The 144,179-nt window shown below is 44.3% G+C and overlaps 3 protein-coding genes and 1 long non-coding RNA gene across 4 annotated transcripts in view; all 4 read left to right on the forward strand.

Annotated features, from left to right (window-relative positions):
- The first annotated feature begins 3,687 nt into the window (after positions 1-3,687).
- Positions 3,688-20,883, forward strand: LOC144601761 (hyaluronidase-1-like). The gene is given in 5 exon segments (XM_078414145.1): positions 3,688-3,724; positions 3,727-4,676; positions 12,205-12,294; positions 14,679-15,010; positions 20,606-20,883. Coding segments are annotated over 4 exon segments (1,401 nt in total). The 3' UTR covers positions 15,003-15,010; positions 20,606-20,883.
- Positions 20,884-21,876: 993 nt separating this feature from the next.
- ifrd2 (interferon-related developmental regulator 2) lies at positions 21,877-64,101 on the forward strand. Its single transcript, XM_078414151.1, has 12 exons — positions 21,877-22,114; positions 34,989-35,099; positions 37,175-37,259; positions 37,366-37,490; positions 38,167-38,324; positions 39,989-40,039; positions 47,989-48,167; positions 49,040-49,148; positions 53,409-53,543; positions 58,799-58,927; positions 59,620-59,715; positions 61,895-64,101. Exons 1-12 carry the CDS (start codon positions 22,078-22,080, stop codon positions 61,973-61,975), a joined length of 1,296 nt encoding a protein of 431 aa, XP_078270277.1. The 5' UTR covers positions 21,877-22,077; the 3' UTR covers positions 61,976-64,101.
- Positions 64,102-68,756: 4,655 nt separating this feature from the next.
- On the forward strand, positions 68,757-76,115 carry LOC144601677 (uncharacterized). The gene is made up of 3 exons (XR_013548341.1): positions 68,757-68,816; positions 73,941-74,085; positions 76,081-76,115. It is a non-coding gene; the product is annotated as an uncharacterized LOC144601677 (long non-coding RNA).
- Positions 76,116-94,787: 18,672 nt separating this feature from the next.
- Positions 94,788-144,179, forward strand: part of LOC144601767 (monocarboxylate transporter 5-like) — a 54,995-nt gene continuing 5,603 nt past the window's right edge. Inside the window, exons 1-6 of the mRNA XM_078414157.1 lie at positions 94,788-94,883; positions 130,753-130,885; positions 133,867-134,010; positions 135,562-135,723; positions 136,854-137,537; positions 142,957-143,168. Of these exons, the coding sequence (XP_078270283.1) occupies positions 94,794-94,883; positions 130,753-130,885; positions 133,867-134,010; positions 135,562-135,723; positions 136,854-137,537; positions 142,957-143,168 (1,425 nt within the window). The 5' untranslated portion in view covers positions 94,788-94,793. The remainder of the gene's footprint in view (positions 94,884-130,752; positions 130,886-133,866; positions 134,011-135,561; positions 135,724-136,853; positions 137,538-142,956; positions 143,169-144,179) is intronic.

Genomic DNA, 144,179 nt, shown 5'->3' on the forward strand with positions numbered 1-144,179 from the left:
GTCCATGCCGACCATCAATCAGCCGTTCACACTAGTGATCCCACTTTTGCATCCAACATACTTGGGGCAATTTACAGAGGTCAATTAACCTATAAACCCGCGGGTCTTTGTGATGTGGGAGGAAACTGGAGCACCTGGAGAAACCCCACATGGTCACAGGGAGAGCGTGCAAACTGCACACAGGCAGCACCCCAGGTCAGAATCGAAACCGGGTCTCTGGCGCTATAAGGCAGCAATTCTACCTCTGCGCCACTGTGCCGCCCTGAATGTGAAATGTGTCACCTTCATCAAGTTGTCCAAAGACCTTATACTCCATTCACTACACATCACCGATTCCCCACCCCATCAAACAAAAATACATATGCCTTTTATTCAGTACCCAGCAGTAATTTCCCTGCCTTGCTATTTTGTGGATTTCATCACCAACATTTTGTTTGCAGTTGTTATTATCTTTGCACAACGGTACACCACCTTGAACACAAACATTGTAAAGTATCCAAAGAGTCTTTACAGGCGCATAATCAAACAAAAACGGGTTAAAACAATTTCAGAATTATTGAGTTGGGTGTGTATTCAAAATATTGGTTAACGATTTCACAGCATTTAAGAACTGTTAAAGGAGGATATCTAATAAATCAGGAAACAGTCAGGAAATAGCTCGTGACACTGTTATGTTGAACACCAAAGCTGTTTGAATGGTCAACAGTTTAACAGAGGGCCAGCAACTGTAGGGTTTATCTACAAAACTTTTGCCACACTGTACCACGGGCTGCAAAGCATTTCAGGGTGTGATGTATAAATGTAACTTCATCAGTTAGTTTTCTCTGGTATTTCTATCATAGGACACAGAAACGCTATTGGTGAGTAATATATTTGTTTTTATACTGAAGTACTTTGAAGACTACGCTTTTTTCTCCAAAATCAATAGAATGACATAATGTATAATTTGACTTGAAATGTCCTAACATTTGTCAAAAACCATGCAAATATACTTAGAAAAATGGAGCACACCCATAAAATGAACGAGAGTGTTATCTTGAAGTTTTGTGTGTTAATGTTTCCATTCTGAGCGCTACATTTGTCGTGGCTGCCAAAGCAATTTTACATTATTTCTGCATTTATTTGCCGTTGAGATAAAACTGTCAACCTTGCGTCTGATGAATCTTTTGGAAAAGTTGCTGCACTTCTGCTGCTGGGACATCATGTCGCCAACATATAAATCATTGGCGAGATCACGCTTGGAATATTGCACACCGTTCTGAGCGCTCAGCTACAGAAAGGATGTCCTGAAGCAGGAAAAAGTGCAGAAAAGATTTGTGGAGGACTGGATGGTTTGAGATGACTGAAGACTGTGTAGGCTGGGACTTGTTTCCCTGGAGCATAGGGGACTGAGGGGGTAACATTATATATAGAGATATATAAAAAATCACAAGGACCATAAATAAGCTGCTTAGCCACAGTCTTTTCTCCAGAGTAGGGAAGTCTGAAAAACTAGAGGGCATAGATTCAAGGTTAGAGGGGAAAGATTTTAAAAGGGCTTGAGAAGCAACGTTTTCACACAGAGGGTGTGGGCTTTTGGAACAAGCTTAAGAGGAAGCTGTAAGGGCAGATGCAAGTACAACATTTAAAAAACATTTGGACAGGTACATGGACTCGAAAATAGAGATAAATGGGAGTAGCTCTGATAGACATCTCAGATGAATTGGGCCGAAGGGGTGTTTCTGTGCAACTCAATGATTTTATGGCTCTAATATCCAAAAATGCCTTTACAATGTTGCCAGTTATATACAGACACGGTATATGATGCAATTAGAACCTAATTATTTCAAATATATTTTCTTTGCTATGGAGACCTGTTATCTTTCATTAAGAAATAAATTATGCGATTCCTGCTAATTAGGAACCAAACCAAGTAATTGAGAAATACTGTATGGGACCAGAGACCCTGGCTTGATCCTCATCTCGGGTGCTGTCTGTATGGAGTTTACACATTCTCCCTGTGACCGTGTGGGTTTCCTCCACATGCTTCGGTTTCCTCCCACATACCAAAAGGGTGAGCGGGTTTGTAGGTTAATTGGCCTCCGTAAAACTGCGTCTAGTGTGTAGGGAGTGGATGAGAAAGTGGGATAACATGGAACTAGTGTGAACAGACTTGGTGTATTGAAAGTCCTGTTTAAGTGCTGTGTTTCTAAACTTTTGCATTATCTCTAATATGTTAAGATCTTAGAAAGTTCTGGTGGATTGGAAGGCAACAAATGTAAAACTGCTAGTTAGGAAAGGAAGGCAAGAGAAAATGGACAAGTACAGTCAATTTGAAAACATTTATCCATAAAATTCTGGAATCCATTAGTAATGAATCATGAAGACAGATCCTTCAATCCACTGAGTCCACGCCAATCATCGATCACCCGTTCTCACTAGTTCTATGTTATCCCACTTTGGCATCCACTCCCTACACACTTAGGGCAATTTTACAGAGGCCAATTAACCTACAAACCCACATGTATTTTGTATGTGGGAGGAAACCGCAGCACTTGGAAGAACCCCATATGGTAACAGGAAGAACCTGCAAACTTCACACAAACAACACCCAAGATCAGGATAGAAACCAGGTCTCCAGTGCTATGAGGCAGCAACTCTACCAGTTGTGGCACTGTGTTGCCCCCAAACTGGTGAAAGGCTAGCAAGAGCAGTGCACCGAAGGATCTATGAGAGTTGAATCATGAGGTGTAGTGTACAAGTACAACCAAATAGGAAAGCAAATGGTATTTTGGCCTTTTTTTGCAAGGAAATTGGATTGTAAGATTGAGTATATCATTCAGTGAATGCTCTGTGGGTTGGTGAGATCATGTCTGTAATATTGCGTGCAATTTTGATCATTCTGCTCAATCAACCATATACTTTGTTGGAGGTGTTTTGGCACAGAACCTTATGTTAACTCCTGGGAGAGTGTCTCAAGTGAAGGGACTGAATTGGATGTTAAAGTTTAGAATGAGGAGGATTTATCTCATGAAACATGATTTTAATATCAATTGACTCGGGAGATGTGCTGACAAGCTGTTTTCTCTTGCTGGAGAAATGGATTCATCAAAGGTGTTGGCCATTGGAACCAAAGAGGAGAGATATCTTCACACAAGAAGTTGCAAATATATTCTCTATATAATATAATTTTCCACCTTGGAATGTTGTAGATATTTATGTGTTGATTATATTCAAGGATCAGAGCTATAGACTTTTGAATATTGATTGAATCAAGGGATATGGGATCCATCAGAAAGTAGACTGAGAGACAGAACACCGGCCACAATCTTACTGAATGACAGAGTAGATACAAGAATTAACTTGGTCCATTCTGGCTTCTGATCTTATGTTCTTTATGATCAAGAGAGTGAGATTACTTGGATTAGAATTTCTTCAGTTTCGAATATGTTTATTTTAGTTCATATATGCGTGGCAAATGTTTACACAAGGGGTGGTGGGGTGCCTAGAAAGTGCTGCCAGGGGTGGTGGTTGAAGCAGATATGATAGTGGCATTGAAGAGGTTTTTGGATAGGCATGTGGATGTGGATGATGTGCAGGCAGATAGGAGTTGGTGTTGGTATCATGTTTGGCACTGACATTGTGGGCTGAAGGGCCTATTTCTGTGCTGTGCTGCTGCTCTATGTTCTATGTTCTATGTCCTACAGAATGATCGAGTCAGGAAGAGCTCACCTGCTACTGAAGACAGAGCCGTAGTCATGGTATCGAGTCTTGCTCTACTCGCGTGCACTTTGTTTTTCCCCTCTACACATCCAACCATAATCTGGGGAGAAGCACCCAGGCCAGCAGCAGCAGCAGCCTCACCAATAGTCAACAACAAGCCCTTTATTGTGGTGTGGAACACACCTTCTGCTGGCTGTCAAACTAAGTTTGATGTCGACTTGAATCTGAATGTTTTTGATATTGTTGAAAATCAAGATGAGAGTTTTTGGGGGGGAAATATCACCATATTCTATAAGATGAAACTGGGTCGTTACCCATTCTATACTAAGGATCTGACTTCAGTGAATGGCGGTCTTGTCCAGACTGCCAGTCTGACTGAACACCTCAAAAAAGCTGCAGAAGACATCAACAATGCACTGGACGTGGACTTTAACGGTCTGGCCGTGATAGATTGGGAAGCGTGGCGACCACTTTGGGACCGTGACTGGGGATTCATGAAGATTTACAGGAAGAAATCCGAAGAACACGTGAGAAGCAAATACCCTTATTTGCCTGATAGCAAGGTTGTCCAGTTAGCCAAAGAGGAATTTGAAAATGCTGCAAAGAACTTTATGAGTGAAACACTAAAGCTAGGACACAAACTGAGACCCAAGGGTTTCTGGGGTTTCTATAAATTTCCAGACTGCTACAATTATTTTAAAGAGGACACATTAACCGAGTACACTGGTCACTGTAATCCACGGGATGTTCCTAGAAATAACCAGCTCTCGTGGCTCTGGAAAGCATCACGAACCCTATATCCCAGCATCTACATCAAAGAACAGCTGAAGTCCACAATGAATATTCAAAAGTTTGTGCACTACAAGATCAAGGAGGCCCTCCGTGTTTCTGCCTTGAATCAAGCCAGTGAATCCTTGCCTGTTTTGGCCTATGCCAAATATGCATATATAGCTTCGCTCGACTTCCTTACAGAGGTAAGTAAGACAAATAATCCCAAAGTAAGTGAAATGCCCTTCAGTAAAGTGATGCGTGACTGCAGATTTAGTGGCTGAAATTCCAATCTTGTTCTTAGCCTTGTGAGTATTTTGGGTACCTCCTTCTGTTTTGGGAAGATTAGGAACATAAGAAATAGGAACAGGATTCAGCCAAAAGAAGACAAAGTGCTGGAGTAACTCAGCAGGTCAGGCAGCATGTCTGGAGTACATGGATAGGTGATGTTTCGGGTCGAGACCCCACTTCAGACGTAGTCCCCCACAATACCTCCCCGAGCCTCCTTCTGCACCCCTCTGACACCAGCCCTCATCTCCGACGTGTTTTCACCATCCCCCCGACCTCTCTCTTCCCGATGCAAAATGGTCTGTCTTCAACCGAGGCCTTGCCCTTGTACACTTCCAACCCTCACCGAGTTCCGAGCCTGCCATGATGTAGAGATTTTCCTCTGTCACATTTACTCTAGAGATGCTGCCTGACCTGCTAAGTTACTCCAGCACTTTGTGTCCTTTTGTGTATCAATCAGCACCTGCAGTTCTTTGATTCTACACAAGATTAGGCCTGTCACAGGATCAGTCCCTTGAACCTGCTCCACCATTCAGCAGGATCAGGCTGAATCAACACCTCTCTTCCCAAGCTCAAGATGAGGAGAAACAAAGATGACAACAAATCAAAATCCTCCTTGTTTACACTGGACTGCAGGAAAACATCTGGGATTGGCCAGCTTCATTTTAAATGGAGTCCTGAATCTGGGATTCCTTCCCTAAATCACTTTACATCAGCTTTTGGTTACCTATCCTAATATTTCCTGTAGAAACAAAAAACTGCATATGCTGGTTTACTAGAGAGGACACAAAGTACTGGAGTAACTCAGCGGGTCAGGCAGCATCTCTGGAGAACATGGATGGGGAATATTTCGGATTGGGGTCACTCTTCAGACTGGACAAAAAGGTTCAGGACCCTTCTCTAATCCAGTCTGGGGAAGGGTCCCGACCTGAAACATCACCGATCCATGTTCTCCAGAGATGCTGCCTGACCCACTGAACGACTCAAACAGTTTGTGTCTTCTAATAGTACCTGTGTACTTTGTGTCCGATTTTGGTTTGATAACTGCTGTGACACATTACTGGGTGGCACAATGGCACAGCAGTAGAGTTGCTGCCTTACAGCGCCAGAGACCAAGGTGCAATCCTGGCTACTGGTACTGTCCATATGGAGTTTGTACGTTCTCTCTGTGACTGCGTGGGATTTATCTGGGTGCTCTGGTCTCCTCCCACATTCCAAAGACAGGCAGTTCGTAGTGTTAATTGCTGTGTGTAAAGGCAGTTTAAAAATAGCGCCAAGAGTCCGTTTGTAGTCAGTCAGAAAAGTGAATAACTCCAAGTTTGTCAGGAAAGGCAGAATAGAAGTGAGTACCTGGATTGGTTGATCAATTAAATTAGAGGTTTGGTAAATTGGCCAATTAAGTAATTTAGTGACTGATATAAGCAAGACTTGCACAAAGGGTGCAGCCCTGTCGAGGGAAGTGCCCTGTGAGAAAAGTGCGAGTCTTTGGCTGCGAGTCTTCGCTGAGGTGAGGAGGTTACGCTTAGTTTTTACGCCTGAATTTTTTTTGACTTCTCTGAAGTAATGGCGGACAAGTTGGTGCAGTGTGTTTCCTGCAGGATGTGGGAAGGTAGGGACACCGCTGGAGCTTCTGGGAGCTACACCTGCAAGAACTGTGTCCCGGTGCGGCTCCTGAATGGACGTGTGGCGGAGTTGGAAAGGCAGCTGGAAGACCTCAGGGCCACCCGGGAATGCGAGAGTTTCCTGGACAGGACCTACTGTGAGGCTGTCATGCCAAGGGTCCAGGTCGAGCGAAGGTGGGAGACCGTTTCAGGGGGGAGCGAACGTGGACTACAGGAGACCCCGGTGGCTGTGCCTATTGCAAACAGGTACACCCTCTTGGGAGCTGTTGGGGCAGAAGACGCTTCCAGTCCGAGCAGCGGACAGGTCGGTGGCTCTAATCCAGGCAAGGAAACTCGACCGGGGAGACCGAAGTCTGGAAGAGCCATAGTAGTGGGTGACTCCATTGTCCGAGGTACGGACAGTAGATTCTGTGGCGACAGGCGGGACTCGAGGATGGTCTGTTGCCTCCCTGGTGCCAGGGTTCAAGACATCACGGGGCGGCTTCAGAACATCCTAGCGAGGGAAGGCGATCAACCGGAAGTAGTTGTGCACGTGGGCACGAACGACGTCGGGAGGAAGAGGAAGGAGGTACTGCAACGTGGGTTTAGAGAGTCGGGAAGAAGACTGAGAAGTAGGACATCGAAGGTGGTTGTCTCTGGACTGCTACCTGTGCCTCGTGCTAGTGAGGGCAGGAATAGAGAGATCGGGGATATGAATGTATGGCTGAGGGGCTGGTGCAGGGATTTAGATTTCTAGACAACTGGGATCTCTTCTGGGGTAGGGGTGACCTGTACAAAAGGGACGGGTTACACCTTAACAGCAGGGGGGCCAACATTCTGGCAGGTAGGTTTGCTAGTGCTATAAGTGTGGCTTTAAACTAAGTAGTGGGGGGGAGGGGTTGACAAACTGGGAATATGGAGATGGAGTTAAAGGGGGAGCAAATACAGGAGAAATTGCAAAGGACTCTCGAATGAATGGGGAGGGAAGTTCTAGAAGGGATAAGAGAGTAAGGTCAGGGCCAATTGTGACCGGTGTGAGAGGGGAGGTGAATACGGAAATAAAAGTGTTGTATTTAAATGCGCGAAGGAGCCAGCGCTGCCGTCGCAGCTGCGGCTTGCCTGCAGTCCGTCTGTCTTTTGTGTTTTTTGTTGTTTTGTATGAATTGTAGTTTTAATATGGTGTAGTGTTTGTATGTTACGTTTGGGGGGGTGGGAGGGAACGGGAACTGTAACATTGTCTCTCCCGAACGGAGACGCGACCTTTGTTTCTGTGTCGTGTCTCCGTTCCCGCTGCGGCCTACCAGCGGCCATGCACCTGGGACCACCTAGGCTCTGGTTCGCAGTGCCCGCGGCCCGGACTCACCACCTGCGGCGCTGGCCGCCTGCGGATGCTGCGGGAACGGCTGCGACTCGTCTCCGGAAGCTCCGGCGCGGGCCGCGTGGATGTCGGAAGCCCGCAGGCCCCTGTATGGGGGCCGACATCGGGAGCTCCGGCAGAGGCAGCGTGTTCGCCCGCCCCGAATCGCGGGGCTTGGGTCGGCCCACAGCGGACCTTTCATCGTCCGGAGCGGCCTGGAATAGGCCGCGGGATTTTCACCGCCCAGCGGGGGCTTCAATGTCGGGAGCCCCGACCGCCCCGACGTGGCAACTTCAACAGCCTGACTGCAGGAGAAGACGACAGGGAAAGAGAAAAGACATTGTGGCCTTCCATCACAGTGAAGAGGGACTGGAGGAGACTCACTGTGATGGATGTTTCTTTTTGTTTGGTGTTAGTTTGTGATTGTATGTGTTATTGCATTTTTATTGATTATTCTTATTGGTCTTATTGTTCAACTGCGGGTAATGTTTCATTTCACTACACATTTATGTGTATGTGACAAATAAACGACTATTGACTATAAGAAATAAAGTGGATGAGCTTGAGGCTCAGTTAGACATTGGCAATTATGAAGTTGTGGGAATCACTGAGACATGGCTACAAGAGGACCAGGGCTGGGAACTGAATATTCAGGGATACACAACATATAGAAAAGACAGACAGGTGGGGAGAGGGGGTGGGGTCGCTCTGTTGGTGAGGAATGATATTCACTCCGTTGCAAGGGGTGACATAGAATCAGGAAATGTAGAATCAGTATGGGTAGAAATGAGGAATTGTAAGGGTTAAAAGACCCTAATGGGAGTTATCTACAGGCCCCCAAATCAGTAGCCTCGACTTAGGATGCAAGTTGAATGAGGAGCTAAAATTGGCATGTCGCAAATGTAATGCTACGGTGGTTATGGGAGATTTCAACATGCAGGTAGACTGGGGAAAATCAGGTTGGTAATGGACCCCAGGAAAGAGTGTTTGTGGAGTGTCTCCGAGATGGATTCTTAGAACAGCTTGTACTGGAGCCTACTAGGGAGAAGGCAATTCTGGATTTAGTGTTGTGTAATGAACCTGATCTGATAAGGGGACTCGAGGTAAAAGAGTCATTAGGATGCAGTGATCACAATATGATAAGTTTTACTCTACAAATTGAGAGGGAGAAGGGTAAATCGGAAGTGTCAGTATTACAGTATAGCAAAGGGGATTACAGAGGCATGAGGCAGGAGCTGGCCAGAATTGACTGGAAGGAGGCCCTTACAGGGAAGACGGTGGAACAGCAATGGCAGGTATTCCTGGGAATAATGCAGAAGTTGCAGGATCAATTTATCCCAAAGAGGAGGAAAGATTCCAAGGGGAGTAATCAGTACACCGTGCCTGTTTTTTCCCCATATCCCATGATTCTATTCGCCCCAAGAGCTAAATCTAACTCTCTCTTGAAAACATTCCATGAATTGGCCTCCACTGCCTTCTATGGCAGATAATTCCAGATTCGCAGCTCTCTGGGTGAAGAGGTGTTTCCTCATCTCAGTCCTAAATGGCCTTCCCTTTATTCTTAAACTGTGACCCCTGGTTCTGGACTCCCCCAACATCGGGAACATTTTTCCTGCATCTAGCCTGTCCAATCCTTTAAGAATTCTTTATGTTTCTATAAGATCCCCTCTCATCCTAAATTCCAGTGAATACAAGCCCAGTCGACCCATTCTTTCATCATATGTCAGTCCCACCATCCCGGGAATTAACCTGGTGAACCTACGCTGCACTCCCTCAATAGCAATAATGTCCTTCCTCAAATTAGGAGACCAAAACTGCACACAATACTCCAGGTGTGGTCTCACCAGGGCCCTGTACAACTGCAGTAGGACCTCCTTGCTCCTAAACACAAATCATCTCGCAATGAGGGCCAACATGCCATTAGCTTTCTTCACCTGCATGCTTACTTTCAGTGACTGATTTACAAGCCCACCCAGGTCTTGTTGCACCTCCCCTTTTCCTAATCTGACACCATTCAGATAATAAACTTCCTTCCTGTTTTTGCCACCAATGTGGATAATCTCACATTTATCCACATTATACTGCATCTGCCATGCATCTGCCCACTCAGCCGACCTATCCATGTCACCCTGCAGCCTCATAGCATCCTCATTGCAGCTCACACTGCCACTCAGCTTTATGTCATCTGCAAACTTGGAGATGTCACATTTAATTCCCTCATCTAAATTGTTAATATATATTGTAAATAACTGGGGTCCCAGCACTGAGCCTTGCGGCACCCCACTAGAATGGCGGCCTGCCATACTGAAAAGGACCCATTAATTCCTACTCTTTGCTTCCTGTCTGCCAACCAGTTCTCTATCCATGTCAATACCCTACCCCCAATACCATGTGCACTAATTTTGCACACTAATCTCTTGTGTGGGACCTTGTCAAAGGCTTTTTGAAAGTCCAGATACACCACATCCACTGGCTCTCCCTTATCCATTCTACTTGTTACATCCTCAAAAAATTCCAGGATTAGTCAAGTATGATTTCCTCATCATAAATCCATGCTGACTTTGACCAATCCTGTCACTGCTTTCCAAATGCGCTGCTATAACATTTTTAACAATCGACTCAGGCATCTTCCCCACTACCAATGTAAGGCTAACTGGTCTATAATTCCCCATTTTCTCTCTCCCTCCTTTCTTAAAAAGTGGTGTTATATTGGCTACCCTCCAGTCCACAGGAACTGATCCAGAATATTGGAAAATGATCACCAATGCATCCATGATTTTTAGGGCCACCTCCTTGAGTACTCTGGGATGGAGACCATCAGGCCCTGGGGATTTATCTGCCTTCAGTCCCAACAGTTTACCTAACACCATTTCCTGACTAATGTGGATTCCCTTCAGTTCCTCCCTCCCACTAGATCCTCGGTCCTCTAGTATTTCTGGGAGATTGTTTGTGTCTTCCTTCGTGAAGACAGAACCAAAGAGCTCGTTTAACTGTTCTGCCATTTCATTGTTTCCCATTATAAATTCATCTCTCTGATTGTAAGGGACCTACATTTCTTTTCACTAATCTTTTCCTTTTAACATATCTAAAGAAGCTTTTAGAGTCAGTTTTTTATATTCCCCGCAAGCTTTCTTTCATGCTCTTTTTTCCCTCCTCTTAATTAACCCCTTTGTTCTCTGTTGAGTTCTAAATTTCTCCCATTCCTCCGGTTTGCTGCTTCCTCTGGCCAATTTATTTGCCCTTTCCTTGGATATAACACTCTCGTTGATTTCCCTCGTTAGCCATGATTGGGTTGCCTTCCCCGTTTAACTTTTTCGCCAGACGGGGATGAACAATTTTTGGAGTTCATCCATGCGTTCTTTAAATAATGTGTCTATTATTCAAAAATAAACTGCAAGTGGGCATTCTGTGTGAAAGCTCCTTGGAGACAAAACAGAAGCACGTAAACTTGAGCTGCTTTGCATCATCTGCTGTCGTGTTCAAGATCGTTGATAAGCACCAGAGAATGTCTCCATTTTGTTGACTTTTGCTGTTTTAGTTTAGTTTAGAGATACAGCGCAGAAACAGGCCCTATGGCCCATCGAGTCTGCACCGACCAGCGATCCCAACACATTAACACTATCACACACACACACTAGGGACAATTTATACATACCAAGCCAATTAACCCACAAACCTATACGTCTTTGGAGTGTGTGAGGGAACCGAAAATCTCAGAGAAAACCCACGCGGTCACGGGGAGAACGTACAAACTCCGTACAGACAGCACCCGTACTGACCCGGGATCGAATCAGGGTCTTTCGCGCTGCAAGCGTTGTAACGCAGTAACTCTACCGCTATGCTACCATGCTTTCCTAATGCCGTGCTGTGCCGCCTTTGTAAGATGCTGTAAGTGACTCTGCAACGAATTTGAGATATAGGTTTAAGATAAGGAAAAGGAGGTTCAAGGTGAATCTGAGGAAGAATGTTTTTCCCCTAGAAGGTGATAGGAATCCAGAACGTACTGCCTGAGTGAATGATGGAGGCAGATTCTGTCACAACATTTAAGCAATATCTAGATCCGCACTTGAATTGCCAAAGGATAGAAGGCCAGTGAATGGGCCAAGCCCGGTGAATGGGAATTGTGTAGATAGATATCTGATGATCAATGTGTAGGAAGGAACAGAAGGTGCTGGTTTACACCGAAGATAGACACAAAATGCTGGAGTAACTCAGCGGGGCAGGCAGCATCTCTGGAGAGAAGGAATGGGTGACGTTTCGGGTCGAGACCATTCTTCAGATTCAGACTTCACCCATTTCTTCTATCCAGAGATACTGCCTGTTTGAGTTGCTCCAGCATTTTGTGTCTATCTGACAATTAACATGGTCAAGGAGGACCCAAGGGCCTATTTCTGTCCTGTATGACTTCACAACCTTGAGAAAGGCTTGAATGTAATGTTTCAAGGAATATATGATGTATAATTAGTATCTTTGTGTTTCTTCTTCCAGATGGACTTGATACACACCATTGGGGAGTGCGCAGCAATGGGCACCTCGGGCGTGGTTCTGTGGGGGGACATGAAGATTGTACACGGCATGGTAGGTATTTCAATCTCATGGGTAAAGACAAATTCGATACGATACGATAGAATTTTATTTATCCCAGGAGGAAAATTGATCTGCCAACAGTCATAAAAACACAAAATACATTAAACATGAAATTAAAGTGACGAGTGGAATGGATTGGAGATGTGCAAAGATTTGGGGGGGGGGGGGGGGGTGTGGGGGGAAGGGGAGTCAGTCTCAGTCTAAGTCTACCCCATGACAGAAGGGGGAGATGTACAGTTCAAGCTGATGGTCCAACTGTTTTGATACAGAGGAGCTCAATAAAAGTGAATGATTCATATTTTAATGACAACATGGTGTTTAGCAACCATGACTTGAAACAGCATCTATCCATGTACTCCAAAGATGCTGCCTGACCAGCTGAGTTACTCCAGCACTTTGTGCTTCTTTTGTAAACCAGTATCTGTAGTTCCTTGTGTCTCCATGCCTTGAATGTCGGACTAACAACATCTTGAGTTCAAAAGTCAAATAATTATATTTCATTTGCTGAAGCCTGCTTTTCAAGTAATGATTTCTGAGCCTAGCTCATCACTTTGAATGCTTCATATGAAGCAAGAGGGCATTCCCAACGAGAAGGCATTTTGAAATCGTTCTACTTTTGGATGATATCCAGCTCCTCATCTCCACCAAGTCAATCTCCACCACCACACACTCTACACTGACAAACTGCATCACTGAAATAAAATCTTGGCTTCAATCAAATTTCCTCAAACTCAACTGCAACAAATCCGAAATCATCATCATTGGTCCAAAAACGCTCACCAAATCCACCCAAAACTTCATCCTCAATATTGATGGTCTCCCAGTATCCACCTCCCCTCACATCCGGAATCTTGGAATCATCTTTGATCAAACCCTCTCCTTCGACAAACACATCAAACACATCACCAAGACAGCCTTCTTCCACCTCAAAAACATCGCCCGTCTCCGTCCATCCCTCTCCTCCACAGCTGCAGAAACCCTCATCCACGCCTTCATCACCTCCCGTCTGGACTACTGCAACAGCCTCCTCTATGGCTCACCCTCAAAAATCATCAGTAAACTTCAATACATTCAAAACTCCGCTGCCCGTCTACTCACCCACTCCCCGATCCGTGACCATATCACCCCTGTCCTTTACAAGCTCCACTGGCTCCCCATCCCCCAGAAAATCCAGTACAAAATCCTCCTCATGACCTACAAAGCCCTCCATAACCTGCCCCCATCCTACCTGACTGACCTCCTCCACAGATACACTCCCACCTCCACCCTCCGCTCTGCTGCTGCCAACCCCCTGTCCCCCCCATCCGGACCAAACTCAGATCCTGGGGGGACAGGGCTTTCTCCATCGCTGCTCCCACCCTCTGGAACTCACTACCCCAAACCGTCAGAGACTCCTCCTCACTCACCACATTCAAAACATCACTGAAGTCTCACCTGTTCAGCACTGCCTTCAACCACTGACCGTCACCTCACCTTCTGTCTCCTTTTTCTGTTTGTTTACTTATTTATCTATTTATTTTCTTCTCTATGTTCTAGTAATCCCTGTAAAGCGTCTTTGAGTGTTTGAAAAGCGCTATATAAATGTAATGCATTATTATTATTATTATTATTATTACTTTTACCATTAACAGAAGCCAAGATATCAGTAGTTCAGTAAGATAACATTCCAGAAAGCCTGTTGAATATTCTGTGCACCTATTCTAGGTGAAAAACATTCTTCCTCAGATTTCTGTTGAACCTCCTCTTCTTTATCTTAAACCTATGTCTCTTTGTGGTGTAATTTACAGCATCATACAAAACATCAAAAGCGATCAAGAAGGCACCTCACTGAGCATTTCGGGGTGGGCAATTAAATGTGGGCACAGCCCATGAAGCCTACACCTCTTGCATGAATAGGAAATGTCAGAGAGATGCACACTCCAAAAATGGTGACAAACAAACTGTGGCTTTGAGCTACATTCGGTACCCCACAAGGAACTAACCATATGACTTATTAGAAGTTTTTTTTGTCTACAATGGTTGAAATCTAGCTTAGGTTGTCCACTGGGAACTCCTCAACATGGAGTAAGAAACTAGATAGAAATATAGAAACAGAAAATAGGTGCAGGAGTAGGCCATTCGGCCCTTCGAGCCAGCGATGCCATTCAATATGATCATGGCTGATCATCCAAAATCAGTACCCCGTTCTGGCTTTTTCCCCATATCCCTTGATTCCTTTAGCCCTAAGAGCTAAATCTAACTCCATGTAACACCATGGCTAAATCCATTGGGCATTCTCCAAAAATCACATTTTTTTCTGGAAAATAGGAAGTGTTAAATTGGTGGTTAAATATTTTAATGCAGGTTTCTACCTGTGCTTTGTGCTTTTCTGTTAGGAGCGTTGTGAGGCACTGAAAGATTACATTGACCAGAAGCTTGGAAGATATGTTCTGAATACCACCACAGCTGCCATGTTGTGTAGCCAAACCATGTGCAGCGGCCATGGACGATGTGTGCGGCAAGACCCTGAATCCCAAACCTATCTGCATCTCAATCCCAGGAACTTTGAAATCATCTCCGTACTTACATCCTCCGGCTCTGCATTAGCAGCTCGTGGAGCCTTGCTTTCTGAAGATGTGCAGAGCATGAGGGAGCAGTTCATCTGCAATTGCTACAAGGGGTGGACAGGATCCCATTGCCAGGATGAATCGTTATTTTAGAGTGCAAAGTCAGTCATTTTTCCTTTTGACTTTTAGATTTTAGACTTTAGAGAAACAGCTAGAAAGAGGCCCTTCGGCCACTGAGTCTGCGCCTACTGACGATCACCCTGTACACTAGTTCTATCCTACACACTAGGGACAATTCACAGAAGCCAATTAACTTACAAACCTGCATGTCTTTGGAACGTGGGAGGAAACCAGAGAACCCGGAGAAAACCCACATGGTCACAGGGAGAATGTACAAACTCTGTACAGACAGGATCCTTGGTCAGGATTGAACCTGGGTCTCTGGCCCTGTACAGCAACAACTCTACTGCTGCGCCACTGTGCCACCCCTATCTTCACTTTTTGTTTGACTCCTGAAAATAGAAACTCACATTTACAACTTTTAAGTGCCATATGTTTTTATCGTTGTCAGTACATATTTTGTTAGTCAGGGTCAGTCATCAGACCTAATGGAAGTACCTCAGCATCACAGTCAATTTGTAGACATTTATCGCAATGTTGCTGCCAATCTACCTCTGTGAAACCACACACTTTCTGAATGAGCAGAACCCATTGATCGCACTTCCAGAGAACATTATATATGACCTATCTATAAGGCCTGCTTTTTAAAGATATGTATTACAAACGATTTGCGATGCAACTTTCATATTGTCTGGGGGGAAAAGAGAAAAGAAACAGTTACTAAAACAGTTTCTCAAGTGATGGGTGGGCCCTGTATCTTATTCTGTGGTTATGGAGGTTGGCTTGGAGTAATTTAAACTGGTAAAATTCACTTAGTTCAGTTAAGAGATACAATGTGGAAACAGGCCCTCCCAGCGATCACCCGTACACTAGTTGTATCCTACCCCTATGGAACATTTACAGTGGTCAATTAACCCACATGCCTTTTGAATGTGGGAGGAAACCGGAGCACCCGGAGGAAACCAACACGATCACAGGGAGAACGTCCAAACTCCGACACAGACTGGACCCGTAGTCAGGATCGAACATGGGCCTCTGGTGTTGGAATGCTGGAACTTGACCACCGCACCACTGTCCAGCCTTTGTTTTGCATGTGAGGGAAATAGAAGCAAATATCTTTGCTTTTATCAAAATCTTTCATTGTGCCTTCAGTGTGGAAAGTTAGCCAGCAAAACTATTGCGGGTTGTTGACTTATACTTTTACCACTGTAGTGGTTGCATGATCCGCTGAGTTGCTCCAGTTCTATTTTTGTTCTATATTCCTGCATCTGCAGTCCCTTTTGTCTTAAAACTCCTGTCTTGCTAATTTGTAGTATTCATTCTTTGGGTTAGCATATCTATGCCAAGATCAGTGTGATCTTTCCGCATGGGTCTTTTGCCCTCAACTTTCCTGCTGTGAATTGCCACCCATAACCACACAAACATACGCTCAGTCTTAAATCTGAGATGCTGGCCAGTGCTTCCCAGTAGCTAGGCTCTGTTGCAAGAAAGTGTTTTACAATTTCAAGAGAGTTAAGAGTGTTTTACTATCATACGTACTGAAACGGAACAATGAAATTCTTACTTGCAACAGCACAACTGGTTTGTAAACATAGGACTCAATAAATTACATAATAAACAAACATTTAAAAAAAGTTAAATTTTAAAAAACAATATAGTGCAAAAAACAAAATAAAGCCCAAAGCCCCTTGGAGAAAAAGGCAGTTCGTAGTTCGGCGTTTAGTTGGAGTTCATAGTGATCAATAGCCTGATGTTTGTTGGGAAGAAGCGGTTCCTGATCCTGGATGTTACGGTTTTCAGGCTCCTCTACCCTCTTCCTGATGGCAAAAGTGAAATGAGAGTGTGGCCAGAGTGCTGTGTGTCATTGGCGATGCCGGCTGCCTTTTTGTGACCGTGCTTCCTCTACTTATAAATTTTGGTTTATGACTTTCAGCCAGTTCAGTATGTAACACTGATCAGTCTGAAGAAGGGTTTGGACCTGAAACGTCACCTCTGCATGTTCTCCAGGGATGCTGCCTGACCCGCTGAGTTACTCCAGCATTTTGTGTCTTTCCTCCACAAATATTTACAAAATGTGCTAAATATTTTGCCACAACCACCCTTTCAGGGAGACAGCTTCCAGCTTTAAGTGTCCTTTAAGTGTATTGAAAGTTTCTTCAATTCTCCACTAACCCTTCTAACTTTTACAGCTAATAATTATTGACTTCATGATATGGGAAATTGGTCCTTGCAGAGTACTGTATTTGCCCCCTCATTGTAGGACATGCGTCAATTGAATCTCCCCTCAGACCCCTATGTTACAACAAAACAACTTCATCTTACTGAACATTAGATTCACACAGCACGGAAACAAGCCCTTGGCCCAACATGCCCCATCTACACCAGTCCTGCCTGCCTGTGTTTGGCCCAAATCCTTCTAAACCTTTCCTTTCTATTTTCCATACTTGGTCATTGCTCGCAAATCTCCCCTGTACACGTTATGGTACTTTCACACCCTTTCTGTAATGTGGTAGTTAGAACTGTATACAGTACTCTATCTGTTATCTACATCTGTTTTACACAATCTTACTGTAATTGCTTTGTTCTTATGTGCTTTAGCTTGGTCATTAAAAAGAGATTGAAAAGCTGAAAGGGCTGAAGGTGGATAAGTCACCTGGGCCTGATGGACTGCACCCTTGGGTTCTGAAAGAGGTGGCTTTAGAGATTGTGGAGGCATTGATGGTGATATTTCAAGAATCACTTGAGTCAGGAGTAGTCCCAGATGATTGGATAATTGCCAATATTATAACGCTGCACAAAAAGGGATCAAGGTAGAATAGTGGGAACTATTGGCCGGTTAGTCTGATCGGTGGTTGGTAAGATTTTAGTGTCCATTATAAAGGATGAGGTTACAGAGTACTTAGAAGTTCACGATAAAATAGGCCGAAGTCAGCATGGCTTTGTGAAGGGGAGGTCTTGCTTGACAAATTTGCTGGATTTCTTTGAAGAAGTAAATAACAGGACAGACAAAGGAGAGTCAGTAGATGTTGTTAGATTTTCAGAAAGCCTTGGATAAGGTGCCACATGTTAGGCTGCTAAGGAAGATGAGAGCCCACGGTATCAAAGGGCAGATACTTGCACGGGTAGCAGATTGGCTGGAAGGCAGAAGAAAAAGAGTGGCGATAAAGGGGGCTTTTTCTGGTTGGCTGCCAGTGACTAGTGGAGTTCCGCAAGGGTTGATGCTGGTGCCGCTATTCCTCATGTTGAATATTAATGATTTGGATGAGGGGGATTGGCTTTGTGGCAAAATTTGCGGATGATATGAAAATAGATGGAGGGATAGGTAATGTAGAGAAAGCAGGGACTCTGCAGAAGGACTTGGACAGGTTGGAAGAGTGGGCAGAGAAGGTGCAGATAGAATATAGTGCAGCAAAGTGTGGAGTAATGCATTTTGGTAGTAGGAATAAAGGCGTAGACTATTTTCTAAATGGGGTAAGAATCCATAAATCGGAGATGCAAAGGGACTTGGGAGTGCTGGTGCAGGATTCCCAAAAAGTTAATCTGCAAGTCGAATCAGTAGTAAAGAAAGCAAACTCAATGCGAGCATTTATTTCAAGAGGGCTTGTACACAAAAACAGGGATGTAATGTTGAGACACTATAAGGCGCTGGTAAGGCCATATTTGGAATATTGTGAGCAATTTTGGGCACTATATCTGAGGAAGGGTGTGCTGGCTCTGGAGTTTACAGGAATGATCCTAGGAATGAGTAGGTTAACCTATGATGAGCATTTGTCAGCACTGGGCTTATACTCGCTGGAGTTTAGAAGAATGAGGGGGACCTCATTGAAACATACAGAATAGTGAAAGGCTTGGATAGAGTGAATGTGGAGAGGATGTTTCCACTAGTGGGAGATCTAGGACTAGAGGTCATAGCCTCAGAATTAAATGACCTTTTAGAAAGAAGATGAGGAGAAATTTCTTTAGTCAGAGGGTGGTGAATCTGTGGAATTCTTTGCCACAGAAGGCTGTAGAGGCTGTCATTGGATATTTTTAAGGCAGAGATAGATACATTCTTGATTAGTACAGGTGTCAGAGGTTATGGGGTGAAGGCAAAAGAATGGGGTTAAGAGGGTTAGACCAGTCACGATTGAATGGTGAAGTAGATGATGGGTCGAATGGCCTAATTCTATTCCTATCCCTTATGACCTTATGAAATATTCAATATCTTGACCACCTCAACTGCTTGTACATTTTCCTAAAAGGATCTTATGAATTTTTCTGGCACGAGGAACAAATAATGTTTTCAGAGTCTTCAGTCTGAAGAAAGGTCTCGACCCAAAACGTCACCCATTCCTTCTCTCCAGAGATGCTGCCTATCCCGCTGAGTTACTCCAGCATTTTTTGTCTATCTTTGATTTAAACGATCATCTGCAGTTCTTTCCTACACAAAGAATTTTCACAATCTGTTTTCCTAGTTACGCATTACAATAATGTAAAAGTACATTTTTAGGTTTCTTTAATTCACTGATTATCCTGATTTAAGAGGGATTGCACAGCTGAGTTCTTAGGTCATCATGGAATGCCATAAATGCTCTGGGTTTAAGGTTTAGTACAATCCTCTAGAAACCAGAGTCAGCAGTTGCTGCAGCTGGAGGTTACTCAGTAGGTCAAGGTTGTGGTCATGGTTTTCTACTTTACAGAATTTACTTTGGACTTTGCCTTGCAAAGATAAGGCAAAAGCCAGCATCGTCAGAAAGGCAATACCTTTGCGATGATTTGAACCATGTAAAAAAAAAGGATTATAGGATTGGTGGAATTGTGTGTGGCCTCTGGATATTCAAATATACACTTCACAAGGGAGGATACACCCTAGCGCCTACCTGTGCTGTAATTTACCCCATTAGACTTGTTGCCTTACATGGATGAACTAAGCACAGTGAGCCCTCCTAACAATCAACACTAAACCTCCAATGGGAACAAGAAGACTTCCAGAAGAAAGTCTCAATTAACTCCTGTGGAAGCTCATTGTCTCATTTTCCAATCACTGAAATTAGTTTTTGCCTTGAGCCTCTTTTGCGCCCATATGGAACATTGACAATATCTTAAAGATATTTAAATGGAGGCACTTATTAGTTCATCCTATTGCTTGTTATCAAATAATCTTTTAAATGTTTTAACTAGTTTACTTATCTGTTCCAATGTATCCAGTTCTATAGGGCAAGCTGTATTGCATTATTGTTCAATATTCAGTTATTCAATTACTTGCATTGGGCTGTAATTGTACTTGTGCAAAGGTCAACATGTTTGATGCATTAATGCAATGCAACATAAGAGATAGAAAAGTTGAGTAGCTTTGATTTCTCGATGCCCTAAGTTTCCAGTCTCATCATTGCTACTCATGGTTAGGTGCTAAGAAGATTTCAGATTGTTTGCTTGCTTCCAGTTAGACAATTTACAAATCAGTAAAAGGAATAAAATATCTTAAGTGAGAGGCTAAATACAAAAAACTTTAACAATAATGCATTACAATTATGTATTCCATGTATTCTGGATGATCAGTAGATTAAGTGGATCTTGGGACATGGTCCTGTTTAGAACATGGTTTTAAGGCAATAACAATGTCTTCCCCTGTAATCTTGACTTCTGATTTTATAAAGAGGTTTGACTAGCCCAAACCCGGGGTCCGATGGCCTGGCTCAGGGGAGCTGAGATCCCCCCCGATGTGGGAGCTTGATTGCCCCATCGTAGAGGGCCCGACCACCGGCTATGGGAGCCAAGATCCTCCTGTCAACATTAAGCTCGAGGTCCCCGACCGTGGAGAACAAAGAAGGGAAGGGATTGATTTTTTTTTCCACCTTCCATCACAGTGAGGAATGTGTTGGAATATGTTAAAATGTATTTTGTGTGTTTTGTTGGTTTTTATTGGTATGACTGTATGGCAAATCAAATTCCTCATATGTTGCAAAACATACTTGGCTAATAAAGTATGATTATGATTATGATAATGGTTCATGTGTCATACTTATTATTAAATATTCTAACTGGAGAAAAGAAAAGGTTTGTTTTTCATGGTACGAAAGGTACTATGTTTCTAAAGGCAAAGCTGATAACAGGCAAAGCCATGTGCAATTTCAAGAACAAAGACATCAATATTTGGGGTAACATATAAGAACATAATAAATAGCTGCAGGAATAGGTCATTTGATCTCTCAATTCATTCATTAAGATAATGAGATTTTCCAGCACCAAGCCTCATCCCTTGATTCTCATAATGGCCAGAAATCAAACCATATCTGTCAGGATTAGAGAATATTAGTTACAGGGAGAGGCTGGACAAACTTGCATTGTTTTCGCTGTAGCGTCGGGAGGCTGAGGGGAGACCTGATTGAAGTTTTTTAAATTATGAGAGGCAAAGATAGGGTAGACAGTCAGAACTTTCTCCCAGGGGGGATGCTGTCTGACCCGCTGAGTTACTCCAGCTTTTTGTGTCTATCTTAGGTAAAAAAATACACTTAGGACAATGTGTAAGAGGAGCAGACCAGTATAATTTCAGTGGACAAAACAGTACAGTACAGGAGCAGATCGCTGATTTATTTCAATTAATCAACGGTGTGCTCCTGTGCTGAACTGTTCAATGTGACCACTGCAGTGATGGAGGTTGCGGGATTCGAACTCACATTCAACGGCGGGCTTGGCGCGGAGAAGCCACGTGGTCCCGGGGCCGGAGAGTCAGCCTTGCCTTCCCCTCCCCCTCCCCCCCCCGGCGTCAGCCTGGATTGTGTGTTTGCGCCTGCGCTACGGAAGCAATGCCTGCCGGGAGATGCAGTCCTTCTCCCGGCGCCGGCCCACCGACACACGGCGCCCGCCACGCTTGTGCGCACTACAACTCCCGGCGGGCTGCACGGGCAAGGCAGAGCGTGGGTGTCGGAGGAAAGATGGTGGAAGTCTGCGCGTGGTTGTCCCCTCATCATACCCAGAAAATCAACAGCAACAATAAACATTTTGGTTCGTCGTTAATAGATCTCCACGGTGTGAAGTCGAGCGCCAGGTCGCAGCGGCTGCCTTCTGTTGGCTGATAAAGGGCCCGGCGAGCGGAACCGTCGCCCGGCTGCGCACAGCCACAGCGGAGATGCCCAGGGCTCGGGGCCGGCCTGGCCGCAACAAGGGTGAGAGCTGGGCTCAGCGAGGGGGCACCGCGTCGCTGGGAATGGAGGTGTCGACCAGGGGTCGAGGTCGAGTCGCCCCACGTGGGAAACGGGGCCGCTCCGGTATCTACCGGTGGAGGGTCTCGCCTCTGACCCTTCAGGGGTGGGGTGGAGAGGGGACGTTGTGGTCTTTAGGGATGGGGGGGGTGGACCTTGTGCACTTTAGGGATGGGGGGAGGATCGCGTGGCCTTTAGGGATGGGGGGCGGGGGGGGGAAGGAGGATAATCCTGTGCACGTTAGGGATAGGAGGAGGACCTTGGACCCTTTACGGATGGGGGAAGGATCTTGTGCCCTTTAGTGGGTGTGATAAGGCAGGACCTTGAATTCTTTGGAGAGAGGAGGACATTGCACCATTTAGGTGTAGGGAGTTGGGAAGGCCGTGTGCCCTTTAGAAATAGGTGGAGGATCTTGTACGCTGTGGGGGTGGAGGACGATGTGCCCCTTAGGGGTGAGGGTGGAAGGGCCGGACCTTTGTATCCTTTAGGGGTTGGAGGATCTTTGTACCCTGAGGGTTGGGAGGATCTTTGTACCCTTCAGGGGTGGGGATGGGGGAACCTTGTACCTTCTCAGGGGGTTAGAGTGTAAGTGTGAAGCATTTTCCAAAGATTTATAGTCAAGAGTTCAGAATACTTTTTATTTATTCACTTTTCATGGCCACGGTTTTGCCATCAGGACCAGCATTTATTGCCCCTGCTTAATTGTGCTGAAAGTGTGTGGTGTGCAGAGAGAGAGAGAGAGTGCATGGATCTAACATCTGTCAAGTATATAAAGGGGCTGAAAATTGGTTTGTGTTCGGTCTGGATTCAGTATATCTCAGGTGTGCGATGCAAGTTAGAATTTAATGTGTGTCAGTCCCGTTCGGACAGAGTCCTGAAAAATTGTTGTCCAAACATTTTGGAAGTTGGAAATGCGACTGCTCAGCAACATATTTAGATAAAAACAGAGGTCAACCAAGGACAGCATGTGGGCAGACTGGGGTGTATAACTCCACCATTCTGATTTCTATGCAAAGGGAGTTTCCACATTGCAGAGGATGCCTGTGGCCTCACAGTAGCCTGCAAATCCACCCCGCAAGGCTCGTTCCTTTGCACGGGTTGCGCATAATTAGAGCAATCTTAATTGTAGGAAGGTATCGCAATATGCTGGAGTAACTCAGCGGGTCAGTTAGCATCTCAGGAGAGAAGGAATGGGTGACGTTTTGGGTCAAGACCCTTCAGACTGAGGAACTGCAGATGCTGGTTTACACTGAAGATGGACACAAAATGCTGGAGAAACTCAGAGCATCTCCAGAGAAAAGGAATGGGTAGCGTTATGGGTCGACTGGGAAGAAGAGTTTTGACCTGAAACATCACCTGCTGAGTTACTCCAGCATTTTGTGTCTATCTAGAGCAATCTTAACTTGGGGTGGACATGTATGTACTGTTTTTAACAGTTGATTTTAAGATACATTTTGTAGTGAGATGGAAAATTAGACTTTTGCTTTGGTACTAGGATTGAGTGTCAAGTCCAGATTTCAGTGCCTTTCATGGCAGAGATGGCAAGTGCTCAAGAAGTGCTAAATTATATATATTGCATTTCCATACCTTTGGAGCCTAAAGACAGAGCCAAGGGACAAATGGATACCTGTTGTGTGCCCTAGGAGCATAGGTTCTCTCCCCAGAACTAAAGTCCTCTAATTTGGGTAACTGCTTTCAAAATCTCCTCTTCTCCATCTCTTAATTCTCCCCAATAATGTAGTAACCAGTACTGTGCACATTGCCCCCAAGTGCTTTTAGAGACGGATGCCTGGGTTTAATGGCTAATCCAAACTCCAAGGGTGACTTTTGGAACTTTTATTCTGTTCTCCAATCTAAGTCCACCCTGACAGTACAACACTATAAAACTTGGGAGTTGCTTGAAGTAGTGCTTCAGGACTGTTTGCAAAGTTAATATATTTCTGGACACTGCACTGAGAACTCTGCAATTTGTATAGAATGATGGAGGGCAGGTAAATTGTAATTGGAATACTGTGTTTGAATTATGAGGAGCTAGATTCTTTAGTTGAGAGGGCTCAAATGTAATATGGCTGATGTGCTTAATGCTGTTAACCTACTTCTGATTTTACTAACAAAATGCTGGAGTACTTCAGCAGGTCAGGCAGCATCTCAGGAGAGAAGGAATGGGTGACGTTTCGGGTTGAGACCCTTCTTCAGACTCTAAGACCCTTTACTGTCACACTGAAGTTGATTTGATATCCGAGGGCATCACTATTACCAACCTTTGGAATTTATTTGACAGACCCAGGCACGAGTGAGAGAAGAGGCTGATGCCTTTTCATCCATCTTCAACCTGTACAGAGTTGGGTGATCCACCTTGGTCTATTATTGAGGAACCAACCGTCATGGAATCAGGTCCTACTCCAGTCTGACCTGCTCTTAGCATTATATAATACCTGAGAGCACTGGATACAACAAAATAAAATAATTCATTTAAGAATGAGCTACTTCTTTAAGAAAGAGTACAGTTGCCGTATTCATGTCCATCTGACAATATGGAAAATTGATCAGCTAAAGCCTGCCCTTTCCCACAAATCAGCTAAATGCAGTCTAGCCAGTGATCACTCCGTCAACCTCTTCCAGTCATCATTAAAATTATGGTTGTATCTCTTATGATCAATAATACTATCAAATTCTGCTCAATCAGCAATATTCAGTTTGAGTTCTTTTATGGTAACTCAACTTTGACACATTACAAAACTACTGAATTCCAATGGATAATAGCAATGCCTGAAAGTATCAACACTATTGTGGTATTAAAGGGCATTAAGAAAGTTGAAAGCAAACCTCCAGTGTCAGGAATCATACTTACATAAATAATGATAATTGTGGCTGTTAGAAACCAATCATTACTGCTCTAGAATATCATCGGGTGACTTTTCAGGATACCATCTCAACAACAGTAGCAGCATCTTAAATAATGAAGTAGTCCATGCAAAAATGCAGCAAAAATGCAGCAAAAATGCAGCAAAACCTGATCAACCTGGGCTGAAATGTGCCACGTTAAATTTGTGAGCTAACAACTCCAAATTATACCCTGGATGAGCAACTATATTAGATGAGAGTTCACGAATGAACAGAAAGAAGTAACGTTAATATAATAATTCATATTTTCTACAAATTTTTAAATGTTTCATTCATTCGATGGTTGACGAGGGTGTGGGGGAACCACTGTGAGGGGAAAAACAATGGAGGACCTGGCGTGGGGGGACCACTATGAGGGAGGGAGAACAATGGAGGCCCCAGTGGAGGGGAGGGGGGAATGACGACTTTGTAACTTTGATAGTGCTGCTTGTGGTGACTATTTGCACACCTTGGGTATGCAAGTAAAGGATTTCGCTGTGCCTTGTCACATGAGACAATGCGGTATTCCATTCCGCATGCAGGCAGAGATTAGTTTAACTTGTCATCATGTCTGGCACAGACATTGTGGGCCAAATACCCTGTTCCTGTGTAGTGCTGTTCTAAGCTCAATCCCTCCATTACCTACATGTTCATGTGCCTGAATAAATGCTTGAGCATTGCTATTGAATCTGCTTCCACGGATCCTGCTACACCACACCATCCTTGTGCTTCCCAGCTGTACTTTTCAATCATCTATCTCTTGTAATAAAACAAAAAAAATGCTCTGTACATTTCCTTTCAATTTTCCCCCTCTCAGCTTCAAGCTATGCCCTCTAGTATTTCACAGTTCCACCTCTAGGGGAGAAAGCCCTTCGCCAATGCAAGTCCTTGACTCTGATTTTGTTTCCCATGTTGCATCCAAATCCCTACCTGCTGCCACACCGTCGTTGCAACGCTGTCTCAAAAACACAGAAATCAAGTTATATATATTAGTTGTTGAAACATTAATATTGATATAGAAATCCATCTTCCAGACCCTAGAAAATTAATTAAACGTGTTAATTAGTTATTGTCATTTTCACATTCAAACGATACAGTAGTTCATTTTCTTTAATTTGTGTTTTATTCTTTTCATATGCCTGCTTACAAGTAATCTTGCGTGTTTACCATTGAAAGCATCTTTCATGTGCTATTTTGCCTCGTATCCACAATTGCTTGGCAATGTGCTCATTTATTTGTATTAAAAACTTTGCTACTGTTCATTAATATTATTGAGAGAGTTTCTTCATATCTCCCTCTCCTTCCCCATTTAGCATGCCATGTGCAATGTTGAATTTTCATGTGCTGAAGAAAGCAGTTTTCCAATCTCCAAACCGAGGTTTTCTAGGTTGTTTTTATGCATGGCATTAACATCTTTAAATAGTGTGGGTGCAAAGGTTGATGATTTTGTTTTTCCCAAGCTGTTGGATTTGAACAAAGAATGAATGGGAAAGGCCTATGTACTGTTACTGATGTTAGAATCGTACAGGTCAATGAAGACATGACTGGCTTGGAGCTTTATTTGGACAGATGTTAGTAATACGCCCAAATTCTCACCCCAAAATGTCTGGAACTGCTTCAATTTTAAGTTGTTGCCAACTTTATTGAGCACCATCCAAATGTATTTCAGTTCAGTTTGCTTTTAGAGTGCATGTTAATGAGTTTGATTCCAGAGAGCTTAATGTCAGAAACTTTTCTTAAAAAAAGATTGCAAGTTTCTTCTTGCTATGTAAATAAATGTAGTTTGGAGTAGACTCCTATGTTCAAACTATAGCAATAGAGTAAGCCCTCGTTTTAATGGACCGCTATACAATGGATTTTGGTTATGGCAGACAGACCCTGACCTGCACCTCCTCCCCAGCCGCTTAAAGCTCAGGCTTCCGAGGGCCTCTGCCCGAATCGCAAGCTGCATCAGCAAGCCCTTTTTCACTCACCCATGGTCTAGTTGAAATGGCTGTTGTTGCCACTCACTCTGTGGCCCCTGGGGACAGTACTTTCTTCAGGCCGCCACCACCAACAGGACGCGCCCAATCACATGGGGCTCCTTCCACTCTCACCCATTGCATTGTCTGCTTCCCTGGTGCCTCCTCTCTGTTCACTTGGCCTCTTCCCACCCCCATCGCCTCCTTCTCCCCCAGAATCGCTAACATACTCCATCTTGGAAGCGGCAGCTGGTGTGGAGGGAGCCCCTCGGTGACGGAGCGTGTCCTGTCACTGGGAGCAGCCTGAAGAAGTGCTGTCCCCAGGGGCTACAGAGTGCCATAACAGCAGCCACGTGAACCAGTGAAGAAGGACTCGTTGGTGCAGACCAGGGACATCGGTGCCTAGGTTTAAGGTGAAAGGACACAAATTGCTGGAGTAACTTAGCAGACTGAATCAGTCTAAAGAAGGGTCCCGACGTTACCTATGTGTTTTCCAGTGTGCTACCTGACCTGCTGAGTTACTCCAGCACTTTTGTGTATTAACCATCATATGCTGTTTGATGTTTCATCTACATACAATAATAATACCTTGCTCAGTTATGACAGACTCGGCAATGAAGGCCCCCCTCCTTGTCAATTCGGCGGCTAGAGATCGCTGGGGGTTCCGCGAGAAATCCTTCGCGCCCTGGAAGTCTCCCTGAAAATGTGGCACCTAGGCTGGGCAAGGCAGCCAGTCTCGACCTCATCTGGACTTCCATGGCCAATTTGGCAGCTAGAGGTCTCTAGGGGCTCCGCGAGAAATCCCCCGCGCCCTGGAAGTCTCCCTGAAAATGTGGCACCTAGGCAGGGCAAGGCAGCCAATTTTGACCTCATCGGGACTTCCATGGCCGATCGGTGGGTTGAATTTGCAACCTGCGGCCGAGGTTTTGGAACTCCAGCCCAGCTGGAACCAGCACATCTATCCCCATAGCCGTCTTCTTTGGCCAGCTGGGTAAACCAGCAAAGCCCTGGAACCGAGAGTGCCAGAAAATCAGTGGTGGAACTGTAATGAGTAAATATTAAATTTAAGTACAAGATTATATAACTAATTAAGATGGGGTTTAAAATATAAAACACAGCAGAAATGCCACCTTTTTGGGCTGATTATCAATTAATGTGCGAATTTACTTCAACAAGTACTTCTTGTATGCTTAGTCGAGTCGCTTATATCAACTCTTCATAACTTAGTCATACATTTTATGACCATTATTCTTTTATTCTATACCAGGGGTGGCCAAACTTGCTTAATGTAAGAGCCACATACGATAAAGTTCAGATGTTTGAGAGCCGCAAGACATGAACAAAAGAGCCGCAAGACATGAACTCAAATATATTTACTAACCATGAACATTAAACTTACGTTTTATTCCAATGGGGTCTCAATTCATACTTATAATTCATACAATTCATACTTCATACCATAATTATAAAGCTTGAAATTTTTTCTTATTTACCTTTTATATTAACTTTGATGAAAAAAGGAGCTCAGCCAACATATTTCCACGAGCCGCATATTAAAGGTCAAAGAGCCGCATGTAGCTCGCGAGCCGCGGTTTGGCCACCCCTGTTCTATACCAAGAGAATTGGGATGTGTAAGGAAAAGGCAAAATAGAAAAAACAAAACAGAAAAAAGTATCTCTGTTCAATAACCTTACTATAAATAGCAGAATATACTCATGATAGGCCTGACATTGTACATGTAGTCCAAGAACTACAGACTGTTGGAAATAATAGTCGTTTTTCACAGACGAATGTAGCGCAACGCGTATGCGCATTTGGCGTGCATACTTTTTTTTGCTGAAAAGTCGGCATATTAATATACATATTCTGCCTGAAAAGAGGAATTTTTAATCTTCTGAAAATAACCTAGTTGTGTCCCAATTTGCAATTTAAACCAGTCCCATATGATTCAATTAAATTGTTTGGCTAAATAAATGAAAGTGTCTTGAATGCTTTTTTACTTTGCACTGCTGCAGATTGATTTTCACTTGCTGCATTTGATTCTACCTGACTAGTTCATTGATATGTTCCTACTGTTAATCTTATGGTTAATTTTTATGACTTTCAAATTTCTTGATGAAGACATAAAATAATAGCACAAAAAGCAAAGAGCTTCATACCCAGCCCCATGAAATCGTTCAAAAACCTTTCAAATCGCAATTTCATCTGTCGATCAAATATATTTATTTCCAGTCCGCGAATCATCCCTGGATCCAAATGGTTGCTAACCATTTAAACTACTCTTCCCATTCCCATACTGACCTTACTGTCCTGGGCCTCCTCCATTGCCAGACTGAGGCCACAGCCAAACTAGAGGAACAGCTCTTTCCCTTTGCACTTCCCGTGCCCCTTCTACAAATAATTCTTCCTCTGGCTTTATGTTTTGCACATTTTCTATCCTCATCTCCTTACCTCTCACTGTTTGTCTATTCATCTCTGGCCTTTGTCCAACCATCTGCCAATCCAAAATGCCTCACCTATGTCCACTTGCCAGGCTTTGTCCCGTCCCGACCTCTCTGCAAGCTTTCTTCCCCTACTACAATCAGTCTGAAGAAGGGTCCGGACCCAAAACGTCACCTATCTCCAGAGATGCTGCCTGACCCAATGAGTTACTCCAGAACTTTGTGTCGTTTACTGGATTCAACTTGTCACTTTCTCTTACCAAATGCCTTTCAAAAATCCACATGGGTAAAATATGATGCTTCTCAGTAACCATTCTCAAAATATATAATCAGATTAGTCATCCATGGTTGCTGCTGGGGCTGCAGGTATCATCTGTTGGGTAGGCACTTGATTTGTGGCAATATCCAAAAGGTCAAGAGTGTTTTATTGTCTCATGTCCCAGATAGAACAATGAAATTCTGACTTGCTGCAGCACACCAGAATATGTAAACATAGTACACTGTAAACAATACGATAAACAAGAGAAAAATAAAAGGGGAAAAAAATTAAGCTTGAACTAAGGCTGAGTCAATTTAACTGTGTTGGCCTCAGTTATGTTTACCTTTGGATATGTTGCTGGGAGGGTGCATTTCCGACTTCAACTATTTGGGTTACGAACAGTTCTCGGGAACGGAACTCTTACGTAACCTGGGGTGGGAAAGGGGGGGTGTCCGTAGATGGAACATGTCCCCTCTTTTCCTGTTTTGAAATTCTTGCTTTCTGATCTAAATAAGCATGCTATTCCTGTCAGGGTAATTCAATAATGACATAGTGGGCATGTTTGTATGTTCTGATGCCACAAATTAATTATTTGCCAGTGAGACCAAAACTCTATTTCTAGCTTCTATCAAAATCTTTGCACCCTTTTTAATTCTGTCTCTTTCTTCAGCCATTTCCTTGTTTAAAATTTGTGACAGAAATGTTAATATTTGACCAAATTAAATCATTTTGTCGATTTATGTCTTTGGCTTCTTAAAAACAAAGCTACCCATTCCTTCTTTATCTCCTAACATGATGCATTACAATACTTCCCTTGCAAGCCCCTTATGTTCAACCCATATGAACTCTGACTTTGTCAAATTTTCGTTTCTTGCATTCATTTCTGATTTCTCCTACTCCACTATTTTCCTACTTTGTAAAATCGATTCCTCCACACCCCCCGGTCATAGAGTTTAGAAAATCCTAACCTTTTCAGATCTTGTGCAGAAATGTATCCTTCTACCTCTGAACTTTCAAACATCACAGCATATCCTCTGAATTGTGTCTCTTTTATCTCGGCTGCTTCCCTTTTTCTTTGATCCTTTACAGCAACTGAGTTCTTTACTACTTAGGGCATGTTTTGGAAAAGTCTAAAAATCTTCCATTGTGCTGTCATTTTTTAAAACTCTTCTCCTTACCACCTTGAGAACATTCTTAACTAGGTCTTCTCTTAACTAGGTCTTCACTTACCTTGAAGCATTCCACAGTTCCCAGACACCAGGTTTCACCCTCGAAGCTCTTCGGAACATTAGTTAAAAGATAATATAACTTATTATTTTCAAAATTCGCGCATGCATAATTGCTACTTGTCACAGTCCAGTTGAGAGAGCTATACTCAGCAAGGAGGCAGCATATTAATGTCTATAACATTTGCAAAGTTAAAAAAAACAATATTGATATGGAAATGCCCTTGTGAATGAATAATCAGACCTAAATATGCTTTTGATTGATGTATACAGTGTTCCATTCAAACAATTTGATAATCAGACTATAACATTTTCCCCCTAATCAAAAACCAATTTGAAGTAAGTTAAATGATTGAAAATAATGTCTTTCAGGAATAACTGTAGAACAAATATGAATAAATTACCTATATTCTCAAGCCTGCAAGTTGCTTTATGAACTGGAGTTTGTAATGTAGAAGGTACTTCATGTACCAGAGATTATGCAAAAGATTATAAAAGCACATTATACAAAATGTGCTAAGATAAGGATATGTCAATGCTGAGTGTTGTTAAGTACTGTTGAAATAAAATATTTTGTTGTTGGGTAATCTAATACGTTATGCAATTTGTCATCCGTGTATATTGCTTGTTTGTTCTGTTTAACCTGGAAGGAAAGGTTATGATTTAATTTATATCGGCTTGCTTCAGCTTTAAAAGGGTTAGCCAAGGAAACTGTATTTCAGACCTGAGTAGATCTTTAGGAATATAGGAAAAATATGATTCAGGAAAAAAATTGGGGAAATGTGGCTGCTCTCTGAGCTAGTATAGATGATGGGCTGAATGACCTCCAACATCATTTAGGGAATACATATATATAAGAAGTTTCTATTAATATTTAAGAAAAATAAAGAAGTATAAATAAATAGCAATCGCTGTCTAGGATTCTGCTGCCTGGCTTTTCTAAAGAACTAGATATTCCCATGGTGGATATTATAGACGCTCCTTGTTAATCTCTGATTAAAACAATATTTTCAATCAGCAATGACGGCTGTGACTCAATATTTGTCTTTACAAATGAATGTAGGTGACTTGACTGCTGCTGATGACTTCAAGAGCATTCAGATACGCTTTCACCTCTAGAGTGTAGTTAAAGTATTATAATGGGTGTTTAAGAGGAGCTAATTCATATTGGAACACTGGAGTAGGAGTAGGCTGCTTGGCCCTCTGCGTTAGTTCTGCTGATCTCAGTTCACTGTCTATGTGTCTTAACAACTTTTGGCAAACAAAAATTTAAAAATAATCAATATATTTCTTGTATATAGTTTTGGCTCAGAGTGAGTTTCAGCCTCTACCACTCTTTGTTTAATCATGGGTACAATTTAAAAAGTTATGTCTCTTTAATGGGTTCTTGGCTGCTTATGTAAAATCTCTTTATTCACAAAATGCTGGAGTAACTCAGCAGGTCAGGCAGCATCTCGGGAGAGAAGGAATGGGTGACGTTTCGGGTCGAGAACCTTCTTCAGACTGATGTCGGGGGTGGGACAAAGGAAGGATATAGGTGGAGACAGGAAGATAGAGGGAGATCTGGGAAGGAGGAGGGGAAGGGAGGGACAGAGGAGCTATCTGAAGTTGGAGAAGTCGACGTTCATACCACCGGGCTGCAAACTGCCCAGGCGAAATATGAGGTGCTGCTCCTCCAATTTCCGGCAGGCCTCACTATGGCACTGGAGGAGGCCCATGACAGAGAGGTCAGACTGGGAATGGGAGGGGGAGTTAAAGTGCTGGGCCACCGGGAGATCAGTTGCGTTAATGCGGACCGAGCGCAGGTGTTCAGCGAAGCGATCGCCGAGCCTGCGCTTGGTTTCGCCGATATAAATAAGTTGACATCTAGAGCAGCGGATGCAATAGATGAGGTTGGAGGAGGTGCAGGTGAACCTCTGTCTCACCTGGAAAGACTGTTTGGGTCCTTTGATGGAGTTGAGGGGGGAGGTAAAGGGACAGGTGTTGCATCTCGTGCGGTTGCAAGGGAAAGTGCCCGGGGTTGGGGTGATTTGGGTAGGAAGGGACGAGTGGACCAGGGAGTTACGGAGGGAACGGCCTCTGCGGAACGCAGAGAGGGGAGGGGATGGGAAGATATGGCCAGTGGTGGGGTCCCGTTGTAGGTGACGGAAATGTTGGTGGATGATATGTTGGATCCGCTGGCTGGTGGGGTGGAAGGTGAGAACGAGGGGGATCCTGTCCTTGTTGCGAGTGGGGGGAGGGGGAGCAAGAGCGGAGCTGCGGGATGTAGAAGAGACCCTAGTGAGAGCCTCATCTATAATGGAGGAGGGGAAGCCCCGTTTTCTGAAGAACGAGGACATCTCGGAAGCCCTAGTCTGAAACACCTCATCCCGGGCGCAGATGCGGCGTAGACGGAGGAATTGGGAGTAGGGGATAGACTTTTTGCAGGGGACCGGGTGGGAAGAAGTGTAGTCCAGATAGCTGTGCGAGTCGGTGAGCTTGTAGTAAATGTGCTGTGCGAGTCGGTGGGCTTGTAGTAAATGTGCTGTGCGAGTCGGTGGGCTCGTATCTCTCATGCTTGGTCCTTGACCACCTCCCCTTTCAAGTTGCAAAGAATTTAATCATCCCAGTTCCACAGTATGAAAGCCTGTCTTATGTAATATTCTCATAAAATGTCTCTTGGGCTCTTGGTAACATTCAGATGAGTCAGATACATTCCTTCAAAAGTCTGTATTTCCTTTTCTAAAATGTGATTATGCAGATCTATAAACTGTAGTGTCGATGTGGCTTATCGTTTTGTAAAGTTTTTATAGCCACATTTTAATCAAAAGTTCTTTAATTTTAAAAAAAGTACTATTCCTCTTGGTGGCACTACATACCATCTTATCAGAAGCTTTAAGAAAACAAGAACAGTAAATATCAAGTTTGTTAGGTACAATGTATAAGTTTTTACCAACGAGTCCTGCAGTCACCCCACTGCTTATAGACTGGGCTCCTGGAGGGAGGCTCCCAGTTCCAGAGTCATTGTTACTGCTTCCTCTTTTTCAGTTCCATATTAATCACAGAAATATTTTTCAAACGGAAGCAAGAAAGCCAAAAGTTGTTTTGCATCAAATGAAATGCTATGAATATTTGACACATTGTTGTCTGTTTCTGTCATAAAATATGGCACGGCCTTCTTAAAATGAGAAGTATATTCAAAAGGGGATGATCCATATGATTGATGTCTATTATGGTTCCGAATTACATGAATAAAAGCTTTGGTATTATAAAATAATTCTATATTTTGAGTATCACAAAAAGAGTTCAGACTATTTCCTCGCTGATGCATCTAGAAGAGATAGTTTTTTGTCTGTATATCACAAACTCCGTCTGTCAGCATTGCTATAATCAGTGTATCAGCACTAATGCATTTTTTTATTAGCCTGTGCTGTTTTAAAAAAACTTAAACACAATAAGGATTCAAAGTGTTTAAAATATTATTAATTCTGTTTGTTTAGCAGTTTTGTATTATTTGGAATTCAAAAAATTCTTTCAAATTGCTTTATCTTTTAAAGGTAATAACATGAATCCTAGTTGGAGGAACTGGGCAAACTGCAGCAAGGTTGAGGAAATGACTGAAAATGGTTCTTAGTGCCCTTGAGTTGGAGTATGGCACAGATCTCCCCATGTAGCTAATAGCTTTGCAAGGGGTGGGAATTATTTCTGTAATAAACCCAGCATGCTTGGCAGATTTGGTAGTGTCAGGTTGACAAATTTTCCAAATCATTACATACAATACAATACAATATATCTTTATTGTCATTGTACAGGGGTACAACGAGATTGGGAATGCGTTAATTAGTTAATTAACTGATAATGTTATTATTAATGCCTCAACACATTTTTATTCACTTCTGCGGTATTTTGTGTGTAGATCTCAAATTTCTGAACACTCTGTGTAACAAATTGCAAAAGAGTGATTAATGGTAGACGGTGTAATTCCACAAGAAGTCGTGTTTATGGTGATACACAAAGCAGAGATGCACACTCGATTTGGAGCCGCAACAACACTGCAAATGCCACTGTTCACTTTACTGTACTTTGCAGGAAGACGGAATGGAGCTAAAGGGGAGACTCAGGCCAGTGACGATGATGTCGCCAGTGAAGTACTCAGCCATTACAGCAGTACCAGTGAGACTGCTAGTGTTCCTGAGGAAGGTATGAATGAACTGTACTACCTAGTACCAATGTCTCAGGTGGTTATAAATGTTAATGGTGTTAATCATATCATATATATATACAGCCGGAAACAGGCCTTTTCGGCCCACCACGTCCGTGCCGCCCAGCGATCCCCGTACATTACACATATTGCATGATCCTTCGAAAAAATGTATGTGATGGCTTAAATAATGTCTGCTGATATGTATCCTGGACAAAACAGGCCATCAGATGATATGGCCCAATTATTTTTCCCTCCACATGAAAGATAAAAGCAATATTTGTACTGAATAATGGAGTCTTCTAACAGGAGAGGGCTTTTTTCCCCCCTACTCTCTGATAACCAAGCAGATGCCAAAAGGAATCTTAACCAACAGTTGCTCTCCAGAGAAAAAGTTTGTTGTGTATCTGTTGTGAACACCATGCTTTCCAATAACATATCCAGCATTTGACAGATCCGTCTTTGGCAACTTCTTCAGCAGACTATTCCCACAATCCAGCCACTCCTGGGAAGAAAGTTGTGTACACCCAACTTTATCCACATTTCTGTAGTCTGTGCGGATTACCTCATAGTCGTATTTGAAATTTCATTTCAAGCAGTGCTAATTGCACAATCATTTGATATATGCTTAAACACCAACATCCTTTCCAGGAAATGTATTTTGTTACAACAAGCAATTGTTTGACATTAATTTAAAAAATGCAACAATTATATAACAACTACCTCAACTCCCACGATAGCTTTGAAAAGAAGTATCATGTTATATTATACTTCAGGAAGAAATACTAATGCAATCATGGCTGATCATCCACAATCAGTACCCTGTTCATGCCCTCTCTCCATTCCCCCTGACTCTGCTATCATTAAGAGCTCTATCTAACTCTCACTTGAAAGCATCCAGAGAATTGGCCTCCACTGCCTTCTGAGGCAGAGAGTTCCACAGATTTACAACTCTCTGAGTGAAAAGGTTTATCCTCATCTCCGTTCTAAATGGCCTACCCCTTATTCTTAAACTGTGGCCCCTGATTCTGGACTCCCCCCCCCCCCCCCCAACATTTCTTATGTAGAGCATGGCATATTGATTACTGAATATTTCAGACAATATATTTGTTCAAAAAAAGTTATTTTGATTGAAAAAGACTTTCCTTACATTTGGGATATGATGGGCACTATCCATTCCCACTTAGCCTGAGAAGTTGATGGTGAGTACACCCAGAATATTAATAGGAGTGGAGTGGTGGGATTTTGGTCAAGCAGCAGTGGCAAAATGGTGTCTGTACACTGGTGGGAGTTTGGGTTCATTTTATATCCACTAGCTAGATCTGCTGATGGTCATGAGCTTCATGTTATGTCATCTTAGATTTGTCCTTTTTTTGCTGGCAAGAATGTAGCTACATTTTTTGTTTACATTTTTATGCCATTGTAGCACTGGTACAGCTTAGTTAGGAGAACAAAGGAAGGTTAAGCAGATTTTACCACTTGTATCGACCCAACATTGTAGGCGGTGATCTTAAGTCAGTAATTCCCTTCGGTACATTTTTCAGTGATTCCTCCTCCTGTAATGGATATTGTTGGCTTGAAACAAGATATACATTGAACTACATTCGTTTCCAATTTGTAGTAAAAGCCTCGAAGCAAGCTATGATTTTTCCCCTCTTTTTCAACCCTGTGGAAGAATGCTTTATATCTTCTTACGGTGCTTCACATATCAGCAAGAACAGCATTGCCATTCACCCCTAGTGTAACTGAGCCTACACTTGCCACAACGCCAGTTGACCTTGTTTACCCTTTTTCCCCTCATGTTTCTTAACTCCCCTCTTGGGGGCCTTCATCTCACACTTTCTGTATTTGTTGTAGGATTTGTTATGATTTTTATATCATGTCACTGATGTGGGTTACCTAAAAAAAATGCTTAAAAGCCACTGATCCAGATGGCTCCCTTCAGCAGCAGTTTCTATAAGACGTTTTATGTTTCCACTTTTGGGTTGCTCCTGCATTTTTCTTACGAATTTCCAAATGGATGAAGGAAAGCTACTAAATGCACATGTTTGCTTTCTTTAATATTTTTTCATAGGGAATGATACCATTAATGCGCAGATGGCCCAAGAGGAAGCTGAGGATAAATTGAAGGAATGTATTGATAATACAATGCACAAAAGGTGAGGAAGACTTCAGAACACCAAAATTGTATTTAGGATTATATAGTAGTAAAAATTCCTGTGTTACAGTGTTTTGTTGATGTTACTTTGAACCCTTTGTTTTCAGTGCTAAAACTAGACAAAATGCCCTTGAAAGCCTCAAGCTGGCATTGTCATCCAAAATCCTGTCAGACTTTTTGGTGGAAAGAAGAGTTACCCTCACTGATTACTTGGAACGTTGTTTGAAAAAAGGTTTGTGCATCTTTGTAATCTGAATAATGAGGTGAAAGTGCCTTCAGCCTTAGAAAGTGGATGGTTGTTCCTTATTGCATGGTTTATAAGCATCAGGATCAGTTCTGGATTATATTCTAAAGTTTCAACTTCTGGAGAAACCAATTGAGGTATTATTTCAGGCTGAAACATTTTAAAATGTTTACGGTTGCAGCTTGTCAGCAATGGCCCTTAACAAAGTAATCCCATCCTCATCATTCTCTCCTCTCCCCACCCCACCCCCCCCGTAGCCCTGCAACTTTATTCACTCACATACCCAGCAACTCCCCTTTAATTTTTTTTCTCATTTTATCTTTTACAAAGGAGTACTTTACAGTGGTCATTTAATCTACAACCACAACTTTGGGATGTGGGAGGAAGCCAGTGAGCATGGTGGAAATTTCAAGGTTCAGACTCCACATATATGTTCAGACCAAACCAAGGTCCCTTTAGATGTGGGACAACCGTGCTAATTGCTGTACCATTGTGCTTGTGCAAAGTCTTGGAAAGAAGAACATTCAAAGCATTTTGTAGGACACAGTTCAGGCAGAATAGAAAGACAGAATGTTGGAGCAATCGTGGAAACAAGAGTCCAGAGGAGATGGCTATAGAATGACATGAGGCAGCTACAATTTTATTTTACTTTTTCTCTCAAAAGGTAAGGGTGAAGAACAAGCACTTGCAACTGTTGTTGCAACCTTATTGTGTATTCAACTGGGATCGAGCAAAGAAGCTGAAGATGTTTTTCAAGCTCTGAAATCTATTCTAATTAATATCCTTACTGACAAATCGGCTAGCTTGGCTGCCAGACACAATGTAAGTATTACATTTATGTGATACATGTGCAGGATTGAATTGTATTGTACCAGGCCAAAATGGCAACCAAACACGTTGGGACATAGAACAATACAGCACAGGAACAGGCTCTTTGGTCCACAATGTCTGTGCTGAAATTGATGCCAAGTTAAACTAATCTCTGCTTGTGCACCATTCCCTGCATATCCATGCACCAATCTAATAGCCTTCTAAATGCTTCTATTGTATATGCATCCACCCCCGCTTTAGGCAACACGTTGGTGACTCTCCTTTGTCTGTTCTGCTATTTACTTCCTCAAAGAATTCTAACAGATTTGTCAGGCAAGATCTCCCTTTCACAAAACCATGCTGACTTTGGCCTATTATCAGGAGTGTCTAAGTACTCAGAAACACTCTGCAACTTCATCTTGCTTTCAGCAAGATGGCTGCTCTCCACTGTCTTCAGGTTTTGCAAGGAGAGGAAAAAAATATGTGTCTAGTATACTTATAGTATAGTATAAGATGCTATAGCACAATATTTGAGGCAAATAATTATCAAAACTCCTGTTCCCAAGCATGTTCACGAGGCATGCCCATGAAAGTCTATTGTCCGTATCATTTTCAAGGAAGGCATATCATTTTAAGGCATGTACAAAAACAAAATCATTACCACTCCGGTGATCAAATATTTTACAGTGCCAAGGGCAAAAAAGACTATTTGTGCTAGGAACAGATTGCAATAGCCAACTAAGGTAATGAAGCTTGTTATGCTTTTATATTCCTTGGCACTGAATTTATAAGAACATCAGAAAAAGAAACAAGATTATCCAACCCTGTGTATTAATTCACAGTAATATGGCTGATCTTTTGTCTCTACCACATTCCTATACTAATCCTCTCTCCTCTGATTCCCTAAATATAAATGAAATTATTTGCCTTTGTTTAAAATATACTCGGTGACTGGATCTCTTTAGTGGAGAAATGCCAGCGTGAAGGTGAAGACGTTTTTCCTCATTTGTGTCCTGCATGGGACAACCTGTTTTTTAGACCATGACTTCTGGTTCTAGACACATTATCTAGAGATGGTATCAACCCATTCAATCCCCTTACTGCTACCAACAACAACACATTGATGTGTTCAAAGGAAGGAATGTTCAATTGTTTCAAGAATTTAACTCTTATTCCAGATGCATAAGGTCCTCAATTATTTTTTTCAAACGGATGGAAATAATGGTCTGTCTGTTGTTTCATAATCCAGACCCAAAACATTCATTACGGAAGATCTGGATACAGTTGCAGCCTCTCTGCAAATAGATGAGATTAATCAGATGGAACCAAACATTCTGCCTTTCCAAAATGTTTTTTATCTGATTCAATACAAATTCATGTTGTAAAGCAATTATTGGCTTAGGTTGCTTTAAACTAATTATGAACAATTCCTTTGCTGTAAAGCCATCAGAGTTATCATTGGCACAGGAGCATATTAGCCAAAGCAGTAAAAATTATCAAAACATTGAGAGTGATGGGGAAAAATACACTGGTGGGTCTTTCGCAAATTTCTTATATTAATAATTTGGGAATATCAACCAAATGCTCGGAAATGATTAATGGTGTAAACCTTCTCAATGTCATCTACCCAGCTTTTACATTTGTGTATCTTAATGTCTTTTATTGTTTCTGTTTAGTGTGCCACTGCTCTGGGAACATGCTGCTATGTAGCTGCTAATGAAGAAGAGGTGAGTCTTAAAATGGAGCATAATAACATTTGCGCTTTTATTAAAGAACTAGCACAAGTGTGCCCGTTGGGCCCGTCCTCGTAGGGTTTCCATTGTAACCGGGAGGGGAGTGGGGGGGAGGGAAGGGAGGGAGGAGGGTGGTGTGGAGGGGGGAGGGGGGGGAGGGGAGGGAGCGGGGTAGGGGGGAGGGGAGAGGGAAGGGGGGAGGGAGGGGGACCTCCCCTTTTCCCAGTACCCGTTGGGCCCGTCCTCGTAGGGTTTCCATTGTAACCGGGAGGAGGGGAGGGAGGGAAGTGGGAGGGAGGGTGGAGGGAGGTGTGGAGGGAGGAGGGGAGGGGAGGGAAGGAGGGGAGGGAGGGGAGGGGGGTAAGGGGGAGGGAGGGGGGTAAGGGGGAGGGAGGGGGACCTCCCCTTTTCCCAGTACCCCTCTTTCCCCGTTGGGCCCGTCCTTGTAGGGTTTCCATTGTAACCGGGAGGGGAGTGGGGGGAGGGAGGGGGTAGGGGGAGGGAGGGGGGAAGGAGGGGGACCTCCCCTTTTCCCAGTACCCCTCTTTCCCCGTTGGGCCCGTCCTTGTAGGGTTTCCATTGTAACCGGGAGGGGAGTGGGGGGGAGGGAAGGGAGGAGGGAGGTGTGGATGGGGGAGGGGACGGAGGGGGGGAGGGGGGGGGGAGAGGGTAGGGGGGAGGGGGAGGGAGGGGGACCACCCGTTTTCCCAGTACCCCTCTTTCCCCGTTGGGCCCGTCCTCGTAGGGTTTCCATTGTAACCGGGAGGAGGGAGGTGTGGAGGGAGGAGGGGAGGGAAGGGGGTGCAGGGGAGGGGAGGGGAGGGGGGGAGGTGGAGGGAGGGAGGGGGGAAGGGGGGAGGGAGGGGGACCTCCCATTTTCCCAGTACCTCTCTTTCACCGTTGGGCCCGTCCTCGTAGGGTTTCCATTGTAACCGGGGGGGGAGTGGGAGGGAGGAGGGAGGTGTGGAGGGGGGAGGGAGGGAGGGAGGGGAGGAGGGAGGGGAGGAGGGAGGGGGACCTCCCCTTTTCCCAGTACCCCTCTTTCCCCGTTGGGCCCGTCCTCGTAGGGTTTGCATTGTAACCGGGAGGAGGGGAGGGAGGGAGGAGGGAGGAGGGGAGGGGGAGGGGAGGGGGGAAGGGGGAGGGGAGGGGGGAAGGGGGAGGGAGGGGGACCTCCCCTTTTCCCAGTACCCCTCTTTCCCCGTTGGGCCCGTCCTCGTAAGGTTTCCATTGTAACCGGAGGGGAGTGGGGGTGAGGGAAGGGGGAGGGAGGGAGGAGGGAGGTGTGGAGGGGGGAGGGAGGTGTGGAGGGGGGAGGGAGGGGGAGGGGGGGGAGGGGGAAGGGGGAGGGAGGTGTGGAGGGGGGAGGGAGGGGGAGGGGGGGAGGGGGAAGGGGGAGGGAGGGGGGAGGGGAGGGAGGGAGGGGGACCTCCCCTTTTCCCAGTAGCCCTCTTTCCCCGTTGGGCCCGTCCTCGTAGGGTTTCCATTGTAACCGGGAGGGGAGTGAGGGGGAGGGAAGGGAGAAGGGAGGAGGGAGGTGTGGAGGGGGGAGGGGAGGGGGGAGGGGAGGGGGAGGGAGGGGGGGAGGGGAGGGGGGAAGGGGGGAGGGAGGGAGGGGGACCTCCCCTTTTCCCAGTACCCCTCTTTCCCCATTGGGCCCGTCCCCGTAGGGTTTCCATTGTAACTGGGAGGCGGGGGGGGGAGGGAGGGAGGAGGGGAGGGGGATGGAGGGGGGGAGGGGAGGGGAGGGGGGAAGGGGTGGGAAACACTTTCCCCGGTGGCCCACGAGCATAGGGGCCCCATGCTGATCTGTGTATGTTAAGTGACTTGCAATAAAAATCACAACTTTAAAAAACAATCAGCTGCCTTTCGCAACAATGTAGCAACCATCTCACACAAGCATTGTGACGTCACAAGCTGAAGACCTTGAAAAAAAAGGTTAAAAATAAAAAGATGTAAATTTGTAAAGAGTAGACACCCAATAGCAGCTGCTTGTCCATTGTGACATCACACGCTGAATACCGCGGGGGGGGGAAGGGGGGTCAGCTCGAGCTCATCTCACAGGGGCATTGTGACATCACACGCTGAAGACTAAATCTGCACCACAGCGCCCCCCTGAAAGGGGGGGGGCAGCGCTTTAAAACCTCTGTAACTTAAAAAACACGCGACCAAATTAAATGAAAATATCACGGCCGAGCGAGCGCGAGATTGGCGATTGAGGCGGTGCGAAAACCGTCGCGCTACGGTTCGCCGTTTTGCCGCAATCGCTGTTAGCTATATACCAGGCCAAACCCCCAAAAAATACATACACATACAAGATCTGAGTTTTAATAGTATACTAGCACAAGTGTGCCCGTTGGGCCCGTCCTCGTAGGGTTTCCATTGTAACCGGGAGGGGAGTGGGGGGAGGGAAGGGGGGAGGAGGGAGGTGTGGAGGGGGGGAGGGGAGGAGGGATGGGGAGGAGGGGGGAAGGGGGGGAGAGGGGAGGGAGGGGGACCTCCCCTTTTCCCAGTACCCCTCTTTCCCCGTTGGGCCCCTCCTCGTAGGGTTTCCATTGTAACCGGGAGGAGGGGAGGGAGCGAAGGGGGAGGGAGGGAGGAGTGGAGGGAGGAGGGGAGGGGGGGTAGGGAGATGGGAGGGAGGGGGGTGGGGGGAGGGAGGGGGGAGAGAGGGGGACCTCCCCTTTTCCCAGTACCCCTCTTTCCCCGTTGGGCCCGTCCTCGTAGCGTTTCCAATGTAACCGGGAGGGGAGTGGGGGGGAGGGAAGGGAGGAGGGAGGTGTGGAGGGGGAGGGTAGGGGGAGGGAGGGGGGGAGGGGGAGGGAGGGGGACCACCCGTTTTCCCAGTACCCCTCTTTCCCCGTTGGGCCTGTCCTCGTAGGGTTTCCATTGTAACCGGGAGGCGGGGAGGGAGGGAGGAGGGAGGAGGGGAGGGAAGGGGGGGAGGGGAGAAGGGAGGGAGGGGGACCTCCCCTTTTCCCAGTACCCCTCTTTCCCCGTTGGGCCCGTCCCCGTAGGGTTTCCATTGTAACCAGGAGGAGGGAAGGGGAAGGAGGGAAGGGGGAGGGAGGAGGGGAGGGGGAGGGAGGGGGGTGGAGGGGGGAAGGGGGGAGGGAGAGGGAGGGGGGTGGGGAGTGGAGGGGGAGGGGGGGGGGGAGGGGGACCTCCCCTTTTCCCAGTACCCCTCTTTCCCCGTTGGGCCCGTCCCCGTAGGATTTCCATTGTAACCGGGAGGGGGGAGGGAGGGTGGAAGGAGGGGGGAGGGGGAGAGGGATGGAAGGGTGGAGGGAGCGGGGAGGGATTGGGGGAGGGAGGGATGGAGGGAAGGAGGGAGGGGGGGGAGTTAGGGGGGAGGGGTGAGGGAGGGAGTTGGGGAGGAGGTGGGGAGGGAGTGGGGATGGAGGTGGGAAGGAGGGGGGATGAAGGGGTTGAGGGGGGAAGGGGGACCTCCCCTTTTCCCAGTACCCCTCTTTCCCCCACCACCAAGCCCCCTCCGCAACGACCCCTGTTGTCCCCCTCCCCAGTCCCCCTTCGTGGATGGGGGACCGAGCTCAGGGGTGACCGAGCTTTTGCGGTTGCAGCTCCTAGACTGTGGAACAGCATCCCTCTCCCCATCAGAACTGCCCCCTCCATCCACTCCTTTAAGTCCAGGCTCAAAATCTATTTCTACTCCCTAGCGTTTGAGGCTCATTGAGGAGGTGCTATGAACTGTTTGCGTGCCACTGTATGTCTCATTTTTTTCCTTAGTACCTATTCAGATGTACAGCACTTTGGTCAACGTGGGTTGTTTTTAAATGTGCTCTACAAATATAATTGACTTGACTTGACCAAGTGCTTCTCATAAAAAAATGTAAATTTGTAAAGAGTAGACACCCAATAGCAGCTGCTTGTCCATTGTGACATCACACGCTGAAGGGTGGGGGGTGGGGGGTCAGCTCGAGCTCATCTCACAGGGGCATTGTGACATCACAGGCTGAAGACTAAATCCGCACCGCAGCGCCCCCCTGAAAAGGGGGGGGGGGCAGCGCTTTAAAACCTCTGTAACTTAAAAAAACACGCGACTAAATCAAATGAAAATATCACGGCCGGTCGTTTGGGAGGTTGGCGATTAAGGCGGTGCAAAAACCGTCACGCTACTGTTCACTGTTTTGCCGCAATCGCTGTTACGCACGAACATATCAAATATTCAGGTCAAACCCAAACAAAATATATAAACAAGATCTGAGTTTTAATAGTATACTAGAACAAGTGTGCCCGTTCAAAGCGGGCCCGTTGGGCCTGTCCCCACACCCCCCCATTTTCTCCTCCCCCAGCCCCACTCTTACTCTCCCCACACCCTCCCCTTGGGCGGAGTCCCACTCCCCGGTCCCCATTCTCAGTCCCCCCCCCCATTTTCTCTCCCCCAAACATACTCTTAGCATCATTTTGGGAGAGAGGAGAGAAGCAAGGGGAGAGAGGAGAGGTGCCACGCTGAAATCCTTCAATAAATCAGTAGGAGGGGGGTTGGGCGAGTTTTTTGACGTCACACGCTGAAGGCAATTGAAGAAACGGCTTTTTTAAATTTATTTTTACTAAAACCTCTGTAACTTAAAAAATACGAGACCGAATCAAATAAAAAAATCATTTTCCAGCAGCGTTCAGCGTGGTGATTAAGGCGGTGCAAAAATCGTGCCGCTACTGTTCACCTTTTTTGCCGAAATCAACCGAATTGATTGGGCCCGTCCCCACACCCCCCATTCTCTCCTCCCCCAGCCCCACTCTTACTCTCCAAGTGTGCCCGTTGGGCCCATCCTCCTGATCTGTGTATGTCAAGTGACCACTATAACTTTCTTTTTTTTTATTTTCCTAATCAGATGTGCAGCACTTTGGTCAACGTGGGTTGTTTTTAAATGTGCTATACAAATAAAATTGACTTGACTTGACTTGACTTGCAATAACAAAAAAAACAACTTTAAAACAAGCAGTGATCTGGAAACTTTTTGAAACAATGTAGCCGTCACAAGCTGAAGGCTCAAGCTGAAGGCTGAATCTGCACTGCAGCGCCCCCCTGAAAAGGGGGGGGGGGGCAGCGCTTTAAAACCTCTGTAACTTAAAAAACACGCGACCAAAGCAAATGAAAATATCACGGCCGGTCGTTTGGGAGGTTGGCGATTAAGGCGGTTTTAATAGTATATAGATAGATAGATAGCTACCTGTTCCCCACAGAAGATGTAGATATTCCGTATGGTAGATATTTTTCCAAAATAATCGACTGATAATTCTTGAGTCATTTTGAGACTTGACGCTTTTTATCAATACAAAGTTGATGTTCTTTCATAGTTAAATGGATTACAGTTGCTTTGAACTTATTGTGAAAAATCCTATTGCTGTAAATTTGCACATTCGCCAAAGCGGTAAACAAAAATCAAAGAATTGAGGCAATAGGGAAAATCTGATGGATCTTTTGCACTTTCTTGCCTGGCAAAAAAGATTTTGGAATACCTGGCTATTCAAAATATGTGTCATTCAGAAATGAACGATACGTAACTGACCTTTGGGCTAGTTGTCTTAGAATTTGGAGGGTCGGGAGATATGCCAATTAAGATTAAACCAAAAAAAGGCTTTTCAGGTCCTGGGTATTCCTCAGAACCCAATTTAGAAAGCTTCAATGTGAAAATTCAGCAGAGAGATCTTCAGGAGGTATATGACATTGACGAGGCCTCATTTTAGAGTATTGTGTTCTGTTTTGGTCACCATGTTATAGGAAAGATGTCGGGCTGGAATAGGTGTAGAGAAGATTTACAAGGATGTTACCAGGACTCATGGCCCTGAGCTATAGGGAGAGCTGTAGTGAGTGTATGGAACAAGCTGCTGTAGAAGGTAGTTCAGGCGGTACCATTGTGACATTTAAGAGACATTTGGACAGGTATGTGAATGGGATAGGGTTAGAGGGATACGGGCCCAGTGTGGGCAGGTGGGACATGTATATCGGGCATGTTGATCGGTGTTGGCAAGTTAGACCGAAGGGTCTGTTTCCACGCTGTGTGATTCAACTCTATGAGTAGGTATGAAATAGAGAAAATCAAAATATATGTGCTGAAATTTGCCCTCTTTAGTGGATGTTAAGTGTATGGTGATTAACATATGCCCATTTGCCATTGAAGTCAATAGAACCAGCGCATCTTTTAATGCATCACCTGATAAGTGTGTACAATGAACGATAAATTTCTAACCCTCAAAATCTACCAACCCTTTATGGTGAAAAGTACAGATCAAAACCACACTCACCAACAATTCTGTCTTTTGACAGAGGCATCTCCCAGTTGAGATATCATCTCCATCTTTTCCCCATGGTTTATACCTTTCTATTTTGAATTCCAAGTTGACCAAGAAAATGTGCTGACTGTCACTTCGTTGCCAAGTTACTTCCATTGGGAACATTGCAATAACTAAATGTACATATACTGGTGCTCCTCAATTTAACGATGGGGTTACTTTCCGAGAAACCCACCGTAAACCGAAAATATCGTAAGTTGAAAATGCATTGAATTCGCGTGATCACCTGACCGGAAGCGAGCTGCGGGTCGCTGCCATTTGCACCATCGCAAAGTCAAAACATCGGAAGTCGAAGCATCGGAAGTTGGGGAGCATCTGTATTATAATTATTGCATTGAAAGTGCAATTATCGGTTACAAAACAGCTAATTTTACTACAATAGAGTGATACCTTTGACATTAGACTTGCTTTTATGTCATCCATCACTGAGGAATGTGGAGGAGTCACTGGTGGATGTTTATGTTAAAATGTATTTTGCGTGTTTTGTTGCTTTTTATTGGTATGACTGGCAAATCAAATTCCTCGTATGTTGCAAAACATAATTGGCTAATAAAAATATGATTATGATTGATTATGATCTAATCCAATGAATATGTGATAGATGGACCAGATGAATTTTATTAAATACCTTTGGCCGTGCTGAGTGTTTTTTCAGGCTGACCCTGATTAGTTAAATTGCCTTAGGCTTGAATTATATGTCGAAGGACACTGAGTTCTTGTACACGAGACATCTAGTTCCTGTCACTCTGCCATGTGAAAGTTACATTCTTCTATAACTCCCATGTAAATGTACTTCTGGACACTGCGATCCAAGTTTCAGGCAGCACTGCAATGCACTATTCTACCCTAACTAAAATCTATCAGACATGGTTAGCTTAGTGAATTAGCTAAGTTGCCAGTGACTAACCTTGACTAGGAATTCATAATTCCTAGTTAAGGAATTCCTAGGAATTCATAATTACATTATTTTTGTAATAGAAATGTTTTCAAAATTGCTGGCAATTTAGATTCTTAATGTATTGACCTTAGGAAGCTGATAATGAAATCCAGTTCTTATGGCTGCTCAGGAATTGTCATTTAAATCAGCTGATACTAATTACTATCAGCTTTAAATGTTGGGTATCTATAAGGCCGTAACAAGTTGTGATGATGATACTTTATTGTTACTTCAACCGGGCTAGGTTGCAGTGAAATTCTTTGGTTTTGCGTACAAAGAGCTGCCACAAAGGCACCGACAAAGTTGCACAGAGTTCTCATCCCTTCTTCCCTCCCACTGGGTCCCCCTTTGTTCTCGGTGACGCGACCTGTCCCCGAGGCTCCATCCTCGACCCGATTCCGTTCAAGGCTCCAACCCGTCCCCGACCCAACCTCGGGGCTCCGATCGATCATCTCGCTTCGACAACTCGCTCAGTGCCAGCTTCTCCGTCGGCCGCGGTGCCCTGATCCAACAGAAGTGTTCAACGCTTGTTAAGTGCATGAAATACCTGGATGAGTAGAAAATTCTGTAACATGGATAGTACTTCTTTCTGCACTATTGTTCTTTATGATGTACAGTTTGTGCATTTGCATCATAAAACATTGTATGTTTCATAAAACTTGTTTGCTTCTATCTATTATTCCTATATCAGGACCTTGCATCTTGCCTGATGTGTTTGGAGAGTGTCTTTAGTGCTTCATACATAAAGGGAGATGGATCTGTGCCCTCCCACAATTCTCAGACTCAAATCCTTCACTGTAATGCCCTACAATCCTGGTCCTTACTGGTTACGATCTGTCCACCCTCGAAAATCCAAAAGTTCTTGGAAAAGTAAGTGTAAATGTAATTCGAAATGACCACTTCTATTGATGTACTGCCATTAATTGCTTATTAATCTGTTTTATTCCATGCCACTTTACAATGAAACCTTGAGATTGATCAGTAATTAGCAGTATTACAACTGTTAAAGGCTTTTAGGATTGTGCATCAGAGAGAAGAGATACCATTAGCTTTAGAAAGAGCATCTTGGATTGCCTGTGTATAAAATGTTTCTCAAATCCCCAGTCTTTTGCATCCCATAACTTCTTGATCTGAGTGAGAATAACCCACCCATCCATGCATTTAAAAATCTTTGTTGAAGCTTTGATGCTCAATTACACTGTGTATTGAATTCCTTTGCACTTTCATCTCTTTTATCGAATTAGCCACAGCTAATTACTTAACTGAAATTAGAATTTGTGTTGCTTAATTGCACCCTCATGCATACCTGGATTTTGAAAAGATCTAATCAGCCGATGCTACAGGCGGTGTGTGAGCTTGTCAGTTTTAAATTGAGCACCAGTCAGAATATACTCCACTTTTATTCTCTAGTTCCCTGATAATAAAGATTCCCTGGCCTTTACCATGTAGCTGTTAGGAATTGTCTTTACCAATCACCCCCTCCCTGTACCCACATACATACATGAAAGAAATGCAGGTTGCCTTCCTCAAGTGAATTTAGAACATTTACATGGTGAGGAGTGACAAAAAGTGCCCCATGTGCTAATTCCTACATTTCCTTTGCATCTGTGCCATTGATCATTGTAGCTCTAGCTAGTTCTTCTGCATAGTGAAAATCAGCTTTATCGAAAGGAGACTTACCTTAAGTGTACCACTGATTTGACGTGGCAATGTACTAATGAATTATTAATCTTATTTTCCAGTCATATGCCCAAATTACCTGGCCTCCTTCGCAGTGACAATGTGAGTTTGCGAATAGCAGCTGGGGAATCGATAGCACTTCTGTTTGAGTTGGCACGCAAGACTGATCAAGTAAGGAGCCCCTTTGTGTCCCTTTTGAGAGAAGTGATTCAAACTTATAGCAAAAGTTTCCAATACGTTTGTGGGGAAAATATATTAAAAAATGGAAAGGATTGACATTTTTTCACTATCATCTCATCATGTATCAAATCATCTTGTGGGAATTGGAAGTGCAGTGTGCATATTTAAGATTTTTATTGTTGTGAAACTAGAAACATAGAAACATAGAAAATAGGTGCAGAAGTAGGCCATTCGGCTCTTCGAGCCTGCACCGCCATTCAATATGATCATGGCTGATCATCCAGCTCAGTAGCCTGTACCTGCCTTCTCTCCATACCCCCTGATCCCTTTAGCAAAAAGGGCCACATCTAACTCCCTCTTAAATATAGCCAATGAACTGGCCTCAACTACCTTCTGTGGCAGAGAATTCCACAGACTCACACCTCTCTGTGTGAAGAAATGTTTTCTCATCTCGGTCCTAAAAGACTTCCCCCATATCCTTAAGCTGTGACCCCTGGTTCTGGACTCCCCCAACATCGGGAACAATCTGCCCGCATCTAGCCTCTCCAACCCCTTAAGAATTTTATATGTTTCTATAAGATCCCCCCTCAGTCTTCTAAATTCCAGCGAGTACATGCCCAGTCTATCCAGTCTTTCCTCATATGAAAGTCCCGCCATCCCAGGGATCAATCTGGTGAACCTTCTCTGTACTCCCTCTAAGGCAAGAACGTCTTTCCTCAGGTTAGGAGACCAAAACTGCACACAATACTCCAGGTGCGGTCTCACCAAGGCCCTGTACAACTGCAGCAGAACCTCCCTGCTCCTAAACTCAAATCCTCTTGCTATGAATGCCAACATACCATTCGCTTTCTTCACTGCCTGCTGCACCTGCATGCTTGCTTTCAATGACTGGTGCACCATGACACCCAGGTCACGTTGCATCTCCCCTTCTCCCAATCGGTCACCATTCAGGTAATACTCTGCTTTCCTGTTCTTGCCGCCAAAGTGGATAACCTCACATTTATCCACATTATATTGCATCTGCCATGCATTTGCCCACTCGCCTAATCTATCCAAGTCACTCTACAGCCTCCTCGCAGCTAACACTGCCACCCAGCTTCGTGTCATCCGCAAACTTAGAGATGTTGCATTCAATTCCCTCGTCCAAATCATTAATATACACTGTAAATAACTGGGGTCCCAGCACTGAGCCTTGCGGTACCCCACTAGTCACTGCCTGCCATTCCGAAAAGGACCCGTTTATTCCTACTCTTTGCTTCCTGTCCGCCAACCAATTTTCTATCCACCTCAACACTGAACCCTCAATACCGTGTGCTTTAAGTTTGTACACCAATCTCCTATGTGGGACCTTGTTGAAGGCCTTCTGAAAGTCCAGATATAACACATCGACTGGTTCTCCCTTATCCACTCTACTAGTTACATCCTCGAAAAATTCTATAAGATTCGTCAGACATGATTTGCCTTTGGTAAATCCATGCTGACTTTGTCCGATGATTTCACCACTTTCCAAATGTGATGCTATCACATCTTTAATAACTGACTCTAGCATTTTCCCCACTACCGATGTTAGGCTAACTGGTCTATAATTCCCCGTTTTCTCTCTCTCTCCCTTTTTAAAAAGTGGGGTTACATTAGTTACCCTCCAGTCCTCAGGAACTACTCCAGAATCTAAAGAGTTTTGAAAAATTATCACTAATGCATCCACTATTTCTGAGGCTACTTCCTTAAGCACTCTGGGATGCAGCCTATCTGGCCCTGGGGATTTATCTGCCTTTAATCCATTTAATTTACCTAACACCACTTCCCGACTAACCTGGATTTCCCTCAGTTCCTCCATCTCATTAGACCCCCGGTCCCCCGCTATTTCTGGCAGACGGCTTATGTCTTCCTTAGTGAAGACAGAACCAAAGTATTTGTTCAATTGGTCTGCCATCTCCTTGTTCCCTATGATCAATTCACCTGTTTCCGACTGCAAGGGACCTACATTTGTCTTAACTAATCTTTTTCTCTTGACATATCTATAAAAGCATTTGCAGTCAGTTTTTATGTTCCTTGCCAGTTTTCCCTCATAATCTATTTTCCCTTTCCCAATTAAGCCCTTTGTCCTCCTCTGCTGGACTCTGAATTTCTCCCAGTCCTCTGGTATGCTACTTTTTCTGGCTAATCTGTATGCTTCATCTTTTGTTTTAATACTATCCTTAATTTCCCTTGTTAGCCACGGATGCACTACCTTTCCTGGTTTGTTCTTTTGCCAAACTGGGATGAACACTTGTTGTAGTTCATCCATGCGACCTTTAAATGCCTTCCATTGCATGTCCACCATCAACCCTTTCAGCATCAATCGCCAGTCTATCTTGGACAATTCACGCCTCATACCCTCAAAGTTACCTTTCTTTAAGTTCAGAACACTTGTTTCTGTATTGACTTTGTCACTCTCCATCCTAATGAAGAACTCTACCATATTATGATCACTCTTGCCCAAGGGGCCTCGCACAACCAGACTGCTAACTAACCCTTCTTCATTACTCAATACCCAGTCTAGAATGGCCTGTTCTCTCGTTGGTTCCTCGACATGTTGGTTTAGAAAACCATCTCTCAAACATTCCAAGAAATCCACTTCCTCAGCACCCCTGCCAGTTTGGTTCACCCAATCTATATGTAGATTGAAGTCACCCATTATAACTGCTGCACCTTTAGTGCACGCATTTCTAATTTCCTGCTTGATGCCATCCCCAACCTCACTACTACTGTTAGGTGGCCTGTACACAACTCCCACTAGCGTTTTCTGCCCCTTAGTGTTTCGTAGCTCTACCCATATCGATTCCACTTCCTCCAAGCTAATGTCCTTCCTTTCCACTGCTTTAATCTCCTCTAACCAGTATCGCTACCCCACCTCCTTTTCCTTTCTGTCTATCCCGCCTGAATATAGAATATCCCTGGATGTTGAGCTCCCAGCCTTGGTCACCCTGGAGCCATGTCTCCGTAATCCCAACTATATCATAATCATTAATAACTATCTCCACATTTAATTCATCCACCTTATTACGTATACTCCTTGCATTGAGACACAAAGCCTTCAGGCTTGTTTTTACAACTCTCTTACCCCTTATACAATTATGTTGAAAAGTGGCCCTTTTTGATTTTTGCCCTGGATTTGTCTGCCTGCCACTTTTACTTTTCACCTTGCTACCTGTTGCTTCTACCCTCATTTTACACCCCTCTGTCTCTCTGCTCCTGCTCCCACTACTTCTTTACCTTTTTCCTTGGATTCTTTTCTGCCCTTAATTTTAAGTCAAAAACTACAACTTGACTCTTTTGTCACCAATTCCTTTGATGAGCACTTACAAAAGTAATGTTTCAGTATCTGGAAGCATTCAGACATCCAGCACTTTGTGCTCAAATTATTAAGTAAAGCCGAGGTAGTATTTCCAGATTTGCAGCAAAATCTTAATTATATAAGTATTTATGAAGCATCTTGCCTAATTCATTGCGAACATGTGGTGCTGAGGAGAAGATACTGTGGTTCTTGTGCACTTGTCATCTTTGTCCTTGATTCCAGATAGCTGAACTGAAAAATGTACTAATTTCAGCATCTTTAGTTTATTGTTTAGAGATACAGCTTGGAAACAGGCCCTTCGTCCCAGTGAGTCCACGCCAACCAACGAGCACCCTTACATTAATTATATGCTACACACAAGGGACAATTTACAAAGGCCAATTAACCGACAAACCTGCGATTTTGAAAAGCAGGTTTTTGGAATGTAGGGGGAAACCGGAGCGCCTGTAGAAAACCCACGTGGTCACAGGGAAAACTTACAAATTCTGTACAGACAGCACCCGTGGTCAGGATGGAACCCGGGTCTCTGACGCTGTATAGCAACAGCTCTACCGCAGTGCCACTGTGCCATTTGTTACATACATTTCCCAATCTATTTCATTGTGGTCTTGCATGTATCTTGTATCTGTCCTTTCCCTGTGGCTATAACACTATATTATGCTCTTTGCTCATTTTTTTTCCTTTTGCACTGCCTGATTTACCCATGACTGATGTGACTTGCACATTAATAAACCAATAATAAATGTGTTGGGTTGAATCTGAGAAATAGACTTGTTTTTAAATGCAAAGTGTAGAATTATGTTACACTATGAAAAGCCAAACATTCCACCGTGCTTTACTCTGAACTAGTGATTAGCTTTCAATTTTATGCTAATTCTGTTATCTAATCGCGTTTTCCTATTTTGGTTTTTAAGGACTACTTCTATGAAGACACTGGCCAGCTTTGTGAAAAGCTAAAGGCATTGGCAACAGACGGTAATAAACACAGGGCCAAAAACGATCGGCGAAAGCAGCGGTCCATTTTCCGAGATGTCTTGCATTCCATCGAGGTAGTTTTATTGGACGTACCTTTGAAACCAGGAAGCTTTATTGTCGATGCAAATTGAAGCAGCAGACCCTCTCCAGAGGATTAAATACAAATCTAGGCCAACATGTAATATGTTTGATATGTTAAACCAAGTCCCTTTCCCTCTCCTAGATGGACGCACAAAAAAGTCCCATGACACTACAAAACACATCACGGATATAGATGATTTGGTTGTTACCATATGAGAGCTTGCTGTGCACATATTGCTTGACATGTTTCCTATATTACGGCAATGACAGTGCAACAAAAATACATTTTAAGATGCCTTGAAATGGGAATAGAAGTGTTAATACAAATCCAAGTCTTTAAACCCCTCACCTTAACATCAATTTAGAGATACAACGTGGAAATGGGTCCTTCAGCCCATCGCGTGGCGCACTGACCAGCGATAACCCCATACACTAGCACTATTCTACACACTAGGGATAATTTACAATTCACAGAAGCCAATCAACTTACAAACCTGTATGTCTTTGGAGTGTGGGAGGAAACCGGAGTACGCAGAGAAAACTCATGCTGTCAAAGGGAGAAGATACAAACTCTGTTTTAGACTGCACCTACAGTCAGGATCAAACCCGGATCAAGCATTCAGTTATTAACTAGAATGGCTGATTGAAAGATACAACATGAAAACAGGCACTTCAGTCCACCAAGTCCACGCTGATAATCAATTACCCGTTCACACTAGTTCTATGTTATCCCACATTCTCACCCATTTGCACTCGGGGCAATTTACAGCGGTCAATTAAACTACAGACCAGCACATCTTTCGGATAAGGGGGGAAACGGGAGCACCCGGAGGAAACCCACGTGGTCACAGGGAGAACTTGCCAACTCCACACAGACAGCACCCAGGATCGAACCAGGGTCTCTGGCACTGCAAGGCAACATCTCTACCACTGTGCCATCCCCCCCCCCCCCCATACTCATTTAAACATTTGCAATGCTTTCTTCCTGATGTCCATTAACTTCATTTCGGGACCTGTGTCTGAAGAAGAGTCCTAAACCGAAACATCACCCATCCTTTTTTTTATATAGATATGCTGCCTGACCCTCTAAGTTACTCAGATTTATTCAAGTTACTATGGCACAGTATCAGCCGTTGCATTACAAGTTGTGTTGGTGTACATTGCTGCTGTTGACCAATTTTGAGCTGCCATATCTGTTCCCAGTCTGCCCCATTGAGCACAGGTACAATGCACTGTTGGACACAAACTGCTGGAGTAACTCAGCGGGACAAGCAGCATCTCTGGAGAGAGGTGATGTTTCGGGTCGAGACCCTTCTTCAGACTGATGTTACGGGAGTGGGCGGTACAGAGATAAAATGTAGTCAGAGATGGTAAGACTGGTGGGAGAACTGGGATGGAGAGGGTGAAAGCAAGGGCTACTTGAAGTTAGAGAAGTCTGTTCATACTGCTGGGGTACAAACTACCCAAGTGAAATATGAGGTGCTGTTCCTCCAATTTGCGCTGGGCTTCAATCTGACAATGGAGGAGGCCCAGGACAGAAAGGTCTGTGTGGGAATGAGAGGGGGAGTTGAAGTGTTGAGCAACCAGGAGATCAGGTAGGTTTAGGCGGACCAAACGGAGGTGTTCAGCAAAACGATCGTCGAGCCTGTACTTGGTCTTGCCAATATACAGGAGGCGTGAATTTGAGTACCTGTTTAGGAAAGTTGGGACATTTTTTTTACAGTTTGAACAGACTTCTTCAGTCCGAAGAAGGGTCTCGACCCGAAATGTCACCCATTCCTTCTCTCCAGAGATGATGCCTGACCCGCTGAGCTACTCCAGCATTTTGTCTACCTTCGATTTACACCAGCATCTGTAGTTCTTTCCTACACACGCTTAGTTTTTTAATGGGTTCAATTATGATGTGGAATGCCTAGCTGAGATTTTTTTTTTTTTAAACGTAAAATACTTGTTGAGGTGATAAGAAGGATTGATTGGGAAAAACGTCAGGGCTGTGCAAAGTGGATTTTTACATTGTGCTCATATTTAATTCAAGTCTAATTAAACCTTAAAGACTCTCTAATTGATATTAGTGCTCAAGTAAATTGTAAAATCAGTGGCAGGAACTGAATTATCTACAACTTGATCAAATAGTTTTAATAATGTAGTATGTGGTGCATAGCTTGACTGTTTTCTGAACTTGAGCAGAGATTGAAATCTTTGTTACATACCAAATGAATGATTAGTTTGGTCACTGCCCACTGTTGTGGTTACCACATTGAAGGAAGGATATGGTTGTGGGTACACGAGAGTTTTACAAACATGCTGCCCAGGTTAGAGAATTTTAACAGTGGGGAAAGTTTGGATAGACTGAGGATTTCTCTTTATAGATGGCTCAGGGCTGAATTTTTAATACATTTTTGGGGTCTGTGGACATCACTGGCAAAGGCAGCATTTATTAACCGTTAATAATTGTAATTAAAAAAAGTGATGGTCAGCCATATTCTACAACTGTCACAGTTCATCTTGTGATGGTTCTCTCACAGTGCAGTGGGTTAGGAGTTCCAAGATTCCAACACATTGAGAATGAAGGGGTGGCAATATAAATTCCAAATCAGGACAATGGAGAAGAATATGCAGCTATTGAATTTCTGATGCGCTTATTACCCTTGCACACAAAGGGTGGTTGATGTGAGAAACAAGCTGCCAGAGGAGGTAGTTGAGGCAGGGACTATCCCAACATTTAAGAAACAGTTAGACAGGTACATGGATAGGACAGGTTTGGAGGGATATGGACCAAATGTTGGCAGGTGGGACTAGTGTAGCTGGGACATGTTGGCTGGTGTGGGCAAGTTGGTCCGAGGGGCTTGTTTCCATGCTGTATCACTCTGACTCTGTTTGGGAGGAACTGGTTGAGACAGTCAATTGCAGATCATTCTGTCGATATGAAACACCGCAACCACGGTTTACTGATGGTGGAGCGAACACTTACAGTGTTGGTTGCTTTGTCATCAACGGGCTACTTTGTCTTTGATGTTGATAATTTTGATTGTTGGAGCTGTACTCCTCCTGACAAACACTTAAAGAAATCAAGTGTTTAATTGTCATATGTACCAGGATTGCAACAATGGAATTCTTACCTGCTGCAGCTTTACAAGCACATTAACACAACAATGCAACAAATAAATATACAAAATCAATAATACAATAAATTATCCATAATGCTAGGCAACTAGAACATAATAGTGAAACGTATGTATTGCAAACTAAACAACGTCTGTAGAGATTGTGGCTGAGATAAGGTTGTGCTTATGGTGGTACAGTGTGATTCAAGAGCCTGTTGATTGATGGACAGAAGCTGGAGGTCACGGTTTTCAAGCTCCTGTGCCACCTTCCTGAAGGCAGCAGCAAGTTGATAGTATGGCCAAGATGGTGCAGGTCTTTGCTCATGCCTACCTCCTTGAGGCAACGCTTCCTGTAGTTCCCTTCAAAAGTGAGGAGGTTGAAAACCGTGATGGACCTGGCAAGATGGTGGGAACTTTTTGGTGTGCCATTGAGTGAGTAACATGCTAGGCCCACTATTTACCTGGTAGATGCAGGGTATTTATTGGGCTGGTGGTCATGTAGCAGTTATGTTACCAGACCGGTAATTGAGAGGCCTGAACAGCAAGGCAGATAGCCAACTTCAAATCCTAATATGTGGAATTTGCATTCTGGAATTTTCCCAAAAAAACACGTCAATAGTAATGTTGACCAGATTTTTACCCGTCTACAATACAATATAATACAATATATCTTTATTGTCATTGTACAGGGGTACAACGAGATTGGGAATGCGCCTCCCATACGATGCAATAAATTAATTAGCTAATCAGTATAAATTTAGACAACCCAGTGAAACAAAATTAGAAACAGTTTTAAAACAGAATGAAGTGCAAGTAGGTCTGTGCCGGTTCGCTGTGCGATGTGACCATCCAACTCAGCAGGACCGGTTCATAGCAGCTATGGCCCTGGGGATGAAGCTGTTCCTGAGTCTGGAGGTACGGGCGTAGAAGGCCTTGTAGCGTCTGCCAGATGGTAGAAGTTCTAACAGACTATTGCAGGAGTGTGAGGAGTCTTTGTGAATGCTGGTGGCTTTTCTGAGGCATCGTGTGTTGTAGATGCCCTCCAAGGCTGGTAGATGTGTTCCGATAGTCTTCTGAACTCTATAGACTACCCGCTGAAGAGCTCTCCTCTCTGCCTCCGTGCAGCTGAGATACCACACAGGGATGCCATGTGTTAGGATGCTCTCTATGGTGCAGCGGTAGAAGGTCGTCAGCAGCTGGTGGGGCAGACCAGACTTTTTCAGTGCTCTCAGGTAGAACTGTCGTTGCTGCGCCTTCTTGACCAGCGCAGCGGTGTTAGTGGACCATGTGAGGTCCTCCGAAATGTAACTGCCCAGAAACTTGAAGCTGGACACTCTCTCCACGCTGTCCCCGTTGATAAAGATCGGAGCGTATTCCCCGTTGTGTTACCTATGGAAGTTGATGATCAGCTCCTTGGTCTTGGAGGTGTTTAGGGACAGGTTGTTATCTGAGCGCCAGGTTCTGCACCTCCACTCTGTTGTTTGTTTCATCACCGTTGGTGATCAGCCTAATCACCGTTGTGTCGTCTGCAAACGTGACAATGGTGTTGGTGTCGAATGCAGGAACACAGTCGTGTGTGAATAGGGAGTAGAGCATGCGGCTCAAAACACAGCCCTGTGGTGTGCGCGGTACTCAGGGTGATAGTGGAGGACAGGTGCGGGCCCATTCTCACTGCCTGCGGTCGCTCCATCAAGAAGTCCAGGATTCAGTCGCATAACGACGAACTGAGGCCTAGCTGGTGGAGTTTGGCGATGAGCTTGGTGGGGATGACCGTGTTGAAGGCAGAGCTATAGTCAATGAATAGCATCCTCACGTACGTGCCCTGTCTCTCCAGGTGAGTCAGGACAGTGTGAAGAGCCAGAGAGATGGCGTCCTAGTTGGCCATCTCGTTGTTTGATGTCCTTCATGATAAGAAATTTGCCATCTTTACCCAGTCTGCCCAATGTGTCACACTACCTTTGTGGTTGATTCTTCAGTGATCCCTGTCAGCTTAAGGGCAATTAAGGATGAACAATTACGATTGACCATCGATTGACCTTACCAGTAATGCTCACATCCTTTAACATAGTTTTCCTTTAAACAACGCTAACTTAATTATGAAATGAAATGTAATTTAAAGGTGATCAGTTTCTATGACTTTGCAGGATGAAGAATGTCCAGAGGAAACGATTAAGTTTGGGATTGAGTGCCTTTACATAGACAGCTGGGTCAGAAGAAGAGCCTATGATGTCTTCAAAGACGTTCTTGGAACTGGTGTCAGACACCACTTGCAGGTAAACGTGACAATCACCAATGCCAATAATTTAGTAAAACTAATTTGGTTGACAAAATCTCCTTCGTCTACATCTGTTGGGCCAGGTGCAGTTGCCCACAAGAGACTGCAAGAAGGAACATTCTAATTTCCTCTTTTTATTTTCCTGCCAACATCCATGAAGGTCTCTGCCACACTGGCTACGACCATCTGACTTCTAAAAGACCCGGTTAAATCCATGACTTTCAAGGTCTTTTGGGACGACATCCCCAATCCCACCAATTTATGAGTTGATAAATACTCTCTGTTAGTTTTGGATTAGCTGTTAAAGAGAAAGCGGCAACAGTTGGGCCATCCTTTTGTAAGTCTGCAGGAGGGTGTGGAATTGTCAAATCTTTACTAAGAACTTTACTAATGCTTTCCAATTTTCTACCATTTAATTGATCAAAGTATGAAAATGTTGTCCCTCGGGTTCCTATTAAATCTTTCTCCTCTCACCTTCGGTCTAGGTCTCCACTTCTTGATTCCCAACCCGGGAAAACGTACTATAAGTATTCACCCTATCCAAGCCCCTCATAATTTTTGACTGCATTTTTTTTCTACCAAGTACACTCTATGTGCCAAAATAAAATTGCATTTTAAACATGGAACTTGATAACATTATTCTGGTAATGGCTCAGCATTCATTTTCAGCAACTTGTACTGTTTCCGTAGCACAATGAATTGCTGCGAGATATCTTTGAACTGGGTCCACCTCTAGTGTTGGATGCTGCTGCTATCAAGGCCAATAAAATTTCAAGATTTGAAAAAGTAAGTATATCTGAACTCAAAGTAAATATCGATCTGAAATGTACTATACATTTAAGAGATTACTTGAAATGTTTCTGATGGTTTTGTGATTTTCCTCGTTCTTTTTCCCTCTTCCTCTACTAAGATGGTGGGGGGCTGATGTGACTAACGTTGTAGGAATTTTGAACCGTTAATGGTTAACGCAAGGCTTGCATTTTGTCTCATTAAAGACATTGTATAATGACTAAAGTATCCATCAGCTACTTGAAGGATGGCATTCTCACTTTTTTTCCTCTTCCACCTTTTGGGCAGCACAGTGGCACAGCGGTAGAGTTGCTGCCTCACAGTGCCAGAGACCCAGGTCCGATCTTGACTACGGGTGCAGTCCATACAGAGTTTGTACGTTCTCCCTGTAACTGCGTGGATTTTCTCCGGATGCTCCAGTTTCCTCCCATATCCCAAAGACGTGCAAGATTGTAGGTTAATTGGTTTCTGTAAATTGTCCCTAGTTTGTTGAATAAACATGTACAGGTAATCGCTGGTCACTGCGGACCTGGTGGGCCAAAGGGTCTGTTTCCACGCTTTATCTATTAAAATAAATATTAAACCTTTATGAAACTGTTCAAATGAAATCATTGTTCAGGACTTTTGTGAAAACTTAGTCTGAAATCATTTTCCACTTGCTTCCAGTAAACGAATTATAACTGCTGAATAGCCGTCTCGTGTTTTCCTTTTTGTCTCGCATATTCTGACGCCTTTTATATTTAAATTGGTCATTTCAGCACTTGAAGCTTATTGTTTGTGAACCTGTCAGTAAATTCTTGTTCTTTTCCCTTTGTGTTTGATGACTGTTACTGTTTTACTGGAACTATACTTGCCATTAGCCAAACAAAACAGCGCGTGTAGATTTGTGCATACGTCATTCATGTAATGAAAAACACTTTAGTCCAGTTGAGTCTGGTTCACTTTATACATTGAAATGAAAAAGTAAAAGCAGGCCAAAGAGAGATTGTTTCTTTCTGCAAAGAGAAAATCTGTCAACAAAGTGTGTTCAGGATCTTCTGTTTATATTTCAGGATATTAATTTTCTGTCACCTAATATATTGTGTTGGCAGGATGAATACAGGCCCGCTGAAGAATACTGGCAATTCTTGCGTGAAATTGATCCTATCCTACAAGGTGCACTGGTTTAGATGTGCATTTGCTATTGAATTATTTACCTCCACCTCTTACTTTATTGGCAGAGTTGTGGATATTGAGGAAGGTTTTAACAGGATATAGATCAGTTGGAAATGTCAGAGTAATGGCAGGTAGAGTTTAATCTGGACAAGTGTATGGTGCTGCACTTTGGAGGTTACATGCAGGGGGAAATTATACAATAAGTTGCTGGTCCCTAAGGAGGACCTGTGTACAGAGGGATCTTGGGCTGCAAGTCCATTGCTCCCTGAAATTCCCCGAATGCAATGGAAGTTTTGGAGAGACATTTAGACAGATTTATGAATAGACTGGGAATTGTGATCACGTGCAGGCAAACTTTAGTTTAGAGACACAGCATGGAAACAGACCCTCCAGCCTAACGTAGGAAAAATAACTGCAGATGCTGGTTTAAATCGAAGGTAGACACAAAATGCTGGAGTATCTCAGTGGGTCAGGCAGCATCTCGGGAGAGAAGGAATGGGTGATGTTTTGGGTCGAGACCCTTCTTCAGACTGAAGGGCCTCGACCCGAAATGTCACCCATTCCTTCTCTCCCGAGCTGCCTGACCCGCTGAGTTACTCCAGCATTTTGAGTCTACCTCCAGCCTAATGGATCCGCGCCGACCAGCGATCCCATACACTAGTACTATACGATACGCTGGGGACAATTTTACAATTTTTACCAAAGTCAATTAACCTACAAATGTGTACATCTTTGGAGAAAATCCATGCAGTCACGGGGAGAACATACAAACTGTACAGACAGCACCCGTAGTCAGGATTGAACCCGGGTCTCTGGTGCTGTAAGGCAGCAACTCTACTGCTGTGCTGCCTTGTGCGGTTTAATTTAGTATCATGGTCGGTGCCTGTTCCTCTGCTGTGCTGTGCTGAGGAAAATTCTGAAGGCAGCTAGCATGGCCTTTCTTGGTCATGGCTATCAGATATTTTATAATTTTTTGTTAGAAATAGAAAATAACTCTTGGTTTATCTCTTCCCTGAAACAGCATCACTACAACTCCGCTGTATTCAAAGCAAGGACAAAGGCAAGAAACAAAGTCCGGGATAAAAGAGCTGATGTACTTTGAGAAACCAAAGCTACCATCGTGTCAGACCTCTCTGTAAATTTTAATGGGTCCTGGTCACTGTGATTATAAAATATATTCAACAGGGTTTTATGAACTGTACAAGCAATCATGGGGCCTTTTAATGCTGCATGCACGCACTACTCTTGTTGCTGTGTTTGCTTTTTATTTAACTGTCATTTCACTGAATCTGCATTTTAAAATTATGTTTAAAAATAAACATATAATCTGTAGGATTGATTCCCAAAAATTATGTTACTGGAGCGATACAGCCATCAGTAAAAGTAAAATTACTTTTTCTCCATTTGATCTTTTGCCTTGCAAATTTAATCATTTCATTCAAAATATATTAATGGAGAAATTGATTAAATATTTCAAATTATTTAATTTTGCAAAAAAAAAGAAAATCATAAAAATAAAAGTAGGTAGTCTTTTCTATTTTTCTACCTACATTTTATACCAGCAGGTATCTGCTTTTTAAATATAGGGATAGTGAGATCAGCTGGTACAGGGGTTGGGTTTGCAGATGATGTGTACAGTAGATTTGGTAACTAAACATAAGATATGTATGATTTTGATTATGGAATGAAAATTGTTGCTCATTGCTTCTGTAACTTTAAACTGCACACTTTCAAGTTCTCATGGACTTTGGCAACTATTTTTGGCCTTGTGATTTCCAAGACCTTGTTCTTAATTTAAATCGTGCACCAAGAGGAAACTTTACATTTCGTATGGGTTACTTGGAAATGTACGCTTTTGCCTTTAAGGAACTGCTGATGTCTTCCTGCATAAATTTCAGACATTTTTTGTACATTAGCAGTTTTGTAATTCATTTCTGTATTTGTACTACTTCAATCTGAAAGGTAGTTATGAAGGCCAAATAGATTTACAACAGACTTGTAACTGAAATATTGTACATTCAATATATGTCAAAGGATTAGTGAAGGGAAACAAGCTTTTTATTAATTCCAGCTGTTATAAAACAATGGGTGCTTCATAATAATATTTATCTTTAATTTTGTTTATAAATCTTACACCTTTTGTAACCTCAGGATGGGTAGATTTTGCATGTTATACCAGTATGGCTCGATGATCTGAGTGGTGACTGAGAGTGATTCTTCTTTTCTTGACAGTCAGATGCTTTATCTGTTATCTGTGCAGTGATGATTCTTCCTTCAGGCAGTGTGCAAAAGGGAAAGTAGAGATTCACCGGGTGACAGTATTGAATTTAACCACGTGTCTACCATTTTGTAGTGTGGCTTCCGTTGAGTAATTATATTCAAACGACCATATGACCAGTCTATCTGCTTAGTGATGCTTTGATCCATCAACACATATTTAAACAAGGAATACTGCTCTCGGCATTTGCGTACCTAACAAGTATTTTTTTGTCTTAGTGCCCTTTCTACAGAGATATTGCTCTTGAGCGTATCACAATGAAGTGGCCCAGGAGCTAGTTGCAAATTTCTGTATAGTTCTCAGAATTTTCATATTTGGTTATCTTGGCCAAAGACACTGAATTGTTTACGTTATCATACCAGGTTTTATATTATGGTATTGGTGCTACCAGTTCTGCAACTGTCATCTTCATTTCTCCCACTGCCAGTTTCAAAATGTACCTTTTTTTTTTAAATCCTCTGTACCTCGTGGATCTAAAATAATTAATGTTTTTTTGTATTCTTAACCAGTGTTCATAACATTTGCTAATCAATTTTCATCAAAGTCCAATTGGAGAGAAGAATAAAAATCAGCATTGGTCCAAGTATATTGATGTGTCACCTGGAGTTGACTGTTTTGAGCCTTAAAGGTGGTTTGGCTTGTCTGCAGTGCACGTGAACCTCATATCTGATTTGCCAACAACCAAATGTCAGGTGAAAAAAATTCTTACAATACATCTGACTTCCCCCCACTCTCTTCTCCCCATTCCTTCCCCAGTAGATTGGTGTGGGATAGAATGCATTTGGAATTCCTAGGGATCTGTGCACCAGTTTGATGGTTTTTGCTTCTTAGATGATGCACAGATATTTGTGACAACCAAATTCTTTCAAGCTTTAAAAAATGAGGAAGGAATACTGTATATGTGCCTTTGCATTATGTATGCTGTATCTGAAAGAGCTTATTAAATATTGTGAAAATAATTTTGTTTTCTTAATGTTGATGTTAAAACAGGGAGGGGATTTTGAAGTGTGGAAGGTAGACACTGGTGGTGATGGGAAGCACCAATATTTGAGGGGACGGATGCTTTTTAGTTTAGAGATACAGCGTAGAAACAGGTCCTTCGGCCTACCGGACTCCCACCGACCAATGATTATCCGTACACTATTCTACACACTAGGAACAATTTACAGAAGCCAATTAACCTACAAAACCTGCACGTCATGGAATTTGGGAGGAAGCCGGAGTACCCAGAGAAAACCCACATGGTCACAGGGAGTGTAAGAAAATAACTGCAGATGCTGGTACAAATCGACAGTATTTATTCACAAAATGCTGGAGTAACTCAGCAGGTCAGGCAGCATCTCGGGAGAGAAGGATTGGGTGACATTTTGGGTCGACACCCTTCAGACTGATGTCAGGGGGGCGTGACAAAGGAAGGATATAGGTGGAGACGGGAAGATAGAGGGAGAACTGGGAAGGGGAAGAGAGGGACAGAGGAACTATCTAAAGTTGGAGAAGTCAATGTTCATACCGCTGGGCTGCAAGCTGCCCAAGCGAAATATGAGGTGCTGTTCCTCCACATTCCACACGGTCACGGAGAATGTTCAAACTCCATACAGACAGCACCAGTAGTCAGGATCGAAGCTGGGTCACTGGCACTGTAAGGCAGCAACTCTACCGCTGTGCTACTCTGCTGCCCTTTGAGAGCAGCAGTGTATAATCTTTTTACTCCTTCTGGACTGTAGATCGTTAATTTGTGCCTTCATTTTACTGCCTGTAAATAGTTTGTGAACTGAATACCAAAAAATATATACCTTAACACGCACATTTAGTTCCTATTTTGTTTTTTAAGAAAACATGAGGACCAAATATGGTCCATTTTAAAAAAAAATTAATTGCCTTTTAAACCAAAATATATTTCTGATTAATGTCACAAGCAGAAAAAGCCTACATTAACAGGTTTCAGAGTGACAACTCTTACCTGAAGCTTATTGAAGATTTTATTAATGATTTATTCAATGGGTAAAATTAATACATTTGTTTTCAACCTTCCGCACCAATGCTTTTTTTCAGGTTTTTTTAAACTGGATAATATTGGCTTATCAGTTGTTCACAGTCCACTAACCTAACTTTTAATTTCTCAATTTCGGCCTTTCCAATTTTGATTTCTCCGGCGTAGTCATCAGGCCAAATGTGCTGTAAGAATTCCATGATTTTATTGCTGTGTACATTAACCAGCAATATATGATGCTGAAGCTCCCATCTTCATTTGCTGCTTCATTGATGCTCCTTCTGTCATAAGATTAGAAGAATCATCACTGTTCAGTTCCATTTGCTGCAGATCAGCATTCCAAGGATTTGTCAAGCCTTTGTCCCATGGTGTGCTGCATGGTAAGCTAGTCTGGCTGGGTAGACACATGGGACTTCGGGTGAGCAACCCAATTGGAGATAAAATTGCCTTAGGTGAAGGAATCCAAGGATGGTGGTGGAAGGTTGTTATTCAGATTGGATACCTGTGACCAACACAAATTGGTGCTGAGTCCACTGTCATCTATATTAATGAATTGGACGTAAATGTAGACAGAATGGTTGGTGAGTTTGCCGATCATTGGTGGTACGATAAACAGGGAAGAAGGTTATGTAAGGCTGCAACAGAATCTAGATGAACGGAAAGTGGGTCAAGGAATGGCAGATGGAATTTAACTTGGACAAGTGCTAGGTGTTACATATTGGTCAATTAAACCAGGGTAGAACTTGCATAATACATGGCAGGCACCTGGAGAGTTATAGAACAAGAGAGACCTAGGGGTACGTGTACATAGTTCACTGAAAATGGTGACACAGGTAGATAGGGTAGCGAAGAAGACGTTTGGCATGCATGCCTTTATCAGTCATCACATTGAGTCCAGGAATTAGGATGTCATACCCACTAATGTACAAGTTGTTCATGAGGCTGCACTTGGGATTATTGTGCATAGTTCTGGTGCCCCAACTATTATTAATATTGTTTATTATTGTCATGTGTACTGAGGTACAGTGAATATCTTTGTTGTGAGCTATCCAGTCAGTGATAAGATTACATGATTACAATCTAGCCGTCCACAGTGTGCAGATACAGGATAACGAGAATAACGTTTAAAGCAAGGTAAAGTCTAGTAAAATCCGATTAAAGATATTCCAAGGGTCTCCAATGAGGTAGATGGTAGGTCAGGACCGCACCTCTAGTTGGCGATAGGATGGTTCAGTTGCCTGATAAAAGCTGGGAAGAAACTATTGAAAGGGTGTCATTAAGCTGGATGGCTTAAGTTATAAGAAGTTGGATAAGCTGGGACATTTTCCCCTGGAACGCAGGAGGTTGAGGGCTAACCTTCTAAAAGTATATCAAATCACGAGGGACATCGATAAAGTGGTTGGTCACAGTCTTTTTTTCGCCAGGGTAAAGCAGTCTGAAGGGCATACTGCAGATTTAATGTGAGAGGTGATAGATTTAAGTGTGACTTGAGGGGCAGCTTTTTAACAGAGAGGGTGGTGTGTATATGGAATGAGCTACCAGAGGAAATTGAGGAAGTGGGTACAATTGCAATGTATAAGACATTTGTACAGGTGCATGGATAGGTTGAGAGGGATATATGTCAAACAGACATGAGATTAGCTCAGTAGACTCCTTGGTCAGCATGGGTGTGGTGGACAAGGGTCTGTTTCCATACTCTGACTATGACCTAGTCACATTTCTCCTGTAATGTTAATACTTTTAAGATCTTCATAGTTTTTCCTGTTTGTATCCTTTTTTGTTGTTAAGGCTTTTTAGTGTTTCTACTACTTCAAAGATGGAAGCAAAATAATTGTTTAACATTTCATTAATTTCCTTATTCCCAGTTAATAATTCCCAACTTTGGCCTCAAGGCCTAATAATTATTTATTTGTTACAGTTTCTCTACCTTTTTGGCAGTTTTATTCTATTTTCCCCCTCCATCAGTTTTTAACTATCCTTTCCTGCTATTACTACAGTGCTTTCAATCTAATCACTATTTAGTTGAGTTTGGATATCGTTTCCCGTTGAATTTCTATTTCCCACAATTGTATGCTCTCCAGAATAATAAAACTTTAAATAGCTGGCACTTTTTTTATCCATCATTATTATTTTAATTATACAGTGTAGCACAAGATCATGTCAGTTTGTCCACCATGTCTTGTTTCACAACCTGTTTTGTGCAAGCTTCTCTTTGTATCTTTGTCATCATCTTATTTGATGTCCCAGCTTTAGACTTAAGTTCATCACTTTCACTGCTCAATGCAAAGTTCCATCATGCTATGATCTTATTTTCCCAGAGGATATCCTTTTGACTCATTAAGAAGTGACAACTGAAAAAAAAGTTTACAATTAATTCCAGAATCCAGGAAGTTGCCAGCAAAAGTCAGTAAGAAAAAATAAACCTGAACTGCAAAATGCCATCAAAATGCAGTTAGCAAAAGATAGTCAAAGAATCGTGGAATTCTGCAGCACCGAAAGAGACCCAAGATTGTAGGTGCTGGAATCTGAAGCTCCAAACAATAGTCATGTCGCTGGACTCAGCAAATCGAGGAAAGGAGTTGTCGACATTTCAGGTTAATCAGTCTCAGAAAATTACTCTCAGAATCCAGGAAGTAGATGCAAAGGTGGGCTAACATAGAACTTGTATGAATGGGTGATCTATGGTGAGCGTGGACTCGTTGCTCTGAAGGGCCTGTTTACACGGTGTATCAATCAATTAATTAAAGACATTAACTCCAAAACAATTAGAAAACAAGTCCATGGTGGTGCAGGAGGTGGTCCATAGATCATATTCACAGGAATAGAATTAGGCCATTCGGCCCATCGAGTCTGCTCCACCATTTGATCATGGCTGATCTATTTTTCACTCTCAACCCCATTCTCCTGCCTTTTCCCCATAACCCCTGACTCCCTCACTAATCAAGAACCTATCAAGCCCCGCTTTAAAAATACGCAATGACTTGCCCTCCCCTGCCATCTGTGGCAATGAATTCCACAGGTTTCTCACCCTCTGACTAAAGAAATTCCTCCTTGTCTCCATTCTATAATTGTTGGTTAAATTCACAGCACATCCCATAGACATTGTGAACATTTGGTATTTTTATAATTGTGCCATCATTTTGAAAAGAACAATTACTCCGACTACCTTGCTTTTCCTGCACACTCTCCATGTTGCAGATTTAACAATAATTATTGACAGGAGTCTTCACTTTGCTGCACCATTAACTCTAAGCCCTGACTCATCCACTAAGTATTCACTGTTGAACTGCTCAGTGAAAATGTGCTGCTTGGCAGAACAGTGACAGCTGTTCCCCTTGTCTCCCTCTCCTGCTCGACCCACAGCTGTACTTTTAACTGGTGCCTTGAACATAGAACTAAGGGCTATTTTTAACTAATGCTTATCTTTGGATCCTTCCTATTTTAGAAAAGAATTCATTTAGTGAATGTCTGGGTCCTGACAGCTGGGCATTTGCCACAGAGAGAGAAAAAAATATTTTGAGCGCCTTTAGCACTGAGATATCTGGGTAGTTTCATCCTTTGGGTTGTTCTTCAATTAAGTCCGAGCTGCAGGGCCATGCTGTGGATGAGGGTGAAGAAAATACAATAGGAATTCTATGACCTTCTTTATTTTAATCCTGGCACTTTTAATCTAAGGTAAGTGAGTTTAAATGTTAAGATGCGGTTTGATGGATCAGGGACTAGTTTTTTTTCGCTGGATTAAGGTTTAGTTTATACAGTTGTCATGAAGATGTTATTTATCTGTCATCGTACTTGAATGAAATTGGCAGCACCATTGAAGCACACAAATTGGCTGTTAATTGTGAAAATTCATTAGTTCCTCTCAGTAATTTCCTGCATCTCTGTGATGTTCACTGTTTGCAATTTTAAGAAATCACTAAACTGTCAAAGGCTTCATCTTTTTGCAAGCTATTCTTTCTGTCCTGATAGTATGTTTTGCAGCTTGAGATTTAAGTGAGTGTTCTCAGCCTTTGTACGATACGATACGATAAAACTTTATTCATCCCCGGAGGGAAATTGGTCTGCCAACAGTCACAACACACAAGGTACACGAAAACTTGAAATTAAAAGTGCAAGAAAAAAAAAGGACAAGCGACTGTTGGTTGGCTGCTGTGTGCACAGCACTTAAACTGGAACAAACAGCAAACAAACAAACTAACACAGGCTTGTACCCTGGGCAGAGGATTCTAAAACTAGAGTGCACCCCATCCCCACCTCCCCCACGCCGGGTCCCCGTTGTCTTCCCCGCACCACCCCCCCCCCCCCACATTCCACCGCCGAGGGTCCCGTTGCCCGTCGAGTCTCCCACTGCTGCCGCCAAGGCTCTCATCACCACTGCCGCTGAGGCTCCTTCGACCCAGCAGGCCTCGCCGCCCGGCTTCTCCGCAGTCCCCTGGGAGGCCTGTGGGGCGAGTTGGGACAACCAGGGAGCGTTCCGGTCTTCAGTCGTCGCTCCTGTCGTCTATTAATGCTTAGCAAGCTCTCAGACCCTATTTTAACAAAAATATATACATGCTTTATAATTCCCTCAAATAAATGTTCTAAAATGTTAAACTTTTTTATTTGAAATGTTTACTATTTAACCTTTTCACTAACTTTCACTAAGTGTTTTCACTATGGAATAACAAATCTGTTTTTTAATAAATAATGCAGATAATATCAAATACATTTAATTTCACATTAGATGAGTTTAGTTTAGATTAGTTTATTGTCACTTGTACTGAGTTTATTGTCACTGTACAGTGAAAAGCTTTTGTTGCGGAAAGACTATACATGGTTGCAATCACCTGTTGTATTTGCTTTATATATGGCTTGTCAAATAACGATGTAGGTTAATGGATTAAATAACTTCTAAAGGATGAAATTCTGTTTTGTAACACAAAGATCTTTCAATTCTCGCTGCGTGTAAATTTGGTCAGATTGAAGATCAAAACATATCAAATGGTGCGTGCTGTTTGCCACACAGAAATGGTTCAATTCTTTTCCATGTGTATCAGTGATCTTAGTCAATGGCAGTGTGTAGAAACCAGAAATAATATGTCTAGTTAGATTTTTTTTTAAAAGATACCTGCATTTTAATCCAATTAAACATGAGTCAAGTTCCTTCTGATTAGTTATTGAAAGGATTCCATGCTGCATGACTCCGGCAAGTGCTAATTGGGTGAATATTCAGTGCAATCTGGTGTTAACATATATTCCTACAACATTGTCCCTTCTGTCTAACAGATTAAGAGCATATGACATAGAAGCAGAATTAGGCCATTCGGCCCATTGAGTCTGCTCCACCATTCAATCATAGTTTATCTATTTTCTCCTCTCAACCCTACTCTCCTGCCTTCTCTCCGTAACCTTTGATGCCCCGATTAATTAAGAACCTATTAATTTTTGCTTTAAAGATAGCGAATAACTCGGCCTCCACAGTCAACTGTGGCAATGAATTCCACAGATTCACCACCATCTGGCTAAAGAAATTCCTCCCTTAACTAAATAAATTACTTCAGTATGTGGTTAGGGCACATTTATAGTGTAGTGTGCAGTTCTGAACACAAGAGGAAGGATGTGGAGGCTTTGGTACAAGGGCAGAAGTAGTTCACTGCCATATTGTCTGTATTAGATTATATTAACGATAAAAAGAGGTTGGACAAACTTGGATTGTTTTCTCTGGAGCTTCGGATGGAGGAGTGACCTGATAGATGTATATAACATTACAGGAGGTATAGATAAGGTAGATAGTCGGAGTCTTTTCTTTGGAGTGGAAATGTCAAATACTAGAGCAGCACAATTGTGCAACAGTAGAATCGCTGCCTTACAGCGCCAGAGACCCAGCTTTGATCCTGACTAAGGGTACAGCCCGTACAGAGTTTGTACTTTCTCACTGTGACCATGCGGGTTTTGTCCATGTGCTCTACACTTTCCTCCTACATTCCAAAGATGTGCGCGTTTGTAGGTTAATTGGCTTCTGTAAATTGTCCCTGGTGTGTAAGATAGAACTAGTGTATAGGTGATCGCTGGGCAGTGCAGACTAAGTGGGCCGAAGGGCCTGTCTCCACGCGGTATCTTTAAACAAAACTAAACAAAAGGGCACAAAATGCTGGAGTAACTCAGCGGGGCAGGCAGCATCTCTGGAGAGAAGGAATGGGTGACGTTTCGAGTCGAGAAGCTGAGACTGTGTCTAAAGAAGGAGCTCGACCTGAAATGCCAGTTTAACTATCTTCATTTTAAACCAGCATCTGCAGGTTCTTCCTAAACAAATTGTCATAGGTTTAAGTTGTGATAAGGAAAGTTACAAGGACATTTACAAGATAACATTTTTATACGGTGAGTGTAGGTTCCTGGTACGGGTTGCCAGGGTAAGCGATGAAAGCAGATATGTTAGCAGCGATTAGCAACAGGCAGGGTTTAGAATGATACTGACCATGTCTAGGCAGATGGGATTTGTTTTTTGCATACAGATATCATGGTCCAAAGGGCCTAGATTTTTCTATTTTTTCTACTTACCATACAACAAACTGCAAATTAACAGAAGAAAGATAAAACTATTAAATAAGATATAGAACAGGAGTATATTGTGTAAAGTAATTCCAAAATATAACATGCTTACTAAAGGGTGGCACAACTGGTAGAATTGCTGCCTCGCTGTGCCAGAGACCTGGGTTTGATCCTGACCTCAGTGCTGTCTGCATGGAGTTTGCATGTTCTTCCTGTGAAGGCACGGGTTTCCTCTGGGTGTTCCGGTTTCCTCTCACATCCCAAACCCGTGCGGGTGTGTAGGTTAATTGGCCTCTGTAAAATTGCCTCTAGTATGTAGGGAGTGGATGAGAATGTGGGAAAACTTGGAATAAGTGTGAACGCGTGATCAAGGACGGGCATGGACTCAATGGGCCGAAGGACCTGTTTTCATGCTGTATCTCTAAACTAAACTAAACTTCTTTCTGTTGCAGCAAGACTACCCTTTCGCTTAGAACTATAAAGTCCTGAGGGCTAAGAACATACTGTGAAAACTTCAAGGCCAAGACTGAATAGCCTTGTATTTAATCTCACCATGCATAAATAATCATGTGATTAACTATTACTGTGGGTCAATCTTTTAATGTGCTTAATGTCTTTGTGAAAGAACCTCTTTGACCAGGGTTTTAATCAGGCCTGCTGATGGCTTCTTTGGCTCATTGTCAATGCTGTGTTTCTGTGTAGAACCTGAAATATTTTGCCCCTGCAAATGTATTATGTAAGTTGTTGTTGACTATTTATTCTCCCATTCGAATTTTCATATAATTGCTTGACCCCGCTTCCAATATCCTATAAGTGATACTTCAAGAATAAAATCCTTCCACATATTTCTTGGAAAATGAGGAGACTATTAACTGGCCAGGGCCTGAGAAAACTCTTTACATCAATACAATCACACCCAAAAATTACTTCACTGGACAGGCCATTCAATACAACTACTCTTTGCTGGTTTTTTTAAATTTCACACACACGTTCCCACCATTTTATCTGTTTTATCCCAGCTGTCCACCTTGCCTTTCTATCCAATTTTCGTTCATGAAATCATCCAGTCTTCTGTTGATGGTGGCCTAGACCACTTTCTGTTGTGATGAATTTCTCCTTTTATGTACTCCGAGCTTAGACATTTCCTTTCATTTCCTGTCGAATCTAGTTGGAAATAATTGTCACCTGCCATGCTTTGTCCTGCCCTTCTCTCTTCCAGCTTTCTTTCTAAAAGGTGAAACGTGACCCATCCTTTTACTCCAGAGATGCCGCCTGACCTGCTGAGTTAGTCCACCACATTGTAACTACCTGTACTGTTTGTTCTACATCTATGTTTTCACTCTGACAATGGCTTGGCGATCGTTTCACTGAACACCTCCTCTCAGTCTGCCTGAACCTACCTGATCACCCGGTTGCTGGACACTTTATAACTCCCCCCCACCATTCCCGCACTGACCTTTCTGTCCTGGGCCTCCTCCATTGTCAGAGTGAGGCCCAGCGCAAATTGGAGGAACAACACCTCATATTTTGCTTGGGCAGCTTACACCCCAGCGGTATGAACATTGACTTCTCTAACTTCAAGTGACCCTTGCTTTCACTCTCTCTCTCTCCATCCCTCCCCTTCCCAGTTCTCCGACCAGTCTTACTGTCTCCGAATACACTTTATCTCTGTTTGCTTTGTTGTTACCTTCTCCCAGCTAACAATGATCTATTCTACATTTTCCTTGACCTCCTTTCCTTTTGTCCTGTTTTCGCACCTTCATACTTCCTTATCTATATAGCTCCCTCCTCCCTGACATCAGTCTGAAGAAGGGTCATGACCCATTTCTTCTCTCCAGGGATGCAGCCTGTCCTGCTGAGTTACTCCAGCTTTTTGTGTCTATCTTTTGTTTCGCCTGAGGCAGAAATAATGCACGGGGCAAGATATCACTGCGGGAAGGGGGAATATGTGGATTTAACTTCAGTGGGTCGACTGACCAGGGTTCCTGAGTTAAATTGGCTTGACTGTCTGGTGTATCTATTGACAGCATGTGAGCACTTCCTTAGATTATGTTTTCAATGACGTAATAAATCAGTCTTAATTGTCCAGCTAAGTGTCAAGGTGAGGAGCTGCGTTTTACATAGCTGCACACAGCTGCCTCTCACCTATCTACGGATCAGGCACTGCCCTCATTCATGTAAGCTGTCAGCCTGGAAAGGTTCTCTGCTGTTTAATCAGCTTTCACTGCAATCTAATTCCTCTCTGGTGTTTTGTTGTTGTTTTTAACGCAGATATTGAAAGTGGCACCTTCCAGTTCATTTCGATCCTCAATGCAGAGCAACAGTGAGCTGCACGAGATTGAGCTCCATGCCGTGGAGTCCATTAACGACTTGCATTGCACCAACTCCAACCAGGAGGCCGCTAAGTCTTACTCGGGTAACTACAGCGTTGACATTCTGTGGCTTCATGGATCTAATGCAATCCTACAAACAGGATTTATGTCCAGGATTAAGACCTATTATATTGTCACAAAATGAACAGGTAGTTCTAGAGAGAGAGAGAGAGAGTAGCAACATGTGCCTGATGATTTAAAAGTTCTTGCACCAGTTGGGAAAAAGCAGAGAAGAATTTTGACCATCTTTTGGTGAAAGCAATAAATGAAATCTCTTGAAATGGTGACCACATACACTGCGATGGAGCAGACAAACAAAGATCTTTGGAGATTGAAAAGCATATTTAAATAAAGGCTATGTGTTTTTACGTACATGACAATGAACACAAAAGGAAGGATGCTCGTGAATCTGTGCAAGATATTGGCAGATGGAGCCACAGGGAACAGGCACATCACATTCTTTACATGCAATTAATTTATGCCTTTTTAAAATAACGCAATTGTTTCTTGGGTCTAAATCCTAGAACTCTTTTCCCACGTGTATTGAGGATCCACCTTCACCAGATGAATTCCAACAGTTTAGAATGTTGACCAGACACCACCTCCACAAGAGCAATTACGAATGAGAAATAAATGCTGGTCTTTCCAGGGATGCCCAGATCTTTAAAATGAATAAACAAAAGAAAAAAAACGGGACTCAAAACATCATGTAGGTATGTAGGTTAATTGGCTGGGTAAAATGTAAGAATTGTCCCTAGTGTGTGTAGGATAGTGTTAATGTGCGGGGATCGCTGGGCGGCACGGACTCGGTGGGCCGAAGGGCCTGTTTCCGCGCTGTATCTCTAAATCTAAATCTAAAAATCTCTCTCTATTTCCCTCCACAGATGTTGTCTGAGCCTCCAGTAGCTTGTTTATTTGAAAGTATATGATATTTAGCTGAAGAAGGGTCTCGACCCGAAACATCACCCATTCCCTCTGTCCAGAGATGCTGCCTGTCCCGTTAAGTTACTCCAGCATTTTGTGTCTATCTTCGGTTTAAACCAGCATCTGCAGTTCCTTCCTACAAGATATTTAGCCAATCTGACTCCTTTCAGATCTGCTTCAGTTATCCTGGAATTAGTTTAGTCTACTTTTACTAATGCCAAACAGAATAGATTTTGAAACCCAGTTACTAATTGCCAGCATCTCTAAATACGTAACTGGAAAAGAGAAACTCTTTTATCCTCTTAACAGGGATGGTTTATGAATATAGATTTTGGCTGCAACCAACATCAATCGATTTGGGGAGTTTTTTATTGATATAGAAACCGGCTGTGACCTTAAACTTTCAGGGAGAAATAAAGAGCTGCAAAGAGTTATCAGTAAATTAAGTGAATCTGCAGAAAAATGATAGATGAAGAAAAATATAATGGTGCACTCTCTTGGGAAGGATGCGACAGCGGGTTTTGTTTTAAAGATTATTCACTGGCAAATGGGTTCGGAGGGATTTGGGTGGTGCTGTGAATAAATCACAGTAAAGTGGTTTGCAGCAAGGATTTAGGAAGGTAAGTGGCAGCCTAGCTTCCATTTACAAAAGGATTGCAAAGCAAGGGTTGGGAAGGCTTGTTGCTTTTGTACAGGGGTTTGTTGAGGTCACACTTAGAGAAGTGTGCAGTGCTTTGACCTCTGAGGGAAGGATAATTTGCTTTGGAAGCAGTGGTAGTCAAGGTTCAGTCTGAAGATGGATCTCGACCCAAAATATACTTATCTTTGTCCTCCAGAGATGCTGCCTGACCTGCTGAGTGATTCCAGCAGTTTATGTCCTTTCATGACTGTAGTTGCTTCCTCTGACACTTGGTGATCAACCACCTGGATACACATACAATGTTAAAGAACAGTAACATTGTGGATTTGGACCATATTATTCCCTTTATAAGAATTTTTTTTTTTTATAAATTGGCAAGCATCTCAACTGACAGGCAACCTGTCTACAGAAGGTTTTTGCAGCTTTCTGAAGATGATTGCAGCCCACAAACACTGTTGCAATGCTCACTTTGCAGATCGCATCCAGACGAGGCCTTCAGCCAACTTTACAGGTCGGGAAAGGTCTGCGAATGGACTGGTGACTGCTCCGTTACTGGAGCAAGGGCAGGCCCAGGGAACATTAACTCATGTGCTGGATCCATTTCACGTGTCTCAGGATCGGTGTGAATGCAGCTGCACCTGTTGCCAGCCAACCTGTCGAGATCATGTTTTCTATGCTGTAGTAATTCTGCTCATGCTGGTCAGCATCACTATAGGCCTGCTCATGGTTTACTACTCAGGTACGTTTGAACTCTCGAATCATTTAATTTCATAACTAGTTCATATGCTGTAGGAGCAGAATTAGGCCATTCAGTCCATCAAGTCTACTCTGCCATTCAATCATGGCTGATCTATGTTTCTCTCTCAACCCCATTCTCCTGCCTTCTCCCCATGACCCCTGACACCCGTACTAATCAAGAATCTATCAATCAGCATCTTAAAAATATCCATTGACGGCCTCCACAACCGTCTGCGGCAATTAATTCCACAGATTCACCAGCCTTACAGAGCCAGAGACCAGGTTTAGATCCCAACTAAGGGTGCTGTCTGTCCGGAGTTTGTACGTTCTCCCCATGACCTGCGTAGGTTTTCGCCGAGATCTTCGGTTTCTTCTCAAACTCCAAAGACGTACAGGTTTGTAAGTTAATTGGCTTGGTATAAATGTAAATTGCCTCTATTGTGTGTAGGATAATGTTAATGTGCGGGGATCACTGGTCGGTGCGGACTCAGTGGGCCGAAGGACCTGTTTCCGCTCTGTATCTCTAAACTAAACTAAATTACAAAGACGTATAGGTTTGTAGGTTAATTGGCTACAATAAAAGATTGTAAATTGTCCCTAGTGTGTGTAGGATAGTGCTGGTGTATGGGGTGATCACTGGTTTGTGCAGACTCGGTGGACCGAAGGCCCTGTTTCCGCGCTGTTTCTGTAAACTAAAAGCTAAACTAAACCCGCAAAGTTACTCCAGCACTTAGTGCTTTATAACGTAGAAGCCAAAGATTTAACTTTAATTTAGATAACATGTGCCAATGCAAAACTGGTTCTGAAGTGGGGTGTATGCAGAGGTATATTTGACACCATTGACAAATCCGATTATATTAGGACAAGTGGGGGTCTATGGGGGGAGTTAAGGATTGTGACGAACAAGAATGGAACTAAAGTTAAACCAAATATTAGATCAATGATGATTTTGTTGAAAGGCAGAGCAGATTGAGCCTACTTTGCTCCTGTTTTTTTATGTTACCTGTGTTCCTATTGTTTTGGAATAATTAATCACTGGAGGAACTTATTATCCTGAAGGCTCATAAATCTTCAGAATCCACTGCTCCAGAGAGCTGGGGATGATGTATCACTGAATATATTCAAGGCGGAGATAGATTACGGACAATAGTGAAGTCAAGCATTTTGAGAATAGGTTAGGAAATTTGAAGCTAAGATTAGATCTGCCTTGAACTTACTGATCCCCTCCACAGGGCTATTTCTGCACCTGTTCCTTATGATTTATGGGAAAAGTCGAGAGAGAGAGAGAGAGAGAGAGAGAGAGAGACAGACAGACAGAGAGAGAGAGAGAGACAGAGAGAGACAGAGACAGAGACAGACAGACAGACATTGGGGGTGCTCTTAAGCATGGGAATCCTCTTCCCAATCTAATGTTGTACTACATTATTAGCATGTTATTTTCTCAAACTACTGCAGGTCCACCACCACTTTTCTGACAACTGATGATCCGGCACCTCCTTTAATCCGGACAAAATTACCAGCGCATTACGTTTGGTGTGCTCTTTCACAATGACGTGTGCCTCTGTCCTGAAAGAGTTAATTGTTCACTTCTTTGTTAATTGTTAGTTCCTTATTTAAGTTTCCAGCAGTCCATGGTGCATTAGAGACAGGGGAGGGGTATAATTAGTGGGTCAGGGGTGTATTTTACTTTAGACTTTAGAGATGATACTTAAGTAGAAGAGTGCAAGAATCGTAGATTATACTGAGACGGTACACAAGAATCTCTATGTCGCTGTTGTCATTTTGTGTGATTCAAGTCCAATGGTGTTAACAATATAGAGTCTTATCTTTGCCACAAAGGTCTGTTGTCCTGGCTGCGACACTGGATTGGAGTTCTCCCCATTAACTAAAGTAATCCAATCCAGGCAACATCCTGGTGATTCTCCTCTGCGTACTCCCCAGCCCAGTCATGCGGTGACCAGAACTGCAGACATTACAATTATTTAAAAGGCTCGCAAATGCCACAGCATCCGCCACCACCCCCGGCAGTGCGTTCCACGCCCAGCAGTGTGTTCCAAGCACTCATGCATATATAACGTGTCCTGCACACCTCCTTTAAAGTATCCCCTCTAGTTTTCAAAAATTCCACCCTGGGAAAAGGGTTGTCTACTCATAGAGTCATACAGCGTAGAAATAGGCCCTTCGGCCCAACTTGCCCACGCCGACCAACGTGCCCCATTCGCATTAGACCCACCTGCCCGCTCTTGGCCCATATATATCCCTCTAAACCTGTCCTATCCCTGCACCTGTCCAAATGTCTCTTAAATATTATGATAGTACTGTCTCAACTACCTCCTCTGGCAGCTCATTCCATGCACCCACATCCCTTTGTGTAAAAAGGTTACCCCTCGGGTTCCTATTAATACTATTTTTGAATTAATCCTTTCAGAGAAAATGAACAAGGAATTGACGGAGGTTTCCCATTATCTGGATATCTTGGATCAGAGTGTGAAACAGATGAATTTTGCAAGCTACCTGTTACAAAACCAAATGAACTTCACAGGGAACATGGATCCAATCAACAATAGATGAGTTAGCTTTGGAAAGAAAAGCTCATTCCTCTTGGATATAAGATTATGGTGTGTTTTGAATGCAGCAATGAATGTTCTGAATGAATGCTTTGGCTACAAGATGAATGCCTGAGCTGCACAATAACCACACAAAAATAGTTGACTGATATGTATACGACCGTGAATTTATCACAGATTTTGTCAGCGAGATTAAGAAAGTGAAAAATAGCATGTCACCGTAACCCTGCTTTCAACATTGTTTTCCACTTAACATGGCAAACAAGGCGATCGTTTCTTTTTCTTTGCAGTGGTTACACGTGGCTCCAAGTAGAGCAATTTCCACAACTATAAACTGCTGGAAAAACACTTTGCAGGTCAGGCAGCATTTGTAAAGAGAGAAACAGCCATTCTTCAGGTTGATGGCATGTGATCAGAAGTGAAGAATGTAGAAGATGGACATTGTTTTTATAGTTAGGGAAAGGGGATTTTACTTTCGTTCGGGGGTGGGTGGGGCAAATGGTCAAAGGAGGGGCAAAGGGAAAGCCAAAGATTTGGTAGAAAGTAGGAGTGACTGCGTGGTAGAAGGAACCTTGATGGGAGTCAAAATGAGATGTTAATCGCACCAATGTAGAAACAAATGGTGAGATGGGTTTAGAGATGGTACAAGCAGATATAGCTCAGGTAGGGGCGGGGGGGAGTGAGGTTGTGGGTGAAATGAGGACAATCTGGATAAAAGTGCACTCCAACACCCAATTTTAACTGGTTTTAGTTATTGAAATATGGAACGAGCTGCCAGAGGAGGTAGTTGAACAGGTACTATTACAGGTACTTTAAAAGATACATGGACAAGTACATGAATGGGTAAGGTTTAGAGGGACACAAAGTACTGGAGTAACTCAGCGGGTCAGGCAGCATCTCTGGAGCACATGGAACATCCATGTTCTTCAGAGATGATGCCTGACCTGCTGTGTTACTCCAGCATATTATATCTTGTTTTGTAAACCAGCATCTGCAGTTCCTTGTGTCTCCAAGATTCAGAGGTACTGTATGTGGGCCAAATGCTGGCAAATAGGACAAGCATAAATGGGGCATCTTGGTTGGCATGAACGGGTTGGGCTGAAGGGTCTGTTTGCTGTTATATGCCTCTATGAATAAAATACTAAAGGGCCTGTCCCACATTAGGCGATTTTAAGGCGACTGTCAAAGTCGTAGCAGATCGCCGAACTTTTCTTTTACCCGATGACAATGACCACGACAATGCCGAGTCAGGTCGAGATTACAGCGTCTTCGGAAACATTGCGAAATTCCCACGCTGTCAATGCTTCTCCGGCATCCTAATTTTTGCTGAAATCACTGACAAGTCGGTAAGTACTTGAGAGTTTTGAACTATAACATCTTGTATGGGTTACTTAAAAACCAAGCATCACTGTAACAAGGCATAAACCGGATTTCCTTCCAGTTTACTAATAGCTGTATTAAAAACATTAATTTTAAAAGTGGTTAATTGGATTTTTGTGAAAAGTGTGTGGGCATTCTTTGAAAATGTACGGGAGATGCATATCTGGTTTCTGGGTTGCATATCTGGGTTGGGAGCCCACTTTAAATATAATGGCTAATGGCCCTAAACATTGCGAAATTCCCACGCTTACCTGACCGTCAAACTGTCGCCTCCAATCTACCTGTCAAATGTCCTGACGGTAAATAAATTGGTTAAACACAAGCATTTTATGGTATTTTGAAATTACTTTACTTATTTTAATATTATGTGCTTCTAAATGCATCTAAGAGAACCTAGCAAACCTGGGGACAGCAGGTGACAGCGCCCGCAATAAGCAACAATACCTGGCGATAAGCCAGCTGTCGCCGAGAAATTTCACTCCGGATGATTTCTCAGCGACGCGCTGAGATCCACTACGATTCTTGGAGGACTCCTCACGTTCGTGCCCGCGACACCCCGGCGAACTGTCGGTGACAGCCTAGTCGCCGGCAGTCACTTTAAAATCGCCTAAAGTGGGACAGGCCCTTAATGTTCTAATACCTTCCAACTCTGACGTAAGATCAAAGATAGACACAAAAAGCTGGAGTAACTCAGCGGGACAGGCAGCATCCCTGGAGAGAAGGAATGGGTGGCGTTTCGGGTCGAGACCCTTCTTCAGACTTAAGATCGCACATTTGAAATATTATCTCTGTTTCTCTCTGCACAAGTACTTTGTGATCCATTGTGTAATTTCCAGCAGTTTTTTGCTATTATTTTGGCAATGCATTATTTTGGCATTGTTTTTAGACTTTTTTTCCTTAGCATATATTATTGTCAATGCATCTTTATATTTGTTAACACGTTGTTATTTTTTATTAAATTGCAAAAAATAGTGTATAAATCAGACTTCAGCATCCAGTTTGAGTGTTATTAGGAGCAGGCAATGTTACAAACAACTGTATAACTCTATAATGGGATAATAATTTTTGCCATTAATGGCTTTTCTCTTAAATTGAACATTTTGATCGTTCATTTGTCTGTTGCCATTAATCCCAAGGCATCTTTTGCAATTATGTAAAATCCACTAAAACGCATTCAATGTTTTAATAAGAACAAGGGCTACAAAACAGGTAATTAATGAAGACAACAGAGGCTGCAGATGATGATCTGGAACAAAAGAACGAAAAGGCCTGCATCCATCTAAACCTTTCCAATCCATGGACCTGTCTAAGTGTGTTTTAACTGCTGTTTTAGTACCTAACTCAACTACCTCCTCTGGCAGCGTGTTCCATATTTTGTTAGCAAAGCCAGGAAGAACTCAACAGCTCCAGCAGCAACTGTAGTGATAGAAGGTAGATGTGTTTTTTTAAAATGTAGACCCTGCATCAGGACTGAAAGGGGAAAGAAAAAAAGAAGGCAGTTTAGGGGTGGGAAAGAGGCAGGTGTGTTAAAGGTGGAACCTGATGCAGGGGGATGGGGGTTGGGGGGGTAATGGATGATGGGAACAGGGTTGGGGATGGGGAGAGGGAACGAAAAAGACGAACAAATGGAGAAGAAATCGAGGTGAACAAGTGAAAAACACTAATGTAACTTATCTATCAAATATTAAAGCACTTGAGTTTAGAGACCCAGCGCGGAAACAGACCCATCGGCCCACTGAGTCCGCACTGACCAGCGATATATATCTCTCTCACACACACACACACACACACACACACACACACACACACGCGCGCGCGCACACACACACACACACACACACACACACACACACACACACACACACACACACACACACACACACACACACACACACACACACACACACCCCCCTCCCCCTACAAACCTGACCATCTTTGGAGTGTGGGAGGAAACGGAAGATCTCGGAGAAAACCCATGGGGTGGTGGGGAGAACGTACAAACTCCGTACAGGCAGCACCCGTAGTCAGGATGGAACCCGGGTCTCTGGCGCTGTGAGGCAGCAACTCTACCGCTGTGTCACCGTGGTGCCTCATTGTGCATTTCATTCACTTCATTGTGCAAATATTGTCAGGCTTTGAGTGTAATATTCATTCAAGTAATATTATTGTAAATGTGTACTTTCTCGTTATAAGCCACTCAATTCTACAAGAATGAGTGTCTGTGGTTAAACAAAATTTAAAACATCAGTTTTCACATTCACAGGCTGGCACCTCAGCCAACATCCATTATCTGGTTTTCTGATTTTTGTAGTATTTAAGTCATGATTCTAAACTGGTATTCAGATGTAACGATTACTAAGGCCGGCAATGGTTGCGGGGAGAAGGCTGGAGAATGGGGTTTGGAGGGAAAAATAGATTATCCATGATCAAATGGCGGAGTTGATTTGATGGGCCGAATGGCCTAATTCTGCTCCTATGACTTATGGACTTGTGTAACATTTTAAATGGACACCACAGAAAATAAGTACTAACGTGACATTGGTGTACAAGGAGCAAATCACAAAGTGCTGGAGGAACACAGTGGGTCAGGCAGCATCTGTGGAGGTAATGGACAGAAGACATGTTGGGTCAGGGCCATTCTTTTGACTTACTAAGGATTTATTCACTGGGATACCAAAGCAGAGAGGGTGTGGGTCATTCATGCTGCATTTAGGCCATCTGAGTTATTAATGGGTACTGGAGATTGTTGTTGATCAGGCTAAGTTACTTTAACTTTTGATGCACTTCTATAGGACTTTGGTTAGACTGCATTTGGAGTATCGCGGGAAGTTCTGGTTACCTCTTTACAGGAAAGATGTGAAGACTGTCTTTAATCAGACTTTACTACTATATCTTTAATCGGGCTTTACTGGACTGCGTCTTGCACTAAACTAAAGGATCCCCTAAAGATACCATGTATTCCTACACTATGGATGGCTCAATTGTCATCACGTATAGTCTTTTTTGCTGAGCGGATAGCACGCGACAAAAAAGCTTTTCACGGTACCTTGGTACACATGACAATAATAAACTAAACTAGGTTTTGGAGATGATGCGGAGCATGTTTACCGGAATGCTGCCTGGATTGGAGGTTCAGCTACAGAGGTTGGATAGACTTGGATTGCTTTCTCTGGAATATCGGAGGTTGAGGGGAGACAATAGAAGTACATAAAATTATGACAGGCATAGATAGGGTAGACAGCCAGAACCATTTTCCCAGTGTGAAAATGTCCAACACTAGAGGGCATAGTTACAAAGGGAGATGGGCAAGGTTTCATATAAATGTGTAGGGCAAATTGATTTTTTTACACGAGTGGTGGGGGCCTGGAACACATTGCCAGAGGTGGTGGTCGAGGCAGATACAATAGTGCTGTTTAAGAGGCTTTTAGATCGGCACATGGGAGTGCAGGGAATAGAGGGATATAGATCATGTAGAGCCAGATGAGATCAATTTGACTGGGCATCATGTTCAGCAGAAACATCATGAGGCGAAGGGCCCTTTCCTGTGCTGTACTGTTCTATGTTATGGTTTTTAGTAGTATTAATATGAAATATTGAAATCCCATAAATATACACCACAGCAGTCTTGTTTCAAGGTGGCAGAATACAAAGTCATCTTATTTTGTATTTGCCAAACATTTATTAAATTCTTAGAACAACAATGTAAAATGTTATCAAATTAAGAAAGGAATTTTCTAATCTTCCATTTGTCACTCAACAAGGTGCATTAGAATTCACATTTCAGTGTGATTCGGTGCACTGTGCTCTGAAGTTTTTACCTGTCAGACCCTCAAAGTCATCTGTGTTAGTGAATTGGTTGGGAGATGTTTTTCTGAAGATATAAAGATAAATTTGGCCATTATTTTTATGGATCCTATGGCGTTCAGTTTTAACAATTGGGACACAAAGGTGAGTGTGAATATTCTTTTGGTTATCGTAAATCTGCTCCAGTTATTTATAGTCTGAAAACTACGTCTGAATGTGGACATGTGATAGGCAAGAATGCACATTGTACAATTACATAACATCACTTGCACTTAGGCCTAATCTTAGATTTGACATTCAGATAAAGCTGAAGGTGATGAGGTTAGGATGTAGGCGAGCTGTATTGTGGAATGGATAGTCACTTTAAGTGGTGAGGAGGTGTTTGCACTCATGTTTTGTTTATGATTCTTATCTCAACTACCACAGTGAGAGGACAAACCAAATTAATGCTGGGATTTTCTGCACATTGGGTTTGGATGAGAACGTCAGACCTGGCACCAATCTTAAAGCAGCTTACTGCCCCTTCTGTCTTGGAAAAACCCACCAAATTCACAGTGTCATTTTCTAAGCCAACTTACTCCATATTGAGGCCCCAGTTACTGACAATTGACTGAAATCAACAGCACAATGGCACAGCGGTAGAGTTTGCTGCCTCACAGCACCAGGGATTCAGGTTCTATCCTGTCCTTGGGTGCTGTCTGTGTGGAGTTTGCACTTTCTCCCTGTGACCAAGTGGTTTTCCTCCAGATGCTCCGGCTTTCTTGCACATTCTAAAGACATGCGGGTTTGTAGGTTAACTGACTACTGTAAATTACCCCTAATGCATAGGGAGTTGATGCGAACGTGAGATAACATAGAACTAGTGTGAATGGATGATTGGTGGTTGGTGTGGACTTGGTAGGCTGAAGGGCAAGTTTGTACCCCTTCACCCACCCCATCAACCATCACCTACCCCATCAACAGAAGAGTTTGGTGTTCCCACATTAGCCTCATTAGCTACCTTAGAACTCACAAAACTGGAGTGGATTACATTTTTAATTCAGTTTAATTTAATTGATCATTAGAGTCATAGAGTGATACAGTGTGGAAACAGGCCCTTCGGCGTAACTCGCCACACTGGCCAACAATGTCCCAGCTACACTAGTCCCACTTGCGACATTGTCACATGTCCTGAGATACAGTAAAAAGCTTTTGTTGTCCAGTCAAAGAAAGTTGGGTGGCATGGTGGCAAAGTGGGAGAGTTGCTGCCTTAAGGGCTTGTCCCACTTAGGCGATGTTTTAGGCGACTGTCGGCAACTGTCAAAATCGTAGCAGATCACCAAAATTTTCTTTTACCTTACGACAATGACCACGACAATGCCGAGTCAGGTCGAGATTACACTGTCTTCGGAAACATCGCGAAATTCCCACGCTGTCAATGCTTCTCCGGCGTCCTAATTTTCGCGGAAATCACTGACAAGTCGGTAAGTACTTGAGAGTTTTGAAATATAACATCTTGCCCGGGTTACTTGAAAACCAAGCTTTACGGTAACAAGGCATAAACTGGATTGACTTCCAGTTTACTAATAGCAGTATTAAGAAATTTAATTTTAAACGTGGTTAAATGGATTTTTGTGCGGAGTGTGGGCGTTCTTTGAAAATGTACGGGAGATGCATATCTGGTTTCTGGGTTGCATATCTTGGTTGGGAGCCTACTTTAAATGTAATCGCTGATGGCCATAAACATCGTGAAAATTCCCACGCTTACCTGACCGTCAAACTGTCGCCTCTAATCTACCTGTCAAATGTCCTGACGGTAAATAAATTGGTTAAACACAAGTATTTTATGGTATCTTCAAATGACTTTACTTAATTTAATATAATATGCTTCTAAATGCATCTAAGAGAACCTAGCAAACCTGGGGACAACAGGCGACAGCGCCCGCAATAAGCTACGATACCTGGCGACAAGCCAGCTGTCGCCGAGAAATTTCATACCGGATGATTTCTCAGCGACTCGCCGAGATCCACTACAATTCTCTGAAGACTCCTCACGATCATGCCCGCGACACCCCGGCGAACTGTCGGCGACAGCCTAGTCACCGACAGTCGACTTAAAATCGCCTAAGTGGGACAGGCCCTTTACAGCGCCAGAGACCCAGGTTTAACCCTGATTATGGGTGCTGTCTGTATGGAGTTTGTACGTTCCCCCCATGGCCTGCGTGGTTTTTCTCTGGGAGTTCCGGTTTCCTCCCACTCTCCAAAGATGTACAGGTTTGTAAGCTTACTGGTTTGGTAAAATTGTAAATTGTTATTGTGTGGGGATCACTGGTTGTTGCGGACTCGGTGGGCCAATGGGCCAGTTTCCACACTGTATCTCTAAACTAAACTAAACTAAAACTCTACATGATTACAATCATGTATACAGATACCAGTGTACAGATAAAAGATAAAGGGTACAACATTTAGTGCAAGATAAAATCCGATTAAAGATAGCTCAAAGGTCTTCGATGTGGTAGATGGGAGGTCAGGACCGCCACTCTTGCTGATGAGAGGACCGTTCAGATGCCTGATTACAGCTGGCAAGAAACTGCCCCTGAATCTGGATGTAATTTCTGATTTTCTCACTTTAAGGCCGGGTATCCCGGCGGCTCAGGATCGATGAGGTCGGGGTCGGCCTGGCCCAGCAAGATGCTGTAGGTTCAGTGGTCTTCATCCCCAAGGGACTGCCAAGGAAGAAGGAGAATTGCCTCGGAGCTGCCTGGTATTGTGTGCTGATTTATGGCCACTTCTGTAGTCAGAACACGATGTTACCAGCAGTTGGGTCACAGTTTATGAGAGAGGGAAAAACAAACGTGACATTGTAACGAGCTTCTCGGAAGATAGTCTTTGAACCCAAAAATAGTCCTTTGTGTGTAGAATCTTAGGGAAGGAGAAAGAATCGTAGGATTGTTTTCATTCTACAAACATCAGGGTCATGTGGCATTATCTAGACTGTTATGTCCAGCCTATTGTGAAACATAAGAAACAGCATTTTTCCCATTTAAAATGGATTCATCTTTGAAACGTGGAGATAACCTGCAGTTTATTGTTTAGCCCCAATTGCTTCTGAACTGAGGAGGCAGTTAAGAATCAATGGAATTGGTCATTCTGGTGTTATACACCGATCAGCCAAAACATTATGACCTGATGAGCCAAAACATTATGACCACCTGCCTAATATGCTGTTAGTCCTCCATGTGCAGCCCCATACGCAGCAGGGTGCGATGCACTGTGCATTGTGACACATTCCTCCCGTGACCACCATAAAAGATTTTCTGTGACAAGTGCCACAGTAGACCTTCTGTCGGTTTGGACCAGACGGGATAGCCCTCGTTTCCCTCGCGCATCGATGAGCCTTGGGCACCCAACACCCTGTCGCCAGTTTGTGGTTTGTCCCTCCTCGGACCACTGTCGGTAGGTACTCACCACTGCTGACCGGGAGCACCCCACAAGCCGTGCCGTTTATGACCCATTCGTCTGGCCATAACAATTTGGCCTTTGTCAAAGTCGCTCAGGTCTTTACTCCTGCCCATTTCTCCTGCATCCAACACATCAACTTCAAGAACTGACTGTTCACCTGCTGCCTAATATATCCCACCCCTTGACAGGTGCCATTGTAACAAGATAATCAATGTTATTCACCTCGCCTCTCAGTGGTCGTAATGTTTTGGCTGATCAGTGTACATAGGCCAGGCCTGGTTAGGATGGAAGATTTCATTTCATGAATAATATTAGCGAACATAATAGGTTTTTAACAATAATCTATTAGTTCCACGATTACCAATACCATGATGCGTCTTTTGTTTTGATTCGGGATTTATTTAATGATATGAATTTAAATTTCCCACCTGCCATTTGAACTCGTATCTCTCAATCAATAGTCCAGACCTCTTTGGCCAGTTAATCAAACCAGTCTGTTGCTGAATCATCTTCATAAATTTAAAATGTGTTTCAATAACATCATAGCTCTCCCTTGCATGTCCTTTTATGCCTAATCCCCAAAAAGCAAAAAATCCCAATCTTCATGTCAGTTTATAAAATATCAATGTTAATGATTGTACATCTACCTCAGCAGCACAGGTAGACAAGAGATGTAGAAATCACAATATATACATTTTTAAGATGAGTTGTTTTGCCATCAGTAATCACATCAACAATAACATGCTGAATTATTTTGAAAGGAATGCCACAAGTATATTTATTTTTGTGTTGCCCATCAGAAAATACCCCCTCATGCCACCCCCCACAAGCTGAAGGTAAACCAGTGGATCATTATATTTTACAACAAATTAGATATGCCGTATATAAATATAATCAAGTATAATCGATAGAACAAAGAGGAAGAATATTGTTCTTACCAATGGTGGCACTGTGGCACAGCAGTAGAGATGCTGCCTTACAGTGCCAGAGACCTGGGTTCGATGCTGACTACGGGCTGCCTGTACGGAGTTCGTACGTTCTCCCTGTGACCACATGGGTTTTCCTCTGGGTGCTCCGGTTTCCTCCCACATTCCAAAGAATGCGCAGGTTTTTAATTTATTCACAAAATGCTGGAGTAACTCAGCAGGTCAGGCAGCATCTCGGGAGAGAAGGAATGGGTGACGTTTCGGGTCGAGACCCTTCTTCAGCCAATAATTTAATTGGCTTCTGTAAATTGCCCCTAGTGCGTAGGATAGAACTAGTGTACGGGTGATTGATAGTTGGCATGGAGTCGGTGGGCCGAAAAGCCTGTTTCCACTCTATTTCTAAACTAAAACTAAACAAGATGCACTTGTCACATTAGTTATTTGCCTTGTCTAACCCATTGCTAGCTTTTCAGTTAAACTGATAGCATTTTACACACAAAATACTTCTGACATGAAATGAGTGAAATGCCCTGTGCAGTCCTGTTGCTGTAGACTAATGGTATAATGTTGTTCTTATTATTTATCATTTACTAGATCCATTGGTAGTTTTTGATTGAATATGGTGAACCTAGCAAGATCGAGCAAAGAATTCAATGCAACAAAGTTGACCGTACAGAATACTTCCTAACATTATCCATTTCTCAATTGTAATTTTCAGTACGAGGTAGGAACAAATATCCTTGGAGCACTGTACAAAAATGATTCGAGAAGAATAATTATTGTGCAACTGTAATCATATCATTTTTGAATGTAATTATAATAATACTAAACAGAACACCATTTGAAAGTAGTTCTCTGAACAACAAGGACATGGTCTGTACAGTTGACTACTTTTATGTTACTTTAGAGATACAGTGCAGAAACAGGCCCTTCAGCCCACCGTGTCCCTGCTGATCAGCAATCACCCCATACACTGGCACCATCCTACCCACTAGAGACCATTTACAATTTTTTTTTACCAAAGCCAATTAACCTACAAACCTGCACGTCTTTGGAACGCGGGAGGAAACCGGAGCAGCCAGAGAAAACCCACAGGGAGAATGTACAAACTCCATACAGACAGCACCCATAGTCAGGATCAAACCCAAGTCTCTGGCGCTGCAAGGCAGCAACTCTACCACTGTGCCACCATGCTGCCCTGTTGATTGGGGTCTTTTGTTTGAAATATATAAATCATCCCTGACCAAACTGATTAAGTCCTTTTGGACAAAGCCTGATTGTGTTTGCAGCAGATGGCGGGCGAATCAACATAAGGGATAAACCTGAAGATACAGGTCAAGTGGCATCATTGAATGAGATTAGCACAGATAGGCATCACAGTCCTATTTCCATGCTGCAACTCTAAAGTAAACTAAACTAAACTAGACTAAATGAAACTAAACTAAACTTAGATAAACTAAATTAAAACTTCCCTCATCTATAAGCTCTATCTTGTAGAATAGCATGCAGCTGGTGCATTTGAGTCACTCCACCTGCAGAGTAGACATCATTCTGATTTAGAAATATGTAGGCATTTCTTCATTGCCGTTGGGTCTAAAACCTGGAACTCCCAACTCTAAAGTCTCTTGGAACAAATGTCCTTTGCCTGGTGTCATAATGGCTGAGGTAGTTATATTGTTATTGTCCAAAGCTTCGTAGATTGCCAATTCTAAAGTCCCTTGCACTGATCACAATGACACCTCAATAGCTTCCAATCTGAAAAAGGACCTATTTAGACACTAAAAGCTGAAGCAACTCAGCGGTTCAGGCAGCATCTCTGGAGAAAAGCAATAGTTGACATTTCGGGTCGAGGCCCTTCTTCAGACTGAGAGTCAGGGGAAAGGGAAACATCGAGATATTGAAGGTAAATTGAACAAAGGAATGAAAGTTACCTGCAAAAAGCAACTATGATCAAGGAAAGGTGTAGCCCACAATGCTCCATTGCGGGCTGAGGGCTGGGTGATAACAAGTTATACAGACAGTGAAACTCAACAGGCCGACAGTGAAACTGGTAGAAAATATCTAGTGAATGGAGTATTGTGAGGGGAAATGTGTTATTTAGCAAGAATAAGTGTGGAATAATGTTTAAAGAGTGCAGAATGTTGCAGTACAGAGGGACCTGGTGCCCTCGTACATGAAGTTTTCAGCGCAGGTACAGCAAGGAACTTTGAAGGCAAAAGGAATATTGCCCCTTGTTGAAAGAAGATGGAGTACAAAAGTACTAACAATTCTCCAGTGTATTTAGAAGAGATATGTTTCCATCAAAGGCAAACTTGAGAGGGTTCATTAGACCGGCACAAACAACGGCTGCCACGCCAACAGTCTGTCCGTCCCTTCCTTCTTTGTTGGTTTTTTTTGTATGTGTTAAATGTACGGTTTAGTGTTCTTTAGCTTATTTTATGTGGGGGGTGGAAGGGGGGTTGGTGGAGACTTTAAAAAAAATCTCTTACCTTGACGGAGATGCTATTTTTTTTTCCCGTATCGTATCTCGGTCGGCACTGCAACCTAACGTTGAGGAGCTGGAGGCCTTTGCCAGGGATCGACCTCTGAGCTCCAACTGCGGGAGCCTGCGGACTTTAACACCGTGGAGCTTGCGGTCCCTGGTTAGAGGCCGACTTCGGGAGCTCCAAGCCTCAGGAGCTTTGACTGCCCCGACGCGGGAGCTGTGATCGCCCTGACGCGGGGGCTTCGACTGCCGGCTGCGGGAGTTTCGATCGCCCCAACGGATGGTTCGACTGCCCCAACCACGGGAGAAAAATGAGGGAAGAAGTTTAGACTTTCTTGCCTTTCAGTGAGGAATGTGGGGAATCCGCTGTGGTGGATGTTTATGTTAACTTTTATGTAGTTGTGTGTGATGTTGCTTTTTTTTAGTATGGCTGTATGGTAATACGAATATCACTGTACCTTAATTGGTACACGTGACAATAAAAGACCTTTGATACCTTGAATCCTGTCTTATGAGGAGTAATTGTTCAAGTTACTAATTGGTCCTATAATCATTGGAAGAATGAGAGTTTTTAGTTTTAGACATACAGCGCAGAAACAATCCTCAGCCCAGGGTGCCCGTGCTGACCGGTGATCACCCGCTCACGCTGGTTCTATCCAACACACACTAGGGGCAATTTACAGAAGACAATTAACATACAAAGCCGCACGTGTTTGGAATGTGGAGAACCCGGAGAAAACCCACGTGATCACAGGGAGAACGTGCAAACTCCACACAGACAGCACCTGAAGTCAGAAATGAACCTAGGACTCTGACGCTGTGAAACAGCAGCTCTACCGCTGTGCCACTGTGCTGCCCTTAGTACCACAGTGCTGCACTTCAAGAGGTGATCTTACAAAGCATATAAGTCTCGGAGGGGAATTCAATTCAGAGACCCTGACAGGGTGGATACTGAGAACCAATTTCCCCTCAAGTGGAAATCGAGAACTGGGTTCCAGAATAAGGGATTGTCCATTAAAATAGAGATGCAGAGGGATTTCTTGCAAATCTTTGATATTCTTTACCCCAGACAGCTGGGAAAGCTGAATCACTGGATATATTCCTGGTGAAGGGAAACAGATTTTTGGTCTATGGAAGATTCAGGGTTTGCAGGGAGCTGGTGGGAGGGTGCAACTAAGTCTATGATCAGTCTGACCATAATCTTACTGAATGGTGAAACAGGTTTGGTGGCCATAAGGCCTACATGTTGCTATTTCCTATCAAGAGAGAGTTAGATCTAGCTCTTAGGGCTAAAGGAATCAAGGGATAAGGGGAAAAAGCAGGAACGAGGTACTGATTTTAGATGATCAGCCATGATCATATTGAATGGCGGTACTGGCTCGAAGGGCCAAATGGCCTACTCCTGCACCTATTTTTCTATGTTTCTATGTTCCAACTTAACAGCTCCATGGGGAGTGCTTTTACCAGTTGGATGGCAAAACATTGTTCAATAAAGATGTTTAGGATTTGCCATTAAATTCTGGGATGGCGTTAATGTGCTATGCAATCCTAGCATTTATTGACAGTTCCTAAATATCTTTATTTAGGAAATATCTTTATTTAGTCCCTATGTTTTTTTACATTAATTTAAGAGAAGAGGGGATCTGAGGGAAATCATTTTCGCTCAAGAGGGTGGGGAGTACCTGGAACTGCTGGTGTATGTGGTGAAAGCTGCTGATTGAGATGCTGACAGCATTTAAGAAGGGTCTCGATCCAAAACGTCACCCATTCCTTCTATCCAGAGATGCTGCCTGTCCCGCTGAGTTACTCCAGCATTTTGTGTCCATCTTCAGAATTTAAGATGTGTTAGACACACAATTTAACCTGCCAAGGTACAGAAGGTTGTGGGCCAAGTGATGGAAGGTGGGATCAATACAGGTGGGTGCCCACTGGTTAGCATGGCGATGAGGACCAAATGGCCTGTTTTCGTGCTATGTGACTTCATGACTGTTTCACTAACTTTATTGTAGAGACCTTTGTAGGAACTGCAGACGTTGGTTTACGCAAAAGGACACAAAGTGCTGGAGTAATTGAGCGGGTCAGGCATCATCTCTGGAGAACATGGATGGGTGACGTTTCGGGTCAAGATATTTCTTCAGACTTCAGAGATCCTTCTTCGGACTTCAGAGTCTGAAGAAGCGTTATCGAACCGAAACGTCACCCATTCATGTTGTCCATAGACGCTGCCTGACATGCTGAGTAAGAGTTACGCCACCATCTTTTGTCTATCTTTGGTATAAACCAGTATCTGCAGTTCTTTGTTTCTACTTCTCTAGAGATTCTGCCCGACCTGCTGAGTTACTCTCTGTGACACTCTCTGTGTCCTCTAACTACATTGCCCATTCATATATCATATGTGATTTTTCTCCCAGTCTCCTCCCACGGGTGAGTTTGGGAGTAATCTTGTATTCGCTCTGGCTTCTAATGTGATACTCGCTGGAATTTAGAAGACTGAGGGGGGATCTTATAGAAACATATAAAATTCTTAAGGGGTTGGAGAGGCTAGATGCGGGAAGATTGTTCCCGATGTTGGGGGAGTCCAGAACCAGGGGTCACAGCTTAAGGATAAGGGGGAAGTCTTTTAGGACCGAGTTGAGAAAACATTTCTTCACACAGAGAGTGGTGAGTCTGTGGAATTCTCTGCCGCAGAAGGTAGTTGAGGCCAGTTCATTGGCTATATTTAAGAGGGAGTTAGATGTGGCCCTGGTGGCTAAATGGATCAGGGGGTATGGAGAGAAGGCAGGGTCAGGTTACTGAGCTGGATGATCAGCCATGATCATATCGAATGGCGGTGCAGGCTCGAAGGGCCGAATGGCCTACCCCTGCACCTATTTTCTATGTTTCTCTAGAGATTCTGCCCGGCCTGCTGAGTTACTCTCTGTGACACTCTCTGTGTCCTCTAACTACATTGCCCATTCATATATCATATGTGATTTTTCTCCCAGTCTCCTCCCACGGGTGAGTTTGGGAGTAATCTTGTATTCGCTCTGGCTTCTAATGTGATACTCGCTGGAATTTAGAAGACTGAGGGGGGATCTTATAGAAACATATAAAATTCTTAAGGGGTTGGAGAGGCTAGATGCGGGAAGATTGTTCCCGATGTTGGGGGAGTCCAGAACCAGGGGTCACAGCTTAAGGATAAGGGGGAAGTCTTTTAGGACCGAGTTGAGAAAACATTTCTTCACACAGAGAGTGGTGAGTCTGTGGAATTCTCTGCCGCAGAAGGTAGTTGAGGCCAGTTCATTGGCTATATTTAAGAGGGAGTTAGATGTGGCCCTGGTGGCTAAATGGATCAGGGGGTATGGAGAGAAGGCAGGTACAGGTTACTGAGCTGGATGATCAGCCATGATCATATCGAATGGCGGTGCAGGCTCGAAGGGCCGAATGGCCTACCCCTGCACCTATTTTCTATGTTTCTCTAGAGATTCTGCCCGGCCTGCTGAGTTACTCTCTGTGACACTCTCTGTGTCCTCTAACTACATTGCCCATTCATATATCATATGTGATTTTTCTCCCAGTCTCCTCCCACGGGTGAGTTTGGGAGCAATCTTGTATTCGCTCTGGCTTCTGATGTGATCCTACGGGGCAGGTAACCCCTTTGCTCAGGAAGAAGCAATGGTGCTCAGGAAAGCCAGACAGGTTGAGTTGAACCTGTTAACCCCGGCCGCTAGGGGTAGGCTGTGTCCGTATGACTTGGTGAAGCAATGCTTGGAGACAACCCAGAGAGGGAGAGACTCTGACTCTGACTCTGCTGGGACTAGCGAGGCAGACAACCGGCCAGCCCCGGGAAGGTAACCGAAACCTCACCATGTCGAGACCCAACGAAGCCCAAAGTCGGAAACTGGTCGACCCCCCGGAGGGAGGCTGGGGGTGGATAATCGTCTTCTATCTCTTTATGGTAAGGGGGAAGTTTTTACAGCCAGAGAGAAGAAAGTGAGAATTGCAACAGGAGCGACCTGTTGCAACAAGACGGGGGCAGCAGCTGGCGAGGCAAGTGTGGCACCAGCAACTAGAGGTTGGGAGCCAAGTTGTCTCTTTCCATGCCCTGGGGCGGAATCGCCTCTGGTGCTAGGGGGGGGGGGGGGGGGGGGGTATTTATTTAAAGTCCGTGGGCCAAAAATAACCAGGAAGAGAGCTTCTTTGGCAGAGTTTAAGGATGTTCGTTTGGCAACAATCTGAAACGAAAGTCTATGGAATCAACAACAGAAGAGGAATTTTTGATTTGTTGTTCAGGCTGTTGAAATCTGGCAATCCCAGCTTTATGTTTTGTGCAGACAGTGAACATAGTTTTAGCGACACAGGGTCGAATGGAGCCCCGTCGGAAGTCGTGTGTTTATTCTTCTATAAGTGAGTCCAAATCTAATCTAAACAGACACACACTCTTAATAATCCGCCAATAATGTGCATTGGTTCTGTTCGCACTGTACTCTTTGTGTGATGGTTATCCTGTTTTTTTGTTTTTTTGTTTGCTCCGGGGAAATGGGTACAGCCACTCTTAGCGACCTCGTTACCTACCCCAGTTACACCTGCAAGGTATTGGACCTTCTGATGGTCGCTTTATAACTGAGCCGTTTACCAACACATCGAAGAAGGACTCCAGAAAGTCGTCAGGAATAGGGCGGACGCTGCAAATCTTTTACAAAAGAACGCAGCAATAATAATTTAAGAACCTTAAAAGAGATGCCTGCCTGTTCCGCTGGGTTACTCCAGCACTTTGTGTCTAACCTTGAAAAGAATAATGGGATCCAGCAGAGTCAGCATAGACTAAGCAAAGGAAAATCACACTGGACTGATCTACTGCACTTTGTCATGTATCCAGCAGAATAGGCAAGAGGAAACCAGAAAATGTGGTGAATTTGGAATTTATGAGGCTTTTGGAAAACCTTATCAAAATTGGGCGACAAGGTGAGAGGATGTGGAATTAGGGATAATGTATTGATGTGGATGGAAAATTGGTTGTCAGAGACAAAGCAGAGATTTAATAAATGGGTGACTAATTGTTTTCAGGGGTGGTCTACTAATTTGGTACCACAGGAATGGCCCCAGCGAGTCTCGATCTCCATCAGGGTTTGGCTGAAGGCATGAAATATCATTTGCCATGTTTATTGATGGAACATAGAACATGTTCAGTTTTCATTCCAGTTTCAGTTCAGTTTAGTTTATTGCCACCCCTACTGAGGTGCAGTGAAAAGCTTTTGTTGCGTGCTAACCAGTCAGCAGAAAGACAAATCATGATTACAATCAAGTCATTTACAGTGTATAGATACATGATAAGGGAATTTAGTGCAAGGTAAAGCCAGCAAAGTCCAAACAGGATAGTCCGAGGGCCACCAACGAGGTAGAGAGTAGTTCAGCACTGCTCTCTGTTTGTTGCAGGGTGATTCAGTTGCCTGATAACAGCTGGGAAGCTGGGAAGAAACTGTCCCTGAATCTGGAGTTGTGCATTTTCACACTTCTATACCTTTTGCCTGATGGGAGAGGGGAGAAGAGGGATTGGCCAGGGTGCGGCTCGTCCTTGATCACTGGAACGTTGGTGGGTGAGGGGAGACTTGATAGAAGTATATAGTAGATATAGATAGGGTAGACAGTCAGAACCTTTTCCCCCAGTGTGGAAATGTCCAACAGCAGAGGGCACAGGTATAAGGTGAGAAGGGGGAAAGTTTAATTGAGATGTGTGGGACAGGTTTTTAAAACAGAGATGGGGGGGGGGGGGGGGGGGGGGGGGGGGATGGGGGGGGGGGGGGGGATGGGGGGGCTGGAACGCATTGCCAAGGATGGTGGTGGAGGAGGCAGATACGATAGAGGCATTTGTGATGCTTTTAGATAGGCACATGGAAATACAGCGACTAGAGGGACAGGGATCATGTCCAGGCAGATGAGATCAGTTTAGTAAGGCATCATGTTCAGCACAAACATTGTGGGCTGATGAGCCTATTCCTGTGCTGTACTGTTCTATGTACTATATTTCTGGCACAGCACAGGAACAGCCCCTTTGGTCCAATGTCAGTGGTGCGCACGATGCCAAATTAAACTAATCTCCTCGGCCTGCCTGTGATCCATATCCCTACATTCCCTGTATATCAATGTGCCTATTTAAAAGCCTCTGAAACACCATTATCCTATCAGCCTCCACCACCATCCTTGGCAGCACATTCCAGGAACCCACCACCCACTGTGTAAAAAACTTGTCCCACACAATTCCTTTAAGCTTTTCCCCTCCCACCTTAAAGCTGTGCTATCCAGATATTTCCAACCTGGGAATAAAGTGCCTCGTAATCTTCAATCAGGTCTCACCTCAAGCCCCCCCCCCCCCCCCCCCCGTGTTCTAGAGATGCAATATGTTGAAAGAATGGAGCAACTGGGCTTATATTCACTAGAATTTAGAAGGATGAGAGGGGATCTTATAGAAACATGTCAAATTGTTAAGGGATTGGTCAGGCTAGATGCAGGAAAGATGTTCCCGATGTTGGGGAGACCAAAACCAGAGGTCACAGTTTAAGAATAAGGGGTAGGCCATTTTGGACTGAGATGAGGAAAACCTTTTTCACCCAGAGTGTCATGAATCTGTGGATTTCTCTGCCACAGAAGGCAGTGAAGGTCAATTCACTGGATGTTTTCAAGAGAGAGTTAGATTTAGCTCTTAGGGCTAAAGGAATCAAGGGATATGGGGGAGAAAGCAGGAACGGGGTACTGATTTTGGATGATCAGCCATGATCATATTGAATGGCGGTGCTGGCTCAAAGGGCCGAATGGCTTACTCCTGCACCTATTTTCTATGTTTCTATGTTTCTAAAACTAATGATGCAAAGTGATTGGGATTTGAGGAGGGAGAAGGATGTAAAGAGACGTCAAGCAACACGAGACAAACTGGATGCGTGAGTGAGAACATCACAGATGCAATATAATGCGGACAAATGTGAAGTTATTATGTAGTATCAAAACACAAAGAAAAGTGGTGAGATGGCTGGCTGATGTTGATGTTTAAATGAACCTAGGTGTCCTTGTATATGAGTCACTAAAAGCCAACATGCAAGTGGAACAAGTGGTTTGGAAGGCAAATAGTGTATTGACTTTTTATTAGGAGATTTGATTACAGGAATAAAGATAACACAGTCATTATATAATTTCGGGCATCGCAGTAGAGGTTGCTGCCTCAACAGTGCCAGAACACGGGTTCAATCCTAATCTCGGAGTCTGACTGTGTGGAGTTTGCCCGTTCTCCCTGTCACTGCGTGGATTTCCTTTGGATGCTCCAGTTTCCTCCCACATTCCAAAGCCGTGTGGATTTGTCGGTTAATTGGCCTCTGTAAATTGCTACTCGAGTGTAGGGAGTGGATCAGGAAGTGGAATAACAAAGAACTAGTGGGAACAGTTGGTCGGCGTGGACTCGATGGGCCAAAGGGCCTGTTTCCATGCTGTATCTCTGAACATAATACTGTGGCGAGACCATTGCAGGAGAGTTGCTCTTTCTGCATAAGAGAGAATATATTTCCTATAGAAGAAGCACATTCAAGATTCAGTCTTCAGACCCACCAGCTTCATAAGAATTCATTTTCTTTCTCATTCCCCATTGCAATTCCATCACCCAAACCCATCCCTGAATGTAGACCAAGTAAGCTTCCATAGCAATGTAGACAACAGATAGCTTAACATTAGACTGATACTTCAGTGCTTTCCACTGGATAAGACTGTAGGAAAAGGCCCATGTTAGATATGCCAACAATGTTCTGTTGTCAACCTGTACCAACACAACCACCTTATTATGAAGAATGATCTCGACCCGAAACGTCACCCATTCCTTCTCTCCAGAGAAGCCGCCTGTCCCGCTGAGTTACTCCAGCTTTTTGTGTCCACCTTATTATGAAGGTTGGGATTGCCACGTTACTATTATTGCCTGTGACCATTAACGCTTGATGTCAGTGTCCTGAGTGAGACATGATAGCAGAAGATGGAAGCTCAAGGAACAAGCTGCTTGGCATTCCTCTGCAATGGCAAACCAAAAGAGGAACACCATCAGAGCGACACGGTGGCGCAGCGGTAGAGTTGCTGGCTTACAGCGCCAGAGACCCAGATTCAATCCTGACTATGGGTGCTCGTTGTCTGTACGGAGTTTGTACGTTCTCCCCGTAACCGCGTGGGTTTTCTCCGTGTGCTCCGGTTTCCTCCCACGCTCCGAAGATGTACAAGTTTGTATTTTAATTGGCTTTGGTTTCAAAAATTGTAACTTGTTCCCAGTGTGTAGGATAGTGTTAGTGTATGGGGATCACTGGTCAGCTCAGACCCGGTGGGCCAAAGGGCCTGTTTCAGCGCTGTATCTCTAAGCTAAAGGAAATAAGTGAACCTCGCATGTCCTTCCAGCTCGCTCTAATGCAGAACCAGCACACTACAGTCATCCAGCACGGGGACACCAAATCTGGAAGCCATGGACACTGCAAAGACAAACTTCTACTCTGACCTTAAAAACAAATGTGCCTTGCATATCTGTGACAAACTGATCCTTCTGGGCGACTTCAGTTCCAGCCTGGGGAAAGATACGATACTCTGGCAAGGCATACTGTAACTGGAAAGGAGAAAGCAAGATTAACTCCAATGGTCCTACTCCTGCCGAAATGCTTGGAGCAGTCTTGTCATAACCAACTTGCTGCTTTATCAGAGAGACTAGCACAAGACTACATGACATCACCCATGATCTGGAGATTGGCACTTATTAGAGATTATATCCTATCCGAGCAGAAAGGACATGGATGTCTGCATCTCCTGCCCATTATTGGCACCAATGACCTTTGATTTATCGCTCTGTTACCTCCAACAGCTTGGCCATTGGCAGCACCCTCCAAACAACCTGCTAATTGCCTCCAACATCTGGGCTATCTTGAAGTCCACCTTGACTGTGGTCGTCTGTGCCTGGATCGCACTGCCATGGGTGATCTTGGAGGCAGATACGATTGTGATATTGAAGAGACTTTTGGATAGGCACATGGACATGCAGGGAATGGAGGGATATGGATTATGTACAGGCAGGTAATGGTTAGTCTTGACATCATGTTCGGCACAAACATTATGGGCCGATGGGCCCATTCCTAGGCTGTACTGTTCCATGTTCTGTGTTATGGTTTTTAGTAATAATTATATGGAATATTGAAATCCAATCAATGTGCTCAACATAGTGTAATTTTTTTATCAGCACCTTGAAACAAGGTGGCAGAATACAAAGTCAGGCAGATAAGGGTTGGTCTTTATATATGAAGTTTGGCTCAGACATTGTGGGCCGAATGGCCTGCTCCTGTGCTGTACTCTTCCATGTTCAAACAAAACAAAAATAATCATTCAATCTATGCAACCGATCCAATCCAGAACCAAAGTCACTTTAACCTCAGTCATTAAACTGCAGATAATACTTGCATAGGTGCATGAAGCCAGGCGCAAAGTAATTGTGATCACATTCACTGAAACATACAAGTGAAAGTAAAATGCATGCGAAACAAAGCTGCAGTACCAACCTGGCTTGTTGTACAACATCGCCCTCTGATAATAAAGGTCCAAGACAATACTCTGGAAAATGTACACCATTTACCATATCTTAAAGCTATTTACTAAAGTTGCAGCGGTATAGTTGTTGCCTTACAGCGCCAGAGACCCGGGTTTGATCCTGACTCCGGATACTGTCTGTATGGAGTTTGTACATTCTCCCCGTGACCGCGTGGGTTTTCTCCAGCTGCTCCAGTTATATAACTGCAGCATGACCTCCCAACTTCTATACTCTTCCCCACTGTTCTCCAGAGATTGTGTCCGACTTTGTTTTCATGTCAGCTTCTTTTGGACTCCATTCCGGATGTTTTCTGGAGTTTATTCCTGTAACTGCCTTCTGCCTTGAGATACCCACAAGGTAAAGAAGCAGTTTTAGCCGTGGTTGTGGCTCATGAGTGGCGGGGGGCCGTGCGGCAGAAACTCCAGATGGGTCGTGTGCCGTGGCCGCGCCCCGGCAACTGACCTGCCTCGCCCGCCGCGGAACCGGGATCCCCGCCTGCAGAGGGAGCCACCGAGCTCAGCCCCTGCTCATCGCTGAGAACCGGAGAGAAGGGTGGAGGGAGTCGGTGACGACGGATGCAAGAACAAAGACGAACCGGGGTCTTGCCTTCCGCGCCCTCGAGTCGGCTGCGGGAGGCACCCCGGGGCACAAACGCTGAAGGTGGCCAGACGAGGAGAGGGACGACAGTTGACGGGACGATCCGGGCGGAGGAGACGGCTGCAATGGACCTTTATAGTGAATAATGAAAGGCCTGGATAGAGTGGATGTGGAGAGTCCAGGCCCAGAGGTCATAGCCTCAGAATTAAAGGATGTTCATTTAGGAAGGAGATGAGGAGGGATGCTTGTATTCAGAATCTGTGGAATTCTTTGCTGTGGAGGCCTTCAATGGATATTTTTAAGGCAGAGATAGATAGATTCTTGATTAGTATGAGCATCAGTAGTTATCGGGAGAAGGCAGGAGAATGGGGCTAGGAGGGAGAGATAGATCAGCCACAGGTTGAATGGCAGAGTATATTGATGGGCCGAATGGCCTGATTCTACTCCTCTCACTTATGAACTTTATGGTCAGTTGCAGCTAAGACTTTGAAAATGGCGGCAAAACTTGGTGACTCTTGTATATGGACTCAGTGGGCTGTTTCCATACAGTCTGTACTTAATCAGGGATTGTACATATGTATGGCAGTACTTTTACTGATCTGTATGCGTAAAAAAATCATTTCACTGGACCTTGCTACATGTGATAATAAAGCAGCATTGAACCATTGAATGGGGGTAAAAGTCTTCCGGTTCCCCTTGAAGCTTTCGCCTGGGCTCAAGGCTGCTCACTACGCAGAGGCACAAGAGAGGACTTGCCAATGGAGAAGATATGAAACAGACAGGGAGAGATTTACCCCAGCTCCCGATTACCCTGTTTCCCCGCCCTCCCCCCACCGACCCCATCCACCATCATCCACACGCTTCTTCCACTGGATTCCTTCCCTCGGCGGCTCCCCCCTCTGTCGTTCCCACCTGCCACCGTTCCTCCTTATTTGGTTCCCACTTTCCCCCCCTGCCTTTCTCATCCGATTTCAAAATCTGCAGCCTTCGCTTGTCACCTCCCAACCCAACTCAAACGGCTGTCTTCACCCTCCCATTCCCCACACCTGACCCTTATCTGCACCCCCTCACCTACAACACATCCACCTATCACTTGCTAGCTCTTGCCCCGCTTCTCCCCACTCCCCCACGTTCCACCTCCTTAAACTGACTACTTGCCCTCTAGTGTGCAGGAAGTGGATGCAAAAGTGAGATAACATAGAACCAGTGCGAATGGGTGATCGATGGTCTGCGTGGACTCAGTGTGCCCAAGGGCCTGTTTTCTTGCTGTATCATTCAATTCAATTGCAGTACAAAGGCCTCAGTGAGAGAGTCTGCGGGTTTGGTTGTGACTCATTACTTCCTTGTTCCTGAGGTGTATGATCAGTTTCACCCAGTGATGGAGAAATTATTCTGAAGGGATTTTACTTAATATCTGTTAATTATAAATGTTCCATGTTGCAATCAGAGTGTTAGAGTAAATAGATGTATAACAGGGCGGTAGTATGGCTTTGAAGATAGAATGTAAGCTTACGTAATATGAGTTGCATCATTGAAGAACATGAGATACTATTTCCTCAGTGGAGAAAGGACTGTGAATAGTCTTTTTATGTTGAACTCCGTCATAGTGAGACTGTTTTATGGGTTGTGCAATTACTGACTATGAGTAAAGGTTGTTCAAGAATGTAAATGCAAAAGGTTATTAATTGTTTCTCGATATGACAGTATTCCATATAGGATAAGGGAATCTCATTGCATCCGGGTGTGTAGGGGAATAAATCAATCTAACCTAATCCCCATATCAAGATGGTCTACAAATCACATGGAAACTTACAAACTACGTGACAGGATATAATTAAACAGTGGTGACAAACCAGGTAGATTCTGCCCCTCCACCTCTGCATGAGATAGATGAATCATTTGGTCCTTTGAAGACCAGTCTTTGGGCACAGTGACGTTGTGGTTAAGTTATTGATTTGTCCTCCAGAGACTTGAACCATTGATTGGGAGTGATGTGCCTGTGAAGTGGCATGCGCCGTTTCTAAGTGGCGGATGCAAATTCATTTGTGGCTTCCAAAGATGCTTGGATAAATATTAGAAGGAGCCGAGGGGAAAGCATGGGGAATGGGATGAACCACTCTGCTGGACACAAAGATGGCACTGGCTCAAGGAATAAAATGGCTGCATGGTACTCTGATAATAAATTTGATAGAGTTCATGTCCATAAGTTGTAGGAGCAGAATTAGGCCATTCGGCCCATCAAGTCAACTCCGCCATTCAATCATGGCTGAGGAGGAGCCAGCGCTGCCGTCGCAGCTGCGGCTTGCCTGCAGTCCGTCTGTCTTTTGTGTTTTTTGTTGTTTTTGTGTTTTTGTTGTTTTTGTATGAATTGTAGTTTTAATATGGTGTAGTGTTTGTATGTTATGTTTGGGGGGGGGGGGGGGGGGGAGGGAACGGGAACTGTAAAATTCTCTCTCCCGAACGGAGACGCGACCTTTGTTTCTGTGTCGTGTCTCTGTTCCCGTTGCGGCCTACCACCGGCCATGCACCTGGGGCTCTGGTTCGCAGAGCCCGCGGCCCGGACTCACCACCTGCGGCGCTGGCTGCCTGCGGATGCTGCGGGAGCGGCTGCGACTCGTCTCCGGAGGCTCCGGCGCGGGCCGCGTGGATGTCGGAAGCCCGCAGGCCCCTGGGTGGGGGCCGACATCGGGAGCTCCGGCAGAGGCAGCGGCAGCGTGTTCGCCCGCCCCGAATCGCGGGGCTTGGGTCAGCCCACCGCGGACCTTTCACCGTCCGGCGCGGCCTGAAATAGGCCGTGAACCTTTCACCGTCCAGCGGGGGCTTCAATACCGGGAGCCCCGACCGCCCCGACGTGGCAACTCCAACAGCCTGACCGCAGGAGAAGACGGCAGGGAAGAGAAAAAGACATTCTGGCCTTCCATCACAGTGAGGAGGGGACTGGAGGAGACTCACTGTGATGGATGTTTCTTTTTGTTTGGTGTTAGTTTGTGATTGTATGTGTTATTGCATTTTTATTGATTATTCTTATTGGTCTTATTGTTTAACTGCGGGTAATGTTTCATTTCACTACACATTTATGTGTATGTGACAAATAAACGACTATTGACTATTGATCTATCTTTCCCTCTCAGCCCTATTCTCCTGCCTTCTCCCCATAACCCCTGACACCCATACTAATCAAGAATCTGTCAATCTCCACCTTAAAAATATCCATTGGCTTGGCCTCCACAGTTGCCTGTGGCAAGGAATTCCACAGATTCACCATCCTCTGACTAAAGAAATTCGTCCCCATCTCCTTTCTAGTGGTACGTCCTTTTGTTCTGAAGCTATGGCCTCTGGTCCTAGACATACCTAGAGAGTATAAGGCTGGGAATTTTGCATTTATTGTCTGTCTCTAACTGTCTCTGTTGACTCCAAACTATCAATAGGGTTGACTCTTAACTGTCCCTGAACTGAGGGAAGCGTTAAGTTCAAAGTCAATAATATTGATGGATTTGGAGACTCATAGAGACCAAACCGGTTAACAATAGAAGTGTAAAACAAGTTTTGCTTCTCATTACTTCTGGATATTTTCCCACTGTTTCGAGTCCATTTCCTCTGCTACGTTTTCTCTCTGATGGCCCAGACTAAACCCTCATCGCCAGGTCTAAAGGAAATTCTCCAGCCTATGTTTATTAAGAAAATTCTTCAACTCTGGAGCCAGTGAAACAAATGTCTTCTGCAATCTCTCAACACTCCTCTCAGCCTTGCTAAAGAGTGTAGGAAAATAACTGCAGATGCTGGTACAAATCGAAGGAATCACAAAATGCTGGAGTAACTCAGCAGGTCAGGCAGCATAGAAACATAGAAACATAGAAAATAGGTGCAGGAGTAGGCCATTCGGCCCTTCGAGCCTGCACCGCCATTCAATATGATCATGGCTGATCATTCAGCTCAGTAGCCTGTACCTGCCTTCTCTCCATACCCCCTGATCCCTTTAGCAAAAAGGGCCACATCTAACTCCCTCTTAAATATAGCCAATGAACTGGCCTCAACTACCTTCTGTGGCAGAGAATTCCACAGACTCACACCTCTCTGTGTGAAGAAATGTTTTCTCATCTCGGTCCTAAAAGACTTCCCCCTTATCCTTAAGCTGTGACCCCTGGTTCTGGACTCCCCCAACATCGGGAACAATCTTCCCGCATCTAGCCTCTCCAACCCCTTAAGAATTTTGTATGTTTCTATAAGATCCCCCCTCAGTCTTCTAAATTCCAGCGAGTACAAGCCCAGTCTATCTAGTCTTTCCTCATATGTAAGTCCCGCCATCCCAGGGATCAATCTGGTGAACCTTCTCTGTACTCCCTCTAAGGCAAGAATGTCTTTCCTCAGGTTAGGAGACCAAAACTGCACACAGTACTCCAGGTGCGGTCTCACCAAGGCCCTGTACAACTGCAGCAGAACCTCCCTGCTCCTAAACTCAAATCCTCTTGCTATGAATGCCAACATGCAAAGTCCAGATATAACACATCGACTGGTTCTCCCTTATCCACTCTACTAGTTACATCCTCGAAAAATTCTATAAGATTCGTCAGACATGATTTGCCTTTGGTAAATCCATGCTGACTTTGTCCGATGATTTCACCACTTTCCAAACGTAATGCTATCACATCTTTAATAACTGACTCTAGCATTTTCCCCACTACCGATGTTAGGCTAACTGGTCTATAATTCCCCGTTTTCTCTCTCCCTCCCTTTTTAAAAAGTGGGGTTACATTAGCTACCCTCCAGTCCTCAGGAACTACTCCAGAATCTAAAGAGTTTTGAAAAATTATCGCTAATGCATCCACTATTTCTGAGGCTACTTCCTTAAGCACTCTGGGATGCAGCCTATCTGGTCCTGGGGATTTATCTGCCTTTAATCCATTTAATTTACCTAACACCACTTCCCGACTAACCTGGATTTCCCTCAGTTCCTCCATCTCTTTAGACCCCCGGTCCCCCGCTATTTCCGGCAGATGGTTTATGTCTTCCTTAGTGAAGACAGAACCAAAGTATTTGTTCAATTGGTCTGCCATCTCCTTGTTCCCTATGATCAATTCACCTGTTTCCGACTGCAAGGGACCTACATTTGTCTTAACTAATCTTTTTCTCTTGACATATCTATAAAAGCATTTGCAGTCAGTTTTTATGTTCCTTGCCAGTTTTCCCTCATAATCTATTTTCCCTTTCCTAATTAAGCCCTTTGTCCTCCTCTGCTGGACTCTGAATTTCTCCCAGTCCTCTGGTATGCTACTTTTTCTGGCTAATCTGTATGCTTCATCTTTTGTTTTAATACTATCCTTGATTTCCCTTGTTAGCCACGGATGCACTACCTTTCCTGGTTTGTTCTTTTGCCAAACTGGGATGAACACTTGTTGTAGTTCATCCATGCGACCTTTAAATGCCTTCCATTGCATGTCCACCGTCAACCCTTTCAGCATCAATCGCCAGTCTATCTTGGACAATTCACGCCTCATACCCTCAAAGTTACCTTTCTTTAAGTTCAGAACACTTGTTTCTGTATCGACTTTGTCACTCTCCATCCTAATGAAGAACTCCACCATATTATGATCACTCTTGCCCAAGGGGCCTCGCACAACAAGACTGCTAACTAACCCTTCCTCATTACTCAATACCCAGTCTAGAATGGCCTGCTCTCTCGTTGGTTCCTCGACATGTTGGTTTAGAAAACCATCTCTCAAACATTCCAAGAAATCCTCTTCCTCAGCACCCCTGCCAGTTTGGTTCACCCAATCTATATGTAGATTGAAGTCACCCATTATAACTGCTGCGCCTTTAGTGCATGCATTTCTAATTTCCTGCTTGATGCCATCCCCAACCTCCCTACTGCTGTTAGGTGGTCTGTACACAACTCCCACTAGCGTTTTCTGCCCCTTAGTGTTTCGTAGCTCTACCCATATCGATTCCACTTCCTCCAAGCTAATGTCCTTCCTTTCCACTGCTTTAATCTCCTCTCTAACCAGTAACGCTACCCCACCTCCTTTTCCTTTCTGTCTATCCCGCCTGAATATAGAATATCCCTGGATGTTGAGCTCCCAGCCTTGGTCACCCTGGAGCCATGTCTCCGTAATCCCAACTATATCATAATCATTAATAACTATCTCCACATTTAATTCATCCACCTTATTACGTATACTCCTTGCATTGAGACACAAAGCCTTCAGGCTTGTTTTTACAACTCTCTTACCCCTTGTACGATTATGTTGAAAAGTGGCCCTTTTTGATTTTTGCCCTGGATTTGTCTGCCTGCCACTTTTACTTTTCACCTTGCTACCTGTTGCTTCTACCCTCATTTTACACCCCTCTGTCTCTCTGCTCCAGCTCCCATCCCCCTGCCACATTAGTTTAAATCCTCCCCGACAGCACTAGCAAACACTCCCCCTAGGACATTGGTTCCATTCCAGCTCAGGTGCAGACCGTCCTGTTTGTACTGGTCCCACCTCTCCCAGAACTGGTTCCAATGTCCTAAAATTTTGAATCCCTCCCCCTTGCACCATTTTTCAAGCCACGTATTCATATGAAATATCCTCCTATTCCTATTCTGACTAGCACGTGGCACTGGTAGTAATCCAGAGATTATTACCTTTGAGGTCCTACTTTTTAGTTTATCTCCTAGCTCTCTAAATTCACCTTGTAGGACCTCATCCCGTTTTTTACCTAAATCGTTGGTGCCAACGTGCACCACGACAACTGGCTGCTCACCCTCCCCCTTCAGAATGTCCTGCAGCCGCTCAGAGATATCCTCCCTGACCCTTGCACCAGGGAGGCAACATACCATCCTGGAGTCTCGTTTGCGGCCGCAGAAACGCCTATCTATTCCCCTTACAATTGAATCCCCTATCACTATAGCCCTTCCACTCTTTTTCCTCCCCTCTTTTGCCGCAGAGCCACCCACGGTGCCATGAACTTGGCTGCTGCTGCCTTCCCCTGATGAGGCATCTCCCCCAACAGTATCCAAAATGATATATCTGTTTAGGAGGGAGATGACCGCAGGGGACTCCTGCATTACCTGCCTACTGCTACGCTGGCTAGTGGCCACCCGTTTCCTTTCTGTCCGCTTATCTTTTACCTGTGGTGTGGCCAACTCACTATACGTGCTATCCACGACCTTCTCAGCATCGTGGATGCTCCAGAATGAGTCCAACCGCAGCTCCAACCGTTCAATGCGGTTTGCCAGGAGCTGCAGCTGGACACACTTCCTGCACACGTAGTCATCAGGGACACCGACAATATCCCTGATCTCCCACATGTTGCAGGATGAGCACTCCACGGGGCCGATCTCATCTGACATGTCTTACCCCCAAATTAAATCAAATCCCTCTTAATCCTTTAAACTGTACCTTTACTAAAAAGCACTGAACCCTTAACTCACTGAACCCTTAACTTCCTGAACCCTGAACTCACTGAACCCTTAACTAAAAGTACGAATAAAAAGCAGAATTACAACCCCGGGGTTACGCCCAATCAGCTGCTTCCTCTAGTCCGCTTCCACAAATCAGCGGCTTCCTCCAGAACACTTCTTTTAAAGTGTGTGGGAACGTTTTTATCCCCAACCGCCTCCAACCACCTCCAACCGCCTCCAACCACCTCCAACCGCCTCCAACCGCTTCTGGGCCTCTGGGTGAACAAAGCCCCGCGCTGGGTTTTTAAACCTACCGCCCGGACGCTGCTCCAACCGCCTCCAACCGCTTCTGGGCCTCTGGGTGAACAAAGCCCCGCGCTGGGTTTTTAAACCTACCGCCCGGACGCTGCTCCAACCGCCTCCAACCGCTTCTGGGCCTCTGGAGAGAAGGAATGGGTGACGTTTCGGGTCGAGACCCTTCTATAGACTGATGTCTGGGGGGGCAGGACAAAGAAAGGATATAGGTGGAGACAGGAAGACAGTGGGAGAACTGGGAAGGAGGAGGGGAAGAGAGGGACAGAGGAACTATCTAAAGTTAAAGAAGTCAATGTTCATACCACTGGGCTGTAAGCTGCCCAAGTGAAATATGAGGTGCTGTTCCTCCAATTTCCGGTGGGTCTCATTATGACACTGGAGGAGGCCCATGACAGAAAGGTCAGACTGGGAGTGGGAGGGGGAGTTGAAGTGCCCAGCCACCGGGAGATCAGGTTGGTTAAGGCGGACTGAGCGAAGGTGTGAGCGAAATGATCGCCGAGCCTGCGTTTGGTCACGCCGATGTAGAGAAGTTGACATCTGGAACAGTATCCTAAAGAGTGGCGAGTTGAATGGAGTGCTATACTCTGCAGTATATTTAGTTTAGATATTAGTTTAAAGATACAGCGCAGAAACAGGCCCTTCGGATTACCGCGTCTGTGCCGACCAGCGATCCCTGTACACTAACACTATCCTACACAGACTAGGGACAATTTACAATTTTGCCAAGCAAATTAACCTACAAACCTGTATATCTTTGGATTGTGGGAAAAAACCAGAGCACCCGGAGAAAACCCACGCTGGTCATGGGGAGAATACACAAACTCCTTACAGGTAGCAGCCTTAGTCAGGATCGAACCTGGTCTCTGGTACTGTAAGGCAGCAACTCTACCACTGCGCCACCGTGCTGCAAATGTTACAAATAGTTGTGGTTTTAGAAATGGCATCGTCATCTACCTCCCCCAGTCTGAAAATCAATAATTTACCATGGTTTTCTTATCTCTACCCTTGACATACTTTCTTATCTACGCCGTTACTGATCCTTTTATTCCTCGGGCCTCAATTTAACTTTCCAGTCTTTTATCTGATTCTGGAAATCCGTGGATAGATTTCTAGCATTTTCTCCAACTTTCTCTGTTACCTGTGAAAATACCTGTCGGGTTAGTCAAGAAAAGAAACGACCTTTTTAAAACGGTGCGGGCTGTTGTTTATTAACTCAGACGTTGCAAAGTGTCTATTCAGTTTTCTTTGTTTATCTTTCTTAATGTTCCCCCATCAGTGATGTTAAAGTGACAAGCCTTTTGTTGCCTGGTTAGTCCCTACACTCCTTGTTGTAATTCGCCAGCTCTCCGGTACATTCGAGTGTCCGTGAAGGATGGAAGAAACATACCCAATTCCCATTCCCATCTCCATGCAGCTTGGCATTCTATTTACAAAAGCTGACCTACCCAGCCTGCTTTTCCAGAACCCCTACTGCACATTATTCATCCCACCCAATATCTCTATTATCTTGTAGAAACAAGAAACTGCAACTGCTGGTTTACAAAAAAAGGTCATAAGGTTATAAGGAATAGGAGTAGAATGATGCCATTCGGCCCATCAAGTCTACTTCACCATTCAATCATGGCTGATCTATCTCTCCCTCCTAACCCCATTCTCCTGCCTTCTCCCCATAACCTCTGACACCCATGCTGGAAGTAACCGGTTGGGCGGCATGGTGGCGCAGTGGTAAAGATGCTGACTTACATCGCTTACAGTGCCAGAGACCCGGGTTCGATCCTGGCTATGGGTACATGTATGTATGGAGTTTGCACGTTCTCCCCGTGATATGCGTGGGTTTTCTCAGGGAATTTCGCTTTCCTTCCACACACCAAAGACGTACAGTTTTGTAGGTTTATTGGCTTGGTATAAATGTAAAAACTGTCCCTGGTGTAGGAAAGTGTTAAAGTGCGGGGATCACTGGTCGGTGCAGACTCGGTGGGCCGAAGGGCTTGTTTCTGCGCTGTATCTAAACTAAACTAAAAACTAAACTCAGCGGGTCATGCAGCATCCCTGGAGAACATGTATGGGTGACGTTTTGGGTTGGGACACTTCTTCAGACTGACCCGCTGAATCACTCCAGCACTTTGTGTCTTGTCTATACTATCTACCCTCTGATTAAGACTAAGGCAGCATCCTCTTCCATGGTAAATACAGATGCAGCGTAAGGAATGGGGATGGTACACAGCTAATGGAGTTGCTGCATCACAGCTCCAACCATCTGGGTTTGTTCCAAAATGCTGTCTAAGTGGAGTTTGTATGTTCCTCCTGTGATCACGTGGGGTTTCTCTGGGTGGCACAGTGGCACAGCGGTAGAGTTGCAGCTTCCTGGGCCAAGGACCTGGGTTAGATCCTGACTACGGGCGCTTCTTGTACGGAGTTTGTACGTTCTCCCTGTGACCGCGTGGGTTTTCTCCAGGCACTCTGATCTCCACCCACACTCCAAAGACGTGCAGGTTCGTAGATTAATTGGCTTCGGCGAGTTGTAAAATTGTCCCTCGTGTGTGGATATTAGTGGATGGGGGTGATCGCTGGTCGGCACATACCCGGTAGGCCGAAGAGCCTGTTTCCACGCTGTATGTCTAAAGTAAAGCCTAAAGAGTGGTCCGGATTCTTTCCGCAATCCAAAGATGTCAGGGTTGGCAGGTTAATGCACCTGTGTGTATATGTTTGGTAGAATCGGGGGAGAGCTGAGGGGAGAATAAAACAAAGTGGGATTATCGTGGGATTGTTGTGGGTGGATATTTAATGGTAGGTGTGGACTTGCTGGGCTGAAGAGACTGTTTCTGACTCCATAAATGTTAATTAGTCAACCATGTACTTTGCTTCCTTGCATACAAAATCATTTGGGTTTCTGATCCATTCCTCCAGATTCCCACCAGCTGCTTGCTGTTTATACCCCTGATAAGATGGACTAATCTTTTCTGTAACATGCTTTGGAGACAATATTTTATGTTGTGTAGTATCCATCATTATTTGGAATGCATTTATTGTCCACATTCCCTTATCTTAACCTTAGGACTGGAGGAGACTCACTGTGATGGATGTTTCTTTGATGGATGTTTCTTTTTTTGTGTGTTTTTGGGGTTGTGTAATTTTAATGCCTATTTAGTGCTTTTATTGTTGGACTGTGGGTGACTGAATTTCGTCCAATTTGGATGACAAATAAAGCTATCTTGAATCTTGAATCTAAGGAATCTAAGATTGCCTATTTTATTGTTAAATTATTGGATCGTGCTCATAAGTCATAAGTCATAGGAGCAGAATTAGGTCATTCAGCCCATCAAGTATATTCCACCATTCAGTCATGGCTGATCTATCTTTCCCCCTCAACGCCATTCTCCTGCCTTCTCCCCATAACCTTCAACATCCTTACTAATCAAGAATCTGTCAATCTCTGTTTTAAAAATACCTAATGACTTGGCCTCCACAGCCTCAACAAGTCCATGCCGACCTTCAAGCTCCTCTTTTTACACCAATGTTACTCTATCCCATAATATTCTCCCCGCAGTCCCACCAATTTCCCCACATTCTACCACCCACGCACACACACTAGGGGCAATTTACAGCGGTCGATAAACCCACCAACACACACATCCTTTGGATGTGGGAGGAAACTATTGCAGTCACAGGGAGAACTCCACATGCAAACTCCACACTGACCACACCGCACGTCAGGATCAATCCAGGTCTCTGGAGCTGTGAGACAGTATACTCCAGCAGCTGTACTATTAATGATGCTCGTCATAATCACAATCATAATCATACTTTATTAGCCAAGTAAGTTTTGCAACATTCAAGGAATTTGGTTTGCCATACAGTCATACTAATAAAAAGCAACAAAACACACAAAATACATTTTAACATAAACATCCACCACAGTGACTCCTCCACATTCCTCACTGTGATGGAAGGTGAAAAAAAGTTCAATCTCTCCCCTTCTTTGTTGTCCGGCGGTCGAGGGCCTCGAGCTTTCCGTTGATAGACAATAGACAATAGGTGCAGGAGGAGGCCATTCGGCCCTTCGAGCCAGCACTACCATTCAATGTGATCATGGCTGATCATTCTCAATCAGTACCCCGTTCCTGCCTTCTCCCCATATCCCCTGACTCCGCTATCCTTAAGAGCTCTATCTAGCTCTCTCTTGAATGCATTCAGAGAATTGGCCTCCACTGCCTTCAGAGGCAGAGAATTCCACAGATTTACAACTCTCTGACTGAAAAAGTTTTTCCTCATCTCCGTTCTAAATGGCCTACCCCTTATTCTTAAACTGTGGCCCCTGGTTCTGGACTCCCCCAACATTGGGAACATGTTTCCTGCCTCTAACATGTCCAACCCCTTAATAATCTTATATGTTTCAATAAGATCCCCTCTCATCCTTCTAAATTCCAGTGTATACAAGCCTAGTCGCTCCAGTCTTTCAACATATGACAGTCCCGCCGTTCCGGGAATTAACCTAATAAACCTACGCTGCACACCCTCAATAGCAAGAATAGTGTGAATATTGTGTGGATAGTTATTATTTAGTGATCCTGTTGATTGCAGACACTTTATTTTAGTTGTGAACTAACCATTATTCCCGAGAATCCATTGCAGTTAGTTCACATAAGAACGAGTTTAGCACGGATTTCCATGAGAGGCCTTATGGATTGACTTTAGACTTATAGGGAGCTTGGATTCTACTGAGAAAGAGTATCAGTAAGCTACTCAGGAAAGTATAGCAGCATTTTCACTGACTGTATCTTGATACACGCGGAATTCTTTTATGCCATTTTCCAGTTTTGCATCAGATTTCAATCTGCTGAGTTACTAAAACTTTTCATTACCAGCCCAGCAAAGGAGATCTATTCTTTAAACAAAAGGGCTTTCTGTTGGCAGCTCAATCTCTGGTGTAAATGTTCCCTGCTAGTACTGTCTATTTCCCCTGACAATGACAGATTGACCACAGTAAGTCTGCACTCACCTCTTATTATATCTAATAATGGGTTTATACATTCTCAACTGAAGCCGCAACTCTTGATAAAATCACAAAGATTTTCATTCATTCACTTTCCATTCCTTAATTAAAAAAATCTCCTCATATTATATTCTTTCCACCTCCCTCATCGCCTGCCTTCCCCACCCACTGATTAAATGTTTAACTCCAATTTTTATGGGACAGAGTAAGGGTATCAAAGGTTGCAGGGTGAAGGCAGGAGAATGGGGTGGAGAAGGAAAAATAGATCAGCCATGATTGAATGGCGGAGTAGACTCAAATGTGTAGAATGACCCACTCCTGTTCCCATGCCTTATGAATTTATGAAGGCCATTTGGCCCATCGAGTTACTATGTTTCTCACATTCTGAGGTTTACTAGAATGCTGTCTGGATCAGAGAGTATTACCCACATGAGTGATTGGACAAATGTGGATTATTTTCTCTGGAACATTGGAGACTGCGAGAAGACCTGATAGAAATATATGAAATGATGAGACAGGCCAAACCTTTTCCCCATGGTGGAAATGTCAAAGATTTGTAAAGTTTTTTTTACACAGAGTGTACGAGGTGCCTGGAACACACTGCTAGGGGTAGTGGTGGAGGCAGGGGCAATTGTGGTATTTAAGAGGCTTTTAGATAGTCACATGGATCTGCAGGGAGGGATATCATGTGCAAGCAGAACAGATTAGTTTAACTTGGCATTGTGTTCGGCATAGACATTATTGGCCGAATGGCCTGTTCTTGTGCTGTACTGTTCTATGTTCTATGCTCTGAGTCTATGCTGTCTCCTGTTAAAACAATCCCATCTAGTCCTTTATCATTGCCTTGCATTATTCTTCAAATTCCTTTCCAATTCTCTTTGAAGACAGTTAATTGATTCTGTTTCCAAATCTTCACAAGGAGTGATTTTAAGATTGTAAAATCTTAAATCTCTGCTTAAGAAGGATTTCCTTCATTTTCTCCATATATAGTTTGCCCCAAACTGGGCCTTGTACTATTTGCTAATAGAAAAAATTGTGCCTATCTATTCTTAAAGCAATGACCATCCAGTTTTCTGGACAATAGTTTTCTGTTCAGCAAAAAAATGCACAATGCGTATACTTTCTTGCCTTGATCTATAACCAGTCTTCACTGGTTGGATATGCATAAAAATATTATTTCACCTCAGTTTTAACATTTCCTAATGCATCACCGCTAAAAAACGTCCCTTTCTGCCTTTGTTATTATTGCACTATTTTACTGCCACAATTTAGTGGGGGGGGGGTATGGGATTTGAAACAGTACTAAAATATACACCGATCAGCCAAAACACTATGACCACTGACTGGTGAAGTGAACAACATTGATTATCTTGTTACAATGGCATCTGTCAAGGGGTGAGATATATTAGGCAGCAAATGAACAGTCAGTTTTTGGTTGATGTGTTGGATGCAGGAGAAATGGGCAGGAGTAAAGACCTGAGCGACTTTGACAAGGGCCAAATTGTTATGGCCAGACGACTGGGTCAGAGCATCTCTGAAACGGCAAGGCTTGTGGAATGCTCCCGATCAGCAGTGGTGAGTAACTACCGACAGTGGTCCGAGGAGGGACAAACCACAAACTGGCAACAGGGCGTAGGGCGCTGAAGGCTCAGCAATGCACGAGGGCAACGAAGGCTATCCCGTCTGATCCGAACCGACAGAAGGTCTACTGTGGCACAAGTCACAGAAAACTTTAATGGTGATCACGGGAGGAATGTGTCACAATACACAGTGCATCGCACCCTGCTGCGTATGGGGCTGCACACGGAGGACCAACAGCATATTAGGCAGGTGGTCACAATGTTTTGGCTCATTAAGTTGTAATGTTTTGGCTGTACGTTGTCTGTAGAAACAAGGAACTGTAGATGCTGGTTTACTCCAAAGATAGCACAAAGTGCTGGAGTAACTCAGCGAGTCAGGCAGCATCTCTGGAGAAAAAGGATGGGTGACGTTTTGTGTCAGGACGATTCTTCAGACTGAAAGTAGGGGATGGCATCTGAAGAAGGCCAAACGCAGACATTAGGTGTGGAGAGGGACATCGGTTCATGGCACAACTGAATGGTGGCCACAGCTGCAACGGGCCTTTGTGGCACCAAAATGGCGCCTCTTTCATTTGGGCTCAGTGGGCAGTTCCGAACATTATGTACCAACTGGGGGGAATTGTGCTGATGTACGGGGATAGACTTGTTGGGCTATAAGCAAAAAATGTATTTCACTGTACCTGGTACAGGCGACAATAAAGAAACCATTGAACTCTAGACCAGGGATAGAGTTCCCCTGTTCTTTGCCTTGTATCCCACCAGCTTCCATATCCAACCTGGATTCATTACAGGGTCCACGGTGTCACTTCCATGTCACGCACACATGTTCTTGACTTGCTATGTGCACATGAGTGATGTGTAAACGTGCCTCACCAACATTCCCTTCACCGATTGTGTCCTCTTTATCAGATCATCTCTTTGCCTACATTGAGGCCGCTGGCCCTTGATCAGTTGCAGAGGTTCAGAGAAACACATGACATAGACACATAGAGACATAGTCATAGAGTCTCACAGTGTGAAACATGCCCTTTGGTCCAACTTGCCCACACTGATCAACATGTCCCTTCTACACTAGTCCCACCAACCTGCGTTTGGCCCATATCCTTCTAAACCCGTCGTATCCATGTACCTGTCTAAATATTTCTTAAACATTGCAATGGTACATGCCTCAACTATCTCCTCTGACAGCTCATTCCATACACCCACCACCCTTTGTGTGAAAAAGTTACCTTTCAGGTTCCTATTAAATCTTTCCCGCATCACCTTAAACCTATATCCTCTAGTTCTCAATTCCCCTTCTCTGGGCAAGAGGCTCTGTGCGTTTATCCACTCTATTCCTCTCATGATTTTGTACCCTTCCATAAGATCTCCCCTCATCCTCGCGTGTTCCCAGGATGGAAGTCATGGAAGTCAATCGAGCCCAGTCACGGCCATGAAGGAGAGCTTTACATCCCCCTTCCCACCGATTCCCTCGCCCTCATTGCAGCTTTTTCTGCAGCTATCCAATGTCAAAAGCAGCAAGGCACTCTGCATGTGACTGCATGCCACTGACAACCCCAGTCTTCTCTCAGTGTACGGTACAATATTCAAAGCACTTCCAAAACCCCAATTAATGGGCTTTGGTCCAATTCTGTGATTATTTTGTCCCTGGAGTTTTCACTTGGCATTGGGTCTGATTGCAGAAACCAAAGAAGGAGACATCAACCTTCTGGCCTTAGATGTTTCCCAAGTGGTTGCAACATGGGCGGCACGGTGGCGCAGCGGTAGAGTTGCTGCCATACAGCAAATGCAGTGCTGGAAACTCAGGTTCGATCCTGACTACGGGCACCGTCTGTATGGAGTTTGTACGTTCTCCCCGTGACCTGCGTGGGTTTTCTCCGAGATCTTCGGTTTCCTCCCACACTCCAAAGACGTACAGGTATGTAGGTTAATTGACTGGGTAAATGTAAAAATTGTCCCTAGTATGTGTAGGATAGTGTTAATGTGCGGGGATCGCTGGGCGGCGCGGACTTGGTGGGCCAAAGGGGCCTGTTTCCGTGCTGTATCTCTAAATCTAAAATCTAAAAAAAAAATAATCCAAACATAGGAAGGCAGCACAAGTACAGTGCGTACAATTTGCTGCAGATTGCATCCAGTCCCACTCTCCTGCACCACTCCCACTGAAGCGGTCAGGCAGCATCTGTGCCCCCACCCCCCCCACCCTCCCACCCCCACACAATGTCTGATCAAGGGTCCCGACCAGAAACGTTACCTTGTCCATGTTCTCCAGAGATACTGACCCGCTGAGTTACTCAGCACTTTGTGTCTTTTTCTGTAAACCAGCATCTACAATTCCTTGTGTCTCCAATCCCCTTAAAATGTGGACAAAGGGTCTATATACAAATAGACACAAAAGTTTACATGCAAATAATAATTGGCAATGGAACAGAATGACACAGTGTTTACTTGGAAGGCAATGTTTACTTTTGCTAAAACATTGCAAATTGATGAAATATACAAAGGGGCAATTTAGCAGTGACTTAGGTACAAAGCAGTTCACGTGAGACATGCGTTCACACAGGTGAGTACACTCCACAGAGTGGATTGTTTCATTTCTCCTTTGTATATAATAAAAGATTTAATGTACAGTTCAATGGAGATAAGAATGAGAGGTGCATTTCTATACCACCATTCACACTCTCATGCCACCCTCCAAAATTCTTTATAGTCAACATATATTCACATAATGGCCTATTTGTGTATAACAAGCATTTTCAAAAATAATATGATAGTCTGATTTAGGGCGGCACAGTGGCAGAATCGGTGCCTTACAGCGTCAGAGACCTGGGTTTGATCCTGATTACGGATGCTTTATGTACGGATTTTGTACGTTCTCCCTCTGACCATGCAGATTTTCTCCGGGTGCTCCGGTTTCCTCCCACACTCCCGATTGTTCATCAATATAATGCCTGTGAGATGTTGGTTCATGGTTTAAATGACTAGCTCATGGAGTTGTCGGGTACGTCGAACAATCCCTGTTCCGGACATACAATGGCCCCACCCCCGAACTCTACCTCGGCTACATTGACGACTGCATTGGTGCTACCTCTTGTACCCATGCAGAACTCACTGACTTCATACACTTCACTACCAATTTCTATCCTGCTCTTAAATATACTTGGACTATCTCCGACATCTCCCTACCGTTTCTGGACCTCACCATCTCCATCACAGGAGACAGACTAGTGACTGACATCTACTATAAACCCACTGACTCACACAGCTATCTGGACTACACTTCTTCCCACCCTGTCCCCTGCAAAAAGTCTATCCCCTACTCCCAATTCCTCCGTCTACGCCGCATCTGCGCCCGGGATGAGGTGTTTCACACTCGGGCATCAGAGATGTCCTCATTCTTCAGGAAACGGGGCTTCCCCTCTTCCATTATAGATGAGGCTCTCACTAGGGCCTCTTCTATATCCCGCAGCTCCGCTCTTGCTCCCCCTCCCCCCATTCGTAACAAGGACAGAATCCCCCTCTTTCTCACCTTCCACCCCATCAGCCAGTGTATCCAACAAATCATCCTCCAACATTTCCGTCACCTCCAACGGGACCCCACCACTGGCCACATCTTCCCATCCCCTCCCCTTTGTGCGTTCCACAGAGACCGTTCCCTCTGTAACTCCCTGGTCCACTCGTCCCTTCCTACCCAAACCACCCCATCCCCGGGCACTTTCCCCTGCAACCGCAGGAGATGCAACACCTGTCCCTTTACCTCCCCCCTCAACTCCATCCAAGGACCCAAACAGTCTTTCCAGGTGAGACAGAGGTTCACCTGCACCTCCTCCAACCTCATCTATTGTATCCGCTGCTCTAGATGTCAACTTCTTTACATCGGTGAAACCAAACACAGGCTCGGCGATCGTTTCGCTTAACACCTTCGCTCAGTCTGCCTTAACCAACCTGATCTCCCGGTGGCTGAGCACTTCAACTCCCCCTCCCACTCCCAGTCAGACCTTTCTGTCATGGGCCTCCTCCATAGTGAGGCCCACCGGAAATTGGAGGAACAGCACCTCATATTTCGCTTGGGCAGCTTACAGCCCAGCGGTATGAACATTGACTTCTCCAACTTTAGATAGTTCCTCTGTCCCTCTCTTCCCCTCCCCCTTCCCAGTTCTCCCTCTATCTTCCTGTCTCCACCTATATCCTTCCTTTGTCCCGCCCCCCTAACATCAGTCTGAAGAAGGGTCTCGACCTGAAACGTCACCTTCTCTCCTGAGATGCTGCCGGATCTGCTGAGTTACTCCAGCATTTTGTGATACCTTCGATTTGTACCAGCATCTGCAGTTATTTTCCTACAGCTCATGGAGTCATAGCATCATACAATACGGTATCACACCCTTTGGCCCAACTAGAGGATGCAGACCAAGATGCCCCTTCGAAGCTAGTCCCATTCACCCGTGCCTCGCCCATATCCCCCTAAACCTTTCCTATCCATGTACCAGTCCAAGTGTCTTTTAATTTGCAGTGGCACAGCAGTAGAGTTGCTGCCTTGCAGCGCCAGAGTCCCAGGTTCGATCCCGACTATAGGTGCTGTATGTGCGGAGTTTGTACGTTCTCCCCGTGGGTGGGTTTTCTCCAAGATCGTCAGTTTCCTCCCACACTCCAAAGACGTACAGGTATGTAGGTTAATTGGCTTGGTATAAGTGTAAATTGTCCCTTGTGTGTGTAGGATAGTGTTAATGTGCGGGGATCGCTGGTCGGTGCGGACTCGGGAGCCGAAGGGCCTGTTTCCGTGCTGTATCTCTAACCTAAACTAAACTAAACTTAAACTAAAAGGTTGATGTTGCAAGCTAGAACACAGGATAGGATTTTGAAGAGGGATCATTGAGCCATTTTTGTCATTGGATATTTGCTAGAGAAAGAAGTATCAACATTGGCCAAAGAAAGATATTGTACATGAACAAAAGATAAATTCTCTCATTCCATGATAACATAACAGTGAAGCACCACTGTCATTGGTGTAATCATTAACTGTTACTGTCTCGAAGATACTTGCTCATAGCAACCGTTCCACAACTAATGTATTGAAACGTTCAACAGAGACTGCCAGAGGTCAGGATCAATGGCAAATGCATCGCAAGGTAAATATCAGGGATCTGTTTTAATTTCCCTAAAACCTCTTGCCAACACTGTGATGGCTCCGAAGACAATAATTCACCCTCTACACACTGAGGGCAATTATGCAGAGACCAATTAGCCTGTAAACCTGCACCACTTTGGGATTTGGGAAGAAACCAGAGCAACTGGAGGAAACCCACATGCTCACAGGGAGAATGTGCCAACTCCACACAGACAGTACCCCTGGTCAGGATGGAGCTGGGTAGCGGGTATCTGGCGCTGTGAGGCAGCAGCTCCACGGCTGCGTCACTGTGCCATTGTAATCAGTCATTTGAAGACTTTGTCAAAGATGACGTGACCAAGGGGAAACAAGGAATTGCAGATGCTGGAATCATGTGGAGAACACAAAGCGCTGGAGTAACTCAGTGGGTCAGGCAGCATCTCTGAACATGGATAGTTGATGCTTCGGGTTCATCAGACTGAGAAGGGTCCTGACCTGAAACGTTGCCTATCCGAGCCCACCAGAGATGCTGCCTGACCTGCTGCATTACTCCAGCACTTTGTGTTCATTGACCAAGGGTTTAAGTTCATCTATATACTAAAACTCTCATATGTTTGTTTGTTTGTTCCTGAACTACAGCCAAAACGGTACATGATAGCGCGACAATTTTGGGCCCACTTTACTTACCATCGTCCCTTTGGTGCTAATGGAAGAAGTTTCATTGAAATCGGTGTTATATTTTTGAAGTTATTCACATTTTAAAGTTTAAATCTATCTCCGAGGGAGGGAGGGGGAGGAGGGAGAATAAGGATTTATTTGGTGGTTACCTTCATGGAAATGCAGCAATGGAATTTATTTTGACGATTCTATCATAAGCTGTTTATCTAAGCATATTAAAATAGAATTTATTATACTTCAAGTTTGAAAATGGAAAGATTAACACTAGAACGTTATGTGAGGAGTGTCTATTCCAATATCCTGACTCAGTCTAGCAATCATCTTGATATGAAGAGCACAAAGTATGTCTCAGTGTAACTTGCAGAACATCAAGGACAACTACTATAGAAGTATCAAAGAAACACATGCAAGTATACCTTACAGTGTGGCAACTTTTGGCTGTGTTTTGTCTTCTTTGGCACAGAGTAATCCGAATGACAATAAAGACAGCCCGGGCTCTGTGATTCAGTCTGAAGTTGCTTTTGAGCTTATATTAATTTGCTTTTTTATCATGTTGACTGTGTCGAGTTTTAAATGGAGCTGTGTTTCTCACTGAAGATAGACACAAAAAGCTGGAGTAACTCAGCGGGTCGGGCAGCATCTCTGGAGAAAAGGAATAGGTGACATTTCGGGTCACCAAAATGTAACCTATTCCTTCTCTCCAGAGATGCTGCCCGACCCGCTGAGTTACTCCAGCTTTTTGTGTCTATCTTCGGTTTAAACCAGCATCTGTGGTTCCTTCCTACACATGCTTTTCTCACTGATGAATAACTCCTAAATCACAAGCTCTGTGTGCATCAAATGGAAGCAACTTGAGAAATAGATAAGATAATGGGTAGATATATTTAAGCTTTACTTTATACATGACCCGCGAAGCATATACGCAAGCAGCCCCCTAAGGACACAGTTCTTCATTAGTTCTTAACCTTTCATGTTTAAAAATGTTTAATAAAGTCAAAGTAAATTGGTGAGACTGCATTTGGAATATTGTGTTCAGTTTTGGTCACCCTGCTATGGCAAGGATTTCGTTAAGTGTACAGTGGGCAGAACTAGTGAATGGGTGAAATTGCAGTGAGCTAATGTGCAGATAGTTCATAAGTAAGGTGTTCATAACCCAGGGAGAATCTGTGTTAGAAAAAAAAGATACCAAGTGCTGGAGTAACTTGGACAGCATCTCTGGAGAAGGTGATGTTTCTGGTCAGGACCCTTCTTCACACATTTCTTAAGGATCTGCATTAGCTCACTTATCCCCTTCTAATTGTAAGGCTCTAACCCGCTAGGCTTATCTCACAATTTTTCAATATCACCCCCCCCCTCCCGGACCCCACTTGGATTCCCATGTATTTCCCTCCACCCCCCCCAACATTCGCTCCCTCCAGATTATTATGTGTTATCATGCAACTGAACCGTCCTACCAACATCAATAGAGCAGTCCTGAACGCTATCTATCTAATTGGAAACACTCGGACTATCTTTAATCGGACTTTATCTTACACTAATCGTGATTCCCTTTGAGTCTGATGAAGGGTCTCGACCCGAAACTTCACCCATTCCTTCTCTCCCGAGGTGCTGCCCGACCTGCTGAGTTACTCCAGCATTTTGTGAATAAATCCCTTTATCATGTATCTGTACACTGGATGGCTCGATTGTAATCATGTATTGTCTTCCCACTGACTGGTTAGCATGCAACAAAAGCTTTTCACTGTACCTCAGTACACGTGACAAAAACTAAACTAAACTAAAGTAAATTTCAGAGACATCCTCTTTTCCCTTATCAACTTCTAACATTATTTTTTTTTCTCAGTTCTGACAAAGAGTCTTTGATCTGTAAAGTTAACTTTGTTTCCGTTCTGCATCAGATCTGCCAAGAGATTCTGTTTCCATTCTGAGCATTGCATTTAAGGGATTCACTCCTCCCCCTGCTGGCACACGCTGGGAACATCAGAAAACCATACGCTGCATTATCAAATATTTGTTATGTGATTGTAGGATAATCTTTCTTAAAAGGTGATCCTTGTGTGTGCCAGGTGTGGAGGCCATGGAACATTTACCTGAGATTTATCTGAATATTTATCTGTGGAATTCTCTGCCACAGAAGGCAGTGAAGGCCAATTCATTGGATGTATTCAAGAGAGAGTTAGCTTTAGCTCTTAGGGCTAAAGGAATCAAGGGATATGGGGACAAAGCAGGAACAGGGTACTGATACTGGGTGATCAGCCATGATCATGCTGGATGGCGGTGCTGGCTCAAAGGGCCGAATGGCCTACTCCTGCACCTATGTTCTATGTTTCTATGTTTCTATAAAATAGTCCACGTGGCATAATTAAATAAATGGATCAGCTACTCCATGTTGTGTTTTACTTGCCTGTATAATACACTGCTCTTTCTTTGTCTCCATCTAAGAAAATGTGCTTTTTTATAAAGCACAGGTGGCTCGGTGGTGCAGCGGTAGAGTTGCTGCCTTACAGCGCCAGAGACCCAGGGCTTGATCCCGACTATGGGTGCTGTCTATATGGAGTTTGTACGTTGTCCCTGAGACCACATCAGTTTTCCTTGGGTGTTCCAGTTTCCTCCCACATCCCAAAGGCGTACAGGTTTGTCGATTAATTGGCTTTGATGCAAATTGTAAATCGTCTCTAGTGTGTGCAGGATAGTGCTAGCTTACGGGTTGGCGTGGACTCGGTGGGCCGAAGGGCCTGTTGCCATGCTGGGTCACTGAACTAAACTAAACTAAACTAACTACGACTTACATTTGAGTGAGATAAAAGCCAAATTTTCAATGAGGAGACGTGATAACAGTTCATCAGACAAGCAAACGTAAAGCAACACGTGTGTAAAAAATATATACACCAATTGATTTAAAGATACAGCATGGAAACAGGCCCTTCGGCCCACCGAGTCCACGCCGACCATCGATCATCCATTCACACTAGTTCTATGTTTCCCCACTTTCTCATTCACTTCCTACACACTAGGGGCAGTTTACAGAGGCCAATTAACCTACAAACCCGCATGTCTTTGGTATGTGGGAAGAAACCGGAGCACCCAAAGGAAACGGACACGGTCACAGGAAGAGCATGCAAACTCCACACCGACAGCACCCGGGGTCAGGATCGATCCCGGGTCTCTGGTGTTGTGGGGTAGTAGCTCCACCAGCTGCAACTCTGCTGCTCTTAATTTGTGGCGAGATAAAAAAATGTTAACCACTTCTACCTCTTTTAGTGGATGTGTAATTGGTTCACATAAACATGCTCCCACCAAAACATTTAATTGGTTCACATAAACTTGCTCAAATCTCGAGCCCGCTGAATGATGCAGGCAATACTGGGTAGATGGGTAGGGGCAGATGGGCAGGTGTTTTTTTTCCTTCCTTATGTTTAATTAAGTGTAACAAATATATTTCCAAAAAGTAAAGAAGAATGTGACGGAGCATCTAATACAACCCATGAGTACAAGTGTTAATTATAGCACATTGGAACACATGGGTAGGATCTTCAAGGACAGGAGGCTCAGTGGACCACCCACGCTCACAAGGGGCAATAGGCCTGGCTCGCTGCCGTGATGTAGGACCCGGCGGGCCGCTCCCTTCATGGGGGAAGCTCAGAAGCTGTCGAGCTCGACCCACAAGACCAGAAAATCGAGGAGGAGGGAGCGTTGGCGATGACGGATGCGAGGAGTGGGCTGGTAGGAGAGGGATCGGGGTGTTGCCTCCAGCTCCTTCAAGGTCGGCTGCGGGAGGCGCCCCCCCCACCGGGACACAGAGGCGGCCCGGTGAGGAGGGGACGTCGGTTCGTGGGCCGTGTTGGTCGAGGGCGACGGACGGAGGAGGCCCTGCAGCAGCCTAGGGCTTACCTGGATCAGTAGCCGCTCCAGTACATCGAACGCGTGGACGGAAATATGGACTTTTGTAAATGGCGCCAAAATATGGCGACTCGAGCATGTGCGAGCTTTGCAAAAAGAATTTCAATGTGCAGTGCACACGTGACAATAAAGCTCCAATGATCATAAAAAAGCAGAACTCAGCCAAGCTCCTCAGAACTCCTCATGGATAGATTTCAATCTGCATTTGGACAATAGCCATTAGCATGGAATGTGTTGAAAGTGGTGAGTGGGACTGCGACCTTGTAACGTTATCAGTGTAAATGTACGACTTTGTAACATCTGAGTCCTTTTCTGATAGTCTGACACGGAAGGCTTTTAAGAGTGAGATAGCAAGAGTTACGGGACTGAACGTTCCTGATAGAGTGACGGGTAACGCTGGTGAGTTTAGAGAACCCTGGTTGACGAGAGATACTGAGATTCTGGTCAGGATATAGGGGGCATAACCAGGTTTAGGCAGTCGGGATCAAGCGAAACCCTCAATGAGTATAAGAAGTGCAGGAGATAATTACGAGGGGAATCAGGAATGCAAAAAGAGGTCCGGATCTGTCAGGCAATGTGAAGGAAATTCCCAAGACTAAGTTTATTAAAAGTGAAAGGATGGTTTTAAGGAAAGAATGGATGTCCTTTAAAAATCAGCATGTTTATCTAATATGGAGCCACAAGAGATGGATGAGATTTTTAATTAGTATCTCTCATCAGTCTCATGGAGAAGATCATGGAAGCTAAGGAGGTGTAAGAAAATAACTGCAGATGCTGGTACAAATCGAAGGTATTTATTCACAAAATGCTGGAGTAACTCAGCAGGTCAGGCAGCATCTCAGGAGAGAAGGAATGGGCGACGTTTCGGGTCGAGACCCTTCTTCAGACTGATCCCTCTCTCCCCCTCCCCCTTCCCAGATCTCCCACTGTCTTCCTGTCTCCACCTCTATCCTTCCTTTGTCCCGCCCCCCCCCCCAACATCAGTCTGAAGAAGGGTCTCGACCCGAAACGTCACCCATTCCTTCTCTCCTGAGATGCTGCCTGACCTGCTGAGTTACTCCAGCATTTTGTGAATGGAAGCTAAGGAATGTGAGTTGTGACGTTTTGGACCAGATACAAATGAACAAAGAGGAGGCATCGTCTTAAAGTGCATGAAGGTGGATAAATCCCCAGAGCCTGACCAAACACAACCTCAGACTTTGTGAGAATCTAGGGATTCAACCATGATGCAACCATGATGCAACCAGTCAATATGCTCTCTACTGTACACCTGTAGAAGTTCAAGAGAATCCTCTTTGACATACCAAATCTCCGTAATCTTCTCAGGAAGTAGAGACGTTGATGTGCTTTATTTTCAATTGCTGGGTCCAGGAAAGATCTCCGGAAATATGCACGCCCAGGAATTTGAAGTTTTTGACTCTCTCCACCATCGTCCCATTGATATAAGCAGGATTGTGGGTGTTCATCCTTCCTCTTCCAAAGTCCACAATCTGTCCATTGGTTTTACAGATATTGAGAGCTAGGTTGTTGTGCCGGCACCATTTGGTCAATCGGTCGATCTCACGTCTATACTCTGACCCATCACCATCTGTAATTCGTCCAACAACGGTGGTGTCACAAGGAGGACGTGCAAACTGCGTACAGACAGCTCACGTGGTCAGAATCGAACCCAGGTCTCTGGCGCTGCAAGGCAGCAACTCTACTGCTGCACTTGTAAACAATGAAAGGTCAGGTCATTGATGAATGGAAACGGTGTACTCTTGCCCTCATCTGTGGAAGAGTATGCAGTTCCCACATCGGCTTCATCAGTCATCTCACTGGAGGTTGCGGGGTGTTGGAGAGAAGGAAGAAGCAGATGACAAAGAAATATCATAGACAGAGCCTGCCTATAGATTACAGCTGAAAGCAGAGGCAATGCATTCCTTTCAAAATCCTACAAGTGCTCAGGCCAAGATCTCTGGCATCAAGGCACTAATCACACACAACTGGCTTTGGTGAGCAGGACCCATTGTTCACAACCCAACACGAGACTCCTGAAACGGACGTTCCAGTGCAAGCTCCCTCAGGGCAAGAGAATGTCAGGAGGACAGGGAAATTGCTTCAAGGACGATCTCAAAGCTTCCATGGAGATAAATGCATTGTCCTCACGGGAACTCTGGCGCCAGGGGCCCTCAAAATGAAGATGGCGCATTTGGGATGGGACAGCGATTCTGGGGTGTCTTTGTTGGGAACACGTCGAAGCCCAGTGAGAAAGGTGCTACCACCCACACTGGCAAACATTCCCTTTGGATCTCAAGCAAACTGTCCATCCACTCACTTCAGAGTTTGCAGAAGTCCTGTTGGCCTCATCAGCCACTTTGGAGTAGAAACCAGTCTCTCTCAGAAGAAAAAGCTTTTATACAACTGTTTTTTTTTTGCATTGAAGTGCGTTGAACAAGGATATGACAAAAGACAATAAACAATAGGTGCAGGAGTAGGCCATTCGGCCCTTCGAGCCAGCACCGCCATTCAATGTGATCATGGCTGATCATTCTCAATCAGTACCCCGTTCCTGCTTTCTCCCCATACCCCCTGACTCCGCTATCCTTAAGAGCTCTATCTAGCTCTCTCTTGAATGTATTCAGAGAATTGGCCTCCACTGCCCTCTGAGGCAGAGAATTCCACAGATTCACAACTCTCTGACTGAAAAAGTTTTTCCTCATCTCTGTTCTAAATGGCCTACCCCTTATTCTTAAACTGTGGCCCCTGGTTCTGGACTCCCCCAACATTGGGAACACGTTTCCTGCCTCTAATGTGTCCAACCCCTTAATAATCTTATACGTTTTGATAAGATCCCCTCTCATCCTTCTAAATTCCAGTGTATAAAAGCCTAGTCGCTCCAGTCTTTCAACATATGACAGCCCCGCCATTCCGGGAATTAACCTAGTAAACCTACGCTGCATGCCCTCAATAGCAAGAATATCCTTCCTCAAATTTGGAGACCAAAACTGCACACAGTACTCCAAGTGCGGTCTCACTAGGGCCCTGTACAACTGCAGAAGGACCTCTTTGCTCCTACACTCAACTCCTCTTGTTATGAAGGCCAACATTCCATTGGCTTTCTTCACTGCCTGCTGTACCTGCATGCTTCCTTTCAGTGACTGATGCACTAGGACACCCAGATCACATTGTACGTCCCCTTTTCCTAACTTGACACTGCTGGGGTGGGTTGATGGGGTGGGTTGATGAAGCTAGTCGGGAAAGGTTCATCACAAAAAGAAACAAACATATTTAATCAGATTATCTCATCGACCATGTATTATTCACCCGGTTTTAATGAATTGAATATGACTTCAAAACCCAAACCAGATCCATTAAATAATTACAATGATGCATTGTAATTAATTGAGAAATATTTTAATGGTTTCAAAACGTGAATCTTGGTCTCCTTGTGTCTGAAATATATTAATTTGTAGTGACAGAGCCCACAAATGGAGACAATTATCAAAAAACTGTCCATCTGATTAAAGCTCTCTGGGCTTGTGGCCAATGTTGTGGGCAGGTCTGGCTTGTGTCACGGTGATCTTAAAATCGGAAACACACTTTGCAGTTATATTTGAAGTTTCTTGATCCATTTTGGTGGTTTGGCATGTTTCAAGCATGTTGTGTTGAAAGTTCAAGCCTGGATAGAGTGGAGTGGAGAGGATGTATCCACTAGTGGGAGAGTCTAGGACCAGAGGCCATAGCCTCAGAATAAAAGGATGTACCTTTAGAAAGGAGAGGAGGAGGAATTTCTTCAGACAGAGGGTGGTGAATCTGTGGAATTCATTGCCACATAAGGTTGCGGAGGCCAAGTCAATGAATATTTTGAAGGCAGAGATTGATAGATTCTTGATTAGCAGGGGTTATGGGGCTTGTATTGGAAGGAGAATGGGGTAGAAGGGGAAAGGGAGATCAGCCATGATTGAATGGCATAGACTTGATGGGCCGAGTGGCCTAATTCGGCTCCAATAGCTTAATAACATAAAACTATCAGAAATGTTTGCCAGGTTGTCACAAGCAAGCCAATGAAGTAAACCCATATAGGTCAAGTTGCCCTAGTAGAGTTGCTACCTCACAATATCAGAGACCCGGGTTCAATCCTGACCTTGGGTGCTGCCTGTGTGGAGTTTGCACATTCTCTCTGTGACCGCATGGGTTTCCTTCGGGTACTACGGTTTCCTCCCATATCTCAAAGATGTGCCAGTTTTGCCTCTGTAAATTGCCGCCAGTGTGCCGGGAGTAGGTGTGAAAGTGGGATAACATGGAGCTAGTGTGAACGGGTGATCGATGGTCAGTATGGACCTGTGGGCTGAAGGGCCTGTTTCTAAGCTGATCAATTAATCAATCGATCAATCAATCCATCTTCGGACTTCCATGACGTTTTCTTTACAACTTAATCATTGCTTCTGCTTCTCTCGCTCTCTCCTATTCAACAACAGATAAATGAGGGTGAATAGTAGCAGGAGCTCGAAAGTGAGTGAAAATATTCTTTGGCCTTTAATGGGCTTTGAGTGATGTACAGATGGCATCTAAATTACAAATCCCATCTGTAAATCACGTCGCATTTTTTGCCATGTGCAAATGTACAGTGAGGGATGGGAACAATGAAAGACCTTGCAGCATCACGGGCGGTACACAAGATCACAATATAGACATAAATCCTACAAGAAAGCGGTAAGAAAAAGTGTGTGAGAAAGAGAAAGTGTGTAAGAAAAAGACATTAGTGCAAAACACAATTCAAAAACAAGTGATACATTTCTCACTGTTCGTGTGGAGCATAGAAGTGAGCAGCCCTGCACAGTGGCGCAGCGGTAGAGTTGCTGCATTGCAGCGCCAGAGACCTGGGTTTAATCCCAACTGTGGGTGTATATGTCTGTATGGAGTTTGTACATTCTCCCTGTGACCACGTGGGTTTTCTTCGGGTGTTCCGGTTTCCTGCCACACTCCAAAAATGTACAGGTCTGTTGGTGAATTGGCTTCGGTAGAGATTGTAAATTGTCCCTCGTGTGTGGGATAATGCTAGTGTACAGGGATCGCTGGTTGGCACGGACTTGGAGGGCCAAAGGGCCTGTTTCTGCGCTGTATCTCTAAACCAAACTCTAAACTAAACTAAACTAAGATGGAGCAAAAGAACACTTTCCCCACCCCTGATATAGGCAGCTCTCTCATTACCTCTCTGGTCTCCCTATATCATTTGCTACCATCTTCATCACTCTCCCGTCTCCTGCTCTTTAAACCCGTCTCCTGGGTTAAGGTTTGTTTTTTTTTGCAACTCTTTCCATTATCCACTTCATTGGCCCAGAGTTTATTTTTTTTGTGCGATTGCATGCACCTCTGCAAAGTGCGTCGAGACATTAAAGGTGCAACGCAAACATGTTGTTGCCAGCGGTATTGTAATTCCAGGCAAATGACCCATGTAATTTGGAAGGCATGTGGCACAACACCAGTGCCCAATGGAGCAACACTTAACACTGATGGCAACTAAAAGCATTGTTGCACACAACTGTGAAGAGGTGAAGTGCCTCGCTGGCGTAACAATGGTCTGCGGTGCATGGGGCTTTGACGGTCAGTCTGCCTGGGTAGTCGCACTCTACAGAATGTGTTGCTTAGCAATGGGTGGCCACGAGGTAGGCACCAGATTAAAGTTTGTTCCTTCTCATTGATTCTCGCAGATAAATGTGCTGGCCATGGGAATACTGAAATCATTTGGATTCTTATCTATAGCACTACAGGAAACATTCGAAGCATCTATGGAACAGATCAGCTGGATTGGATCTATTATGTCATGCGTCCGATTAACAGCAGGTACCATCAATACTTAAAGCATTGCCATATGCTGTAAAAGTATGACACACAGCTTTTTTAACTGCAAAAATATATTTGTGTGCACTTGCTAACTACTAGACATTTTGTCACATCCCCGTCACATTATATGCCTACTTTTTTCCGTTATAAACTGGAGTGGTGATTTATAAAGAGTATCTAAATATAAGATAGACACAAAATGCTGGAGTAACTCAGCAGGACAGGCAGCATCTCTGGATAGAAGGAATGGGTGACGATTCGGGTCGAGACCCTTCATCAGACTGAGAGTCAGGGAGGGGGATCTAGAGGTATGGGAAGACACAGAACAAAGCAGAGCCTGCATTGATGATTCAGGAAAGATAGAGCCCACAATGATCCATTGTTGGATGGGGACGAGGTGATAACGTAGGAATGTAAACGGTGAGCTTAGCAAGAGGGCTAGGGTGGAGGAGGGACAGAGAGAGAGGGAATGCAAGATTTACTTGACGTTAGAGAAATCGATTGAATATTGATTTATCAACAAAAGTATATGGTACTGTCCGATTCACCTCTATCACATTGTGGACATTGGACTTGTGGATATTGCGGACATGGAACTGACTTGCCACAATTTAGAGATACAACATGGAAACAGACCAGCGATTACCCGTACACTAGTTCTATCCTACACACCAGGGACAATTTACAAAGGTTAATTAACCTACAAACCTGCACGTCTTTGGAGTGTGGGAGGAAACCGGAGCACCCAGGAGAAAACCCACACAGTCACAGGGGGAACGTACAAACTCCATATAGACAGCACACGTAGTCAGGATTGAACCCGGGTTACTGGCACTATAAGGCAGCAACTCTACCACTGCACCACTGCGCCACCCTATGTCCATGTGGCTTTTGGTTTCCCTCTGGGTACTCTACCTTTCCTCCCACATCTAAAAAACATGAATTGGTAGATTAATTGGCCACTGTAAATTTCCCCTTGTAGGGGGGAGGGGGGAGGGGGGGCCTTGAAGAGGTGAATTGATGTAGATGTGAGGAGGACAAAATTGGATTCGTGTAGGATTGGTTGGTTGATGGTCGTCATGTTCCCAGTGGATCACAAGGGCTGTTTCCATGCTGCCTGTCTCCATCTAAAACAGTGTTTCCACCATGAATGGTGGAGCCCCCAGTAGCCTGCTTATGTTTTTAACAATAGTGTTTTATTTGTCACATATGCAGCTGCACAGTGAGATTCTTTTTTTTTTAATTAAAAAAAAATATATATTTTTTTATTTTTACAGAACTTTTTAGAAAACAAGCCCTCCCCCCCCTCCCACCCTCCCCCCACCCCCTTATACTAACCCCAAATAAGAAACAAGAAGAAAAGAAAAAAAGATTAAAGATTGCCTGGGAAATCACAGTGAGATTCTTGTTGCATATTTACACATGCAGGCACCGCCATGTTTTGGCGCCATTTCCACGCCCAAGGTCTGGTTCGCCCACGCGCTCAGTCTACTGGAGCAGTTCCTGATCCTTACAGTCATAGAGTCATAGAGTGATGCAGCACAGAAACCGGCCCCTTGGCCCAACTTGCCCATGCCGACCCACAGGCCCCATCTACACAAGTCCAATCTGTCTGTATTTGTCCCATATCCCTCTAAACCTGTCCTATCTGTGAACCTGTCAAAATATTTCCTAAACATTGCGATACTGCTTGCCTCAACTATCTCCTCCGGCTGCTTGCTCCATACACCCACCACCCACTGTGTGAAAAGGATACCTCTCATGTTCCTATTAAATCTCTCCCCTCTCACCATAAACCTATGTCCTCTAGTTCTCGATTCCCCTACTCTGGGCAAGAGACTCTATGCGTCTACCCAATCTATTCCTCTCATGATCTTATACACCTCTATGAGATCACCCCTCATCCTCCTGTGCTCCAAGGAATAGAGTCCTAGCCTGCTCAACCTCTCCCAAAAGCACAGGCCCTCGACTCTTGGCAACATTCTCGTAAATCTTCTCTGCTCCCATTCCAGTTCCCGATCCTGGTAAGCCCCAGGCTCCTGTAGGGCCTTTCCACCGTCACCCTCGACCAGATCGGCCCACGAACTGACCCTCTCCTCACTGGGCCATCCTTCTGTTCTACCTGGCATTGTGTCCCATTTGTGTTGTGGGAGGATGTATTGTTGTACTTTCAACAATCAGCACTGCCGCTGGAAATACATTTCAATCGCTTCTAACAGAAGGCAAAGAATGGGCATGCATTTATAAACCTCCTTTCATGTCCCTTTCAGAAGGTGCCAAAAACCTCTCTAGCCAGTGAGATACATCTGAAGTGTGCTTACTGTTATGTTACTGGTGACAAAGCAGCCAACTTGCACGCAGCAAGCTTCCACCAACAGCAGTCGATTAACGACCAGATTTTCTCTTTACTAATTTGTGGATTGAAGCATAAATATTGGGGCAGGGACAATCATCTTCAATGAAGTGTCATGGGATTTTCAACATACACCTGAGAAAGCAGAAGCGGCCTCATTCAAAAGAAGGCACTTCAACACCAGTTTTTCCCTCAATCTTAAACTGGAATGTCAGCCCAGAACATGAAGAAAGGTCCCAACCTTTCCCATCCTGAAGAACATGGATAGTGATGTTATGGGTCGGGACCCTTCTTCAGAGTCACCCATCCATATTCTCCAGAGATGTTGCCTTTACTTTAGACTTTCGAGATACATCGCAGAAACAGGTGCTTAAAAGGTAAACCTGAATCAGCGTGGCCTTTCTTGAAGAAGGTAGGCCACTATTCAGACCAGTCTGATGAAGGGTCTCGACCCGAAACGCCACCTATTTTTCTCCGGAGTTGCTGCCTGACCCGTTGAGTTACTCCAGCATTTTGTGTCTATCTTTGGCCTATCTTGTCTGAGCTACAGCTGAAAAGAACCAGGTGATGTGGTCCATTTGTTACCCTCCCCCATTCATTCTGAATGTTTGTTATGTGTCTGTTCCAGGTCCATTTGCTGCTATATTCTGTGCAAAGATTGGTGAGAAGCAGACTGGAATTTTGGGAGGAGCCATGGTCTCCATTGGATTGTTCTTAAGCTCGTTCTCTGAAAAAATTTCCTATCTGTACCTCAGCCTTGGCTTGTTGACAGGTGAGGGCAGTACTTACTGAAATGTACAGGAGAAATGTCCCTTCTATGATCTTTACTTGGAGCAGGAACCAGGGTTGCCAACTGTCCCGTATTAGCCGGGACATCCCGTATGTTGGGCTAAATTGATTTGTCCTGTACAGGGCCGCCCTTGTCCCGTATTAGGCCCAGGGGGGCCTGTAGGTCCGGACGCTGTAGGCCTGTACACTGTAGGTCCGGACAATGTAGTAGGAAAGAAAACTGCAGATGCTGGTTAAAATCCGTGTCTACCTTCTGGACATTGTAGGTTCGGACAGTGTAGGCCCGGATGCCCTGGCGCCGCGTAACGGAGGTTGCATAGCAACCCACCTCCCGGCCCGGGTGGAGCGGGAGCACGTGGCTGCTGGCTGGGTGAGGTCACGTGGGGCGTGGGGCGGTGACGTCTCCTTGTCCCGTATTTGAGAGTGAAATAGTTGGGACCCCTAGCAGGAACTTAGTTTAGTTTAGAGATACAGCACGGAAACAGGCCCTTCGGCCCACCGAGTCCTTGCCGACCAGTGATCCCCACACACTAACACTATCCTGCACACACCAGAGACAATTTACAATTTTACCAAGTCAATTAACCTACAAACCTAAGATAGACACAAAAAGCTGGAGTAACTCAGCGGGACTGGCAGCATCTCTAGAGAGAAGGAATGGGTGACATTTTGGAAAGGGTCTCGCCACGAAACGTCACCCATTCCTTCTCTGCAGAGATGCTGCCTGTCCCGCTGAGTTACTCCAGCTTTTTGTGCCTATGTCTGGTTTAAACCAGCATCTGCTGTTCCTTCTTATGCAACCTAAAAACCTATATGTCTGGAGTGTGGGAGGAGATCGGAGATCCCGGAGAAAACACACGCAGATCACAGGGAGAACGTACAACCTCTATACAGACAGCATCTGTAATCAGGATCAAACCTGGATCTCTGGCGCCTTAAGGCAGCAACTCTACTGCTGCGCCACCGTGCCGCCTAAAGGATTTGTTCATAAACCCCTCTGCCACTGTTTCTCGGTGTAATGGGCACAGTCACAGTGGGACGATTGGTCCTCTAGGTATGAAGGTTCTACAATAATAACGAAGCAGGGAATGCAGACTGAATAGCAAGGCTGAGAGTAGTGGTGAGAGCGCAAAACCATGTTCCACAACTGATCACTGCTGAGTAATCAGTCCTCAGTACGTAGTAGGAAGTCTTTCCATCCCTCACACACAGGTTGTAGATGAAATCTCCTGGAACAGCTTCTTTTCATGAGGAAAGCAGTGCTGGCCACACGAGAGAGCTGTGTCAATGCCCCCATCGATTCTTTGCCACATTTGGGGAATTACTTTCCACCTCTCCGCCTTCCCTTGCCTCATGGGAGTCTCCCTGTGCCAGGTCTGCTTTGGTCTAGCCTTGCCCTTCTCCATTATTTCGTCTGATCTGTTGGAGTCGAGTTCCTCCTCTGATCACCCCCACTAAGGCATCCATTTCTACAAGGAACCATCTGCTTGATCTGAAACTCAATGGCTGCGTCTTCCTTCTTGTCCTTTTGCAGGAGCGGGTTTTGCTTTCGTGTCCCAGGCTGCGGCTCTGAACACGACCAGATACTTCCGTCGAAAGCTCACCACCGCCTATGCCATTTCCCGCTCAGGTACGGGGCTAACCTTTGCCCTGGCTCCGTTCCTTCAGTACCTTCTCAATGAATATGGCTCGCAAGGTAGGTGGTCAACCAAATGCTTCTGCGTTCCTTCGCTGTCGAAACTTTCACTTACATACAACTTGGATTTATTTGGTACTTCAGCAAAATCATATACCTCAAGGCTTTAATTGTCAAGTGGCAACATCAGATGAAAGACGAATCTGAGGTGTTCAAAATCATGACAGGAATAGATCTGGTAGACTCACAGAGTCTCTTGCCCAGAGTAAGGGGAATCGAGAACCAGATGACATAGATTTAAGGTGAGGGGAGAAAGATTTAATAGGCACCTGAGCGTGACTATTTCACACTAAGGGTGGTGGGTGTATGGAACGAGCTGCCGGGGGAGGTTGTTGAGGCAGGGACTATCGCAATGTTTAAGAAACATTTCGACAGGTGCATGGATAGGACAGGTTTAGAGGGATATGGGCCAAACTAGGTGGTACTAGTGCAGATAGGACATATTGGCCAGTGTCAGCAAGTTGGGCCGAAGGGCCTCTAACATTTTATGAGTCTATTACTATACGTAACATTTTCACTGTTGTCTAATCTCAAACACAGTATCCATTGGGATGTAGCCCAGTGTCCTAGCCAGGGACTAAAGGCTCTTTTTCTTCATGGCAGGAATGGTTCAATGTGAAGTAAATTTGGATTTGAAAGGGGGAGAACATTTACAACCCAGTTCTTGGGACCTTACACTCAGAAATCCCTAACTCAATGAGGATAATTTTGGTATTGCCATAGCTTAGCACAATCCCCGATTATTACAAAGTGTGTAGGAATTGTCCACTGAGACCGCATGCAAGAGTCGCCAGATTTTGGCGCCACTTCCAAAGTGCAGTCCGGTCCGCGCGCTCGGTCTCCTGGAGCAGCGCCTGATCCAGGCGAGCCCCAGGCTGCTGCGGGGCCTCCTTCCATAGCCTCCGCCCAGATCGTCCAGCGAACTGTTGTCCCTCTCCATTGAATTAGCTCACTGTAAAGGTGTGCGTACCTAACACTGAAACGTGGAAATATATTTTGATAATTATGATGTAATGACACAATTCGTCTCTTGTGTTTTGTTGTCATTTGTAAATAGGAAGAGGCATTTAATACTGCATCCGATCAAATGATTGTTTTTTGTAATTTACTTTGCTATTCGTGTCACGCAGGGGCGATTCTCATCCTGTGCGGATTAACACTGCACCTGATACCGCTCGGCATGTTGAACCGTCCAATTTATTTGAAGCAAGATGCAGCCGAGGGTCGTGACTGGAGGCAAGGTCAGCAGAAGAAGCCAGGTCTCCTTGACGAGGAAAAGGACATGGTCACTGAAGGAGGGTCACAGTTTCCAAGCGGTCACCACAGCAAGTCTGTGACCGTTCCCTCTCTGCCCACTTGGAATGGACTGGAGGAACCTCACGCTCTCCTGTGCAACGGCAAACAGGCTGGTGAGCAAAACCATTGCCCACCCAAAGACTTGTCTGTCTTGGAGCCCAGGGAGTTCTCCTTGCCTCAGGAGCCTGCTTCATTAAGACAGTTGCATTCCACTCCCCAGCCAAGTCGCAAAGTCATAAACGGAAGTTCAAATCAATTCCTGGCCACAGTCGGCATGCCAACCGATACGAGAAACAAGGGCTTCTGCAAAGAACTGGGCGACCAACTGAAGTCCACTGTTGGGGAAGTGAAAAACCTTATTGATTTGACTCTGCTCACTAACCCAATGTTTATTATTTACACTTTATGCACCTTCTTCAGTCAGTTGGCCTACTTCATACCTTATTTTCATCTAGTCGGTAAGGCCAAGACATTGGGCATTGAGCCGTTCCAAGCCACGTTACTTATTTCTGTTGCTGGTGAGTAGCTTGTTGCGTATCTATGTTGTTAAACATTGAGTGGCACGGTGGCGCAGCGATAGAGTTGCTGCCTTACAGCGCCAGAGACCCGGGTTCCATCCTGACCACGGGTGCTGATTGAAAAGAGTTTGCGCGTTCTCCCTGTGACCACGTGGGTTTCCTCCAGGTGCTCCGGTTTCCTTCCACATTCCAAAGACATGCAGGTTTGTAGGTTATGAATTGGCTTCTGTAAATTTCTCCTAAAGTATAGGATAGAACTAGTGTATGGGGTGATTGTTGGTCGGTGCGGTCTTAGTGGGCTGAAGGGCCTTCTTCCACACTGTATCTCTAAAACTAAAACTAATGTTGGTTCTAGATGAACACAAGAAACACAAAAAACACATAAGATTTTGCATTGTACCCGTACCTCACCATACATGTGCATATAACAATAAACTCACCAAGTAAAGTACTGCAGAAGCTGGAATCTTGAGCAAAGCACAATGCTGGAGGAACTTAGCAAGGCAGGCAGCATCTGGAGAGGAAATAAACAGATGACATTTCAGGTGTGACCCTTCCTCAGACTCTCAATCAGAGTTTGAAGAAAGGTTCCAAGGAAAAACTCCACTTGACTTATCATGCACCAGCATGCAAAAACACACAAGATATCTACTAACATCGTAAGCATAAGGAGCTGCAGATGCTGGTTTATTAAAAAAAGACACAAAGTGTTGGAGTAACTCTGTAACTCAGCAGCATCTCTGGGGAACATGGACAGGTGACAGTTCTGACTCTAAACGTCACCTATTCATGATCTCCAGAGAATCTGCCTGACCCGATGAGTTACTACAGACCTTGGCTTTTTTTAAATCCCTGGTAACGTTGATTGGACTTCCTCACATTGATGATAATGTTGGATATAGCTTGTAATTAGGGAATTTGATTCCAAAAATAAATGTCATATTTATATAATATCTTTCACAACCTCAGCACCTGTAAAGGCTCCTGAGGCCCATTGAAGTCAAATAAATATTTTAAGATAAGAAATGAACGAGTATGTACAACAAACTTCACAAGCAGCATTGTAATGGTGGCCAATTAATCTGTTAAAAATAGAAAAATCTCCAAACTATAACCATGTTTATTTGGTCATTCCATTTTCCCTTGTTCTACTGGACACCTGGTGTTCAGGACAAGCTGTACTCCAAGGCCCAGTGTGTTTTATGGAGACACTTTAGGCATTTTTCACATGCTTGGCATTGTACAGCTTTTGGAATCCAGACGATCTCACTGGAATGAGGGAGTGTGATCCATGCCCTATGTAAGACCACTCCCTATCGAACGTCTGTAGAACATACTGTCAGCAGGGCGGCGCAGTGGTACAGCAGTAGAGCTGCTGCCTAACAGCGTTGGAGACCCGCGTTCAATCCTGACTACGGGTATTGTCTGTGCGGAGTTTGTACGTTCTCCCTGTGACCTTGTGAGGTTTCTCCTGGTGCTCCGGTTTCACTCCACATTCCAAGGACATGCAGGTTTGTAGGTTAATTGGCTTCTGTAAATTGTCCTAGTGTGTAGGATAGAACTAATGTAGGGGTGATCGCTGTTCAGTGTGGATTTGATAGTCCAAAGGGCCTGTTTCCACAATGTATCTCTAAACTAAACTAAACAAAACGTCTGATATCTTCATAGACGTTAGCTGTACATTGTTGTAAGATGGCATATGCTACTTCCTCCTATTGTGCTAGGGTGCTAACATTCAAAGTCACAGTAATACTAATCTTGGGTGGGATTTCCTATGACATCGATTCACTTCTTTCTCTAAATTGATTGAGGAAAGCTGGTTTTCTGAATCCAAGCCAACACCTTATCTAGTAAATCCAAATTATTCACAGTCCAATATATACGCTTTGCAGCCGAATGATAAAATCCAGAATGACAAAGGTACAATTTTCTCCATTTAAAATAAATGGTTTGATTGTATATCTGAAATGAATGATCAAATTGTCAATGAAGTGTTTAATACCATGCACGGAATGCATTAAGGAGAGAGACCTTGGAAAACCATATTGATAATTGTGGGAAATGACACAAAATGCTGGAGTAACCCAGTGGGTCAGGCAGCATCTCAGGAGAGAAGGAATGGGTGACGTTTCGGGTCGAGACCCTTCTTCAGACTCGACCCGAAACGTCTGGACCCGAAACATCACCCATTCCTTCTCTCCTGAGATGCTGCCTAACCCGCTGAGTTACTCCAGCATTTTGTGTCTACCTTCGATTTAACCAGCATCTGCAGTTATTTTCCTACACATTGTGGGGACTTTGATGAACAAAGCCAGATTATGTTGTAGAAGTGATTCATCTTTTTAATTTTTTATTGATTATTTTTTTTTAAAATCTTTTTTATTGAGGTGCTTTTCATTTTCAGATGCCCTGCTGGTTATCAGAGGGAATTACATATTTCATATTTCCTTATAACATGGGAGATCATTTTGCTCATTGAGTCTACACCAGATCTCAGAATAATCCCCTTCCCCCAATTACTTCCCGGTGAGCTACTCTCCCACACGTGGCCATGAGGAACCACTGATCTGCCCACCCGTATAATCCACACATAAGGGATGCTTCTCAATGGTTTGGTTAAGATGTGTTGGCCAGGTTTCCTACAAGTGGGGTAATGGGTTGATTTTGTTCCACCTGAGTTGAGATGGTTCTTTGTTGACCAGATCTAGACAGAGTGGACGTGGAGAGGATGTTTCTAATAGTAGGAGAGCTTAGTTTAGTTTAGTTTAGTTTACAGATACAGTTATCAGATACAGTTCAAAGATACGATACGATATGATAGAACTTTATTCATCCCCGCAGGGAAATTGGTCTGCCGAGAGTCACAACACACAAGGTACAAAAAAACTTGAAATTAAAATTGAAAACAAAAAGTAAAGGACAAGCGACTGTTGGCTGGCTGCCGTGTGCACAGCGCCTTCACCGGAACAAACGAACAAACAAACACGGTTTTGTCCCCTGGACAGAGCATTCTAAAACTAGAGTGTCCCACTCCCCCCCTCACACCGAGTCCCCCTTTGTTCTCCCACTGTCCCTCACAGTGTCACAGAATGGAAATAGGCCCTCCAGCCCTCCGACACCACGCCGACCAGCGTTCACCCAAACACTAGTTCTATCTGGGACACAAGGGACAATTTACAGAGGCCAATTAACCTACAAATTTGGAATGTGCGAGGAAACTGGAGCACCCGGAGGAAACCCACGTGGCCACAGGGAGAACATACAAACTCCATACAGACAGCACCCATAATCAGGATCAAACCCAGGTCTCTGACGCTGTCAGGCAGCACTCCACCGATGCACTACTGTGCAGAGTGTAGGACCAGAGGGCACAGCCTCAGAATAAAAGGACGTACCTTTAGAATGGAGATGAGAAGGCATTTCTTTAGCCAGAGGGTGATTAATCTGTGGGATTCATTGCAACAGACGGCTGTGGAGGCCGTCATTGGGTATTTTAAGGCGAGATTGATAGGTTTTTGATTAGTAAGGGCGTCAAAGGTTATGGGGAGAAGGCAGGAGAATGGGGTTGCAAGAAAAAGATAGATCAGCAATGATCAAATGGTGGAGCAGACTCGATCAGACTGCTTTCCCTCTACCTGAGTTTAGAAGGTTATTTGCTGGCCGCATTCAGTCTCATTTTTGATTAATTTATGTAGAAGCAGTAAAGTCCTGATGCCATGCAGTGGTGGGAAGTGGATTTGCACTCAGCCAGAGAAAACTTGCATTCAGATCCATCATTGCTGGGAACTCAGGATGCAAAATAACACTTCACAGTTGAATTGAATTCAATTAAAAGAGATAGGCTGGACATATGCCCTTTGGCCCACCTGAGTCAATACCAACCATCACTAGTTCACACTAGTTCTCAATTCATACAGTAAGTTCAAAAGTTCATAAATCATTGGAACAGAATTAGGCCATTAGGCCCATCGATTCTACTCCGCCATTCAATCATTGATGATTACCTTTCCCTCCCAACCTCATTCTACTGCCTTCTCCCCGTAGCCTCCACAAGGCAATGAATTCCACAAATCCACCACCCTCTGGCTTAAGGAATTCTTCCTCATTTCCTTTCTAAAAGTACATCCTTTCATTCTGAGGTTGTGCCCTCTGGTCCAAGACACTCCCACTAGTGGTATCATCCTCTCTACATCTACTCCATCCAAGGCCTTTTACTATTCGTTGAGTTTCATCCTTCATATATCCTTCAAAACTCCAGCAAGGACAGTCCCAGATCAGTAAAATGCTTATCATACATTAACCCGATCATCTCTGGACCCATTCCCATAAATCATCTCTGAATCATTCCCATAAACTTCCTCTGGACCCTCTCCAATGCCAGCACAACCCTCCTCAGATGTGAGGCCCAAAACTGAATTGAATTTCATTGAATCAAATTGAATCGAATTGAGGCACAGTCCACCTTGGCCTACACAATCTCCCGGTTGCCGTACATTTTAACTTTTAACTCCCGTTTTCATTCCTATACTGACATTTCTGTCCTGGGCCTCCTCCACTGTCAGAGTGAGGGCACATGCAAATTGGAGGAACAGCACCTCATATTTCGTTGGACAGCTTACAACCCGGCAGTATGAACGTTGATTTCTCTAATTTCAAGTAACTCCTGCATTCACTCCCCTCCCCTCTCCTCTCTCCCACCCTCCCCCACCCTAGTCATCCAACCAGTTCTTCTGTTTGCATCCTTGGATCCCTTCTGTTATCACACATTCCCCAGCCAACAATAGGCCATTATGGGCTCCATTGCTTCCCGAGGTCATCTGTTGCTGGCCCTGATATGTTCTAGTCTTTTCTCGCCTCCAGTTTATTTCCCCCCCACTCCCATGTCTACTTTCAGTTTGATGAAGGGGTCCGACCCAAAACATCACTTATTCTTTTTTCTCCAGAGATGCTGCCTGCCCCGCTGAGTTACTTAAGCTTTTTGTGTCTATCGTCAATAGAATTAAATGTTCAGTGAGACTTGCATTTAAAACACTCTCACAAAGGGGCAGCACTGAGGCGCATCGGTAAAGTTACTGCCTTACAGCGCCAGAGTCCCGGGTTCGATCCTGACTACAGGAGCCGTCGGTACGGAGTTTGCACGTTCTCCCTGTGACCGCGTGGGTTTTCTCCGGGTGCTCCGGTTTCCTCCTGCATTCCACAAGACGTACAGGTTTGTAGGTTAATACAGGTTTGAAAGGCCCGTTCCCACACTGTGCTGTTCTAGGTTCTGTGTGAAAAACTGAATCATCCATGTTGTTTCATTTTACGTTTGTACCATTTTGCCACTTACGTTGTGATGCTAACTGATGTATTGACATTGCCGACTTAAGATACATCACAGTCACGGGCCGCGTTCCTAAAGTACGAGTTTTTCTTTCAGGAGTCGTTGAGATTGTGGCTCAGCTCATCTCTGGCTATATCGCTGACCGCAACTTCATCAAGAAGTATCATTACCATAAAATCTACCTTCTGTTTTGTGGAGTTATCAATCTTCTGGCACCCCTAGCAAAAACTTTCCCCACACTCATGGTGTACATAGTGTTCTTTTCCATGTTCTGTGGGGGTTATCTGACATTGTTGCTGCCAGTCCTGGTGAGAGGGAATTTACTTGTCCTTTTGTCTATTATTTTCCCCCCCATTTAGGTTCTTCCTACTAATCACTGGAGAGGGAAAGGGGTCAAATGTGAGCAAATGGGTCTACCATAGATGGGTGTCTTGGTCGGCATGGAAGAGGTGGGCCGAAGAGCCTGTTCCTATGCCGTATCACTCTATATCATGGTCCTCTTGTGTCCTTGCCACCTCCCAAATAAACTGCACAATTGGAAGGCATTGGAAAGGGAATGGATAGTATTGCAGGGTGGCAGAGTGGGGCAGCTGGTAGAGCCACTGCCTCATAGTGCCAAAGGCTTGAGTTCGATACTGACCTGGGGTGTTACCTGTGTGGAGTTTCCCACGTTCTCCCTGTGACCTCGTGGGTTTCCTCCATCTGCTCCGGTTTTCTCCCACATCCCAAAGACGTGCGGGTTTGCAGGTAAATTGGCCTCTGTAAAACTGCCCCTAGTGTGTAGGGAGTGGGTATGAAAGTGGGATAACATAAAACTAGTGTCAACGGGTGATCGATGGTCAGCGTGGACTCGGTGGGCTGAATGGCCTGTTTTCATGCTGTATCGTTCAATCTTTCAATTCGTAGATGAGAGAGAATGGGAGGAGGCTTAAGTAAATTTAGATGCCTCTACAGAACGTAAGGCTGAAGAATCCATTCCTACGCAATACATTCTGTGTATGGTGGTGTGAGTGGTTTTGGGTGACTTTACCTCCCTTCTTTCAAGGACATATTGTAGCTTTGATCCAGACATCTTATTACCAAAAGTGGTTTCACAAGCTTAAGAGCGTGGGAAAAAAAAGCCCCAGCATTTATTTCTAAACCCAAAAAAATAAAGATGGGAGGAAATGTTAAATTTACAAAGAAAACTGGTTTGACCACACCTGGGAGTACTTGGAACAGTTACACTCTCCAAAAGGATACCACAGAAAAGGAATTGGTGTAGGTCCAGAAGACTAGAACAAGGATGTAACCGGGATTGAAGATACAACTTTCAAGTG

The sequence above is a fragment of the Rhinoraja longicauda genome, chromosome 17, assembly GCF_053455715.1.
Source record: "Rhinoraja longicauda isolate Sanriku21f chromosome 17, sRhiLon1.1, whole genome shotgun sequence".
Taxonomy (NCBI): Eukaryota; Metazoa; Chordata; class Chondrichthyes; order Rajiformes; family Arhynchobatidae; genus Rhinoraja; species Rhinoraja longicauda.

Coding starts and splice junctions, on each gene's coding strand:
- ifrd2 (XM_078414151.1), top strand. CDS start 22,078: ATGCCCAGGGCTCGGGGCCGGCCTGGCCGCAACAAGG. Junction 38,325..39,988: donor GCTTGGCTGCCAGACACAAT/GTAAGTATTACA, acceptor GTTTCTGTTTAG/TGTGCCACTGCTCTGGGAAC. Junction 49,149..53,408: donor TGGCACGCAAGACTGATCAA/GTAAGGAGCCCC, acceptor TTGGTTTTTAAG/GACTACTTCTATGAAGACAC.